At 45.6% G+C, this 136,964-nt stretch overlaps 1 protein-coding gene and 2 long non-coding RNA genes across 5 annotated transcripts; 1 reads left to right on the top strand and 2 right to left on the bottom strand.

Annotated features, from left to right (window-relative positions):
- Positions 1-64,083: 64,083 nt before the first annotated feature.
- Positions 64,084-79,373, top strand: LOC128347181 (uncharacterized). Its single transcript, XR_008317424.1, has 4 exons — positions 64,084-64,439; positions 69,834-69,995; positions 73,499-73,699; positions 76,593-79,373. It is a non-coding gene; the product is annotated as an uncharacterized LOC128347181 (long non-coding RNA).
- Positions 77,894-92,561, bottom strand: LOC128347182 (uncharacterized). The gene is made up of 3 exons (XR_008317425.1): positions 92,335-92,561; positions 79,572-79,825; positions 77,894-78,604 (listed from the first exon to the last, which is right to left on the bottom strand). It is a non-coding gene; the product is annotated as an uncharacterized LOC128347182 (long non-coding RNA).
- A 1,485-nt stretch (positions 92,562-94,046) lies between these two features.
- MDC1 (mediator of DNA damage checkpoint 1) lies at positions 94,047-122,282 on the bottom strand. Of its 3 annotated transcripts, XM_053300546.1 has the most exons (15): positions 122,084-122,280; positions 121,021-121,160; positions 118,323-118,799; positions 111,165-111,258; positions 108,922-110,516; positions 108,493-108,588; positions 107,416-107,502; positions 104,403-104,912; positions 101,473-101,540; positions 100,784-101,356; positions 99,619-99,744; positions 98,431-98,613; positions 96,200-96,328; positions 94,803-94,913; positions 94,047-94,681 (listed from the first exon to the last, which is right to left on the bottom strand). In XM_053300546.1, the coding sequence occupies exons 2-15, from the start codon at positions 121,157-121,159 to the stop codon at positions 94,421-94,423; spliced, it is 4,449 nt and encodes a 1,482-aa protein (XP_053156521.1). In that variant the 5' UTR covers position 121,160; positions 122,084-122,280; the 3' UTR covers positions 94,047-94,420. The 3 variants fall into 3 exon arrangements, with proteins under 3 accessions (XP_053156521.1, XP_053156524.1, XP_053156522.1); XM_053300549.1 differs by lacking the exon at positions 100,784-101,356 and having other exon boundaries at positions 122,084-122,282; XM_053300547.1 differs by lacking the exon at positions 108,493-108,588 and having other exon boundaries at positions 122,084-122,281.
- Between the last annotated feature and the right edge of the window lie 14,682 nt (positions 122,283-136,964).

Raw genomic sequence — 136,964 nt, 5'->3', positions numbered from 1 at the left:
GGGTGTGGCCATTGTGGCAGGCCTGGCTATGCAGCTGTCATGGAGAGCACCACCACTGCTCTAGGTTTTGGACCCCCAACAAAGCAGTAGGCTTCACCTGATTGGTTTCTCCGGTGAAGGAGGTAGGCAGGGACTCCGAGAATAAACTTCCTTTGTTGTCCCACAACTCTTTCTCATCCAGCTGTCAAGGAGTTAACAGGATGTGTTTTACTGCAGCATAAACTTGTGTGGACAACAATCTCTTTCATCAAATGCATCCAATGAAGCAGGCTTTTGCGTAAGGTGTTTAATGCGTAACAGGGTTCTTACAGGGGTGTAGCAAGGTTGGAGTGGGCCCAGAGACGATATTTTAAAATGGGCCCCCATCACTGAAGCTCAGCTCATGAAGTAAAGAAATCTTAAATGAGGCTGAAACAATAGAACATCATCCTAATTTTTTTTAAAGGTTTTGTAAATTGTGGACGATGAAAGTCATTTAATGGTACTACCGGTAGAGAAAGACCTGCTATTCTGGTAGCTCCAGGTCTTAACACTCACATCAATTTTGGAGGATGACTACAGCTGAAGGAAGCCCGGGCGGGTGCGCAGCTGGGGGAGTCAGTCATGTGACTTGCCTCTGGGCGGCCCCCCAAGGCAGTGGGCCCCCAGACAAGTGTCTCCCCTTGCCCTATTATAGTTACGCCCCTGGGTTCTTATATCATCTAGCCTTGTTGATACAAGTATACAGTAGGCACTCCTGATCTGCATATACTACAAAATCTGGAAGAAGTGTAAACCCTATAGAAGAGAGGATTTTAATTAGAAATGGCCTTGGAGCACAAGGCTGTAAGCTGCATCTTTAGAAACTGAAATGTTGACGGAGCACAGGGATGCTTGCTATAGCACTTTATAGGCTATAGCACTTTCAAGAAGGGATGATAGTGAATTGCACGTTGCATTCAGTCAAGAAAGCAATGATGCTTCAAAAATTAAGCAAGGCATAATGGAGAGACATGTTCTACCTCAACAGCAACAACAGGGTTGCACCATGCGTCTACTCAGGTTTAACCTGAACATTTTTGTCCAATCACTACATTACAGTATACTGTGTTTTTGCCCCATGGGACAAATAACAGCTCTGAACAGGATTATTTCAACTGGGAAAACAATGCAGGGAAAAAGGTTAAGCCCCCTCGCACAGAGCTGTGTTCTGTATCAGGGGTGCCTGAGGCTACTTTTCATTTTTAAAAGGGGAGATCCTGTTTACTGATCTCCTGCATCACACTGGGCCCTTCTAAAGTCGAGAGGACTCACAGGAGAGCAACATAGATTATTACCGGTTTGGAATGCATGATTAATTTAGGAGAATAGCTTTCATGATAAGTTCAGAGGTTTTAAAATATTGTTTTAAAAAATTTAAATTGTTGTATGTGTTAAACTTTTTGTTTTTGTTTTAACTAAGGTTTTACTTTCTGTTTTTATTTTATTGTAAACCGCCCAGAGACGTAAGTTTCGGGCGGTATAAAAATACTTTAAACAAACAAACAAACAAATAAATAAAGGTAACAAGTGTAAGCTAGTGCAAAAAGGATTATGGGGAATTTAAGCAGCAGTTTTCTAAGAATAAAAAATATTGCTGAAAATAAGCAGAAGACGAGAACATTGATGGAAAGGTCAGGAAGCCATGTGAGGGTTCACAGTGCAGAGGAGAAGATTTAAGGTGAGCATCCTGCTGTCCATCAGTAAGTATCATAATTGTATTATATAAATCTAAGGTATGGCAACTGTGTGCAATACTGGGCACAGTTCTGCCTGCCCCATTGCCAAAGGGACACTGAAGAGCTGGAGAGGGTGCAGAAGAGGGCAACTGAAATGGTCAAGAGTTTGAAGGATCTCACCGACAAAGAGAGTTTAGAGCAGCCGACCCCCATCCTCAAGGCAGCAATAGTACCCTTGCAGCCAGGGTGAGCAAGATGATTGTCTATTGTACACTGCTGGTAAGCTTCCTTGACAGGGCCAGCTCCAGGTCTGAGGGCTGGGAGCCATTGGCAAGGCACCCTCCCCATGGGTCCCCACCTATGTGGGAGACATTATTAGCATAACACGTAGTTTGGCTGTGAAACAAAACACTTTAAAGTCTAAGGGGGAAGCGCACCTTTAATTTTAATTTAGAAAAATAAGTGAGCTGGAGCTATCAGAGGTTTGGGAGACGTTGTTCTAGCACAGTAGTTTCCCACCAGTTTTCCATGAGCATCCCCCAGGGATTCTGTGAAATTTGTAACATCCCCATTCAGACTCTTCACTTTCCCCTCTTGTGTTGGCCAAGAGTGGGAGTAACATGTGTTCTGGTCTAGTCTTGTGACACATCTTGCAAACTTCAGCCCTTTGATGCTGAGTGTTCAAAATCAGGCTTTATTTGTAAGTGGTGTGACAAAATAGGCCAGTATATGTTGTGATATATTTGTTTCATTTAGATTTCTTAAAGTATAACAATTCATACAATTGTTTTCTTTCCAGTTTTGTAATTGTTAAATAAATTACTGATTGCCAGTTTAAACAACAACAAAAACATAAGTGTGTGTGGAGTGGTGGGAGGTTCTGCACATCTCACTTGGTGTGTTATAGGGGTTCCTTCCTCAACCCAAAAAGGGTTGAAAACCAATATTCTAGCAGGTATTACCTATAGTCAGGAATGGACTGCATATGAAAAGGAACCCAGTAAGAGACTGAGATGTCATGAACATGAGATGCTCCTGATAGGATCTGCCCATGTCTTTTTTTTCTTTGCCTAAAAGAAGTTTTATGGGAAATTTGGATTGCGGCTGTGATGCTGGGAACCTCTGCACCATCCCCCCGAAACAGCCGGGGGGGGGAGCTATTTACATGGGGTGGTATATAAATGAAATAAGTAAGTAAGTAAATGCAAGATATAGCTATTCCCCCTCCCTTTCTTTTATTTGATTTAAATAAAGCAAACACACAAGTCCTACTCAGACACGATGTCTGTATACATGTACATGTGTTTGTGTGAATGACTGTACCTGAGTTCATTTTAAAAGTTAACCTGAGTGCAGGTCTCAAAATGCGTGGTACAGAGAGAAAGCACATTGCTATACCTGTGCTCAACATAACATGCGAGTAACTATACATGTATACCAATAGGGCTACATGGGGAGAGGGTTAGAAACCCTCCTGGCACCATGTTTCAGGTGCAAATTTCCCACTACCAGCTGCTTTTAAACAAAGAAAAATATGTCAGGAGATCTAATCAATCATGGATCTCCCAGGCCATCATCTAGTTTGGCTCTGAGATAACAGTATACTAGCACTGCCTTCGAAAAGTGAGGCAGGACATTTTGCTTGTTCAGAGTTTGCACTCGGAAAGGCGCTTTTTCTGATTCTTGGCTACCACCCAGAGACTATTTGCAGGCCCCGGCAGGTAAAACATCAACCCGAAACAACTTATTTAATAGCGGCAAAGAATTGAGCAGAGGGCAGGTCTAGACGTCTCCTGCTGGATTAACTGAAATGACTCAGAGAGCAGCTGGGAGAGGAGAGGGGGACACGGATGCTGGAATTTCAAGTGGGTAACACGGGGGGGGGGGGAGAGGCTGGGAGACGGAACTCCCTGGGCTCCCTAGAGTGGAATCTAGCATATTAGAGGGGTGGGGAGAGAAAGCGGAGTATGACAACTTGATGCCTAAAGAGTCCAGAGAAAGGAAGTGGGGAATTTCTGGGTTAGAAATGAGCAGGAGACTAGAAGCCAGGATTCCGTACTCTCCATATATAGCCTTATTCCCAGTTTTTGATACAAGCTTCTAATGAATTTCTGTCCCTACCCTATGTTGGCCTTTGGGGTGTTATTTGTAAGAATGTTGTAAGACTAGGCAGCTAACGCTGTCGTTCTTCAGCTCCCCATTCCTGATCTCTACAAGCCAAGCCTCTGAGTGGAGAGAGGGGATGCATCTCATCTCAACTGCACAGGCAGGCACATGAATGCTAAATCAACCTGCCATTTCTCGTGCTCTGCAGCTGCAGAGGCATATTTTGAACTTTTGATCCTGTATGATAATTGTGTTCTTTGAATAGATTTTTCACCCAAAGAACACTTTTGGAGGATGGGTTATTGCAGAGTCAAGGCTGTAGCTAATGGAGGCAAGGGGTGCGGGTGCCCAGGAGCCCCCAGCCACCTCCCCCATGCTCCTTCCACTAGGCACTCGGCCCTAACTTGTGCTGGCTGCTCTGATGCCAGTGCCCCGATGCCAGCAAGAACCGGCAGCCCTTTTAAGGCAGGCCTGTTCGTGTGAGCAGCCCTGCCTCACCAGCCAGCATGGTAACATCTCCGGACCGTGCTGGTCAACTGCCCTCCGGCTCTGCAGAACAGGCAGGGGGTGGCCGTGGGGCCCACGGTGGGGTTGACAACATTCCATTGCCTGGATAAAGAACACGTGGGGAGGGTGGTCTTCGGGGCAGGGTAATCCCAGGGGTAATCAGAAGCCTGAGCAGCAGTGCATTTGAGCCAGCATGGTGTAATGGTTAGAGTGCTGGACTAGGAGCGGGGAGACCCGAGTTCAAATCCCCATTCAGCCATGAAACTAGCTGGGTGACTCTGGGCCAGTCACTTCTCTCTCAACCTAACCTACTTCATAGGGTTGTTGTGAAAGAGAAACTCAAGAATGTAGTACACTCCTCTTGGCTCCTTGGAGGAAGAGCGGGATATAAATGTAATAATAATAATAATAATTTGTAACAACAACAAAACAGCACAAGCCCCATGATTTCACAAAGCCTCTTGTTCACACAGATCATCCCACGTAGGCATGGAGCAAGTGTCAGGTGAAAAATTAGGAGAATCCCCCAGGTTTACACACACATACATGCTATATCCCCCCTCCAACTTGCCCATGGCTGTCACTGATAGCCTTATTGAAAGGCTGCTTTATCTTCCAGAAATGGTGAGTCAGTTAGCAGGAATCTGTGGCTCTGTTTACATTTGCTAAGTAAGGGATTAGCCAGTCAATTGCTCCTGCAAGTTTGCGGAACAATTGGGGCTTCTTTTGTGAACTTTGTTGTTTCTTTCACATTATAATATGTACTTCATCCAGACTTAAAAGGGCTCAATGCAAATGCATTGAGGGATGAGGGAGAGCCCCAGGCTCTGCCAATAATAAGGGAGAAACAGCATTTTTTCCCATGATGTGGGACAAGAGATTTTTGCCTCAGATACTGAACTTCCCAGTATAATATGGGATTGTTGGGAATGCTACTATGCCATATTCCCTCAGGCAGGCATTAGTGTCAGCAGCAGGGGCCTTGGTGGCAGTGGACAGGGGAAACCCATTCTCAGATCTTACCCCAGGGCCTCCTCCAACCTTGCTACACCATTGTAGCAGAGCAATTCAATACAGCAGGTAGAAAAGACCTTAAGCAATGTGTAACATTGGAACTGGGCAATGGTGTTACAAAGATTGGCCTGTTTTCATCGGTGAAGTGGAAGATGTGGGATACCTGAGTTGTCTAGGAGGGGGATGGGACTGAATGAGTTAGTGCCAAGATGGGAGGCTGGATCCCCCAGGAGGCAAATATTTTCTTATATTTTGCCTGTGTGTGATGTCTGCACATACTGTACTTCCAGAAGGTAGTGTGGAATCTTGCAGACGGAACTCTCAAGTTATCTTGGAAGTGGCAATGAATGGAATGTGGCGGACTCACCATGAGGCAAGGTGAGGCTGCGGCCACAAGCAACATATTTTGGATGCTGTAGAAGACAGTTGTGTGGGAGACTATTCTGAACCATGGGGCACAGGATGTTCTCTTGTGCAAGTGTTACTGCAATAAACAGGAGCTGTGCAAGAGCACACGGTGAATTGTGCTTTGTGTTCCTTAGTGTGTGTGGAAGAAGTGCCATCTGGGTTTGTTGTTTGTGTGTGGAGGGGTTGCCTCAGGCATCAAAATGTCTATTGTTGGCCCTGACAGAATTCTGTATTACAACAACTGCTCAGAAGGGAGAAGGCTGAGAACATAAGATGAGCCCAGCTGGGATCATATCAAAGGTCCATCTAGTTCAGCATCTGTTTCTTACAGCGGCTAACTAGAAATCACTGCTTCAGGGACAAATTGCCGGTTCAAGGGAGGGTATGATTGGTGGGACACAGGAAAAGAGTGAACCTCTGAGTTTGTCCTCTCCTATGGGGCTGTTTTTGGCAGAAAAAAGGCACTTCTGATTAGAAGCACACCTCTGTAGCATTCATATGTAAAAGAAGTTTTGCCCTGTGGCTTCTTTTGGGACGGACAAAAGGAAGCACTTCTTCACATAGTGCAAAATTTCATTACAGAATTGACTGCCACAAGTCATTCTTTGCACTGTAAGGTCCCAGGTCTCAAAGGATCATGGGTACCAGGGCTGGGAGAGAATTTCTGCCCGGTACTTGGAGGAGATAATACTGGACTAGAAGGACCACAGGTCTGACACAGTATAAGGAATGTGTGTGGGCAGACTTATTAGGCACAAAGCAAATAATAGGTCGAAGGATCTGGTCTGAAGTAAGGATGTGCCCGAATTATTTCGGCACCATTTTGAAGAGGTGCCAAAATGATTCGGCTCCCTGCAGCTGAAACATTTCGCACAAGGCGAGGGATTCCCTTAAGAGGAGGCAGGCAGGTCCTACCTGAAGAGCAGGATATAAAATGTAATAAATAAATAAATAAATAACCCCTGCCCCTTCTGGGAGTCTCTGCTGCCCCATCGCGGTGCTGTACTCTGTAAAGTTCTACCATGACAGCAGCAGCCTGTGCAGCTGTCTTCTTTAAGGCACCCGCTGTGGTGACGGGACACTGCTCCCAGCATCCCAGCATCACGCTGGTGAGCCAGCGTGGTGTAGTGGTTAGAGTGCTGGACTAGGACCAGGGAGATCCAAGTTCAAATCCCCATTCAGCCATGAAACTAGCTGGGTGACTCTGGGCCAGTCACTTCTCTCTCAGCCTAACCTACTTGACAGGGTTGTTGTGAGGAGAAACTCAAGTATGTAGTACACTGCTTTGGGCTCCTTGGAGGAAGAGCGGGATATAAAATGCAAATAAATAAATAAATAAATAAATAAATAAATAAATAAATAAATAAATCCTTTGTGCAGCGTCAGCACTGGGGTGGGGCCACCATTGGGCCAATGGGTTCAAAAAACCCGGGCCGACGCCCAATTAGGTGCTGCACCTCGTGGCCCCGAAACACACCTGGTTGAGCTCCCGAGCGGGGGCCGCGCAGCCCCTTTGGGAACTAAACTAAGGCTGGCGCTGCTAAGGCAGGGAAGAGCCGCTCCTGGCTGTGCTGCGAATGCAGCGCCAGCCTAAGTAGCTCCTGAAGGGGCCGTGTCAGCCTTAGCTTAGCTCCCGAAGGGGCCATGCAGCCCCTTGGGGAGTTGAACTCCAACTCCCAAACGGAGCCTCAAGGCCATGCCCCCCCCGCGTCTGACATAGGGGGCGGGGCCACCGCTGCAGCTGCACATGGGCCACCGGTGGTCAAGCTCCGGGCTTGGTCAGTACTCAAATGGTGGTGCATGCATCAGCACCATTTGTGTGCCGAGACTGTGCGAGGGATGCTGGGAGCGGCAACCCATCCTCATAGCACTCCTTGAGAGCCAGCATAGTGTAGTGGTTAGAGTGTTGGATTAGGAAGGGGAACTCGGGGAAGACCCAGGTTCAAATCCCCATTCAGCCATGAAACTGACTGGGTGACTCTGGGCCTGTCATGTATCTCTCAGCCTAACCTACCTCACAGGGTTGTTGTGAGGATAAACATAACCATGTACACCACTCTGAGCTCCTCAGAGGAAAAAGCGGGATATAAATGTAAAAATAATTTGTTTTTTAAAATGTGGGATTGCTGGGGAACCTCATGTATGCTGCTTTGAGCTGCAGTATGGAAGGAAGAGGGGATATATACATGTAATAAATAAATTTAAAATCCAGTGTTTCAATTTACAAAAAGTTCTTTTTCAGGGGAAGTGTTATTCAGTACAATAAAGCTCTGCGATTGTGTTACATGTGGTTCAGGAAAGTCTGACTAACTGATTCATCAGTATAAAGCCACATTGCATTATTTAGAGAGAGAAAGATCTTAAGATAAAGGGGAGCCACCGAAAACAGTTACTAGGAAGAAAACATGACCAAAATATAAGAGACGGTGAGAAAGAACTGAATCAACTTGCCTAGCACAAAATGCTAGGCAGGGCAGGTTGATACATCTCCTTCCCACCCTGGCTCTCATCCTGCTTGCATGTTCTTTCTCCCTCCCCATTTGCCTGGGATGAACCGGCAAGACTGCCTAGTGGTTAGGGATGCCATTAAACCACCACACACTTAGTCCTAGTCATCATTGTCATAATAACCATCACAGTCACACTTTCCCTTCAGGCCCAACCAAGGGTGGAAGAAGATGCTATTTACTGTCCCTTTTTCAACAGACATTTTTGAGGACTGCTGTTAAGGAATGAATCTGTTTCAAATTATGATGATGGATGTTGATCTGTTTTAAGATTTTTTTTATTTATAATCATTGTTTTAGTTATGAATCCATTATCATATAACTTATGTTTTTTCTTGAAGTTATTGTTTTTCTGACTTGACCATTTTGATTGCAGGTTAAGGTAGAAAAGTTTCAGCTAAAAAACTATGAGAAGAAATAATAAAGCATGGCAGTTGCTTAATCATGTGGAGAGGTGAGTAGTTTGTAGAGCCAGTTATACAGTAAGCATCACCTCATACCTACTACACAACTTCCCAGATGGTTGTGATTACACACTCTAACAAGGGCAAATCACTCTGCAACTACGCAGAGGCACTCTTTCATTCGTTCATATCTTACAGAACTGAACTCAGGGGCGGAGCCACCATTGGGGCAACAGGTTCAAAGAAACCAGGCCGCGCCCAATCAGGAGCCGTGCCTCATGGCCCCGACACGCCCCCCCCGTGTCTAACGTCAGATGCAGGTGTGCTGGTTTAGCTCCCAAACGGGGGCCATGTGACCCCCCATTCTGGAGTTAAATGGCTGCTGTATTTGTGGTGCGGCCAGGAGCGGCTCTTCTCTGCCTTTAAGGCAGGGAAGAGCCGCTCCTGGCTGCACTGTGAATGCAGCCCCAGCCCAAGCCTAACTCCCTAAAGCACGGCCCTTTCAGAGTTAAATGGCCGGGCGCTGCAAACGCAGTGCCAGCCTGGCTTTCAGCTCCTGAACGGAGCCGCGGGGCTTCATTCAGGAGCCAGACCATGCTCCCCGTGTCTGACGCAGGGGGCGAGGTGAGAGGGGCTGCTGCCGTGGCCACACACGGGCTGCTGGCGGTCGGGCTCCATGCCTGGCTGACCCCAACCAGATTCTTGTGCTTACCCTGGATGCGTCCTCACTCCAATTTGGCCATGGAGCCATTCACGGGACGGGGCAGGTGTGGAGGCAGGCAGATATGGGGGAAGGCTGCTCAGACTTGCCTTCCTCCCAGACAAGCACAAACATGCTGCTGGGAGCACAGGCGGTGATCCCAGAAGATCCACACTGGGACCACACAGCACGGAGCTCCAGAGTCTGGGATCCAGCCTCTGGATATCCCACAAGGCACTGTGCCACAAGCGAGCTGCATTGAAGGGGTCCCCTGTCAGACGGGTGCTCTAGGCACCCATCTCTGCGTCTCCTCAAGCTGTCTCCTCTGCATCTCCTCAAGCTCCTCACACATGAGGCTGGTAAAGGGAGTGCTTGTTCCCTTAGCCTTGGTTAAGAGCCGGGTTCAGAAGCGGGGTTAGGCTGGGCAGGAGTGCCAGGATCCCAGCACTCAACTAGTCCAGACTAGGCTGCTCATGGAAACAGCCTCCTTGTGTCATCCGTGCCTTGTTTTCTCATCCATTAAGATCCTACACCAATCACAGAAACCTCAGGAATCCAGGCACACTTGCTAACCTTGCTAATTCCATTTCATCCCAAAAGAACCTCAGAGACTTGACTCTCTTTTTCTAATTTTCCTCGATTCTCTCTAGCTAAGAATATTGGGGTTTGACTCCACAGAGTGCAGCTAAGACAGGGTTAATCAACAGACTCCCACGAACCATTATTTCAGATAATCGGGCAGTGTGGTGATTTGAGAAAAGAGTGGTGGGAGGAGGCTGACTTGTCTAAAGGGATTAGTGTGCCAGCAAGAACGCTATAAAAAGCGGGGGGGGGGGGGGGGTTGTAAGGGAGGCAACTTGGGAATTCAGGACCAGCGTTGGGATGTGTGCCTTTTGTGCTGAGAATTCAATGAGTTCAATCAAGCAACCACACTCCACTGCCTCTGACAGACAATCAGCCCCCAACAGGCCCTCAGCTGAGTTTCTGAAAGAAAGGTGGAACGGCATTAATTTGTGGGAGGGCACAGGGGTGCAGGCCTGGGAAAGCAAGAGGAGAATGCATCGTGTGGGTAGAATAAGGTAATATCTGCACCACAACCGTATGCTTCAAAAGTAATTTCCTCACCCCTGAGAAATTTAGAAACTGTAATTCTGTGAGAGAGACTAGGCATCTCTAGCAGAGAATTCTCAGCAATTACAATGGCCAGCATTCTTTAGAGGAAGCCATGACTTAAACTGGTATAAAGAGCCAGCATGGTGTAGTGGTTAGAGTGCTGGACTTGGACCGGGGAGACCCGAGTTCAAATCCCCATTAAGCCATGAAACTAGCTGGGTGACTCTGGGCCCAGTCACTTCTCTCTCAGCCTGACCTACTTCACAGGGTTGTTGTGAAAGAGAAACTGGGCTCCTTGGAGGAAGAGCGGGATATAAATATAATAATAATAATAATAATAATAATAACAATAATAATAAAGCTGGTGTAGGTTTGTAGCGCAATGGTGCCACCACCAGAAGGCAGGTCTCCAACAAATTCTTGGGCTATTAACAGATTCCCATATTCTTTTCAAAAAAAATTTTGTTAATTATATGCATCCTTCATGAGAAAACAGGAGAGCAGATAAGAGCAATAACATCTGGAGTGCTGAAACATTCAAAATCCTCCCAAAAGTCAAATTCTGATTTATTTATTTTTTAATGTCACATTTCTAATTTATGCAACATTTCATTTCAGCTCTGGACCAAGCAGGCAGCTGCTTTGTTGCCTCTGTTGCTGCTAAATATATGTAGACAGCACAGATGTTGCCTGTTCTCTGCCCCAAAAGGCTTACAATTTATGTTGGACAGGCAAATTGAGTGGAGAGGATAATGCCATCCATAGTAGCATGGCATTAGGAAGACTCAGGTATCTGTGAAGGTACACACAAAGACTATCTCTTCTAATCTCATAGGCTCTTCCCATACAGTGTAACTATCTCTCCTGCATTTCAAGTCTTAGATATGGGGCAATAAGTCAGGCCCCATGATTGGACCAAGTCTGGTGATTGGATTTACTACTGTTTTCGCATCTGGGAAATCTTGCTTAGGATGCACAGCACACAACCACTGATGGTGATTTTCTCCTTAACAAGGACTAGAAACTCCTGCATCTCTGGGCAACACCATTTGGTTGCCTAGATAGAACCTGCTGTGACCTAGTGATGTGCACAGAACCGCAGAGGCATGGTTCGACGCTGGCGGGGGGGTCTCCCTTTAAGGGCAGGGGGTTGCACATACCCCACCCACTGCTTCCCCCCCCCCGCCGTTGCTCCGTTTAAAGCAAAAGGTTTTTGGGGAGGCAGTGTTCCTCCCTGCCGCCCCTGCCCCATTGTTGCCCGGAAACACAGGAAGCACGGGCTCTGTGTGTGCTCACCGCTGCACGCACGCACCTGCCGCACACGTCGCACATTGCATCATTAATCAAAGCTCAGCAAAGTCAAAATTATGAACGGCATGCCAACTTCAAACATTCTCAGCCAAAACCCAGAGTTGTGTGTGGGCATCAACTCCTCGACATCCTCCCCCTTGCCCCAAATCACTCATTCTCAAGTTCAACTAGGAGTTGGCAGCATGGCCAGCTATGAAATACATGAGCTTAATGATAAAGAATCTTCAGGGCTACTACTACTACTACTACTACTACTACTACTACTACTACAAATATCTATATACTGCTTTTCAACAAATGTTTCCAGAGTGGTTTACATAGAGAAATAATTAATAAGTAAGTATTGACACTTTTGAACTTTGTGCTGGAGAAGACTTTTGAGGAGACCATGGACAGCCAGAGAAACAAACAAATGGATCCTAGAACTGTTGGAAATTCTCTGTGGTGAGAGAATCCCTTTCTCATTATAGCAGAGTGCACAGAGGCACAACACAGCGGATTTAGTTAAGCATGTGTGTGTGCTGAGAGTAAAGTAACTTGGAGCCAATTCATAGTTTCAAATAAATATAAAAGGCATTTATTAAGGAACTCCATTCTAGATAGGAAAGTGAGGAGTTAGGATCTCTAATCTATCTATCTAGCTGGATGCAGATGGATTCTGCATCCTCTCTGCACATATGGTGCAGGGAGAGAGGCTGGCCATGTTGCAAGGTAGACAGGCAGGTAGGAAGAGAGAGAGAAGAAGGAGGAATTTGAATCCCTAAGAGTAGCAATCAACATTTCAAAGGGATAGCATCAGAGCAGTGGAGAAGGGATGACCAATGTCTTGACTCTCTAGCCCTCTGACTTACTAATCTGTCCTCCACTGTCTGAGGCAAAGAGACAGTGCAAAGTCCTTTAACTTCCAACAAGAACAAATCAATCCAGAATTTTCACTCGGGGCACAGATGACCAGGCTCAAATGATCATACTTCGGACACATTATGTGAAAACCCAGCTCCCTTGAGAAGTCCATAATGCTGGGGAAAGTTGAAGGCAAGAGAAGAAGAGGGAGACCAGCAGCAAGGTGGATGGACTCGATTACGACAGCAATGAATGCACCACTGAGAGACCTTAAAGGCCAAGTTGAAGACAGATCATCCTGGAGAGAATCGATCTATGTGGTTGCTAAGAGTCGACACCGATGTGACAGCACTTAATCAATCAATCAATCAATCAATCAAGTAAGTAGGATGGATCCCTGTGCCCAAAAGGCTAACAATCTAAAAAGAAACATAAGATAGACACCAGGAGGGGTCAATGGAGGGATACTGAGCTGGGGATGGGTAGGGTCAGTTGCTCTCCCCCTGCTAAATAAAGTGAATCACCACTTTTAAAAGGTGCTTCTTTGCCCAGTTAGCAGGGAACTGTCCTGGGTCTAGTACTTGTCACTGTTTTTATCAATGACTTACATGAAGGAGTGGAAGGAATCATCAGATATGCAAATGTAACAAAACTAAGTGGAACAATTATCATCTCAGAATGGAGATCTTTTAACACATTTTTAAAGATGGGGCAGGCTTAAGACAATCAGGAGATGATGAATTTTGCCTACTTTTCAGATGCATTTTCATACCTGCAAATTTAATGCAAATTTAATAACATTTGCTTGTTATTTCTCTGTGTAAACTGCCCTGAGCCATTTTTGGAAGGGCAGTATAGAAATTCAATTATTATTTGATTAAATGATGATGATGATGATGATGATGATGATGATGATGGGCAAATAAAATTATACTCTGTCACATTATTGTTCAAATGAGTTTATCACAATTGTACATACCGTTGAACAACAAAAGGCAAGAGATTTGTAACTATAATTTTTACTTTGATTAAATATTAGAAATTATGCAATAATCTTTGTCTAATGAAGTTAACCCATAGCATAGCAGATTTGGCAAATGAAGGTCTTTGGTAGAAAGTTTTAATCTTTTCATTTATTACTGTGTGATTCCAAAAAACTGCTGTTCCATGGCATAGGCACATGATGCAGCAACCTTGCTGAAGCTAAGCAGGTTTGGGTCTGATCAGTGCCTAGATGGGAGACTACCTTGAAATTTATGTACACAGCCCTGAGTTTCATTATGAAAGAAAGGCTGGATATAAATGTGGATAATAAACTACTGAACCTGGATGTTCCTCCTTGTAGCCATCATGGCTAGTAACCATCAACAGGCTTTTCAAAGAAGGAATTTTGGCAGGCTGGGTTTCTCACACAGGGATAAGAACATAAGAACAGCCCTGCTGGATCAGGTCTAAGGCCCATCTAGTCCAGCATCCTGTTTCACACAGTAGCTCACCAGATGCCTCTGGGGAACCCACAGGCAAGAGGTGAGGGCATGCCCTCTCTCTCCCTATTGCTTCCCTGCAACTGGTATTGAGAGTTAGGAAAGCTGACAATCTTTCTCATGCACAGCTCTTAAAGGAGCCTTCTCTTCCATTGCATCTGGTCATCCTGTACTCCCTGATGCCTTCCTTGAACTCAGTGCCCAGGTCAGAGCTGGCATCCCCTTCAGGGCCAAAGGCCCAGTCTGCAGAGTGTTAACTTGTACGGCAATTATCCCTGTTTGCCTTAGGCTTGTACCAGCCACTCCCTGGCTGGAGCTTCTTTGCCAACAAAGCCAGGGGAGGGAAGGGCAGGATGCCAAGCTTCTCTGCCTGGCACACTCCCTTCCTCCCCCGCCCCCCGCTGCTTGGCATAGACTGAATTGTGGCAGAGAGAGGGGATCCTGCAGTGGGCACTGCCAAGAGTTGGCTATGTAATAAGTCTGCATGCAACAGGGAGGGGGAGGAGGAGGAGGAGGAGGAGGAGGGGACAATGGGGACATTGTTGGGGTTGGTTTGGCTTGGGTGCCTGTGACTAATTCAAGGTTTGGGAAGGCGGGGTGGTGGGGAGGGACAAAAGAGCAACAACACACAGAGAAGTGGTTTCGGGGGGGGGGGGACGGGACACAGAAACACAGGAAGCTGCCATATACTGTGTCAGACCAAAGGTCCATCTCCAGTATTGTCACAGACTGGCAGCGGCTTCTCCAAGGATGTAGGCAGGAATTTCTCTCAGCCCTATCTTGGAGAAGCCAGGGAGGGAACTTGGAACCTTCTGCTCTTCCCAGAGGGGCTTCATCCCCTGAGGAGGGGAATATCTTACAGGGCTCACACTTCTATGGAATCTACCATTCATATGGAACCAGGGCAGACCGGATCCTGCTTAGCTAAGGGGACAAGTCATGCTTGCTACCACAAAACCAGCTCTCCTCTGGGAGTGAGTGGAACCCAGGGGAGAACAAGGAATCAAGACCTGACCTGAAGAGGAGTGAATTTGGGGTTTATGTGTGGATACAAAGCTGCCTTATACAGAGTCAGACCATGGGTCCATCATAGGGTTGCCATTTCCCCCAGAATTTAGGGTAGTCCCTGGATTTTGGCTCCTCAACCTGGCTGCTAAATTCCACCCAGATTTACATGGATTTCACATGCGCTGCCCAGATTGTCCAGATTTTACTCTGGCGTCGATCACATGGGAGGGCAGAGAAGGAGGGAAAAGTATACAAATCTGTCAAATAAATAAATGCAAATTAGTCACCACAAATTTGCATAATATGCAAATCAGGCCACCCGGATTTGGGAAGCTTGAATATGGCAACCCTAGTCCATCAAGTCCAACACTGCCTACTCTTGACTGGTAGCTGCTCTTCCCCAGCCCTACTTGGGAGTTGCCAGGCATTGAATTTGGGACTAGAAAACTTTTCATTCTCCCTCTTCACAGCCCCTCTCTGGATGGCTCTCTTTCCATACCTGCCTTGGTGGCTTGTTCAGGATGCTTCTGGGTTCAAGGCAAGAAACTGCAGGAAAATTTCTGCATCCTGCAGAATGAGCACAAAGACTGATTCCTTATCAGCCCAGGAAACTCCCGAATACAAAGAGACTGGCAGCACAGCTTGATAGCCATATGCAAGAAGAAAACATCTTGTTTGGTTTGTTTTCACTTTGGGGTGGGGGCAGGGTTTTGGTTTGTTTTCACTTTGGGGTGGGGGCAGGGTTTGCCCTGCTAACAGGGCAAAGAGGCACCTTTTAAACGTGATTCTCTTTATTTAGCAGGTGGAGAGTAACTGGCCCAATCCACCCCCAGCACAGTACATCCAGTGACGCTGGTGTCTATCTTATGTTTCTTTTTAGATTGTGAGCCCTTTGGGGATGGGGATCCAACTTATTTATTATTTCTCTATGTAAACCGATTTGGAAACTTTTATTGTAAAGCGGTATATAAATAGTTGTTGATTTTATTTATTTTTTCATTCTTATTTTAGTTTTCATTTCCCCATTCATTTTCAGTTGGTTTTTTTAAAATTAAAGATAAGTGTAAAACTTACTCCTAATAGTAATTCCCAATAGGAGCTCCTCCAGACAGATACCACCTGCTTGCAACAATCATTTTGAACACTCATGCGCCTCAGGATGCAGCATTGTCACAGGGGAGTATAGGTAGAAAAACTGGCCATTGTCATTTACACTTTAAAAAAAATCAAAACCCAAACCAAACATAACACAGTTGGTCATCATTCATTCCCAGTTAATTGAGTTTGCCCCTAATGGAGCTGGATGCAAATGGAATACAAGCAGTTGGCCCTTGCACCTATCACACACACACACACACAACCAACACACACTCCTAGCCTAGGAAAGCATTGTATGTTTGCAGCTGCCACTTTTCCTTAGCACTGAAGAGGTTTCTGAGTCAAAGGTAATTCGTAGCTGTGGTTAGTCCCTCGATGTGTCCCACAAGAGAAGCAAGTCCTGGGATTGATTCTCTGTGACTGCTGCTTGTTTTGATTCTGGGAGCCTCTCTCTGGAACTGAGCCAGGCAATAGCTGCTTGATAAGAACTTTCTTCATGGCAAGTGGAACCAGAGACGCTCTTACCTAGGGTTGCCAACATTTCATTGCCAGAATGAGGGACACAAGGGGGGAGGGTTTGCTGGCTGGTTGGCGGGGGGGAGCTGGCACATATATGAGGAGAGGAGAGCTGGTCTTGTGGTAGCAAGCATGACTTGTCCCCATAGCCAAGCAGGGTCTGCCCTGGTTGCATATGAATGGGAGACTTGATGTGTGAGCACTGCAAGATATTCCCCTCAGGGGATGAAGCCGCTCTGGGAAGAGAAGAAGGTTTCAAGTTCCCTCCCTGGCTTCTCCAAGATAGGACAAGATTTTTTTATAGGACAAGATTTTTTATTGAACCAACAAACTACCAAAGCATACAGTACTGAGAGAGATTCCTGCCTGCAACCTTGGAGAAGCCGCTGCCAGTCTGTGAAGACAATACTGAGCTAGATAGACCAATGGTCTGACACAGTATATGGCAGCTTCCTATGTTCCTATATGCAGTGGTAATCAAGAGCCTGAGTATTATTGATGTATATATAATTGAATTATATGTTATTGAATAAGTGAGGGACAAATGCTGCCCCTATAGGGGCCATCCTGTGTAATGAGGGACAGTTGGCAACCCTACTCTTACCCCTGGACTTTGTGGCTGAAGCCAGAGCCTCCACACCCCCTGGGACCCCCCAAATCCTCTTTAGTCTGTCCTGAGTGGTGTGGTTTGTGCCCTCAAGAACCTACATGTTAAGAAATGATGCTTAACTTGCAGCTGGCAGCGGGGCTCCAAAGGCCTCTAGGTCCAGGGGCCAAAATTACCTAGGTGCCCCTCTGATTGGAACTGCACTGCTCCTGGTCATCAACATCCACCCAGTGGTAGGGGCTCATGAGTGCTTGGAGAATGTAAGATTTTGGATCCAAGGAGATCGGCTTTGTGGTGGTTACAGATTTTGGAAGAAAGTGGTGTTGAAACTGATTTTTGCAGGATACTAGAAACAGCCAAAGATGACTTGGAAAAGGAGAATAACTCACACATCTCCAAATAGTAGCAACGGCAGCAGCTGTGCCTCAGAGCCCATTAGTTTTCTGCTGGCGTCTCTGCCAGTCTCTCTAAGTGCATAAATGTGACAACGCGTGACCCAGCCCCTCCCAAACCGTCTGATCTCTGGGCTGCCAGCCGGAGAGGTTTTCTGGCTGGAGAAGGAGACTCTGATTTCCCAGGGAGATTATGGTGGAGGGAGGGGGAGACCCTAACAAAACCACAGTCACCATCTGCCAAAGTGTTCTTTTTCCAAGTTCAACCCACAACTGGCCTTGTTTGCTATGTCCCCCCCCTGGAAATTAAAAGGAGTGTGTGTTCACATTTTCAGGGACTGAACCTTAAAGGTAAAGATGGGCTGCACAGTGCTGTAGAAAAGGAGGAAACTGTTTCATGCCTGTTTCATTAGAGTTAGCATTTATTTTAATGTTTTTGCATAAACTCATCACATAAATTGAAGTTGACTAGTCAACTCTTCTATGAAGCACATCACCTACAATAGTCTTGAGCTTTAAATGACAATTTTGTGCAGGTCTGTTAATGTATCTGAGATCTCCACTACAGTGCGTTCATCTTCAGAGGCTTGTGTCCACCACTTCAACTAAAACCGAGAATTGCTTTTTGGTTGTGGTGGAGATGCTATATTGACAGTCGGAGGCTGTATGTTTGCTTTGCTCAGTATAGGTATAGGTAGCGGTATGTTTGCTCAGATGCAGAGTCACAGTTTGAACCTTCAGATGACATGTTGGCAATTGGCATACTCTTCTTCATCTTGGTTGGTTTTTGAGGTCCCTGAGGGGGGAAAGGTGCTGTATTATTTTGACCACCAACTATAAAATGGATATGACTAAATAGAATTTAGTGTTAGAATAATGCAAATTTACCATATGGTCAAATTATGCCAAATTACAATACACCTTCAGCTTTCTAAAGCAACCCCTCATTTATAATGTGCATATTTATCTCTGTTGTTAAATACATCCTAGAAAGAATAGAATTTATTTAGCAAGGGGGTGGGGAATCAAGGTGGAAATTATATAAACGGATTTGTAATTTTGAATTTTGTAGTGAAGACACACTTTCTTAATAAAATGTTTTATCCAGGAAGAATTACCTGCACAGACCAAAGCCTCACTTCAGAAAACTCCGTTTTCTTCTCCACTCAGGTCTCCCTCACAGAAACTCTAGTCTCCTTAATCTCATTTTGGACTTGGCCACCTCCTGGCCTCTTTCAGGGGGAAAACAAATCTTATCTTTCCAGGGATCCGCCATACTGATAGGATGGCATATCGACAATAAAAACAAGGTCAATAAAATTAATAGCGGGAGTCCGTTAAAATAACTTCTGTGGAAAGTCCTTGTCCAAAGTGAGAGCAGATGGGAAAAGGCCCCCTGTTTCTCAGACCTGTAACTACTGCAAGGTCCCTGGCTGGACTCACAGGCCCTCTCTAGTTGGCTCTCTCGTTCTTCTCAGTTTCTACCTCAGATCTTTACTTTCAAGATAGTCTCCTCAGATTTCTGGGACCTTCCCTTGCATTCGTCCACCCATGGGTTAAAGATACTGGCTGACATCCTGACTAAATTTACTTGAGGAGATCCCACTGAAACTAAAAGTACAAGTTGGGCATGCTTTTCTATCTTCTTTTTTTTTAAAAAATTACATTTTATATCCCGCTCTTCCTCCAAGAAGCCCTGAGCAGTGTACTACATACTTAAGTTTCTCCTCACAACAACCCTGTTAAGCACGTTAGGCTGAGAGAGAAGTGACTGGCCCAGAGTCACCCAGCTAGATTCATGGCTGAATGGGGATTTGAACTCGGGTCTCCCCAGTCCTAGTCCAGCACTCTAACCACTACACCACACTGGCTTTCATGGATATCTTGTCCTTTTAATCAATGGAACTTCCTCCTATAAATGGAGTCAGGCTGTCAGCCACAGAATTGCATGTTCGTTATCTGACGGATTATTTACAATACTTACAAGCATTGTGCTTTCTTGAAGATGAGCTTATAGATTTACACATAGCTCTTCAGATGTTACTCCATGCATGTTGGGCTTCATCATGGCCATCTCCAGGAAGTGGTGAAATTACATTTGTAGTTGGAGTGGGTACTGGTTGAGTGTGTGCCACCCCACTTCCAGACTTTAAGTGGTGAGAAGCCCAGGGGCTCAGCCAACAGATTTAGTTTCCTTTGGACGAGAGCACACTAGAAACTTGTGGTATCAGGTTTTTAGTACTTGCAGGAGTGTATCTGTGCCAGTCAGATCCAACCTCCTTCAGGCTGTTCCCAGCTTAGCTACATTCATCCAGCTAAAAACCCTCAGCTCTCAGACTCTGGCTTTTTCCACATGAGGCTTTTCTTCCGAAATGGACACCAATAATTCACTGACTTATTACTGTGAATCTATACTGCTGTCAAACTGTTGCACTCCCATTTTATCTCCTCTAACTGCTTTGTGGCAATCGGGAGGCAGTGTGTGTGTGTGTTAAAGCACAATCTTATAGTGTATGGATGGACTAGGGTAAGTATTCCATGTGGAGGAGCGGGTAATGATGTAATTAGTGATGTAACTGGCAAGTGAAACAAAAATAATATTAAAGACACCAGGGACTGCTGCAGTGCTGGCATTAGTAACCCAAATATGTGGGGGATGGAGGGAAGAAGCACAATGGGAGGAGAAGGGGTGATATATTTTTGTTCCATTCCTTCAATGCAGACAAAACCATGCCATCTGTTCTTTCCCCCTCTCAGGTAAGGGAAACAAACATACAGAGAGCAGTAGGAGCCAAAAGGACAATTCTCCTTTCCTTTATTATTTTTTATTTAATTTATTTTTACATTTTATATCCCGCTCTTCCTCCAAGGAGCCCAGAGCGGTGTACTACATACTTAGGTTTCTCCTCACAACAACCCTGTGAAGTAGGTTAGGCTGAGAGAGAAGTGACTGGCCCAGAGTCACCCAGCTAGTATTATGACTGAATGGGGATTTGAACTCGGGTCTCCCCGGTCCTAGTCCAGCACCAGTCCTAGTCCAGTCTAGTATCACAGTCAGTTGTAGGCAGTGTTGGTCCGTGCCTCAGTGGTGCCTGAAGTGGCATTGTAGGCTGCCACCCCCTTCCTTGGTGTTCAAAGTGTACCAGATTGCATTTTCTGCTGTCTCCTCACCCCCCATGCAGCCCAAATCCCCCTGCCCGAGACCCATTGCTTAAGCAACTCCCAACCAGCCCCAGATCACTGCTTGCCTGTCCAGTGGGCACTCTGCCTCTTCTCTTCCTTTCTTTCCTGGGGGAGGTCCAGCTTGGTTTCTCCTTTGGTGGTGGGAGCTGTTGCCATAGCCCTCCTTGTCCTCTTCCTGCTGTCAAGCTTCGAAAAGGAGAGGAAGGAAGTATACTGAGACCCGTACAGTCCTGGCCTAGAGAATCTCCCTGCTGTGAGTCCACACTCTGCTGGCCTCAACACACTTCCTCTTCTGCTCCCTTCCCCAGCCATCCAGAGTAGCAGCAGAAAAAGAGGATAGGAAGTGTGGCTAGCTCACAACCAGTGGGAGATGTTGTGTGGTGGTGGTGGGCTCAGTGCAAGGAGAGTGGAGGCAGCCAGTCTGCTGGGCAGGCTGGCCTGGCTGCAGAAAGAGTGGTTGCTGGAATGGAGGACGGGTGAAGTTTATTTGTGCCCCTCAGTTCCCAGACAAGCAGATCCAATCATCAGCTGGGTTCTGCTGAATAGTATTGTACAACATTAGTATGCAAAGAACCCTTATCTATCACTGAGTAATTCAAAAACTGCGGTTGCCTTCCTTTCTACTCCTGCCACACACCTACATTGGAAGTACCATCTCAGAACCCATGCCTGCAAGTAGATAGGCCATTTAAAAACAAAACCAAAAAAACACCCCCAGTTATCAACTCCTAGGTCCCATCGCAGAAGTGCCATCTAATCACCCTTGACTGTTATCAAGGATTATTAGTCATTCTGCGGCTGGAACAGCATTAATGTTTCAGTCAATGCAAAATGTTCAAGTTGATAATTGAAAGGACAAGAGATTTCAAGTGAGGTAGTGTTCAGAGAATTCAGGGGTGGGAAGAATGAATGTAGGGAAATCTGTTTTTGTTCCATCCCAGTCTGAAAGATGTCCAAGGTCTGGACATCTTTCAGATGCCAAATGTAAACCTGTTGTCCAAAGTTTGCAGGGATAAAGGCTTGGGTGCCTCTGGGAGCAGGGCAGGCTTTATCTGCTGTGATTCCAGGTGGTTCCATGTTGTTAAATATAGCTGTGGAGCAGGGGCGTAACTACCATTAGGTAAGGGGAGGTGGCTGCCTGGGGGCCCCCACGCCTCAAGGGGGCCCCCAGAGGCAAGTCACAAGACTATATATTGTAGTGTGTGTGTGTGTGTGTGTGTATCAGTGAGGGGGCCATTTTAAAATTTTGTCTCTGGGCCCACTCCAGCCCTGTTACGCCCCTGCTGTGGAGAAAGAGAATGGTAGTCAGACATACGTGGAAAGAGTGGAGGGCAGATAGACAAAAGGAACAATAGCTAAGAGGGCTCCTGTACCCAAGCCTGTGTGTGCTAAATGCCAAACACAAACAACAACAAAATTAGACCAGACACCATATTAATCCAGATTTTACATCAAGAAAAGATGGATTATGAAATCTATAAAAGTCAAGCAAGTGCATATTTTTTATTTTGAATAATTTGTTCTGGTTTTGCTAGTTAAGGGAAGGGGATGAGGTACAGAAGCCAAAATTCTGACCCCTATAAATCTGTTTCAGCCACTCTTCTGTCTTCTGAAATTTCAGTAGGCATTGTCTACGTAGGTTTCAGACCCATCAAATCCTAATTGCCATTGCATGTCAGTTATTTTATTTATTTATTAGATTTATATACTGCCCTTCCAAAATGGCTCAGGGCGGTTCACAACATGATAAAAACAAAACAATTAAAATCAAACTATTAAAACACAATAAAACCAATAAAACAGCTAAAAGCCCTGAAAATCAGGGCAACAGTTTAAAACAGTTTAAAACAATTAATCATTTAAAACTCTGGAAGGCCAGGCCAAATAAGTACGTTTTAAAGGCTCTCTTGAAGGACAGCAATGATATCAGATTACGAATTTCTGCCGGGAGTACATTCCATAGCCCAGGAGCAGCTACAGAGAAGGCCCGCCTCTGTGTCGCCACCAGATGAACTGGTGGCAACTGGAGACGGACCTCCTCAGATGACCTTAACGTGCGGTGGGGATCATGTAAAAGAAGGCGCTCTCTTAGATAACTTTTAGTTATTGAATGTCTATTGTCAGGTATTCAATGTCATTGGTTGTTAAATAAAGGAATACAGCAAGCCCTGACAAATCTTTTTAGGATCTAGGAGCGAGTCCAAAAATTTCCAAGCCAGATACTTCATAAAATCACCAAACTTATTGACAGACATTGTAGAGGAGGAGGGTAAATTGGCTTCTCTTTATCCCCTTTACGAGTAATATACTTAGAACAAAAACAGGACTGCCTGGGACAAATAAAGCTTTTACCTAATAACTCTACCTCTGAATATTCTAATCTAGGTGTCATGGCTTCCTGGTGCCTAGGATTTGTCAAACCCTGGTATACAGTGTACAATATTAGGCCAATATTAAAAGATTCAGAAATACCTAGAAAATATTCACTGTCAGCTTTTACAAAGGGGAAGTCTGAGGAACAATTTGCAGGGCAGATTCATTTCCACTGCATTATACAGAACTGCTCCAGGAGGTTTGGTTCGAATCTGAACTGGTTGGAACCGGCCAGCTGTTCGGTTTGTGCACTAGAACCAGGTTGAACTGGTTTGGCCCAATTCTGCATGCCAGCAAAAGGGGATCTGGTAAAGATTCCCCTTTACAAACAGAGGGGGAACCCTACAGGGTTGAAAGAGAGTGGGTGGGAGGTCACCTTATGCTCCGCCGCGGTGGCATGGCTTTTCAGCGGCAGGCCGGCAGCAGTTCCCTTAGGCTCCGCTGGCATTCCCACCCCATCAGCACAGGCCTGGTCCTAATGACTTCCACACTTGCACAGAGGCCCAAACCAGGCCCCCTTTGATGGGGGGGGGGAAGTGCAGGTGGGGACTAGAGGAGCTGCCGCTGAGGAGCTGTGGTGCTGCTGTGGCGCATAAGGTGACCTCCCGCCCACCCTTTTCCAACCCCATAGGGTTCCCTTTTTGCTTGTAAAGGGGAATTCTTACTGGGTTCCCCATTGCAAGTATGCAGAACCAGGCCAAACCAGGCTTGGCGTGAACTCGGACCAGCCCTCCTTTGCAGGGAGGGCCAGTCCAGTTCAAGCTCGAACCAGTTGAACTGGGCCAGTTGGATTTGAACCAGTTCTGCACATCCCTACTGCATTAGGCCACAATTCTGCATCCAGTCCCACTGAAATCCACAGAAATACACATTAATAGTTTGTCTGTCTATTTATCTATCAAGTTTGTACACCGCCCCAAACTTTCGTCTCTGGGCAGTTAACAATAGCATAAAACCAGTTAAAAACATATTTTAAAAAAACCTTAAAAACAATTTAACAATTTAAAAATAAACCAGAGATTAAAACCCCCAAAATTTAGGAAGCTGAGAAAGCTTGGGCGAAAAGATGGGTTTTCAGGTGTTTTTTGAAAATTGCCAGAGATGGGGAGGATCGTATCTCAGCAGGGAGTGCATTCCAAAATCTCAGGGCAGCTACAGAGAAGGCCCGTCTCTGTGTAGCCACCAAACGAGTTGGCGGTAACTGGAGACGGACCTCCTCAGATGACCTCAATGGGCCGTGGGCTCGTAGTGAAGAAGGCCCTCTCTTAGATACCCAGGGCCTATGCCATTTAGGGCTTTATAAGTTATAACTAGCACTTCGTATTTTGTCTGGAAACGTATTGGCAGCCAGTGTAGCTCCGTCAGTAAAGGAGTAACATGGTCTCTTTGAGATGTTGCAGCACAACCACCGCTCTCTGCTCCAATACTATGGACCTTTACTTGAAAGTAGGTCTTACCAGTTTCCATGAAACTGCTTCCCAAGAAACTATACCAAAGAGCCAAGTCTGAGTTGCTGAAACACCTCCACACACTTAGTGTTTCTTTTCAATTGCTGTTTTTATTCCATTTGATCTGATCCTTGTGTTTCTGGTTTGTCCAGTTTTTCTGCTTGGGTACAGATGAATGTTTGAGCAACTGCATGCCCCGACATACCCCCATGAATCATACGCATTCATCTTCTTAACAAACGCAGACAGACAGAGGCATGTAATGCTCATTAACTGACAAATACAAAATTGTACAGTTTTTACTGCTCAATCCACTGAAAGCTTTATTTATTTATCTTGCAAGAGTGGCGATGTGGGAAGATAAAGGGATACATGCCAGTTTGCTTCTGAACTAAGTGGAACTTTTGAATTATAAAACCCTAAAATGGCCAAGGATTTTTATGTCTTTGTTTGGGGGGGGGGGGAAGATCCTACTTTTTTAAAATAAAAATTTCCCAAGCAGCTTACAAATGAAAATGAAAACCACCACATCAGATAAAACTGTTACGCATGCAAACAAGAGTCAGCTCAGTGGAGAAACGCTAAAGCAGCAGCTCTAAAAGTCAGTCGCAGGGCTGTGTAAACAACCTCTCAGGCTTGTGACTAAAGCTAATCAGACTAGGCATTGGGACCATTCACAGACGGCAAATTTCACTTTCCTTCACCACCATGGGAAGGACTGGTGTGCATTCATATATCACCAGATGAATGTCAAAGTCCCTGAGAGCTATCGGGGAGCACTCCATACACGATTTGGGTTTTGAATTGTGCATTGGAGCTTTGCATGATTTACATCCAGAGAAAAAAAATCCCACTTTTTGTGTCAGGCAAATTCAAAATATCAGATATGTCCTGTAACTCAGAGTACTTCAGATTTCTTAATCCCATAGTAACCCCTACTGTCTGGGAAAGGCCCAGACAAGAGTCTGCTAGAGAACTCTTCTCAGTCATGGCATTACCACTGAGCATCCTTCAGTAGCCAGCTACCTGATCTTTCATCATGGGGGCACATAGAGAAGGATTTCAAATGAAGATCTTATCACATGGGCAAGTTCACATGGAACACCTTCTCCCATATGTAACCCATTCTCCACCGGTATCTGTTCCAAATGGCAATTGAACACAGCTTCACTACACTTAAGCTGCCAGGGGTGGAGTGGGGTAGTTCATACAAGAGAATTTTACAGCAAAGTCAGGACGGTGACTGAAGGTGCCGTTCATACAGCTAATGGCATTATTCAGCTTTGCTCCCGACGATTCAGAGTTTCCTGCACATTATATCCGTCCTTTAAAAGTAGCACTTTGGTGCAGTGCTTAGATTGTATTCTAAGGTTTCCTTCCTCTGAAGCAAGAAGTTTTTCCTCCAGAAAAAGGAAATCTGAAGGTACAACCTATAGGTGACATCACTATCTGACATAAAGCTTATTACTGCCAGAAATAAGGCTTTTTTAGCGATGGCATCTATACTGCATAACTCCTAAAGGAAGATTCATTGGGTTCATTCCACTAAGACAGACATTTATTTCACCAGGCACTCTGGGACCTGCAATTTGTGAATGGAAACTAAATGCTGTTAGAGCTGCTGCCATTTTGAATAGTTTTTGGTCTTCTCAGCGATTTGTGGATTCTGAGTTGTTGTTGTTTTCCTTTTTAAACATATTGTCTGATGCTTTATACTCTTTTTATTATAAGCTGCTTTGAGGATATGTTGCAAGAAAGCAGCCTATATATCTTTCAGTATAATAAAATATGTGATAAATGACAAAACAGTTTCATGGCTTCACAATATAATGGGATGGAGCCTGGGAACTCAAGGCAGGGTGTGGCTGGTCAGAGGAAGACACCTGGGAGATTAGGACAGAGCTTGGGAACACCTGGTGGAGATGGCTCCTTACCAAAAACCTGCCTCATCACCAGGTGCCTCTGTGTTCTGCCCTTATCTCCCCCATGATATCCCCTGGCTGGCCAGAAGGAAGTGACCATGGTATTCCCCGCCCCCAGAGCAACTATTTGTGGCAAATAACTGTTTCTGGAACATAACAGTATAACAGCTTTGTTGGGGGCAGGGTAGGGTTGCCATATTCTGGCTTTCCAAATCCGGGTGCCTAATTTGCATATTATGTAAATTGGCTGAAAAATAATTTCTAAGCAAAATAGTGACTGCACATTTTGCTCCATAACTCTGCTTCTACAAGGGCTAGAGCTAAGTTTGTTTTTTGTTTTGTTTTTTAATGAAAGCTGAAATCTGGTAGAATCTGGGTGGGCTAAGCAATCTGGGTGAACCCCGGAATTTCGGGAGACATGGCAACTCAGGGGAGGGGGGGGTTGCAGTGTTAAACCATCCTTCCTCACCAGTCTCAGCCTGGACTAGGCCCCTGCAGTTGTTTTGTGATGTAAAAGGAAACTTGTTTTCATCTGTTTTAAGTTCATTCTTTAAAGGTAAGGTGTAGTTTAGCCCCAAGGTAGGAAAAAAGGGCGTTGAGGTGCTTAATACTTTCAGGTGCCATGCAAAAGAAAAACAAGGCGTGGCCTCCCTGCTCTCTGGAATGAGGCAACCAAAGATTTTCTTCATTATTTTCCCTGTTTCAGGGGCATTATCACATGCATTTGTCTTCTGCTGTCCTCTTATCCCAGTGGGATATGGAGTCATCATTATCAGGGGCTTATTCATTCATTATTCACCCCTCGGGGTTGTGAAACTCTCTCAGCCCATCTGGTCTGATTGCAGCACAGAGCGGTGTCAGGGAAAGAAACTGCTACTAAATAATTCAAAGATTGCTCTGATGCCCCTGTGCCCAATCAATATGCAGAGAAGGGGCTGGGAGACAGGAATATGTCACTGTCAAACTAGAGCTTTCGTGTCTTGTCACACACACTCCTCTGAGAACCTTATCAGGATTCCTTGTCTCCACCCAGGGCCCAAGAAGCTTGGCTCCTCCACTTCTCTCTGGGAACACAGAAATCACAGCTCAGCCAGCCCAGCCAGTTGGCCTTTCCAGCCAGGAGCAGACCCTGGGAGGCTTCCTTCGTTGTACATAGAAGACGATTTTTCCAGGGGTCACTTTTCTTAGCACAGTGCCATAGTGATGGGGGAAAGCCAAACCTGGTGAAACTCCTCTCTCCTGGAGGAGAGCTGGTCTTGTGGTAGGCAGCAAGCATGAATTGTCTCCTTTGCTAAGCAGGGCCTGCCCTGGTTTGTATTTGAATGGGAGACTACATGTGAACACAGTAAGATATTCCTTTTAGGGGAAGGGGCCACTCTGGGAAGAGCATTTGCATGCTTACATGCAGAAAGTTCCAGGTTCTCTCCCTGGCATCTCCAGATAGGTTTGAGAGAGACTCCTGCCTGTAACCTTGGAGAAGCAGCTGCCAGTCTGTGTAGACAATACTGAGTTAGATGGACCAATGGCTCAGTATAAGGCAGCTTCCCCTCTCTTCTGCACAACTTCATGCAGTGTGATCTTGAACATATGAAACTCTCTTATGAAGTCAGACTATTGGTACATCTAGCCCAATATTGTCTACTCCAATAGTAGGGGCTCACTAGAATAACTGGATACATTTTGCATTACCTACTTACTGCCTGATCCTGTTGGGTTTGTTTAATCTGGAGATGTGGAGGATTGAACATGGGGACCTTCTGCATAAGAGGCAGTTCTTCTACCACTGAGCTTGACATGAAAGGATGGACAAGAATCCCTTAATAATTAAGCCTTGTCACTTTCAAGAAAATCAGTTGTATTGGTAAACTGACCACGAACATAACTTAAAATGTTTAATTATACTTAACATTAACAGAAATACATCATCTCCAGTTTTTATAATGCCTAAAATGGGCTTATTTCAGCTCTCAGTTATTTTTAATCCCACAACAGACCTTGTTGGACTTATAGTGGACCAGCTGCAGCTCAAACACAATCAGCAGCAACATCTACTACCTGTCTTTTGTGAGAGTGATGTGAAGGCAGCAGTACACTGGCATTTTGTGTCTATATATATCCATTGACAAATATGTGAATTAGGCACATATTTCTAATATCCAACACACTTTAAAAAAAATTATTGGATGCTGTTCTAGTTTTGTAAACCAACCTGAGTCTGTGGATTGGATGGTATATTAAATCCTTTAATTAATGTCAATATGTATCCACTGCATCTACTCATTTATTCATTCATTCACCACACCATCCAGAGGCTCTGGACTGAGTACTACTAGTTTAGAAATCATAAATTTTAACACAATTTAAAATCAATTAAAATAATGAAACAATTTAAGAACTTTGGAAGGCCAGGCCAAACAATTATTTAGGGCTCTCTTAAAGGCCAACACAGAGCCTAAACTGTGGATATCTGCCAGGAGTGCATTCCATAGTCCGGGAGCCGCTACAGAGAAGGCCCGGTTCTGAGTCGCCACCAGACATACCGGTGGTAACTGGAGATGGACCTCTCCAGATGACCTCCATGAGCAATGGGGATCATACCAAAGAAGGCACTCTCTAAGGTAGCCCGGACCCAAGCCATTCAGGGCTTTAAAGGTAATAACCAGCACTTTGTATTTTACCAGGAAATATATTGGCAGACAATGCAACTGTTTTAAAACAGGCATAATATGTTCTCTCTTGGTTGCCCCAGAGACCAATCTAGCAGCTGCAGATATAGTGGGGAAATGATTTGAACCTGAACTCTAATGTATGTGTATGCACAATATATATATATACACACATTTAAAGGCAGCCTAATCATCTCCCCAAAAGAACAAAAAAGGGACAAAACAGGAACAATGATTTACTAGAGAGAGAGAGAGAAAGATACTAGAAAATATGGTGAACTGCTGGTACCTAGAGCATATAATGTTGTCCCAGTCAATGTACTACTCACCTCCTAAAGAACCCTGGTGTCCTGGTGGACCCTCAAAAACAGGATAAACCTGACTTGTGTGCTTTGGAAAAGAGAAGAAGAGAAACATCTACCAGGTATTATTCTGAAATATTTGACCCTCGGATGTGAAATTTTGCAGTATCCCTCTCTTCTCTAACACACATAGACACTGATCCAATAGCACAATTGTGCAAATGGGTTTGTGGACAGAAGCTGTTGCGAAGGGTGAGAGAAGTCTGACCTCAAGACATTGCAAGCTGGCTGCATAACCGTGATTTTGTTCCTCCACCTCTGGGAAGGAGTGTGGAGTTCAGCTGGTAACAATGGCAAGGGCCATGAGCTGTGGTACATTTGTAAGAAGAAAAATAGCAGAGCTGACACTGGCCTAGAAGACACCTCTGGAAGCCTTTCTCAGAATCCAGAATTACAGTTCCTCGAGGCTGATTAGGGTTGCCAGATCCTCACCCACTAGTCCCAGCTGTTATATTTCCCATCCTTTCCCTTTAGAGGTTCCTTTGCTGACTCCCTGCTTGCTTTGAGCCAAACTAGAGCCCTGCAGACCACAGTAAGTGGAGAGGAGCACTGGCTAAAAGGAATCAGTGGAAGAGAAATGGGGCAGAAGATACAGCAGCTCTTAGAACATAAACATAACATAAACATAACATAACATAACATAACATAACATAAGAACAGCCCTGCTGGATCAGGCCCAAAGCCCATCTAGTCCAGCATCCTGTTTCGCACAGTGGCCCACAAGATGCCGCTGGACGCCTACAGACAGGAGTTGAGGGCATGCCCTCTCTCCTGCTGTTACTCCCCTGAAACTGGTACTCAGAGGCATCCTGCCTCTGAGGCTGGAGGTGGCCTATAGCCCTCTGACTAGTAGCTGTTGATAGACCTCTCCTCCATGAAGTTATCCAAACCCCTCTTAAAGCCATCCAGGTTGCTGGCTGTCACCACATCTTGTGGCAGAGAATTCCACAAGTGGATTATGTGACACTTGGTGTCTTCGATCTTTCAAAGATGTAGGTTACAGAACTGTCTCCTGGTGAGGACCTGGCAACCCTGGGAGATGTTCAGAGATGCTCCTGTGCCCCTGGCTATTACAATCCAAGGCTGAGGAGGCATGGCATTGATAATACATCCTGGGACTCTTATTGCTTAAGCACAAAATATAGTTGTCGGGTATTGCCCGATGAGTTGCGGGCTGGTGTGAGAGATTAGGATGGCATTATGGAGCCATCGAGGAGAGGAGAGCTGGTCTTGTGGTAGCAAGCATGACTTGTCCCCTTAACTAAGCGGGGTCCACCCTGGTTGCATCTGAATGGGAGACTTGATGTGTGAGCACTGCAAGATATTCCCCTCAGGGGATGAAGCTGCTCTGGGAAGAGCAGAAGGTTCTAAGTTCCCTCCCTGGCTTCTCCAAGATAGGACAAGATTTTTTAAAAAAATTTATAGGACAAGATTTTTTTATTGAACCAACAAACTACCAAAGCATACAGTACGTTGCCAAAGCACAATTATATACAAAGTGGTTGTTTGTACATGATATATCTGCAAAGATTTACACACAAGGATTTGGAAACACACAAGTTATGAAGTATATGCAGGTAGTACTGTAACTCGGGGGGCGGATTACAAGGCACATCAGGTAATCGGGGGCGGGGGGGTTACGTCTGATGTCCATTTCCACAATTTGTCCCATTGCTGTTTAGAAGAGATACTCTTGTCTTTTTGCACATAACCATACAAACTTTTCCAGAAGAGATTTACTGTCTCATCTGCGTGAACCTCTTGGTCGCGTCTTCCCTCCCTATTCCTATGCAGGAGCATTGCATAAATGACATACAGGTTTACTAACCTGATTACGAGAAGGGGAACGTTCCAATTCCCTAGTATGGGGGCACCCGTTCCGTCCCGTTTCCTTGAAGGTTTCTTTCTGGGACCTCGAAAGGAGGTTCTATCACTCAAACCCAAGGGTTAGTTCTTCCCAAGTCTGTTTTTCCAAATCAGGCCACTCTAACAGCTTGCTTACTCCAAGTTAGGGCTGAGAGAAATTCCTGCCTGCAACCTTGGAGAAGCCACTGCCAGTCTGTGAAGACAATACTGAGCTAGATAAGCCAATGGTCTGACTCAGTATATGGCAGCTTCCTATGAGCCTACCCTCCAGGTGTGGTTGGTGTTGGTCCCTCCCGGCCATGCAGGCCTGGAGGTGGCTGCTTGCCCCAGCCAGGGAGCATCTGCCTGGCCCGCACAGGATAGCAGCACACTATCACTTGAAGATGGCAAGATGTCACAGAATCAAGGGCAACTCACACAAGATCTCGGGCCGAGATCTCACAGGATTTGCCTCACCCATCAAGGGCTATATAAACCAGGGCTGGCCAGTGCTGAAGGGCCAATTCAGGAGGAAAGCTGCCAGGAGAAGGAACTCTTTGACTCCCTTGGAGAGCTGGAGGCAGCCGTTCCCTGGGGCAATCTGTGAAGGGCACAGATTGCTGAACGGTGGAATATCGCTCTCCCAGTGGCCATAATTCTGTCTGGAGCCCTCTATACAGGAGGAGGCGGAACTTGACAATAGTCTTTGCTCAAACAAATACAGAACACTTTCCTCCAAGGAAACTAATGGCACAGGATGTTGTCTAAACTACAGACCTGAAGTGATTTAACAGTCATTCTCTATCCTCAGAGAATAAGAGATCTGTGAGATGGGAGAAGCATTTAGAGAGAACTTCATTTCCCAAGCTGGTAGCCATGATAGTTAAGCTAATATAAAACCCATATTATACTTCCTGTGGGCATATCTACCCTACACAGTTCTCCCTAAACAGCTAACCACTTGGGGAGGGAGGACAAAACCACCTCAAAGAAATGGCAGATTTCAGCAAATCTCATGTGCACCTGCACCTTTTGATGTTCCAGGGAGATGCTGGAAGTAAGAAGTTTTCTTGACACCTCATTGTCTTCGCATAATTTTCCTTGAAGGAAGGGGGAAACCGAAACCAGATCAGTTAATGGAGACTGAGTGGTCAACAATATCTCAGAACATAAAAAAAGAATCTAAATATTATATATGAATATTTTAATAGCAATAAAACTGCATGGTTTGAAAAACTGTCCAACTATGCAAGATATAAATCGGAATCAATAAAAATATATCTACATGTCTAAATAAAACTATTATGATCCATGAGATAGTATCTGTGTCCAACTACAAAGTCCAATCGTTCATTTCAAAATTGTGATGAAATGTGAGAAGTATAGATAAATGTTCCCAGTATCGTATTTTAATTAGAAGATGAAGTATCATGTCGTAATTTTTCCAGCATCCGATCAGTCTTGTGTTGTTGCCAGACACGTTTCGATTATTCCAAGACTTCTTCAGTGGCAATTGTCTACTATTAGTCTCCACTCCACCCAACATAAGGATTGAACTGCTGTTGGCTTCTCCCTTCAGGAATGCCTTTGCCACACAAGATCCCTCTCCCCACCCATTGGTACAATAAACAAATAGCAAGTCTCTAAGCTAAGCCCTTGCCACCTAATGGCTCAGTGGGAAAATGACTTGATTAGCAAGCCAGAGATTGCCAGTTTGAATCCCGGCTGGTATGGGAAACATCTATATCGGGCAGCAGCGATACAGGAAAATGCTGAAAAGCATCATCTCATACTGCGCAGGAGATGGTAAGATGGGAGATGGTTTTCCTTTCTACCAAAGAAAACCACAGGGCTCTGTGGTCGCCAGGAGTCGACACCGAGTCGACAGCACACATTACCTTTAAGCTAAGCCCTGCATCCCCTTCAGGTAGGCACTCTGTGAGCACCCAGCTTGCCCAGCCCTAAGCCCAGCACTGTTAGCATCACATGACTTCCTCTAGAATCTGTGATGGTTCATTTGCCTTTGACCTCACAAATACACAAAATATCAACACAAGCATGCATTTGGAGTTCAAGGCTGCTGGCTCTTGCTCCTAGGGAAAGAGAGGACTGTTTTCCTGTTAGGAAACCAAAGGCTCTGTCCTCAAGTTCCCAATACATCCTGATCCCAGGCCCTATTCTGCTTGTAAAATAACAAGTTTTCGGTTAATCCATTTCTTGATCCAGGCCAGCTTTTGAATGGTGCTTTAGTTACTTAATAGCAGGGAAATGCCTGACTAACAAGCAGAAGGTTGCCAGTTCGAATCCCTGCTGGTACTATATCAGGCAGCAGCGATATAGGAAGATGCTGAAAGGCATCATCTCATACTGAGTGGGAGGAGGCAATGGTAAAACCCTCCTGTATTCTACCAAAGAAAACCACAGGGCTCTGTGGGCGCCAGGAGTCAAAATGGACTTGACGGCACACTTTACCTTTGTTACTTATATTTCAGTCCTGGAATACTAGAGGCGGGGCTAACAAACAGCTAGGAGCAAGAGCACTGAAAGCAGACTGCACTTGCCTCTCTGTAAATAATAACTATTTCAAAGAACCACTAGTATTCCCGATTCTGTTCCACTGCCTTGTCCTTGCATACTACAACTCTTTCCTCTGGATTCTACAGTATTTTCGACCTGAAAACCTCTGATGTGACCACTTGGCATTTCTGTTCTCACAGGAACCTTGGCTTCCAGTCCCCTCCTGCAACTCAGTCCTGTTCCAGGGGATGCCCATCCCAACTCCCTCTCCCACCCCCCTAGACCCTGTTCCTCCCTTCCTAAGCAAGTCAACAGTCCCAGCTTCCAGTTTCCATGGCCACCTATCAGGAATGGGCTGCAGGGCTTTGGGGCGGGGGAGAAAGAGATGGATGAGACATGACCTAATGAGTCTTTTCCAGAGATGACCTTCGCATCTTCAAATGCAAACAAGAAAGTGAGAGAGCTAATAATACACAGCGAGGCCTGCCTGGAGTAAACAGTCCCTGCCCTGGCTGTGGAAGCAAGGAGCTCGGGTGACACCCGCCTGGAGCCAGCATAAAGAGCCAAGAATGTGCCGAGGACGGATATACTGTTACTGGGTTGCTGTCATATGTGCATTGCCAATGTCTCTTCCTCCTGACCCTCAGCCTTTGAGCAGTGGCCGAACTGCTAAGGGAGACGTGTTGGGACAGACGTCTGCTGCCACCAAATGACACTGGCTGACAGACTGAGGAACATTTCTCAAAGTAGTCCCACTGAAATTAAGAGGATGTCGATAATTTCTTAACGAGTCCTGTTACTTTCAATTGGACTACTCTGAGTAATTTTCTGCATCATGTAAGCCCCTGTTCCTTTGGGTAGGGGAAGGTTCTAAAAGTGGATTAGACACATATATGGCAGATAGATCAAACAGTGTCTAGTAGTCATGATGGCTCTATAGAGCCTCCAGGCACAGAGGCAGGGTGCTGCTGAATACCAGTTGCCAGGCAGCAAAGGCGAGAGGGGGCTATTGGCTGTGGGCCCTGGTTGTGGGCTTCTCAGGGGCATCTGCTTGGTTGCTGAGAGAAAGAGAATGCTGGACTCGATAGACATGGGCTCTGATCCAGCAGAGCTCTTCTCATCTTCCTCTGTTTCTCTTAGGGTTGATGGGGTTGAGGAGAGTGATTTTTTGCCTAGGCCAGGGTTTGGGCCCCCAGATGTTGTTGGACTACAACTCCCATCATCCTCAGTCACAAAGGCCATGTCTGGGGATGATGGGAGTTGTAGTCCAACAACATTTGAGGGCCCAAGGTTAAGAAACCCTGGCCTAAATGATTTTTTGACATCTGGGTCAGTTGCCATGCATTTGGTTAGTCTGCCAGGGTTTTTTTGTGTGTTTTTTTAAAGTCACCATCACTTAGTGGCCATCCTGAAACTGGGCATGTGCACCAGGGCAGAGATGGGAGGACTTAAGGTTACTTTGTCTTTTTTGCCACAGTGTTCTACACTGCTTGGAGAGGCAGATCTAGTCACAAAAAATGTCATTAGAACAAGGGTTTGTTTTTTGTAACATCAGCCCCAGGTTTTTGTAACATCAGCCCGTCCCCCACCCCGCATTATGAGAGAATTCTAATGCAGGACCGGAGGGGAGCCACTGTGTTTTGAAAAATCATTTCAAAGTTGCAGGCTCACAATGTTCCAACAACAGTAACCTCACGGACACACATGCTTGTAATAAAAATAGCTGTTATACCAGCGTCAACTCTTAAAAGTACTACATATTGTTACCGCACGCTTTTCAACCATTCAGTCTTCTTCAGAGCCTTACATGTAATATGTGTTGTCATCAAAAGCATGATTTTTCTTCCTCTACACCATCAGGGGAACCAAACATGACTTGATCATAAGTCCAGAGTTCCCCATAGCGGCTGCTGCCTCTTGTTTTAGGTTTTCTTTTGTCCCACCACTGCTGCCCCCACCCGCAACACACCCACCCAGGGCTTCATGCTTTGCTCCCTTGCCTACAAATTAAAATGTGATAGGATCACCTTGACTGGAGCCAGAACTGATATGGAGAAAGATTAAAGCATTGATTTCCTGTCACTGCACCTCAAGCTGTCCTGCAATTAGTTCCTGATTCTGCTTTTGATCAGGAGCTGTAGTTGGAGTTTTCCTCCTCTTCCAAGTTTCTTATCTGCCCCACAGAAAATACCATCCAGATAAGGATACTCCTCATAATTCATTTGCTGCAATGCCTTCCAAAAGGGAGGGATATAATCTGACTTCTGAGCATGTGCAGATTATATTTGGGTTATTAAAATTCATTAATAACCTAATATCAGTGCTGTAGTAGTAGTATATGTGTTTAGTCCATTTAGTATATAGTATTCCAATTGTTAGCCAACATGAAAGGGTGTTGTGTGGGGTTTTTTGGTACAAAAAGGCATGCTTAGTAAAAGTATGCTAATAAATAAATATCCCCTCACCACCAATTCAACTAGAGCCATGGTGGCTTCCACTACTAATATATAAAAATTCTGCAAATAAATCTGCACCAAAAGCTGAATTCCACAACCTGTATATATTATGCAAAATAAGCAAATGTAAATGTTCCTGAACAATTTATTCTGTTGTCCATCGTCACAGGAAGAAGCAAGAAACTACACAGCACACTGCAGTCCAAACCTTTAAGTATTAGTAATCTTAGCATGCACAAACACAAAGGAGGTTACCCCAGAGAAACCAAGAAACACAAGAAGTAAACCACTTGGAACAAGATAATGCATGAGTCATGTATTAAATAGTGCAAATTTCAAACCACAATAAGATGACAAAGGATTAAATACAATTTCAAATAATTGCATGAGAACTCAAAAACTTAATAATGTTATGATTTGTTTTTAAATGATTGTCTTAATTGTGTTGTTCACCACCCTGGGGCCCTAAGATTTGTATGAGATGGCATACAAATGTAAATAGTAAAATAAGTTTAAGGAAATCTAGAGATTGGTGGAAGAAAATCCAAGACTTGAAAGGACTCAACATTTCCAGATCAAGCCAATCCTGACATAACACTGAGCTCTCCCATGGAAAAAGAAGGCTATTGGACAACATTCACATCTTATCCATCTCAGAAGAAGCAAACATTTGTTTCTCTTGATCTTAAAATGCTGCTTAAAATGCTGCAAAGATGTGAAGCATGCACAAACACAATCTTATTCAGCAACTCTGGGATTCAACAGGCATTGCCCTGCATTCATAAGAACATTAGAACATAAGAACAGCCCTGCTGCATCAGGCCCAAGAAGGCCCATCTAGTCCAGCATCCTGTTTTGCACAGTGGCCCACCAGATGCCACTGGAAGACACAGGCAGGAGTTGAGGGCATGCCCTCTCTCCTGCTGTTACTCCCCTGCAACTGGTTCTCAGAGGCACCCTGCCCTTGGGGCAGGAGGTGGCCTACAGCCCTCCGACTGGTAGCCATTGATAGACCTCTCCTCCGTGAAGTTATCCAAACCCCTCTTAAAGCCATCCAGGCTGTTGGCTGTCACTACATCCTGTGGCAGAGAGTTCCACAAGTGGATCACGTGTTGTGTGAAAAAGTACTTCCATTTGTTGGTCCTAGACCTCCTGACAATCAATTTCATTGAGTGACCCCTGGTTCTAGTGTTGTGTGAGAGGGAAAAGAATTTCTCTCTCCACTTTCTCCACATCATGCATGATTTTACAGACCTCTATCATGTCTCCCTGCAGAATTCTTTTTTCTAAAAAGCCCCAGGTGTTGTTGTCTTGCCTCATAAGAAAGGTGCTCTAGGCCCCTGATCATCTTGGTTGCCCTCTTCTGCACCTTTTCCAGTTCTACAATGTCCTTTTTAAGATGTGGTGACCAGAATTGTACGCAGTACTCCAAGTGTGGTCACACCATAGTTTTGTATAAGGGCATTATAATATTAGGCGTTTTATTTTCAGTCCCCTTCCTAATGAGCCCTAGCATGGAATTGGCCTTTTTCACAGCTGCCGCACATTGAGTCAACACTTTCAACAAGCTGTCCACCACGACCCCAAAATCCCTCTCCTGGTCAGTCACCCACTTACCCAGTTTGGAGAGATCCTTTTGGAGCTCTTCACAATCATTTATGTATTTCACTATCCGGAAGAGTTTGGTATCATCTGCAAATCTGGCCACCTCACTGCTTACCCCTGCTTCTAGAGCATTTATGAATAAATTAAAAAGCACCGGTCCCAGTACAGATCCCTGGGGGACCCCACTTCTTACTTCCCTCCATTGTGAAAACTCTCCATTTATACCTACCCTCTGTTTCCTGTCTTTCAACCAGTTAGCAATCCACACATGGACTTGTCCCCTTATCCCATGAGTGTTAAGTTTCCTCAAGAGTCTTTGATGAGGAACTTTGTCAAAAGCTTTTTGGAAGTCCAGGTAGACTATGTCAACTGGATCACCTTTATCCACACACTTGTTGACACTCTCAAAGAAGTCCAAAAGGTTGGTGAGGCAAGATTTATCTTTGCGGAAGCCATGCTGGTTCACTCCCAGCAGGGCCTGTTCTTCTAGGTGCTTTACAATTTTATCCTTGAGGATGCTTTCCATCTATTTGCTTGGAACAGACGTTAGGCTAACTGGCCTGTAATTTCCCGGATCGCCCCTGGATCCCTTTTTGAAAATCGGTGTTACATTTGCTACTCTCCAGTCCTCTGGTACAGAGCCCGATTTCAGGGATAAGTTATATATTTTAACAAGGAGGTCGGCAATTTCACATTTGAGTTCTTTAAGGAGTCTTGGATGGATGCCATCCAGCCCTGGTGATTTATTAGCTTTCAGTTTTTCCAGACAGTTTAGAACATCATCTCCTGTCACTTCTACCTGACTCAGCTCTCTAGCCTCCATCCCTAAAAAGCCTGGTTCAGGAACAGGTATATACTCAGTATCCTCTGCCATGAAGAAAGACACAAAGAACTCATTCAGCTTCTCTGCAACCTCCATATCCTCCTTAATAATCCCTTTCACTCCCTCATTGTCTAATGATCCAACCACCTACCTGGCAGGTTTTCTGCTTCTGATGTATTTAAAGAAGTTTTTGTTATTCCCCTTGATACTTTTGGCTAAATGTTCCTCAAACTCTTTTTGTCTCCCTTATTGTCACCTTGCATTTCTTTTGCCAGAGTTTGTGTTCTTTTCTGTTCTCTTCATTGGGACAGGCCTTCCAGTTTCAGAAGGAAGTCTTTTTCCCTTTTATGGCTTCTAGTATTGTGGTTTTGAGTAAACTCCATGCACTCTGGAGCCAAGTGACTCTCCTGATTTTCCCTTTCAGCTTTCTTTTCACCATACTCCTCATTTTGGAGAAGTTTCCTCTTCTGAAATTCAAAATGTCTGTGTTAGACGTCCTTGGTGATTCTCTCCCCGCATGTATGCTGAATTTGATGGCACTGTGGTCGCTGTTTCCTAAAGGGTCGATGACACTGACATCACACACCAGGTCCTGGGTGCCACTCAGAATTAGGTCCAAGGTTGCCTTTTCTCTGGTTGGTTCCAAGACCACCTGTTCTATGGCACAGTCATTTAGCGTATCTAGAAATTTGACCTCTTTGTCATGACCTGACTGTGAATTTACCCAGTCTATGTGTGGGTAATTGAAGTCATGCATAATTACAGCCCTGCCTCTCCTTGACGCCTCCCTGATTTCCTCCTGTAACTCCCAGTATCTGTCGTCGTTTGGATCCAGAGGGCGATAGCACGTCCCCAGTAGCACATTCCCTTTCAGGCCTTAATCACCCACAGGGTTTCTGTGGAGGACTCCAGTTCACCTAGGTTTTCTAGCTTGTTAGATTCTATCCCTTCTTTAACATACATTGCTACCCTTTCTCCAAGGCACCCCTCCCTGTCCTTTCTATAGAGTTTATACCCAGGGATAACAGTGCCCCACTGGTTCTCACTGTTCCACCATGTTTCTGTTATGCCCACTATATCTATTTCTGCGTTAGCAACCAGGCACTCCAGCTCACCCATCTTGGCTCGGAGGCTTCTGGCATTGGCATATATGTACCTATACACTGAATCTCTCCCCTGATGTATGCTATTCTTTTGACTCTTTGACCTGCTGGCACAGGCTCCCGTCTGCTCTTTATGCGGTTCTGCTCTGTCCCCTTCTGTTTTATCTGAATTCTTTGCACCCTCACACTTTAAAGGATGGCTTTTGCCAAACGGGATACTGCCCAGCTCCCATCGGCTGTTCCCCAGGCATCATTTTAAAAGCCGCTCTGCAACCTTTTTGATTTTAAGCACCAGCAGTCTGGTTCCATCTTGGTTCAAGTGCAGCCCATTCCTTTTGTACGGGCGGCCTTGCTTTCCCCAAAATGTATCCCAGTACGTAACAAATCTAAACCCCTCCTCCCGGCACCAACGTCTCATCCACGCATTGCAATCCCTCAGCTCTGCCTGTCTCACTGTACCTGCGTGTGGAACAGTTAGCATTTCTGAGAACGCTACCTTGGGGGTCCTGGACTTCAATACACTACATATCAGCCTAAATTTGGCTTCCAGGACCTCCCGACTACATTTCCCCACATCGTTGGTGCCAACGTGCACCACGACAGCTGTCTCCTCCCCAGCACTGCCTAAGAGCCTGTCTAGATGCTGCGTGATGTCCGCAACCTTCGCACCAGGCAGGCAAGTCACCGTGCAGTCAACACGCGGGTCACAAACCCATCTCTCTATACCTCTAATGATCGAATCACCCACTACAAGGACGCCCGCACCCCCCAGAGGAGTATCCCCTGTGCGAGAGGATATGGGCTCATCATCCATGGAAGGGGTCCCTTCTAAAGGAGCATTTCCCATTTCCTCAGACCGATGTCCTCCTTGCCCAAGACCTTCAATCTCCCTGACAGCAGAGGAGCTACCAGCCCTGGAGTGGGATGCCTCTATCACATCCCTGAAGGTCTCGTCCACATGCCTCTCTGTCTCTCTGAGCTTCTCCAGATCCGCCACCTTGGTCTCAAGGGAACGAATTTGTTCCCTGAGGGCCAGGAGCTCCTTGCACCAAGCACACACCCATGACTTCTGCCCATGGGGCAAATAGTCATATATGTGGCGCTCTGTGCAATACACTGGGAAGTGCCCCTTCCCCTGCTGACTTTCTATCTTCATACTGTTTTTGTTGGCTTACAGTATTTAGAGATAGTTTATTAGAAGTAGTTTATTATCTGTTTGTTAGATAGTTTATCTAATAGGGTGTGCCCTCTCTCCTGCTGTTACTCCCCTGCAACTGGTACTCAGAGGCATCCTCTCTTTGAGGCTGAAGGTGGCCCACAGCCCTCCAACTAGTAGCCGTTGATAGACCTCTCCTCCATGAAGTTATCCAAACCCCTCTTAAAGCCATCCAGGTTGATGGTTAAGCATAGCTAAGCATTCCTAAGCATATCTTTGCAATCAACCATAAGGGCTAGAAACACACTTTTAAAACAAAAGCAAAATGGAATTTGGGGTTTTCAGAAAGTAGAATTCTGTGGTTAACCATATCCTGCAGTTTTTCTGTGGCTTCACTGAGCCACGCCCATGGTGTATCCACAGAGCTGGACCACAGTGTATCCAACATCACACCTAGCAGACAGGACTTCTGGGTGAAAGGTGTGGATTCCTCACAAGCTTGCTGTGAGTCCCATCATTCTTCTGAGAAAATTAACAACCACTAGAAGTGAATGAGACCAGAGACTCAGGAAGTTAGCTGGCAAATCATCAAATGTTTCCAAGTTGAAGACATTTAACGATTTGCCAACCAATTTCCTTAGTCTCTGATCCAAGGGCACAGAATTAAATCAGAGGAAAACCTCATTCTCTCCTTCCTGGAAGGCTCCTGCTTAAATAATGGTGAACTCTTTGGTTCAGCTCTGGAAATCATCCCAGTTTTGCAATTTATTTGGGGGAGCATCTGCCACTCTGGCTGGGACAAGTTTTGGTGTATCGATTTATTTGTTTTATTTACAAGCTGCTTTTCCATAACTACTTTCAGAACTCTTTTTGCATGAAGCAGTAAATATATTTTTTAATTGTAATACCATAACAAGAATGCCCAAAGAGTATTATCAGAATAAATAAAAAAAGCTAACCAAAGTAAACAAATGCTACAGGAAATTATAGAAGTCCATTCATCGGCTCACAGAAGAAAAGGGCTTGTTGGAACAACATGGATGCAATGTGGCCGGCTCTAAACATGGACAGTCCATATTTTGGTATCATGGGTAATAGCTACTAGTAGACTTATGCTCTGTAAATTTACCTAGTACTTTTAAAAAGCCAACAGCCATCGACACATCTTGTGGCAGCAAGTGCCATAAAGTAATTGTGCATTGTGCAAACCAGCTAGCTCGCTTTCCCCTGAAATTCTGAGATTTGGCAAACCCCCTCAAGAGTTTGTTGGATCAGACAAGCGTCCCAAGCTCCTCCTCAGGGCCTGCAGCAAAGGTGTCATGGTCACACCCATGGGTTCAGCAGAGCAAATGCGGGAAGAATTGCACCTTACCATGAAAAAGGGGGAACCTCTACACATGTTACATCTTTCTCTTTTGACAAAAGATGATTTCAAGTAAGAATTCAGTACAGTGGCTTTGAACAGTGCATGCCCTATTTCAATGGCAAAAACTGGAGCTAGTGGGGTTGCTGCCCCCCCACCATCCCCCCAGAGCAGTGTGAAGTTCAGGCAGCATTGATTTCCACACCACACCACTGCATTACTATGCTAGGAGAAGAGGCAGCTGTTGAATCACTCCATGTTATGGAGATGTTACTGCTCTCTCCCAGAGGCACTCTTACCCCTGGAATTTGGGGCCAAAGTCCAGGGACTCCACAATCCCAGGGGGCCCCAAATCCTCTTTAGACTGTACTGGGTGGTGTGGTTTGTGCCCTCAAGAACCTATGTGCAAAGACCTTTAGGTCCAGGCTCCAAATTTACCTAGGTGCACCTCTGTTCCCTCCACAAGTTGGTCTTGTGGTAGCAAGCATGAATTTCCCCCATAAGCCAGGGTGTGCCCTAGCTTGTGTTTGAATGGGAGACTACAGATGATTACTGTAAGACTGGGCTGCTCTGGAAAGAGGTCCTGCTTGCATGCAGAAGGTTCCACCTTCCCTCCTTGGCATCTCCAGATAGGGCTGAGACTCCTGCTTGCAGCCTTGGAGAAGCTGCTACCAGTCTGGGTAGACAATGCTGAGCTAGACAGACCAATGGTCTGACTTGGTAGAAGGCAGCTTCCTATGTTCCTAATCACCTTTGGCCTGGCAAAGGGACAGAGAAGGGACAGATATGGCCCAGGTACTGTTAGCTACAGATCCTTACATTTCAATGATCCATACATGCATCTCATGCCAACCGCCTGTCTCATAAACTATAGCCAAGCCTATCAAGCAGTTTGCGCCAAAGACTAGAGAGAATGAAAGGCAAAACCTGGGAAAGTTAGGGAAAGTCATTTCACATTGGCTCCAGTCTGCAATTTAAGAGTGAACTTGCTCCCAGCAGGGGTTATACAGGGCTCCTAGTGAATGAGCCGCTTCTGGTGGGCTTGGAGCCAACCAGCACTGTAGAGATACCTCTAGAGCACAGGTTTCTATCCTTGGGTCCCCAGATATTTTTGGAGTGTAACTTCCATCATTCCCAGTCATAAAAATGGTGATTGTAATCCAAGAACATCTAGAGACCCAAGGTAGGAAATTCCTGCTTTATGGAAAAGTGAGAAAATCCCAGTACTTCCTGGGCCTTCTATACTTGCTGAAACCTCTGTCTTTGGACCTGAGATTTGGACCCCTACTAACTGAGCAAAGAGGAACCTTTCAAAGTGGTGGTTCTCTTATATTTAGCAGGGGGAGAGCAAATGGCCATCTCCAACCCCAGCACAGCATTCCTCCAGTGGCTGTTGTTGGTGTCTACCTTATGTTTCTTTTTAGATTGTGAGCCTTTTGGGGACAGGGAATCACCTTATTTATTTTTATTTTTATTTTTTATGTAAACCACTTTGCAAGCTTTTGTTGAAAAGTAGTATATAAATATTGATAGTAATAGTCATCGTCTTCTGAGGGCCAGTCTCTGGCATAAAAGAAACAACCCTGTCCTGTCTCTCAACCACAGCTAATATTTGTTTACACTTAATTTCCAAAAAGTAGTAGCACCAAAAATTCCATCCTTATTTCTGTTCACATAAGTACTTCCTACCTGTTCTGCCCCGTAAACTCCTTAGCTCTCACTTTTGAGTAAATATGCTACGGGCATTTCTTATAGTTTTCGCAAGGAACATTATATTAAGAAAGAGACTTCAGAATGAATTGTTTAGGGCAGGCTTCACAACCTTGGATTCGCAGATGTTGTTGGATTACAACTTGCATTGCCCTACTGGGAATGATGGGAGCTGTAGTCCAGCATCTGGGGACTGAAGGCTGAGAAGCCCTAGTTTAGGACATAAGGATTAGGTTTGTGCATTTGGATTTTGATCAGGGATCAGAGACAAAGGGGACACACAATAGCTAATTTCCTCACCTGATGGGCCTTTTTGTTGTTTATTGACGAGGAGAAGGGCTTAATCCAGGCCTAGCTAAAAAGCCCCTTGACCCAACCAATCCGGACTCAGAGCTGATGAGACAACTGTTCCCAAACCTTCCATAAAGAGACAACTGTATCATGGACAGTTGTGGAGAGGGGGGTGTTCCTTGCAAGTGGCAACTGCTGCGGAAGGAGAGACAGGTGGGGGAAGAAAAAGAAACAGCCTTTTTCAAGCTGACCTGTGAGGAAAGTTCAGGTTCACAACTCCTCTCTTGTTTATTCATATTAGAATCGCCCCCCCCCCCCGCCTTATAGTTTACGGATAGATTAATTTAATTCTTTATTCTGGGAAATGCAATGATCTCATTAATTATTTATTTTTTATTTATTTATTTATTATTATTATTATTATTATTATTATTATTATTATTACATGTATATCCCGCTCTTCCTCCAAGGAACCCAGAGCAGTGTACTACATACTTAAGTTAACTCTGCGAAGTAGGTTAGGCTGAGAGAGAAGTGACTGGCCCAGAGTCATCCAGCTAGTATCGTGGTTGAATGGGGATTTGAACTCGGGTCTCCTCGGTCCTAGTGCAGCACTCCAACCACTACACCACACTGGCTCACATCCATTGGAAGTTCAGTGTTACACTTCAGTCCTGTTCACATGTTATCAAGACCATGTACAATACAGGATACAGATGAAGATAGCCATGTCTCCTTTACTTCAGTGGTGCATAGTCATGGCTAACTTAACTTTAAGTTAGTCATGACTTTGCAACATTGAAATAAAGGAGCGTATAGAATACGCTGGGTATTCTGGTACAGGCAGACCTCACCATTCATGGACCTGACATCTGTGGTTCAGCATATCCGTGGTTGGGAAACTGGCACCCAACCTTAGCATAAGTAGGGGAAAGAGGGTTTAAAGGGGTTCATTTCCACATACAGGTGAAACTCGGAAAATTAGAATATCGTGCAAAAGTCCATTAATTTCAGTAATGCAAATTAAAAGGTGAAACTGATATATGAGACAGACGCATTACATGCAAAGCGAGATAAGTCAAGCCTTAATTTGTTATAATTGTGATGATCATGGCGTACAGCTCATGGAAACCCCAAATCCACAATCTCAGAAAATTAGAATATTACATGGAACCAAGAAGACAAGGATTGAAGAATAGAACAATATCGGACCTCTGAAAAGTATACATTGTACTGTGCTTGATTGGCCAGCAAACTCGCCTGACCTGACCCCATAGAGAATCTATGGGGCATTGCCAAGAGAAGGATGAGAGACATGAGACCAAACAATGCAGAAGAGCTAAAGGCAGCTAATGAAGCATCCTGGTCTTCAATAATACCTCATCAGTGCCACAGGCTGATAGCATCCATGACACGCCGCACTGAGGCAATAATTGCTGCAAAAGGGGCCCAAACCAAGTACTGAATACATATGCATGCTTATACTTTTCAGAGGTCCGATATTGTTCTATTCTTCAATCCTTGTCTTCTTGGTTCCATGTAATATTCTAATTTTCTGAGATTGTGGATTTGGGGTTCTCATGAGCTATACGCCATGATCATCACAATTATAACAAATTAAGGCTTGACTTATCTCGCTTTGCATGTAATGCGTCTGTCTCATATATCAGTTTCACCTTTTAATTTGCATTACTGAAATTAATGGACTTTTGCACAATATTCTAATTTTCCGAGTTTCACCTGTATTTGTGGTTTTGGGGTGACTGGAAATGACCTCCGAGGGAAAGGGCCCATTTTGTGGCTCTCTCTTTTTTTTTAAATTTCCATGAAAAATCACGGGAAAATAGCAGATTTTTTACTTGGGGGGGGGGGCATTGCGCGACAGCTGCAGACCTGTGAAGCACAGTAGGGCACTTTACGTCCATAATTCCTGGCCTCCGTGGGGGAGTTTTGCAGCCTCTGGGAACCTAACCCCCTCCACCCAATTCCCATTGACTTAATACTTCGTTATCTGCGGTTCTGTGATCCGCATTTGTAGCAGAGACCAGAACCCCTTCAGATAATGGGCTTTGCCTGTATAAGGTACATTGGAACACGCTGGCTAACAATCTTCCTTAGCCATGCCCCGTTGCCCCCTGCTCTCCCTGGGTACAGGTTCGTCTGCAGAGACAACTGTGGAACTTAGAGAGAGTTTCTGCTCATTATTTGGAATGCTGATTTGTCACATTTGCTTGTTCAGACCCAACTGGATTTGAACACATCATCCAATCATGTACAAATCTTGGGTGGGTAGTCAGATTTTGAGCCAAAGGGGTGCAAAGGTGGGCGCACTCCCCACCACCACCATCCACCTGCAACCTATCTCTCTGAAATTGGGACCCCACCACCAAGGAAAGGCAAATTGTATTTATTTATTTTATTGTTAAATTTATACTGCGCCTTTCATTGAGAAAATCCCAAGGCGGCGCACAATAAAATTTAAAAACAAGTTTATAAAAAAGACACATTAAAACACGGAGCTAAAAAAAATATAAAAACAAATCTGATTTATTTTTTAAAAAATTAAAACACAAGCATAAAAACAGTACAAAATACAAGAAGCGGCAGTGGAGACAATCATATAAAAGCCTGGGTAAAAAGCCATGATTTGACATGCTTTCTAAAAACTGTGATGGAGACTGAGGAGCGGATATCCACCGGAAGAGCATTCCAGAGTCTGGGGGCAGCAACAGAGAAGGCCCTGTCCCACATACACAGCAACCTAGCCGCCCTCATTGTCGGCACCTAGAGCAGAACCCCCTCAGACGACCTCATCAAGCGGGCAGCAACCCTTGGGAGCAGGCAGTCCCTCAGGTATCCCGGGCCCAAACCATTAAGGGCTTTAAAGGTCAAAACCAGCACCTTGACTTGGACCCGGAAACAAATTGGTAGCCAGTGCAGCTCTTTCAAAATGAGTGTAATGTGCTGTCACCAGGCAGCTCCAGATAAAACTCTAGCTGCTGCATTTTGCACTAGCTGCAGTTTCCAGATATTCTTCAAGGGCAGCTCCACGAAGAGCACGTTACAGTAATCCAGCTGTGACATGACTAAGGCATGGGTAACTGTGGCCAGATCTGCCTTTTCGAGAAAGGAACACAGCTGGTTCACTAGCTGAAGCCGTGCAAAGGCACCCCTGGCCATTTCTCCTCAGTTGAGCTCCAGTACCGGAAAAAAAGCTTGACTGTCTGGGAGAAAAGTACCTGGCGGTGTGGGAGGAGGCAGATATAGGGAGCACTCCTCTCCTCTCTCAGCAACATTCCTTTTTGCTCTTTAAAAAAAAAACCACACCCTCCTGCCCTGCTGTATACATGTTTGAAGCAGACCAAAGTTCTAAACAAATAGGTCTGCTGCAGTCACAGGAAGTTTGGTCATTATGTGCACTTACTTTCGTGTAAGAAGCATTGAATTCAGTGGGACTTAGTTCTAAGCATGCACGAGACTGGGTTGCATGGGACTGATTTCTGAAAGGAAAAGTATAAGAGGCAAGTCACTGGCCTCACTGGAAGCTTCAGCTCCTGATCTAGAGAAAGGATCTGAAGGGGCTTAAGTGCCCAGTCTGATTTCCCCACAGCTTAGTGCCTGATCTCCCTAGATCTGCTCAAGATCCAGCCAGGACCAAGAGGGTGTTCAGTGCCCATGGATTCCACACTGACATTAATGGGATGTTAAACAATGCCATTTGCTTCAAGGTCAGCTGGGTGGATGTAAATGTCACGCCAGCAGCAGTGTTTGCCGAGTTCCCAGGGGAAAGATAACACCACCAGCAGTCGCCCTACTGCTAACAATGTATCATCCATCAGCCACATTCTTGGGCCTGCTGGAAAAGAAACTGTGCTTGCTGCTATGTACAAATCTTTGTCAACTAGAGCCAGACAATGATTCCAGGAGTCCTGAGCCCCTTGCTACAATCCACAATTCAGTACCTCAATTTCTCTTGTTAACTAAGGATGGTGAATATGGCTAACCCTTTCTTTTTCTATATAACGGAAAGGGTGATCAATTCCTACGTTCTCTACACTCAAACCAGTTTCACCTCTAGCCAAGCAGGTGTTTGTGTGGTTTCCAAAAATGTGTCAAGCCTATCTGAAGAGAGGCAGTGGTGGGAGGAAAACTACTGTGTACGAGAGATGTGCAAATTGATCCAAATTCAAATTGATTCAACTCGAATCTGAGTGATTCGAGTGATTCGAACCCCCCCTTAAAAGGGCAAGCAAATTCAAATCAATTTTTTTAAATTTAATTTGAATTCATTTCAAGGGCCATTTGGCACCTTTTAAAAACCATTCAGGCCCCCGATTGGTTAGAAAAGGAGCCAAAATAGGCTCAAATAGATTCAAATTCAAAATGAATTTTTGCATTCAAATTGAATTTGAAACAATTTTTCAAAATTTGATTAGATTAAAAAAACCCTATTCAAGCACATCCCTACTGTGTACACTCTGGGAAGTAAAAGCTCTCTCAAAGCACATTCATTTCTTTTTTAAAGGGTATATCTCCAGCCTATTAAAAAGAAGGGCAATGGTAGGCCAGACTCCTTGGTGTTCTTCGAGGGAAGTGGGGTCAAGTACATTACTTAGGGGAAGACACTCTGCAGTCTACAATGGGATCTTAAAGGGGCATATGAAATCATAAAAATGGGGGATAATGTCCAGATCTCAGTGGTCCTGCTTTGTGGCTTGGCCCCTAGCAATGAATGCTCCTGGGAAATCAAGGTCAGCACAGAATGCAAGGTACAGTTCTACCAGGCTTGGAGCTTAGACCGCTGTTCTGCTGGTATACGTGGGGGGGGCGCACATGCATGCCTATGTGTCTGCACAGGGTAGAAAAAGGCAGATTTGATGGCAGCCATAAAAAAGAAATGATGAAAACGTTTTTGGAGGTGGCTGACAAGAAGCAGCCTCAGGGAACAGCAAGTGTCTGTGGTTGATTGGGTGGGGGGGGGGCTGCTTTCAGACTAGCACTGCCAGTTGAATGCCTGCCTGCTCAACTTGTGAACAAATATTGTGGAGCCACCATAAATAACCGGTCCTCTGGAACTGCCAACTCTTGAAATAAATTTAAAAAATCTAGTTCTGTGCTGGTCTGGAGTAAGAAATTGGTCTGGGGGTGGAGTAAGGGAAAGGATCAAGTTGCTTTTGTGAGTTTGGGAGAGGAGCCCTGATGTTTGTGGCAGATCTAGAGAGGAGAAGCAAAGTGCAAGAACGACAGTTTTGCTCCTGGCTCTTCTAACAATTGGCCCAAAACATCCTACCCACAAATCAGGCTGTTTTTTTCCTGATGGATTAGCAGCAGCCCTGTACAGTAATATTGTTTTCTCACAAGATGTCCATACCTTGAGAGCACTTCCCTTCAGCATACAGAATTCGAATGGGAGGGGAACAAGGGAAACAACAAGCAGATAGTGGCCTATTTTGGTTTCCTACTGGTTTCAAAATGCATTCCAAATGAAGGCTGCTCGTCATGAATACAATGCTATTCAGCTTCCTTCTTTTCACTCACTCACTGGCCATGCCTGAGCACTGCTTAAAACAGACTGAGACTAGAGAGGCGCTTCTATAGTTGATAAGCACAGCACTGGCCACGTTTTGTGCCCCCAGTTCACAACATCTATTCTGATAACATTAACATAAGTCTGGAGAGGCTTCAGTCTAAAATGGCAAAGGCTGATGCCTGTGGAAGAAACATAAATGAAACTGCCGGGGAAATATCTTGCCACTAGTAGAAATGGGGAAGATGAGAATACCAACCTTTTTAGCAGTGCCTAAAGTTCGGTCCTTATTCTTAGATTACTGTTTGGTCAAAGAGTGTACCTGATGTTAATTGTACATATGGTATGTTTTACTGGAAAGCAGATGCATTACTGTATTTACCTGAATTACCAAGACTAGGCACACACACACCCCACCCATTCTTTGATTTTAGAAGTCAGGGGGTCATCTTAAATTCAGAGTCCTCTTCCTTTCAGGTAAATATAGTATAACCTGTATTTTTAAGAAGGTTATCTTAAATTCAGAGTTGTCTTTGATTCAAGTTAATACAATGAGGCTATTCTGACGATCAGGTGAAATCATTCACCTGACCATGTGAGCCTGACCATGTGAGCCACCGGGCTCACAGGCGAGCCCGGTGGCTTCCAGGCAGTTAACCCGCTTAATTACCCCTCCCCTTAAACCGGGTTTGCAGAGCGAGCACTCCACAAACCCGGGTTTTCAAAATTGTGAGTAGCTGTGGCGCGGCTCTGCACCATGGCTACTCACGGGTAGACCCCCAGCCTGGAGGCTTAAAAGCAGCCTCCCAGCTCGGGGGTCTCTCCAGTATGCCCTGCGCACTTGCACTTGTGCAGGGCATACTGGAGCTTCCGGGGGCTGCGCGGCCCCTGATCCTCCCAGCCCCTGCCGGCTTGGCCACCCAGAGCAGACTGTCTGCTCGCCTGCGAAGAGAGTGGGCTTAGCTCGCTCTCCTCGCAAACCCCCTAGAGGCTCTTCTCACCGATCTTGAGAAGAGCCTCAATATCTTCTTGTTTACTATTCAGCAGATCAATACAATCTCTCTCTCTCTCTCTCTCTCATAGGTCTTAAATTCTAAGCACTGCTATATTTCATATCACTACCTCATATTACAGAATTTTTACTCAAAAGCTTCTGATCAAACCACTACTGCGTAAAACTTGAACTGCATCAGTTAAAAGGCTTCTAAAAACTCATTATGGACCTTTGTTTTAAAAATTCTAAAAATAGCCGGCAAATTATGGAAAGTAGTTTAAGTACACAAAGAAGTCTGCTTTACAGAACATGGCACCATACTGGGGACAAGCAATCACGAAGGAAGGAATTTCATGCCTGGATTCCCAGCTCCACTCCTCTGCTAATCCACTAGCCCCCTTGATCCCAGCCCAAGAATCCTGGACTCATTACTGTTTCAAGCACACAAGAAATCACAGTGGTGAGGAGTTACAAGTCAAGTCATGAGGCAGAAATTCCTGAGAAGCATGCATTAGCATCTGGTATTTGGGCAGGACAGGAGCATATCCTTAAAGGGCCCTACAGTGGCCTAGTATCCTTTTGCGATGGAGGAAGCAGGAGAAAAATCTTGTCCGTCCACATGCCCAAAGGCATGGCAGGGATCCAAGGACAGAACGAGTTAATAGTTTAACAAGGGCTGCATGCTTTGATGGAGAAATATGTGAACACAGCTCTATTGGAAAAGGACTGTTGCTATGGATGCTGTCTGGAGGTCATTGGGATCAAATGAATTACTACTATAGGGTGGTTGGTGCTATTGGATTAAATCTATTGGGCTAAATGTTAAGGGGCTAAATTTGGGCAGAGGGATGCTGGCTCAACTATAGGGTTGCCAGCTTTCTTAAATTGCCCTTGTTCCTTTCCCCTTAACAGCAAGGCAACTTGCAGAAATGTAACAGATGAAGCCTTTCCTGTTGCGTCACCTGCTACATTCTTGTGAGACAGGCCAAGGAGGAGAGATGGTCTAAGGAGGAGAGCTGGTCTTGTGGTAGCAAGCATGACTTGTCCCCTTAGCTAAGCAGGCTATGCCCTGGTTGCATATGAATGGGAGACTTCAGGGGATGAAGCCGCTCTGGGAAGAGCAGAAGGTTCCAAGTTCCCTCCCTGGCTTCTCCAAGATAGGGCTGAGAGAGATTCCTTCCTGCAACCTTCGAGAAGCCGCTGCCAGTCTCTGTAGACAATACTGAACTAGATGGACCTATGGTCTGCCTCAGTATATAGCAGCTTCCTATGTTCCTAAAGGCAAAGGAGTGGAACTGGTAAAATAAGGTGGCAAACCTCTTTCACTATATGACCTGCTCAGACAATACTCATGCCTGAAATGGAAGATCACACATTCCTAACAAGAATAAAGCAGTGCAGTCTGCTTTCAGTGCTCTTGCTCCTAGCTGTTTGTTAGCCCCGCCTGTAATATTCCAGGACTGAAATATAAGTAACTAAGGTAAAGTGTGCTGTCAAGTCCATTTTTACTCCTGGCACCCACAGACCCCTGTGGTTGTCTTTGGTAGAATACAGGAGGGGTTTACCGTTGCCTCCTCCTACTCAGTATGAGATGATGCCTTTCAGCATCTTCCTATATCGCTGCTGACCGATATAGTACCAGAGGGGATTCGAACTGGCAAACTTCTGCTTTTTAGTCAAGCATTTCCCTGCAGCACCACTTAAGGTGGTCTATGTTGTTGACTACAACTCCCATAATCCCCAGCTCAAGGCCACTGCAGTTGGGAATACTGGGAGTTGTAGTCAGCAACATCTGGGAATCTCTCTTACAAGGAACACTGCAGCCACAGAAATCCTCATTAATATCTCTCGTTTGGACACTAATATATAACAAATATTTATCATTCTGTAAGCATTAGGGTTTTTTGTTTGTTTGTTTAAAAATCACTAAGGACAGGCATTGGTGACTGACCACCACTGCTACTAAGGTAGTCACACACAAATATACTGTGTGTTGTGTATATACTGCACAACAGAGGGGAATTTTGGCAGATGCAGCTTGTCATGCAAGGATGAGGAAAGCTGAACCTCCCTTTTACAAAACTATTAAAGGTGCAGCAGCCTTGCCTTCTTTTGCATCTTATCACTCAATGTACAGCTGATGAGAAATGATAGCAGGGAGAGTGTGGCAAGCCTATTAATTTGCATAGGGTGGTGCAGTGAATAGAGTGTTGTACTTGGGAGACTGAGGATGAAATCACTTTTCAGTAGAGAAACATGAGCAACCTTGAATAGTTATTATCCCTCAGCCTACTCTACCTCACAGGGTTGCTGTTAAGATAAGATGGAGACAGGAACCATGTATGTCATCCTGAGTTCCCTGAAGGATGGATGAGGAGGGAAAATCATAGCAGTGCTTTAGAACAGCTAGATTAGGATGTTATGCAAGCTTTTGAGACTTTTGTGGGTAGTCCTGTATGGGCAAGCCTGATGCATCTCTTGCTTTTGTTCCTGTCTAAGACACAGACTGGATAAGAAAGAATAAGGCATGAAATGGATGGGTTTAGATGGGCTAAAATGAAGCTTTGTTTCTCAACAATACTGTGCCAAAAAAAAGAAAGAAAGAAAAAAAAGCTTGATTGTAACTTTATATTGCCCAACATGCATTAACCAACCGTCTTACCATTAAGAAACAGGAATCTTCACAAGGAGTCATTTTTTAAAAAATCAAACACATTGTACACTTAGGATGCTGGGAGACTTTTAAAAATCTTCTCTTTCACAAATCCATTCCCGCCTCCTTTTAAAAGTGTTGCTATGCTGTAGTGTTACGGCTGCTTTCAGGTCACAGAGCTCATGAATAAGAACTGCTATAACGGAACAAGTCAAGTTCCTTTGAGACCCACTCCCATCACCAGCCAGTCAGATTCCTCTGAGCATGCACAAAAAGGAGGATCGCCTTCCCCTTTGGTTTGCACCCAGCACCTGCCATAGAGTCATACTATCTCTGGCCTTGCACAAATATCATGCTGAATATGCACATCTGTACACTCATACATGCTTTTGTGATAATGAATGAACCAGTGTTCATTTTAAAAGTGGACCTGGGTACAGGCTCCCTCCAATGCAGGGTATTGATAGAAAGTGAACCACTGTGTGTGTGAATAACTGTATGTGTGTTCAGATCTGTACATGTGTACACCGATAAGTGCATTGAACATAATGTCTGAATAGGGCTTCCGTCCATAGAGGTTTTATTTCATCATCATGACCAGTTGCCATTAGATGCCTTCATGTCCATAAATTTATCCACACCTTTCTTTAAAAAAGCCATCTAAGCAGGGAAGTGGCCATAGTGAATTTTGTACATTAATGATCAGGACATGTTAGGTGAAGATGTTCTTGGGGTCGGGGATAGGGCCATAACTCAGTGGTAGCGCATTTGCTTTGCATGCAGAAAGTTCAGGAACAATCCCTCCCTGGCATCTTCAGATAAGGCTGGGAAAGTCTCCTGTCCTGTGTGTATATAACCTTGGAGAGCTGGGCTCTTTCCCGATTACACGCTGTTAAGCTGTAAAATGCTTTGGCTTGGCAGGATCGTTTTGAAAACGTAAGTAGCTTGCACAACCCTGCTACAACAGGAAAAACCCCTGCTAACTTGGAATCCCTGCTAACTTGGCAATAAAGAGGCACCTTTTCACGTGGTGATTCTCTTTTATTTAGCAGGCGGAGAGTAACTGGCCCTATCCAACCCCCAGCACAGTACCTCCAGTGACTGTTGCTGGTGTCTTATCCTTTGTTTCTTTTTAGACTGTGAGCCCTCTGGGGACAGGGATCCATCTATTTATTTATTCTTTCTCTGTGTAAACCGCCCTGAGCCATTTTTTGAAGGGTGGTATAGAAATCGAATGAATAGATAGATAGATAGATAGATAGATAGATAGATAGATAGAGCAAGCTATTTATCTGCGACGCACATGCAACATTGTGGGACTAAAACAGAAGGATAAAATCCGAAAGAAGGCATCGGAGGTGTGAACAGCATCTTGCTGACAGGTCAGGGACTGCAGTGTCGAAACACAGGCACTACAGAAGCACACTTAGTAGACAGTAATGACACCATTGTAGCGTGTAATTTGGAAAATGCCCAGATGTCAGTCAGTGGAGACAAAACTGAGCTAGATAGGCCAGTGGTCTGACTTAGTATAATGGCAGCTTCCTATGTTCCTCCGATCCCTCCTGAAACTATAGCCAGTTTTACTGGCAGCCCACATGGTGGCCTTAACTTATTTTATCCTCACTATGACCTTGTGAGGTAGGTTAGCTGAGGAAGAGCGACAAGGTCACCCAGTGCATTTCATGGCTGAGCAGAGATTTAACCTAGTTCTCCCCAGTCCCAGTCTGACACTCTACACGCAACACCACACAAGTTTCTTATGAGACAGGAAGGAAACAAATCCTTCTCTCCACACTGTTAATAATTTTACAACCCTCTGCAGACATTGCGCAAGCAGTTTCAGGTCCATTTTGAAAGAAACAAGTTAACACATTCAAGTCTGAACATACCATAGCAGATTAGGGTGGGTCTGGTTGTCAACAAAAACATCTTCTTTCTCTGAGAGGGAAAGCAGAGTTTAGTGGATAACCGTTAGCATGCATAATGAAGACACACACCTGTTCCGTGGCAGAAAAGGTCTCCCACGCTTTTCTCATCCTCCGTGTCCAAAGAGCCATCTTGGGTGGCACAATGTACTCTCAGTGGCAGAGTTAGCTTGAACGAGTCACCCACACAAAACAGATGCTTCACCAATGGGCTCAGGGCAGCAGCTGGAGAGTGAAATCTGAATTGGTTTCAGTAAGTTGGGCAGGCAATTCTGACTGCAGGCCAGTCTGTTCCAGGTTTCCTATTGGACTAGGAGGACAGAGGGCTCTCTGGAATAAGAACATAAGAACAGCCCTGCTGGACCAGGCCCAAGGCCCATCTAGTCCAACATCCTGTTTCGCACAGTGGCCCACCAGATGCCGCTGGAAGCCACAGGCAGGAGTGGAGGGCATGCCCTCTCTCCTGCTGTTACTCCCCTGCAACTGGTACTCAGAGACAACCTGCCCCTGAGGCTAGAGGTGGTCTTCAGCCCTCCAACTAGTAGCCATTGATAGACCTCTCCTCCATGAAGTTATCCATGAAGGTTGTAGAGTGGCGGCCTGGCTGTATTTACGGCCAGAACCATTAAAACTCTACAGTGTGGGTTTGCTTTTGAAAGAATCAAGCCGCTCTGTCTAATCTTTTCTCAGAGGCCCCATGTACTAAGACACAACAGTTACATGAGGCCAGCAAGACTGACTGGAGGAAGAGTAAGTCAAAAGAATGGTGGTGGTGGGAATGATGCCAAGGGCATGGAGGTCCACAAGCCTGGCTTTCAACTTTCCCTCCAGTGTCAAAGGAAATCTGAAAGAGGGTTTCCAACAAGGGAGTACTTGTTGCAAAGCAATGTCTGAACTAAAAAGGCCTTAGATGGACATCTAGTGGCTAATGTATGTTAGAACTACAGATTACAGTCTTCCCCTCAGTTCTGCAAAGTAATTCACATTCTCCCTTGCATCCATTCACTCAACTCTCAGTTCCCTTAAAACACACACACACCTTAAGTGATGTAGTTGCAAATTCAGAAGCGCTGATGCTCTCCCCATGGCATGCCCACCCCAACAGCCAGTACCAGCGCTCCATCCCTGTGAGTCCCCCCACTGCACCCCTGAAAACCTTGGAAGGTTTGAATATGTGCACGGCAACCATGGTAACCATTGTGTGTCATGCAGAGAGTACAAATCCCACCGTACAGTGCAAGAGTCACATTGTGCTAATGAAGCATTGAGTGGAACAATCAGAATTCCAAGCATCTCATTTCTCTTTCTTCCAGATATGACAGGTTTCCAGCCCTTGCGTCGCAAATAACTGCCTAGAAGAACACAAGTAGTGTGGGGGAGAAATCCCAACACACACATATTTTCACTGTGGATTTGAACATAATGTGAGCCCTGGAACCCAAGTACCATGGCAGGAAGAGATATCTGTGCTGTGAGGTCACAATCCATCCTGTACAGAGGCAAACTGAAAGCCACAGAAGTGGGGTTCAGATCTGGAATCTTGATATTTCCCTTGATTCTCTCCCAGCTTAGAGATGCTCCTCCATTAAAATATATATTCCCCTGGAGCAATGTTAAAGCAATATCAGCATAGGAGGCACAGCTGGTGCCGCCCAGATCTGGGACAAAGGAAATGGGAGATCAAGAGGAACAAGTCCTAGAAGAAATGAAAGAACAACAGCCTCAGGGGAGAAAGGTGCAACCTTGTAGACAAAAGAAAGCAAAATAAAACACAGGGAGCTTGGGTCTTGGTTGCTAAGTGATGCCACGAACTACTCTTCCTAAGAAGCCAATCAGACAACTACTTTTGTTGTTGTTGCACATTTCTCCCATTGTTTGGCTGGCCATCATTTCAAACAAAGATCACTGTAATGGAATTTTACAGAGTACGTGACTATTTAACCAAGGGAACTTAATAGAATGCATGCTTATTTTAATGCTTCAGACGGCCTCAGCATTGAGCTTTTTTCAGTTTAATTGGAAGACTGAGTGAACGGCAGCCATTTTGAGAGCCAGCATTATTTAGAAGGCATGGCAGGAAAATGTTCTGTAAGCAGAATCAATTGGTATCAGAGGCGTATCTAGGGAAAATAGCGCCTAGGGCAAGCACTGAAATTGCGCCCCCTGTCCAAACATCTGATACCCATCTTTCAGATAACTTTACCATAATATCAGCTGAAAAATATAAGTCAAGCTCATTAATCTTTTAAAATTTCAAAAACTATTTAGCAGTGGATGTAGCCAGACCAAAAAATGCTGAAAAACTACAAATTTCAGTATGCTGGGGCTCCTGAAATACCCAAATACTATGTGGAGGTGTACTTGGAAAACTAAACAGAAGTGCCTGTCTAATTCTCTACTGTGCATCTACTAGCATCACTATTACATAAGTTTTAAAAATAATTGGAATATGTGACTTTTCCCAGATACTCTGAAAATAATTAAAGGATATGCAGAGTAAACTGTGTCACTGCTTGGAATATATTCTAGTATTTCAGAAAGACAGTTAAAATGAGAGAAAGAGAGCAAGAAACTCCCAGTGGGCCTTAATACTAAGGATTTCACACTGATTCAAAGACAAACTCACCATTAATAACCATATTTTTAAGACACCACATTTAACTCACTCATCATAAGAAGCAAAGTAAGAGCAAATAAATACAATCCTAGCTCATTAGCTTCAGCTCAGTATTCACAAGCCCTGATTCTCTGTACATAGTGCCAAACTGAATATGTGTACAGTGACTTAGATTAGATTAAATTATTTTTTTTTACCTGTAGCACCTTCGGGGTGCCTCCTATAGGCTGTGGGGGGGTCTGCAAAGGTTACCCCTCCCACTGTTGGCCTCTAGGGCCTCGCTGAGACCATTTGAGCATGTGCAGTGGCCATTTTTAAAAATAATTCGGTTTTTTTAATGGCCACTAAAAACAAAATGGCCACCATGCATGCTCAAACAGCCTCTGCGAGGCCTGGCATGTCCTAGGGCCTCACAGGGGCCATTTGAGCATGTGCAGTGGCCATTTTGTTTTTGGTGGCCTTAAAAAAAAATTTTTTTTAAAGAATTTGCACCCCCCTTCAAGTGGCGCCCAGGGCACATGCCCTACCTGCCCTACCCTAGATATGCCCCTGATTGGTATCCAATGAAGCAACCAGTTGCAAGGGAGAGCCAGGCTGCCGTACCTTTAAAAGTGGTATAAAGAAGAGGTTTGGCAGGTACAGCAGGGCGTTTTTCACATAGCAGGCTTTACTGTGCGTTCAAAGTTGTCCCTAAAATCCAATGCAAAAAGTGGGATTTTTTTTGAAACCCGGATATAAAATCAGGCAGGGGCAGAAGGAGACCAGTGGCACAGCCCCCCTAGCCCCACCCCCTGTGTCTGATGTCAGATGCAGGGAGTGTTTAGCCATGCCCCCCCCCCATGTCTGACATCAGACATGGAGGCATGGTTTAGCTCCTAAACAGGGCCGCACAGCCCAGCTCAATGGTGGCTCCGCCCTCGAAATCGGGCCACACTCTTAACGTGCAAAGAAAAACCTGACTTGTGTGTGAAGTGCTCCCTGATAGCTCACAGGGACTTCAGGGTAAACTTGGCCAATATGTGAATGCGCCTGCTCCATTCTGGAGGAGACGAGAGCGAAAAGCCCTATGTGGAAAATGCCCTGGCAGCTAAAGTCCTTCAGCCAGGGTTTTCTAGCTTGGGTCCTTAGATGTTGAGGTCATTCTCATGACTGTGCTGGGGAGAGCAGGTGGAGAGGCAGGCTCCTGCCTACTTCCCCACAAAACAATTTCCCTGCCCTTCTATACTCTGTTGCTCTGTCTACCTGACACACAATCGACACTGCGGCTAGCAGCAGCCAGGAGCCCGAGGAGGAAATCTTCCAGCATCTCACAATGCACCCTGCCAGGAGCAGAGTGCATTGGGGGATTCCACCACTGCTGAGCACTCTTGCCACCCGGCTGTGTGCATGCTCTGCGCACAGCTGGAATAGAAGGGCATGCTCACACCCTCCTACCTCAGTATTGAAGGTAAAGTTGTGCCGTCGAGTCAGTGTCGACTCCTGGTGACCACAAAGCCGTGTGGTTTTCTTGGGTAGAATACAGGAGTTTACCATTGCCATCTCCCACAAAAAGAATTCAGGCTACCCAGCAGGGCAGCATTGGGATTGGGTCAGATTCTGAGGCTCCACAAGACCAGCTCTACCCAGGTATGGCTGTGCAAACCCAGGTGGGGCTGCTTGGGTGCATGCTCTTGTTGTTAGGCTATTGCTGAATCAGTGCCAGTGGTGGAAGACGTCAGCTGGCGGCCCATATTCCTCCCACCGGTGCCCCCCCCCCGCCATGACAAACATGGCCACGTTCCCCGTCTGAAAGCAAATACCGGCCGGCGCTGCCTTTGCAGTGTGGCCAGGAGCTGCAGCATTCCTGGCCAAGCTGTGAATATGGCACTGGCTGGAATATGCTCCCAAATGGGGAACCCGGCCCCGTTTGTGAGTGAAGCCACACCCTCTGCACCTGACATCAGTGTCAGGGGCCATGTGGCTGGGGCGCCAGACACGGCCCCTGATTGGTGGCAGCCCAGGTTCTTTGAACCCGTTCGCTCAATGGTGGCTCCGCCCCTGATCATTGCTTGGAGGTGGTAATGGACTGGATGAGGGTGAGCAAGCTGAAATTCAGTCTAGACCAAATATTGGTGGTTGATGGTTCATCCATCCAAGTGAATGATAGTCAGCATGTTTTAGATGGGTTGAACTCCCACTAACGTACCAGGTAGGGGTGTGCACAGAACGGGTTCCATGAATACCTGGGAGGTTGGGGGGAGCTTACCTCCCCCACCACACTTCCCCCTCTGGTGCTGCTTTAAAAACCACTGGCATGGGGCAGCTGTATATATCCTCTTGCCGCCCTGGTCAGTGTAATACTGGAAGTGGCCCGCACGGAAAGAGTTTTGTCCTGGGCAGCAGTGGTTAAGACGGAGCTACTCATTGTGCGGGGTAAAAACCCAGGAGATGAGTTTGATCTGCCTGTTCTGGATGGGGTCACACTTCCACGGAAAGAACAGGTACGCAGTCTGGGGGTGAGATCCAAGCCTCTCTGGTGTCCCAGGTTGAGGCAGTGGCCAGAAGTGCTTTCTATCAGCTTTGGCTGATACGCCAGCTGTGTCCATTCCTTGAAATAAACTATCTCAGAACAGTGGTACATCTGCTGGTAACCTCCAGACTGGATTACTGCAATGTGCTCTATCTGGGGCCGCCTTTGTACTACAGCTGGTTCAGAATGTGGCAGCCAGGTTGGTCTCTGGATCATCTTGGAGAGACCATATTGCTCCCGTATTGAAGGAGCTACACTGGCTGCGGATAAGTTTCCGGGCAAAATACAAGGTGCTGCTTATAACCTATAAAGCCCGAAAAAGCTTGGGCCCTGGGTATTTAAGAGAACGCCTTCTTCGTCATGAACCCCACTGCCCATTGAGATCATCAGGAGAGGTCCGTCTGCAGTTGCCACTGACTCGTCTGGTGGCTACTCAGGGACAGGCCTTCTTCACTGCTGCCCTGAAGCTATGGAACACGCTCCCTGCTGAAATAAGAGCCTACCCATTTCTGATAACTTTTAAAAAATCTTTAAAAACACATCTGTTCATCTGGGCTTTTAATCAAATACTGTTTTAACATTGTTTTAAAATATTGTTTTGCGGTTTTAAATTGTTGTGATGTTTCAACTTTTTGCTGTCATTTATTTTAACCAATGTTTTAATTTCTCTGTTATTTTTTTTAACTAATGTTTTAACTTTTCTGTTGTTGTTGTTTTGATGTAAACCACCCAGAGACGTAGATTTTGGGTGGTATAAGAATATTAAAATCACTATTGCACTGCACGTAGTGTAGTGGAAAGTTTTTTAACCTCTCCCCTGGGTGGGGGGGAGTGACACTGCCTCCTGTCCTCCTCCCCCCACCCCCACCCTCAGCTCTGGTCTCTGTCTGGGCTCTCAAGGGGGCGGTGAGCCTTCGCTTCCCATCCTCCTCTGGCAGCTCTCTATGCAGATCTTGTGAGATCTGCAGCTGAAACTGGAGGAGGAGGAGGAAGAGGGAGGAGGAGGAAGAGGGAGGAGGAGGTGGCCTGGCTGGCAGGGGTGGGAGCGGCACGGCAGTGACCCAGCTGGGGAGAGGGGGAAAGTGTGGCAATGCTTCCCGGCCGGGAGAAGGGAAATGGGGTGCTGGGGAGTTGGGTGGCAGTGTTGGGTGCGGCAGGGACTGGGCACCCTTCAGAAACTGCTGTGCAGCAGCTTGGAAGTTGGTGCATGAGCACATACAGGCACCTTAGAGGGAACAGTGGCGGGTGGCTTCAAGGGAGAGGGCCTTTCCAATGGTGGCACCCTGTTAATGCAATAGCCTCCCCAGGTGAGCCCACCTCCCCAGGCATCATCACTTTGTTCTATTAGATGCCAGGTGAAGACCTTTCTCTTCACTCTGGCCTTTTAACACAAACGTTTAAAAAGTTTTTAAAATGTGTTGGTGTCCTATTTTGTATTTTATTGCAATTTTGGTTTTTTGTGTATTGTAATTGTATGTTTTATTCTATGGTTTTATTGTGAGCCATATAGAAAAGCATCTGTTATGGGGCAGCTAACCAAGTTGTCAGCCCATAACGTGGGTCCTTAAGAGTCGACACCGACTTGACCACACTTAATCAATCAATCAAAACAAAGTGGTTACTACAGCCACAACTCTCACCTTCCGCAGCCCCAGTGGCCATTGTGGTTGGGGATGCTAGAAGCTGTACTTGAACGGCATCTGAGGACCGAGGTTTGAGAACCCTTGCCTTAAGGGGTGTGAGCCCCTTCCCCACCAGAGAAGACTAGAACATTTGGTGCTTGTGTTTTGTTTTAAAGAGATAGCTTACTATGGAGGTGGGGGAAACGAAAGATGTTTTATAAAAGCTATGCATGGTGTGGAGAATGTGGGTGGGGAAAAACATTTCCCCTTGCCGAAAATACTAGAACTTTAGATCACCCAATGAAACTGATGTGCATCTGATTCAGAAAAGACCAACAAAAAAAGCCTTATTCACAGAACACAATTAACTTAGGTCTGAACACTGGATGATATGTCCAACTGGCCCTGCCCACCAAGTGATTAGGGACATGAGGGTGCAGGCCCTGCTCCCCTCCTGGCATGTCATTCTATTTGTCATAATTGTGTCGTGGGGCGGGGGGACTCCCACATCATGTAATCGGAACCTCATACAATTATGGAAAGTAGAACAGTGCGCAGGAAGGGGGAAGGGGGCATGCATGCTCATGTCCCTAATCATGTGGTGGGTCAGACATATCACTGGGAATTTGCTACCACAAGATGTAGTGGTGGTCACTGGCCAATATGGCTTCAGAAAAATATGTTAGTCTCACCCTACCTGAATTTGTCTATCAATTGCTCTTAATCATTATCCTTTCCTAGTTATACCTGCCCTGCTAACTGGGCAAAGAGGCACCTTTCAAAAAGTGATTATTCTCTTTATATTTTGCAGGGGGAGAGAACAACTGGCCCGACTCAACCCCAGCGCAGGATCTTTCCAGTGGCTCTTACTGGTGTCTCTCTTGTGTTTCTTTTTGCCCTTTGGGGATAGGGAACCATCTTCTCCTTATTCTTTTTCTGGAAACTTTTTGTTGAAAAGTGGTATATAAATAGTAGGAGTAATTGTAGAGCCTTCATGTTCAAAGGCAGTATACCTGTGATGAAGAACATGGCACGGGGAGGGAGCCAGAAGGAAGGTTGCCAGCATTCTCTTGTAAGATTTGCAAGGGGTGTGTGAGGAGAAGAAGAAGGCCGCTAGTCAACCTTATCTCCTCTCCCCACACTCCTTAAAACACTTGCAAGGGTCAGATTGATCCTGATAATCCAGTTAAGTGTCCACCACACGACCTTTGGTCTATTCTATTCTAGCAGCACTCTGGAGCATATATGAGAAGCACCTTACAACCATGAAAGATGCTCATATATACTGACCAGCAAGTAAAACAGCATCAGAACATCACCTATTCAGTAAGGCTGCAGCAGTCTTATACATGCTTCCTTGGGGAATCCTGTTGAACTCAAGTGAGATTTACATCTCAGTAAATATGAGTTTGAGCTGTATAATCATGCTGTCATTCTTTGCAAAGTAACACCTGCGAGTAACACCAGCCAACACAACAGGACTTATTTCCGCATAAGCACACTTCAGATCCGTGCTGTCTGGGAATATCATTTCCTCCCGTTCACACAGCAGCTACAATTTCTATCCTCTGCTTTGCTGCGAGAAAATGCGGGGGAAGACGCTAACTCCTCCCACCTTTCTCAGGTTGACCATTAGAAAGGCTTACGCACGCAGCCAATAGGAGGAGAGGCGAGAAATTTGGGCAGCGAAGCAGATTCCCAGCATGCTTTACAGTCCTCCGTCCTGAGCAGTGTCTACATCGGAGGGCCCGGGCCCCGGGTGGGGGCGCTCCTTGCTCTGCTCTCCAGGGAGCTGGATGGCATCCCTCTCCATCCTCGCTCTTGAATGGCTGTCGCTAATTAGGAAGGTGAAGCGACGGGCAGCTGGCGAGCTAGGGGAGGGTATGAAGGCTGCATTGAGGCTTGTTGGATTCACAAGCAGTACTCTTTCCTCAAAGGATCGTACACGTCCTGACAGTCTGGATGGAGCTCAGAGATTATTAAGCAGATTCGAAGTGGGAGGTGGCTGCTGATTTTTCTGGCAGCTGATTTCTAGCAGTTGGAGCCAGTAGGTAGGGTTGTCACTTTTTGTTGTTGCTGCTGCCGCTGGCAAGGCTACTGTGCATTTAAAAGCTATGCGGGGGACTTTATGAATCTGTGCTTGCAAAGCGGGCTGGGGAAACCTTTGTATCCCTACTGCAAGTTTTTGTGGCTGTCTGTAAGCAGGACTACATATTTGTGTAGGTGATGATCTGTATGCTGTGAATGTGTGTAGACGCTATTCTGTCTCTGTATGAATTGGATCCTGCCTCCTCCTAGGAATTTGGAATATTTTTCCTTTGCTGTGGTTGAATGCAAAAGGACTTGCTTTCTCTTTGTAATTTCTTCTTGCCACTTTGGGTCTGTGGTTATGGTGAATAATCTTTGTCTTGTGTATTCTGTCAGCTGTGTGTCTGTATAGGTAGCTTTATTTATGTTGTGGCTGTCGGTGTGTTGACTGACATAAGCTCAGAATTTCTGCTTGGTTAACCTGGAGAGGGTGTTGGTTTTTAACGGTCTGTGTTTGCACGTGCAGTGGTGTATATGCCTGTGAGTTGCGTCTCTAAAGAACCCTGTGACAATGAACATGCTATCACTAGAGCTGTGTGGAATCCTGTGCTTTTAACAGTTCCATAGGAGGAAAAAATTGCCCAGTGAGGCTTTCCCCAACACATTGCTGTTAAAGTGAGAGGGGATTCCCTTCTCCGCCACCCCATGTGTCTTTAAAGGCCCTGCAGTCCTGGACCTAGAAGTCCTCTGGGCATATCTGTGCAAAAGTGTGTATCCGTTTTATTCCTCTTCAGCTGTCATGGGTTTCCCCAGAGAATCTTGGGAATTGTAGTTTGATGAGGATGCCAAGAATCCATTGTTGGAGATCCTTATTCTCTCTCTCTCTCTCTAGCCCTCTTCAGATATTGTATAACAAGGTACACAGTTGCAGTGCTAATATGAGCCACATGACAACGCACTCTTGAACTGCACACACCCCTCCGCTCTCCACAGAGACGCTAGGGATAAGCCCTCTAGCTGTGGAGAGTAGGGGTGTGTCCTTAAGAAGCATCAGTGTGGAAGCAGAGCTTACCGGGATGCTCTTGGTAGCACTGCAACATGCTTCCTACTGTACAAAGGTGGTATAATTTAGCCTTAACTCATTTCCCGCTGTATTAAGGCTGTATAATTTAGCTGACTCAGTTCATGAGCTGAGCTGTACCAAAGAGTTCCTGTCTGGGTCTGCCTGTGATGATGGGATGAGACAATTTGTTACATGATATAGACCCAATGTGATAGTATGTTAAGTTCTTCTAAACAAGAAGTAGCCTACGGTCAGTCCTGTGAGGTCTCCTGTTTGAAGAACAGAACGAAAACGAGAAACCCTGCGGTCCATGGTCAAACTTATAGCACAAAAGCATGTAGTCCTAGGGCAATGTTCTGAAGACACATAATGTAGCAACCTTGCTGGAGCTCAGCAAGGCTGGGTCTGGTCAGTACCTGCATGGGAGACCACCTAGGAATTCTGTGTTCATCACCTTGTATTCTATGGCGGAAGAGTGGTGGGACATAAATATTTAGAATCTCAAAATAATTAATGTAGAACTAATAGTGATCCTGAGTATGCAGTTTAAGAATATACATAATTCAGATCAAGGCTGTTGTGACTGTGGATGATGGGTGCTGTAGTATAACATCTGGGGCTCCAAGGTTGGAAAAAGCCCTGTGCTAAGGGGCACAATTGGTTCATGTTGGAGCCTAACTGGATCTACTGGACCTCACTGTTGCTTTGTATGAACTGATAATGCCCCATGAAACACACCCAACTGGCTGTGCACTGAAGATAGGTGGTGATGGGCAAACTTCCTTACAGGGAAGCTTATCTGCAATCACTGGCCGCCTTATTGAGGGTCTCCTGATAATCCTCCATGGAGTCCCAGGGAGGGTTTGTAAACCTCGATATTATCCCCTGCTAACTACTCAAAGAGGCACCTTTTAAAAGTGGTGATTCTCTTTATTTAGCAGGGGGAGAGCAACTGGCCCTCTCCAGCCCCAGCACAGCATCCCTCCAGTGTCTGTTGCTGGTGTCTGTCTTATATTTCTTTTTAGACTGTGAGCCCTTTGGGGACAGGGAGCCATATTTATCTATTTTTATTTCTCTATGTAAACCGCTTTAAAAACTTTTGTTGAAAAGTGGTATATAAATATTTGTAGGAGTAGACTCAATTGAAGTCTATATAGAAATATAATTTAGCTATTTCATCCACCAGGATGATGATGATGATGATGATCAATTCGATTTCTATACCGCCCCCCCCTTCCAAAATGCCAGTTACTCACAGTGTACATATTGGGGCTGGAATGTATTATTCCGAAGAACAGGGCGTCAGATCATTGAACATTTGAGTTCAGTTCTGGTTCAGATCCAGATACCTTCTGGGCATCTGTTTGATGGGGAGTTTGTCCCTCTACCCACTCTTGCAAATACATCCACAAAAGCCTGCTAGCCTGTCCAAATGTTTGGTAGACACACTTGCCCACATACCTGCTATAGTAATTTGTTACTAAATTGGCCTAAAATGGCTAAATGGGTGGTCAGAAAACGGCAGATTGTGGTCCTATAGTAGAGAAACCATCATGGGGTTTCTGTAAAGCAAATCCTCTTGCTGATTGTCACAGGTGAAAAAACTTTGTGTGCCGAGTTGTGTTTGTATCTCTTTTTGTTCATTGAGATGTCTTAGGAAACTCTTATAAATAAGGAAAGAGTTTCACATAATTAATATCCGTGTCCTTGTGGCAACAGGATATTGGCTGGCTGTCCCAGCATTTGTGATAGGATCCGGTGTCTAGCTCGAATCCCTCTTAACCCAAACTGGCCTGTGCTTTTCATGAACTGGCCAAGGGTTGGGGGGTCAGAGAGATGGGGAAACCTACGGCTGGGGTTACCTTCCTAATGGTGACTGCAGTATACACTCACCCCAACATGGCAGCTGCTGCAGTGTGTGAGCTGGCACCTCCGTGGTCCCAATTTGCAATCTCCCTTGCCTTCAGCTTTCCCCTCATTCTCTTAAAACATCAACAACCTGGCTTGCGTTCCCTGCAGCAATCTCGAATCCTTGCTTCTCCAATGCCCCTTCCTAGTCCTGACTCCTCCTCCTCCTGTTCTTTGTCTTGGCGTCCCTCACTCCAGGCCTGCTGCATATTTTAAAAACCAAATTTCTAGACCTTATATTTGTGGGAATACATTTGGAAACACCATGGCATCCTCTTGCAGAACATCTGTGCCCTGAATTGCATTCCTGTCTCTCCTCCATAGCTTTCAATCAGGTTATTCCATCCTTCCGAGGTCGGTAAAATGAGTACCCAGAATGTTGGGGGCAATATGCTAAATCATTGTAAACCGCTTAGAGAGCTCCGGCTATAGAGCGGTATATAAATGTAAGTGCTATTGCTATTGCTATTGCTATTATTCTGTCCATGCATCTCTGTTGTCTTTCATTTGGTACTTACCCTTTCTTTTAGCACTCTTAGCCCAAACAGCCCTGTTTTTCAAAAACTCAGATTCAGGTTCAAGTTCAACACCTTGAACATGTCCATGCAGAAATGTGTGTCTCATTTTGCATGCAATTAGAGATGTACACAAACCAGTCCGGAGGCCATTGTAGAGGCCTCCGAACCGATAGTAGTGTGCATGGTTTTGGTCCGGTGCCGTGGGAAAGCTCTCCGGACTGGTTCAGAAGTCCAGTGGTCCGGAGCTTCAGATGGGGGGGGACTATTACTTTAAGCGGGGGGGTGGTAGTACTTAACCCCCCCCCGCCGCTCTTCCCCCTCCAGCACTGGTCCTTTGAAAAATCTTCTTGGTGTGGCAGAGTTCCTCCCTGCCGCCCCTGCCCCCATCGTAGTTTCTTAAGGGTTAAAAGTGACTAGAGCTAGCGGCGCGCATGCGCCCTGCATGGCGCGCGGCAGCGTCAGAGACGAGTGTGTGCGCCGCTAGCTCTAGTCTCTTTTAAGCCTTAAGGAACAACGACGGGGGCAGGGGCGGCAGGGAGGAACTCTGCTGCCCCAAGAAGATTTTTCAAAGGACCAGTGCCGGAGGGGGAAGAGCGGCAGAGGGGGGTAAGTACTACCACCCCCCTGCTTAAAGTAACAGTCCCCCCGTGCCGGACCGGGCGGGACTCCGGACCGTGCACACCCCTACAAACCGATTCGACTGTGGTGCCGTTCGAAGGTTCGACACCGGGGCAGGGGGTGGCTCTTTAAGGGGAGGGGAGGGTGCACTTCCCCCCGCCACTCTTCCCCCCGCCACTCTTCCCCCCTGCCACCTGCTCTCATTTTTTTGGAAAGCATTTGGGGTGGCAGTGTATCTCCCTGCCGCCCCTTCCCCCATTCTTGGCCGGAAGTAACATCTGCATGTGCGCCCGGCCCACGCGCATACGTCGCACCCAGATATTGCATGTTACACTTTAGTATAAAGAGCCCCCCCCGCCCTGCTGCCGGCATGGAACCACATGCGGTTCCATGCACACCACTACATGCAAGCTATAGCCCTATTGGTCGTTATCTAAAAGGACACTGTATCCAAGTACAAGCATCCCAAAGCGCACTGGAAGTCCCACTCCAGGCCATCACTCGCCTCTTCCTGCCACCTCCACTGCCGGCTGCTCACAGTAAACAGCAGCTTTCATCTGAAGAGGCAAATGCTGTAACTGTTATGCCAGGCATCTCTATGATCAAGAAGCTGGGGTAATCCCAACACAGAAATGCCTGCCCCCACGATGACAGCATTTGCCTCTTCAGATGAATGCTGCTGTAGCCATGAGCAGCGCCAGGAGTGGGGGAAGTGAGTGATGGGCCAGGGCAGGACTCCCTGTGTACTTTGGGGTCCTTGTACTCGTCCACATTGAGCTTGAGTACAGCAGTTAGGTCCCTAGGGTACAGAATTTGGAGAGGTGGGGGGAGGGTTTTTTTTTGGTTTTTTTTGCATTTACTACATCTTTGGCAAGTATAGATCACACTTCAGGTGAACCTCCCCATGCGGTTTTCATAAAACCATTGGACCATAAGCTTTAGCCAAAACCTGCACAACAAAGTATCAAAGAAGAGCAACACAATAACTAGGTCTTTTCCTGTTGCACTGTTAAATGAGGTCATCTTGATAGGCTGTGTCTGTCTTTTTTCCCCTCAGAGCAAGATTGTCCTTGGGTAGCATTGTGCTGGTAGTTGTGGGGGCGGATGGGGGGGAGGGGCCCAATAATAATACATTATTAATTAAAAATAAAATAATTTATTAATACTTGGTCAATAGATATTGCATATTACACTTTAGTATAACCAAAAGGTTCCTGCCCCCAGCAGTTTAAAGTCTAAATAATGATAAGCAGAGACTATTTTCCCAAAGACAGAATTCCTTATTCTCCTGTTTTCTCTGCTTCATTCAGATGGGACACCTGCTTTCTCCACTGGACTCCATTTGACCTTTCTGCTGCCCCCACTTGAAGTCCATTACTTGTAGCTTCTTATCCTTTGAGATGTGGTCTTTATTATTGGACCCTGAAAAAACCCGGATTGCTGCACCTCAAGCTGTGTTGTATTCTGGAAAGGTAATTGTGTTCTGACTTGTCTAAGGTGTATGTGGAGTGGGGTCTGGTGAGATGATCCTTGAGGGTATAACCTGTGTTGCCTCAGTTCTTCCAAAAGCAAGAAATCAGATGGGTTATAGCAAAAACAGAGATGAGTAGCCCACACTTGAAATTGCAGAACTGGAAAGAACCCACCTCCTTCCCAATGAAAGTCAGGTCTATTGTCAGTTCCTCTACCCCATATTAATCTCTGTATTCATCTGCAATTGCTATCAGCTCATCTGGTGGTTATGCAGGGACGGGCCTTCTGTTTTTACCCTGGAACTCTGGAATGCTTTCCCTGCTGAAATAAGAGCCTCTCCATCTCTGACAACTTTTTAAAAGTCCCTAAAGACTCATTTTTTTCTCCTAAGCTTTTAAAATTGACTGTGTATTTAAATTGTTTTAAGGTTCTCATTTCTAATTTGTTTTATGTTCCGCCCAGAGACGGATGTTTGGGGCGGTCTACAAATTAGTGAAAGAAATAAATTTTATATCCAGGCCACATTACAGGCTGACTTCAAAATATGCTTACAGAACATTTGCTCCAAATGACTCATTAATGTGACATAACACATTTCCCTTTCCCCCACTGCCAGCTGCAACTCAGGGTTAGGAGGAAAGCCTTCTTAGTTTCTTGGTAGTGGAGGAGAGAGCAAGTATTCTTGGGTTTAGAGAAACCGCTGAAACCTGAAGCTTTCCCAGATGTCTTCATGGGATACGCTATCATTTTGTAGAGACCCTGGCCATCTAGTGCCGCCTCTGCCTCCTCTTCCTCCCACCACCGCCACCTTGTCCTCCCTCCCCCCCCCACTTTTCTCCATGGAGAGAAAACAACCCATCGACTGCTTGCCAGCACCCCACCTCCTCCACCTTGAGCAGCTACAGGGTCTCAAGGGAGCTCTCTGCAGAAAAATCCCCATCAAATTAAAAACAGATATAAAGATATAGACAGATACAAAGAAAATGAATGTAGAAATTAAAAATCCCATTAGGAACAGCTTAATGAGGTATGGGATCAGTACAAAAAATGGATAAGTCCAACATTGTTGCCGGTAGCTTCAATATTGAATACATATGTTCATGGAGAACTGCATACAAAACAATTTGATCAAAGGAGCAGGGGTGTATCTAGGGTAGGGCAGGCAGGGCATGTACCCCAGGTGCCACTTGAAGGGGGCACCATTTTTTAAAATTAATTTTTTTAAAAAATGGCTGCCGAAAACAAACAAAATGACCCCCCCTCACACAGACTTAAGGAAGCCCCCGAAGGGGCTACAGGTATTTTTTTTAAAAAAAAATATTAATATAAGTCACTGTAGACATATTCAGTTTGGCACTATGTACAGAGAATCAGGGCTTGTGAATACTGAGCTGAAGTTTATGAGCTAGGATTGTATTTATTTGCTCTTACTTTGCTTCTTATGATGAGTGAGTTAAATGTGATGTCTTTATAATATGGCTATTAATGGTGAGTTTGTCTTCGAATCAGTGTGAAATCCTTAGTATTAAGGCCCACTAGGAGTTTCTTGCTCTCTTTCTCTCATTTTAACTGTCTTTCTGAAATGCTAGAATATATTCCAAGCAGTGACACAGTTTACTCTGCGTATCCTTTAATTATTTTCAGAGTATCTGGGAAAAGTCAAATTCTCCATTTATTTTTAAAATTTATGTAATAGTGATGCTACAATGCATAGTAGAGAATTAGACAGGCACTTCTGTTTAGTTTTCCAAGTACACCTCCACATAGTCTTGGGGTATTTCATGAGCCCCAGCATACTGAAATTTGTAGTTTTCCAGCATTTTTTGGTCTGGCTTCATCCACTGGTGAATAATTTTTGAAATATTAAAAGATTAACAAGCTTGACTTGTATTTTTCAGCTGATATTATGGTAAAGTTATCTGAAAGATGGGTGTCAGATGTTTGGATGGGGGGCGCAATTTCAGTGCTTGCCTTAGGCACTATTTCCCCTAGATACGCCTCTGCAATGGAGAGTATACGATTTGCAGAGTCTTATGGCAGGAAGATAAAAAATGAAATCCTTTCAATGTTTAAGTCAAGAGTGGAAAGAAACTCCTTCCTGGTTACCATATTTACAGATTAACAGCATAATTCAGGAAGAAGTACAGAAGTAAGGTGGGAAATTAAGATATTTGACAGAAATGGAAATTTTAATAAAACTCAGAACACATGCTAAGCCTTATATATAAACTTCTATTGAAGTATGACTCAGAATCTGAAGGATTGTATGGTAAAATGGATGCAGAACTTAAACAGAACAATAGAGATGCAACAGTGGGAATTTCAATGGAAGGTGAATATAAAATTTACAGTGAATAGTACTTTAAGGGAAAATTGGTATAAAATATACCTGCGTTGGTATATTACTCCAGCAATGATTTCAAAGATGGACAATAACTACCCTGGAGATTGTTGGAAATGTATGGAGCAGACAGGCACTTTCTATCATATGTGGTGGACATGTAAAAAAGCTCAAAAATTTTGGAAAACAATACATTCCAAGATGCAGCAAATTTTGCATATAAACTTCCCTTTTCTCCTGGAAATTTTCGTGTTAAATTTTACTAAACAGGATATTCCTGCAAAATATGCTGAACTTTCTTTATATATGATAACAGCAGCAAGGATCCTTAATGCTTCCTGTTGGAAAACAAATTTGATTCCGACTTTAGATGACTGTCATCTCAAACTTTGGGAATATGCATCAATGGCCAAAATAACTGTATATTAAAAATAAATCTGAGGATTTTTTCTTTCAAGTGTAGGAACCATTTTTTCAATATAATATATCTCAGGAATTGGTACCCCATCCGAGATATGGCTTTTCTTTGTAGAGGAAATTAATGCAGACAGCAAGAATATTGTTGTTTCAGTTCTGTACTCAATAATGTGTAGAGTACGAGGAGTGGGAGGATATGTTGGCTGAAGGAATTAAGGTTGATGTATATAGACTATATTGAGAATCTTTGTAATTGCTGGGTTTGAGTATTCTGTTTCTTGTTTCTTCTTTTCTTCTTTCTCTTTGTTTATATCTTTTAAAAAACAATATTATAAAAAGAAAGAAGAAGAGATGAGGCCTTTGCTTTCTGAGGGACACCTACCTGGATCTAGTCCCACTTATAGGGTCAAATATTTGTTCTTTGGGAATGGCTGACTCATGAGCACAAGAATTGGGAAACGGAGCCGCACCCCTCTGCAAGAGCTTGGGATGTCACTCCTTTACTTCCTATTAGACTGCCCTTATTACCCAGGCATTTGGCCAATGAGTTGCCCTGGCTCTCCTTTTAGTGGTTGCAGGTGTGTCTGCTTTATTTTGAGGAAGTTGTAAGTGTAATTTTACCATTGTTTGGTTTTAACGTTGTTCACTGCCCTGGGGTCTTTGAACAAGTTTATATTAAAGTATTAATAATTCATACATACATATTACAAAAAAAATGACAGTTATTCCCCATCTGGTCCTTAGGTGGTGCTGACACGAGCAAATCAAGAACTGGTCTGATGTGCTTCAAAACGCAAAAGGGGGACCTAAAAGCTCCTCAAGAAAAATGCACTTTTGGAAGTGTCCAGCAGGTATCAAGCCTTGAGATGGGGTGAATTCCATCCATACACAGAGCTGCCACCACACATTTCTCCAGCACGATCCACTCCTGGATAACCGCCACAGGTATAATCACTCACACATTTACACCTCTGTGCTGCCACTAACTGTCTCTATTCAGATATATCCTCCCCCACCCCCACTCAACTGGCGATCCAATAAAAAGAATAAATATTTGGGAATGCAAAGCACACAAAAAAGAAATAAGATTCCTAACGCAAAGTCTGACTAAACATACTTTTTTCTACGCTAGATTCTGAAGCCCCCAAAGCCTGGGTTTCGTTTCCCCTTGAAAACTCACCAAAAATCTTGATGTGTTCAAGCCTCCTATAATCCTGTCTTTCAAGGATCTGCAGAGTCACCATCTGGGAAGTGTCACCCTCCGCACTCTCCTGTTCCACTTCGCCCTTCTTCATACCAGCATTCCCAGCAGCAGCCCTCATGTCCCACCCACCTGGTGGATTGATTGGTCAGCCTGGAGGTCACCAGCCTGTCAGTGAAGGACAGGGGTTCACTTCCTGTTGATCTTATTGGGGGTGGGGAGGATGGTCACCACAGTAGCATCTTCCCATTATCTGTCCTGAATGTCTGTGCTTATTAGCAATGAGCTGAAACAATCTCCACGAAAGCGAATTTATTCTTTATTTTAAAGCTTTTATGTGTTGCAATTCACATGTGATTCATGGTGATGGCTTACAGCAAAATATTAAAATGCAGCATCAATGTGTTGATTATCCAATGCATGGATAAGAAGATAATTTCTGCCTCACTCTGGAGGAGGATGAGGATGGTGGTAATGATAGAGGAGATTTTAGCTCAAGAAGGGTTTCTCTATTAAACTGTATTTTACCCTTCCTCCATAGCACTTCCAATGTTGCACAGCAAGGGTAGGTAGAGAAGGTAGATCAGGATTTGCTGGTAGATTTCTGGTTAATTGACTCTCAAAAGTTTAATAGCAAGCAATAGTGCACGTAAAAAAGACTAAACTTTGAGCCTTAGTGGCCAACATCCTGACCAAGGAAGCACATGCACTTCAGACTGCCGTGTGTGTGTGTGTGTGTGTGTGTGTGTGTGTGTGTGTGTGTGTGTGTGTGTGTGACAGGAGCCCTTGCACAAATCCCTCCTCTAAATCCCCTGCATGTGCACTGTTGTACATGGGGAATGTTGAAGTGCTCTATAATATGTGTAGGATACACATTGTGATATACAATGTGTAGGATACACATTGCTGAGAGTCAGTGACCTATTTCTGGCCTTACGGAGCATTTTTGTAGTGCTCCCCCCATGCTCAGTAGTGAACTCTAAGCATTCTTACACAACAGGATTCCCACAGGGGATTTGGGGGTTATGTGTGGGCTCCCGTTGCATCCCTGCAGTCCCTCAAGCAGATGCTTCCTTCGTTGAGATATCAGCCAGCATTCTTCACCTGTAAGATATGACTATGAATTGCTTGCTTTTGACCAGAACTTTGTGTGGTCTGCTGGCCAGTCTGGAGGGTTTTTTGTTAAAATTCCTGATTTGTAATTACTCAGATGCAGATTTGTTCTTGTATATGCAGGCTCATGAGGTGTCGTACAGTTGTAGGTATTTCTACATCCTGGGCCATCGCTTGGCATCTGGACCAGCCCTCCAGCCATTATTTTGTATCTGGTTCAGTTTGATGGATCTCAAGTTCTAGTAAAAACAAACCGCCTTGGGGTTGTTTTTAACGAAAGGCGGTATATAAATGCAACAATTAAATAAATAAAAATAATAAAATAAAAAATAGATCCCACAACTGTGAAGCCTGCCCTCTCCCGTCTCAGGATGTGCACATGTGTTCTCACAGATCATAAATGTGCATTAGCCATGAAAATAGCTGGTTAAAAGTCAAATTTTCTTCATGCTGACAGAAAGATTGTTATCTATAAAAGTTATAGTGCTTTGCTTCTGTTCAAGGACATGAAGTTTTTCCCTAGCAGATTTGAACTCCTCAATGAGTCTTCTAATTTCAGCACTGGAGAAGACAATCATGACTGCCTGGTTTTCCTCCCTTTTGAGGGGCTCAGTTAATGGGAGAACATGTTAGAGAATACCTTCAAGTGCATTTTGAAGACCTTTATAAAATAAAACATCTCTGGATGAAACTTCAACTGCATCAACTTGACCAATCAACGATTTTAGGAAGCGCTCACATTTCCTCCGTGTTTCCTGCAAAGTCCCTATTTTTGCCTGCCGTTCAGCCAACTCCTTTAGTTCTAGTTCAGTTGACTGAATCCCTTTCTTACTCGTCTTCATATAATCTTCAGCCTGCTGCTTCAGGGAGGAGATTCTCTTGGCTTCTGCAGAGAACCAAGAGATGTCCTCTGCACACCGAGTGGCTGCATTTTCAGTTTTCTTCTTCTCTTCTTTTGCATGTTTCAGTGCTGCTTCACCATAACCAATCATTGCAGCACCGGGAGAAATTATGCAGATATTTATTCAAAATATAGCGGCGGCGCCCCCCCCCCCCCGCCACGTTGTTGGTTGACATGCTCCGCAGAAGCGTGAGTGGGTCTGCAGTGCTCACATTACACCACAGAACTCATTAACCATTACTTTAGAATGGTGGCTAGTAATATAAGTACATTGTCTGCTCCTAAATGTTAAATTTAAAATGTTTTTGTTTGGCTCTCAGCTTCACCCTCCCCTCCCCACTCCCGACCCCATCCCTTGCCTTTTAGCCTGAATAGTCAGATAGTTTTAAATTGTCTTGAATTGTTTTAACTATTACATTGTCTTTTTAAAAAGAACTGCCTTGAATTTATGATTTGGTAGTATAAAAACGTAATAAATAAATAATGTCTTATCCCATCAGTCTTTCCCAGTCTCCATTTCCCATATTTTATAGCAATACAGTATATCATTTTATAAAACGCTGCCACTCTTTTTGTGCCTCAAGATTATTTTATATGCATTTTCTACTATTCTTGTCTTCTAGTGAGCAGGATTTTGGAGGTCTTCAGAGGGAGCCCCATGTATGTGCAGGAGGACTGCAGTGTTCCAAGGAGGTTTGTTGCGAGGAAGCAGCTACAAGGGAGAAGACATGCACCTAACCCACAATGCCTGGCCACTAGGCATATAAAGTCATACAACATATCATGAACATTGCGGGGGTGGTGAACTCATTTCCAGATATTTTAGTCCATGAAAAAAGTAGCGTTTTTTAAAGGCATTACATCCCTATGGCCCCAACTCCAGGATAGGCGCTCAGTAGAATTAATTCCCTTCCCACTTTTCTGGGTTTGTTTTCCTCCAACAGACACCTTCAGCATTTTATGGCTCCTGGAAGCCACTGAGCAGGGTGGTGAAATATAATCAATTGAATATCGAGACTAAACTGTTAAGATACAAGCAACCAATGTTTGCTTTCAAGCAAAATTCCATTTTCCACTGATTTGTTCCACAAGCACAGAGGTGGTACTCCATACAATTCTGTATCTCACCTAAAGAGAGTCTCCGTTTTTCTTTTCTTTTAAAAAAGCTACTAGCATTTAAGACTATGATTATGCAATGTGTAGTGGAATCTCAAAAGACTGGGATGGAGAGAAGAGAGGCCAGAGCAGGATTTCCGGTGGACAAGGTAGCGAAACATCAGTACCCTTCATAACTCATTGCAACTCCCCTACAAGTAGCGGAAGGAAAAATACATTATGCAAAAATGCAAGTGTTCAAGCGAATTCAGCTCATCTAAAATACTTTTAGTGGCTGACATGATGGGGAGCCTTCTGTTGATGTTAGAGACCTGGCCAGGGTTGCTGTGCAACTTAAGACAGCCCCAATGGTGCAATGATGGTGCTGCCATGGAATGACTGTAAACTGCTTCCAGGCAGCAGTGCAGTGCTCCAGTGGTTTAAAGTCATTCCGCAGCAGCCCTGTCATTGCACCATTGGGGTTGCCTTTTGGGAGACTGCTCATGATGTTGGCCAATGTCTCTAGTGCAATGTATGCAGCCTTTGTGGCGATGAAAAGGGTCTGGACCCCATGTTGAGCTGAAATGGAAACTAACTTTAATCTTCCCTTTCCAAAACCTTCCCTATCTCTCCACACAGTGCCACCTGGTAGCGATGAATGATATACAACTATTACCACAGCCTGGACTACTCTTTTGTAGCTTACGTATCAGCAAGAAGTCACTCACCAGAGATTGTTCTGAGAATAGGGATGAACAACAGCCCAATGCCAATGTTTCTGAGCTCTTGATTTTCACTGATTTCCTCTTGCTTTTCTGATATTTGCTGCTCCATTTCTTTATGATTTATTTGAATAATTTCCAACATCTTTATGCACTGCTCTTCAGAGTTTCTATATGAATCCAGTTGGATCTGCACTTGAGGGAGATGCTGTGTCTGTGCTCTTCTCTCACCCTCCAAAGTGTTCACTCTTGCACTTAGCTCCACAGATTTGGCATCAGCAGCCTTCAGCTCTCCATCTAGCAGCTGCAAGGCAGTATTCATGTCTTGCAATGCTCTCACAATATGAGCCCGCGTATTCTTTGACATGTTAGAGTCTGTTCTGGTTTCCAGCAAGCTCTGAACAAAGTTCACAAGTTCTTGCATTCCAGACTGGAAATGGGGGTGGACATTCGAGAAAATCTCAGTGCTTTCAAAGGAAGATGAACTGGCCATGATACAAGGAATCCTAGGGGCAGAATAATGGACAGCAAGTCACTTTGGAACTAATAAGAAACATGTGTTATAAGATAATTGTGGGCTCACATGGAACAGGAACATAGAAAAGATCCAGAAAAGCTGAGGAAAAGGTGCTTAGGGTGGGCATGATAAAGGTTTGTAACAAGAATCTGGAGAGAGCAGGCAGAGGGCTGTATCATACCTTTTTGTCTGGCTTCTTTCTTCTGTGATGTCTAAGAGAGAGAATGTTGCTCTTGGTCAGAAGGACATCAGAGCAAAGGTTAATTCTTCCCAGTAGAAGGCAGGGCTAAAACAAATGTGCCTGGAGAGAAAGAGAGGAGACAAGGAACTCACTTCATGCTGTCTTTTCCTTTCCACTCCCTCAAGGTTTCACTGCCCTAAACCCAAGACAATAGACTTCTCCATGAACTGCCTTCAGTTCTCTTCAGGGGCTATGGTTTTTGGAGAGTGTTTTGTTGTAGGGGTGTACAAGTACAAGATTGCTATTTGAAAGTAAAATTTAACTGACAGGTAGTATTAATAGACAAAGCAATAAGTTAGCTGCCACAGAAGGCACTTGGGGCTTTATTTAGCAATTTTTTAAAAATGAACAAGAAGTGAACATAGAGATGTGAAGGCCTGGAACAAAAACAGCTTAAAAACCCCACAGGTTTAACCACCCTCCAAAATAAGAGACACCCCCCCCCAAAGGGAAATAAATGGTTATTGTTCCCTGGTTGTTTTCCAGGCCTTCGCATCGTCTTAAGTGAGCATTTTTTATATCTTATATAATTCATAGTGATTCTGCTATCACAGTTAGTCCCCATTGGACTAACCCTAATGTTGCCACATCCTTCCCCCAACACACACACTAAATTAGTGCGGAACATTATAGAAGCATGTACACATCCTTTGACACCCATGAGCAGCCAGGTTAGGAAGTCCGTGCCTGTTTTCCTTGTCAAGCACGCACACACTAGATGCCTTAGCTTACCGACTAAAAGTTATTAAATGAAATCCATTGCTAGGTTAATCTTACCACTGTGCTTCACTGCCTTTCACTGCAGTGCTGGCCAGACACTGAATTTTTTTTTTTTTCAAGTCACGATCCGTACTTGTCAGAGAGTAGAGTGTTGCTCTTCATATGTGCAGCACATGCATCTCACCGGTGGGAAAGCTGTAAATCTCACTGGGCACCTGAGAGCCCTCTTTCATAGTTTAGACTGTCCAGAAAAGAGGTGGACAGATAAGGGGTAACCTTGCAATTGGTCCAAAATTTCATCACTTACTACTTCTTCCCCCACTTCCAGTCCGAGTGTCCCAAACACGTTTAATAACTGATCACATGCCATGCCATCTTCAAGTCTGCTGCGCGCTCTTCTAATATGTGGACCATCCATATGTTCTCTTGGGTTCCTTATCTCCCCTTAACATGCATGGCTTATACTTGGTTCAAAACAGCTTGTTTACTTGTCCCTGTTGGGAATTCTCTCTGGTAAGAGATACCCTTCTATTACAGCAGAGTCCATGGAGGCACAACACACTGGAGGGAGAGAAAGTGAAATAAACGCTGTTCAGGCAGCAAACACAGCCTGAAATGAGGGGGGAGCTCGCTTGGTTTCAGAGTTGAGAGGTGAGCCAGGTGATGCCCCCTTTTTGAGGTTATTTATATGGCACTTGAAAAGGAAAAGGAAAAGGGGGTACTCTTCCCTCCACCCTCCCTGCTGCCAGCCACCAACTCTGCACCCCATCCTGCCGTGGCAGCTGCAGTTTTTATCGGCAAAGAGGGGGATTTCCCCTCACACACCCCCTCCCTGCAGCCACTGCCGCCACCCAAGAGGCATGGTGAAATTTGAGGAGCCCCAAAAGTTGCCGCTCCTCAATTTTTGCCGCCCTAGGCAGGCGCCCCCACTGCCTATGCCTTAATCTGCCTATGGCGCCGAGTCAGAATCCCTTCCTTTCCTCTTAGATAATAGATGGAAACATATATCTATATCTATATCTCCCTACCTATTCATTAGATAGGTCTTTAGATAGGTTTAGGTCTTTCCTATCTAAAAGTTTTCTTCACCAATAAATACTTAGTATTTAGTTCTACAAGAATCTCCATGTGTCTTCTCTAAATAGCTGCAACAACTAAACTCTGCATTCTACTCTGTGACTGAAGTGGGTAGCTTCTTTAGTGCTCTGCTAATTATGTGGGGGTAAAAATTAAAACTCCCAACCAGGGGCTTAGCAAGGTTGGAGTGGGCCCAGAGACAAGATTATAAAATGGGGCCCCTGTCCCTGAAGCTCAGCTCATGAAGTAAAGAAATCTTAAATGAGGCTGAATAGTGGTAACAAAAAGCATAGTAAATTGGAGAGAGAGAGAGAGAGAGAGAGAGAGAGAGAACATAATCCTATATAGAACATCATCCTAAATTATTTTTTTAAAGGTTTTGTAAAATTGTGGACGATACAAGTCATTTAATGGTCCTAGAGAAAGACCTGCTGTTCTGGTAGCTCCAGTTCTTAACACTCACATCAATTTCGGAGGATGACTACAACTGAGGGAAGCCCGGGCGGGTGCATGGCTGGGGGAGTCATGTGAGGCAGTGGGCCCCCAGACAACTGCCTCCCCTTGTCCTATTATAGTTATGCCACTGCTCTCAACATGTAGATTGTAGGAAGCAGGGACAGAAGCCAGAGGCTGAGGGTGAGAAGCTTTAACATGAAGAGGTAGATCATAGGGATGGTGCAAGCAAGAGGGCAGATGAGTTGCTTGCTCTCTTGTAGCATGAGAGAGGAAACGACCTTCTGACTTCTCGCCAGCAGGAGCCGGCAGGAAGTGACAGGTGGGCAACAGAAGCAAGAGGAGGAGCAGGAGTCAGGTGGGGTGGGGGCAGCAGCCATGATGACCACATAAAAAGGAGGTGGCAAGGCAGGGGGTGGTGCAGAGCAGCCAGTGCTGCTGGGCCCCCACATGATAATGGAGGGGGGGGCAGCTGCTTGTCGGGGTGGTGGGTGGAGAGGCCTCATGCAGTGCAGAACATGGGCTGCTACAGGGCTTCCTTCCTACGCCACGGATTCAGAATGTCGGAAGCCAAATAATTGAAGACTCAAATAATGTTTTGGGTCCTTCTCTGTGAATAAAGGGGTAGCTCTGCATTCCGGTATCTCTACTAACCAACCCCAGATGATGCACACCATCCCTTTAGAACTTTGCAGAGGCAGCCTCTTCAAGCGTGCCATCCAGTACTGCGAGATCCCCTCAAGCGGTGGGTCTCTCCTTTAAGGGACGCAAAACAAGGGAAGAATTGGAGAAAGAAAAGTGAGAGCTGATTCCTCCAGTGGGAGCTGCTACCTATCCAGAAGCGGTCTTGCACTGAGATCTCACCTGTCTGAAGCCAAATAAGAAACTTAAAGGTTTTGAGTGCCTCTATATGTGAATAAAGGAGTATGAACGTAGGATGCTGCCATATACCAAGTCAGACCATATGTCCATCTCGCTTAGTATTGTCCACACAGACAGGCTACAGCTTCTCCAAGGTTGCAGGCAGGATGGAATCTCTCTCAGCCCTATCTTGGAGATTCTGCCAGGGAGGGAACTTGGAACCTTCTGCTCTTCCCAGAGCGGTTCCATTCCCTGAGGGGAATATCTTGCAGTGCTCACATGTGCTCTCCCATTCAAATGCAACCAGGACAGACCCTTCTTAGCTAATGGGAGTGGGACAAGTTATGCTTGGTGCCACAAGACCAGGTCTCCTTTTCTCTTTTCTCTTCTCTTCTCTTGCTCTACATCCTGGTAACTCTGCTAACTCAGTGCGCTGTCCAGGACTGCATGTTTCCAATATAGCAGAACCTCTATGCACAGTCTTGTATTGCTCCAATAACAGCTGGGAAGGTGTGTGGGGAGCACTGGGAGATGTAGTCCTTTCCCTATAGTGCTCTGTGGGGAAAACTTTGAAAGGACCACACCATCCAGTCCTCCCTATGCACTTTCTCAGCCATGGCTGGGAAGTACATGAAGCAGTACAGGACTCTATTTCCCATAAAGGAAGCAGAGCCCATGAACTAGAAGTGTACAGGATTGCACAGGGTTGGGTGCACTAGAAACAGCCACATTGCACAGTTCCAAAGAAGTTGTGCACATATTCAGCTTCAGATAGTCCAAAGCAAAGTCCTATTATTTGGCTATTTCAAGGGTTTTCTTTTATTTTTAGCCTGTTCAACCTGAGGATGTGGACAGAATCCTTAGATCATTGGGTTCACCCACTTGCACACTTGATCCTTGCTCTTCGTGGCTAAAAAAGTTGCCATTAAGTTTTTTCCTGCGACCATTATACCTGGGGCCAGGGAGGGCTGGTGGTGGGGAGGCAGGACACAACCTGCCTTCCCCCATACAACTGACAGCTCACCTGCACTCTGCTGTGCCATGCATCCACACAATTGGCACAGTAGAGATGTCCTTATCGGAGATCCAAAGGAGGCAGCCATCCAGTATCCCACAATGCATTATGTGGACAGTGGAGAGGCTGCCTACATCAATACATCAGCTCCCTGTCCCTGACCGCTCTATAGGCAGCACTCACTGGTGGAGAACAAGCCGGGCTGATGGAAGGTGCTGCAAACAGCCCCGATCACGCACATGATTGGGGCTGTGAGGTAAGATGGGGCTTGCTCCCTCTTACCTTGGTTAAGACCAAAGTACAACTGTTGGGTAGCCCTCATCTGGAGCACTAGGGTAGGAGTGGGTCCCATGGTTCCACACGAGCCTCTCTACTCTGGTTTTCCCAACTCCTGCCCAGCTTTGACTGGTCGTGTGAACAGCCTTCTTGTGTCTTATTGTACTACATTGTATTTTGAAAATTTTTGTAAGCTGCCATGAATTCAAAATGTGAAGAATGGTACCATATAAATCTTAAATGAAATGAAATGAAATGAAAATAAAGGACATTGACATAAAATATGTTAGCAGCTCTGGCTTTCCACGCTTCCCTCACATTCACCAGAAAAATAATTTGTAAAGTGGTGGGTTAATCATGGAAAGCAAGAGTGGGCCAGCAGATGGCACTGTGAGGAACTTGTGAGGAACGTGCTGCCCTTGTGACCTCCCTGTGGGATCCTGCAGGGAAAAGACAAGGATAACCTGTAGCGATGTTTGGATGCTCTGTAAGCTCTCACTTTATACTTACTTGCAAGCTCTTTTCTCAATACTTTTTATTGCCCTCTGGAAGAGCCCCTGAGGTGTGCATTTGTTTTATAACAAATGGAAAACCAAAATGAACGGGGTTCATTAACTTCATTTGTTACAAATAAAGCAAACAAATGCCATCGCCACAAACAAGTTCCAAATGGCACATTCATTTATTGTCCTTCTTGTTCATTCTCCCCATCCATTTCCCCCTCCTCAGGCAGCCAGAACAGGTCAGATGGAGGCTGGTGGGATGGATCATGTGACTTGCTTCTGGGGGGCCCTTTGAGGCAGCGGGCCGGAAGACAACTGTCTCCCCTTGCCTAATGGACAGTACCTCCCTGCACATTCCTCAGGGCAATGATTTATTTTGTTTTGTTTATGGTACTGGGCAGTTTGAAAGTTTGGCAGTGGGCGGGGGTAGGACTTTAAGAGTGGGGGAGGGTGCACTTACCCCCTCCTCCCGCTCCCCCCCCCCAAAAAGCTGGAATCCTGTAAAATCTTTTAGGGCGGTAGCATACCTCCCTGCCACCCCTTCCCCTCTGTGGCCGGAAGTGGCCGGAAATACCGGGCACGCATGCGCTCGCTGGGTGCATGCATGTGCACATCACACATGCCCAGCGTGAGCACACGTGCCCGATAATTCCAGCCACTTCCGGCCAAAGAGGGGAAAGGGTGGCTGGGAGGTACACTGCCTCCCCGAAAGATTTTACAGGACCCCAGAGCTGGCGAGGGAAAGTGGGGGGAGGGGATAATTGCACCCCCCACCCTTAAAGTCCTACTGGTCCCCACTCCTTTGAGCCACCCCTGCCTGGTTCCGTGCACCTCCCTAGCCTGGGCAAGGTCTGGAACCTACCTGCGAGAATGACATGTTTCTATCTTCTGGGGTTTGGTTTGGGAGTTTCACTTCAGTCCGTGTGTGAGTCTGTGAGGACTTGCGGTTTGCAAGCATCTCAGTGTCTTAGCTTGCTGTGACTCTCATCTTGAGAGGCACAGACTCTATAAAGTCTTATTCCCCATGCTTTCCAAAGAGAGAGTTTTCCCAGAAAGTAATAAATTTTCCAGGGTTTTTATTTTTTATTTTTTGGTAGGTCTGGAACCTACCTGTGAGAATTTTACAATCTCAGAAGTGGGGAGAGCAAAGTAGGAAGCATCATATAATTATATGCGTCCCCTCTCCTAGAGTTGCCATATTCTGGCTTTCCAAATCCAGGTGCCTATTTTGCATATTTTGCATATTATAAAAATTGGCTTGAAAATAATTTTTGAGCAGAAATAGCGACTGCACGTTTTGCTCCATAACTCCACTTCTACAAGGTTTCTAGACCTTAGCTTCTCCCTCACTCCCAAACTTTCCTTTAAATGAAAGCTGAAATCCAGGTGAATCTGGGTGGGCTAAGCAATCTGGGTGAGAAGCCTAAAATCTGGGAATCCCAGGGGGGCATGGCAACTCTCTCCCTGAAGGATGCTTTGAGATAAAAATGAAAAGTTTAGGAGGAGATCAAATCACTGATTCCTGCTTCCAGCTGCTTTAGCCCTAAGACCTAGTTCTCACTTGGAGAGGTCTGAGCTGCATTTCTTCAAACTGCAAGTGGGGGATCAGAGGACTGGATCTTCCTCCTTTCAAACAACAACAATCACCTCTCTAACATGGAAAACCAGTGTTTTCTCCTTGACACTTAAGAAATTTTTGCCTAGACACCTAGAAGTTTTCACATGGGGCTTTTAAAGCCCAGAATGGAGGGTGTGCGTTCACATATCGGACAGATTTACCCCAAAGTCCCTATGAACTATCAGGGAACTCTTCACACACAATTCAGGTTTTTCACTGCACATTAGAGTACAAACCGATTTATATCCAGGGTAAAACAAAATCCACTTTTTGCATCTTTTTTTGGGGATAACTTTGAGTTCTCAGTAAAGCCTCCCCAAAAAATTGCTGTAAAGCCTACTGTGTGGAGTGCTCCCTAGTTTGTTTTTAGTTACAGAATCATACAACATTAGAGTTCGAAGGGACCTTGATGGTCTTCTAGTCCAGTGGTTTGCAAAGGACAAGTCACAGCCAAGTACTTGGTTGTGGGATATTAGACACTGGTTCCCTTCGATATTAAAGATTTTATGACCCATCACATTAGATAAGTGACACTTAGCCAGTTCCTCTTCAGTACAGTATTTAAAACATTTTATAAGTAATGTCTATCTCTAATGTTTCAGTTAAAATATTAAGTCATTCAAATAGCATGTGTTGTTGCCCTACCGTGATTTTATGAAAACTCTTATGAAAAGAAATTATTCTTTTGGGTCATGGGCATAAGTCGTTCAACAGGGTTGCAAGAAAAGAAGTTTGAAAATTGCTGGTATAGTCTGTCTCCCTGCTCAGAACAGGAAATTGCTACAGTGTGGGCTCCCACTTCCTGTTTGAAACAATGCGGCTTAGACAGTTTTATCACCTCAGCTTTCCCAGCCAGCTGGCTTTATCACAGGTTTTCTGCAAGGCTTTTCCATGAGTTCGAAGTCCCCCACCCCAACAACGCAAAAAGTGTAATTTTTACCCAGGATATAAATCAGGCTACACTCTAATGCATGATGAACTCGGATTGTGTGTTTGGTGTTCCCCGATAGCTCGCAGGGACCCGGGCGTAAATTTGGCCAATATGTGAACACACATCTCCATTCTGGAGGAGATGCAAACTAAAAGCTGGATGTGAAAAGGTTCCATAAGCTAGACCTGGACTGCAAACTTGCCCTTCCAGATGTTGTTCAACTATAACTCCCGCCAGCCCCAGACACAATTTATTCTTAACATAAGAACAGTTCTGCTGGATCAGGCCCAAGGCCTATCTAGTCCAACATCTTGTTTCACACAGTGGCTCATCAGATGGTTTGAGTTCAACAACAGCTGAAGGGCCAAGCTTGTCCAAGCCCTGAGCGAGACCTAAGACTCCTGGGAGGAAAATGGGTCTAATGACTTACAAGGATGAATCAGAGAAGACTCCCGAGTTCTTTTCAAGGAGAACAACTGGGTCTTAAGTGGTTAGGGTGAGTGAGGACAGGAGCCGAGATTCCTGGGCCCTTCTGGAGAACAGTAAGCAAAGGGAAGGATAGCTTTCTGGATTTCTCTGGGAGCAGAATGAAGCCGAATTGATTTAAAGATGGAAAGGTTAAGGTGGGATCTCATGGGTTTGAAGGGATGCAACTGGAAAACAAAAACCCTTAGGTCTTGCAGGAGAGGGGGAATGCATCAGCTCTCTATACCTGATCATTTCTCTCTTTACTTATTCACTGCCTAAGGTATCCAGCACTTCCTAGAAAAGCAAGTACAGCAGTCGTACAATTTGCAAGTTTCCTTCTTAAGGTCAAGTACATCTGCAGCAGAATCCAGGAATAAAGCTTTTTCTAGAGTATATCACTTTAATCTGTAGGTGGAGGTTACTATGTCTGAATGCTTCTCTATTTGTTTTAAAAGCCCTTGAGAGGGGTGGGGGAGCTAGCATGTTAAGCAGAAGGAATTAGTTTTGTTTTCTTCCTGGATTGCTTTTTTCCCTACGTGCATGGAGTAGCACTTGAACATAAACTCCTTCCTATGGCTTGAAGTGGTGAAGTACTATCTCTTGATTCTGCAACTGTACATGTAAAACTTGGCCCCTGGGCTGGTTTACACCTGCAGGAGCTTTCTCAGACAGTAGGCTTTACCCCAAGTTTGAATTTGTCCCAAAAAACTGATGCAAAACATGGATTCTTTTATAACCCCAGACATTTTTTGCCCCTCTCTCTGGGGCAGCCATTCCAGTGGTGGTGGTGAATCGACCAAGATTAGGTACTGATAGATCAGCATGTTATATTAGGGGAAGGGAGTTTAGTAATGATGGTTACTAAACCGTGGTTTCCCCCTCAATCAGGCCTTCTACCTCTTTAACCTTGGAGAGCAATGCCTTCAACCCACAGAACCTTGCCATATTACTTTGTAATGCCAGGTCAGTCCAAAATAAGCTTGAGATCATCCATGATTTGACCTTGGATGAAGGTGCCGACCTGGTGTGCATTACGGAGACCTGGTCGGGAGAGGCTAGTGGCCCAGTTTGGTCCCAGCTCCTCTCAGTGGGTTACTCCATGGTGGAGCAGGTGAGAGGATGTGGGCAGGGAGGTGGGGCGGCTGTGGTCTATAAGAATACTATCTCCCTTATCAGGATCCCTGTTGCCAGGGAGTTGGGCTATATTGAATGTGTGTTCCCAAGTCTAGGGACCAAGGATAGGTTGGGACTTCTGTTGGTATACTGACCACCCTGTTGTCCAACAGAGTCCCTAACTGAGCTGACGGACCTGGTTGCTGAGTTGGCATTGGAGTGGACCAGGTTGTTGTTGGTGAGGGACTTCAATGTCCATTTTGGGACTGGGTTGTCAGGGGCAACTTAGGAGTTCATAGTGGCCATGATGATTATGGGCCTATCCCAAGTGGTCTCAGGACTGACGCATGATGAAGATCACACGCTCGGTCTTTTGCTCTATGGGAAGAATGCCAGAGTTCCATTATAGGAACATAGGAAGCCGTGTTCCACCCAGTCAGACCATTGGTCCATCCATCTAGCTCAGTATTGTCTACTCGCAGCACTCCCCCCAGCTGTCAACGCATGCCGGTGCCGGCAGCACTCTCCCCCAGATGCCCCATGTGGTACCAGCTGGGGGAGAGCGCCACAGGCATGCACCTACTTGCTCTCCTCCATGTTAAAAGGACTGTGGAAGCCCTCAGTTTTAAAGGGATTGTGCTGCGATTCAGACGCCAAATCACATTTCGAGCACATTCCAACCTTCCAGACGTACCTTAACTCCCACTCACCCGCCAAGCTTACTCAGGGGAAAATAGGTGTACATCAGGCACACACACACACAAATGTTGGTCAAGCTCAGCGTTGACAGCTTGCCCCATATGTCCTGTTGACTCTGGAGCACTTCATTGCTCAAAGACAGAATAAGCAATGCACGGAAGGGGGGAAAAATACTGTCTCAAATTCACTTTATTTTACCTGCATATGCTAGGATCCCTAGCATGCTGGTAGTACTACTTAGGAGCTGTCTTGGTTCAAATCATAGTAATCTATTGCAGTTTGAACTTTTGCCACAGGATGGTGCTGCCCTATAGAAACCGGCGAGTAAGGGCCGAATGACAGAGTGTACCTGCAGCCTTAAACTGATATTTATTCCCTCTCCCCAGAGCACTTTGGGAGCTGTAGTTTTGTCTGTGTGTGTGAGGGTGTGGGTGGGGGGTTAAGGCTGTCTGAGACAGAATTCTTAGCAGTGTTCCCAAACAACTGTTCACAGGGTTCACTAGGGGAAGCCATGACACTTAAACCAAATCAGATGTGTAGTGTAGATGTGTCCTCTGACAATAGTTGAAATAAACTATTTCAACACAGAATCTCCCTACTCCTACATTTGTCTGTGTGTGGGGAGCTGGGGGCCATATTCCTATGCCACCGGATCAGTGCAATCCCATGTTCAAATAAATGCACGACAGTCTCCCTCGAGTTATTGGGGCTATTTTCACACACAGGCAAAAAGAGGCTAAGGAAGCCCAGCCAAGCAAGTACGTCTCTGGAGCCTGCCTTAAGTGCTCCCTTAACCTCTCAGATCCTTACCTGCTCTCTGCTGCCCCATGCAGCTTCCTGCTGTGACTGTACTCCCCCAAGAACCCCTGTGTGGTGCCAGCACACACATGACATCTGCACATGCACAGATGCCATGTGCCCACTAGCACTGCACCTACTCGCCACTCTCCCCCCCCACCCCAGTGGCAAACTCGTTCGGACATTGTCTAAACTGGTTCAACACTGAACCTGTGCACGAGCCTCAGTTCGTACACATCCCTAGCAAGCATCCACAACATTACTCCACTAATGTCAGCCTGTGGAAATCACGATTTGGCCAGAGATAAAAAATCACCGCATAGAAGAGGAAAATAAGTATCCTTCCCTACACCACTCCCCTCACACAGATTTGTTCTGCCAGACTGCTGGGTGCTCAAAAACATTCAGTTCTACAAAATGGCTGTCATAAGACTCTGGATAAGACACTGCAATTTGAAATATTACACAGAGTAAGAGCATTTCCATTATATTTTAATTAGGGTTGCCAACTTTAAGGGAGAAGCCCAATTTTACAAAATATGGGCAAGCTATTGTCAGCGAAGCTGCAGGTTAAAAATTCTCAGCACTTGTATGGTACTTACATGGCTACAGAGTGCTCCACATCTACATTATTGTTGTAATCACAACATAAGAACAGCCCTGCTGCATCAGGCCCAAGGCCCATCTAGTCCAGCATTCTGTTTCATACAGTGGCCCACCAGATTCCTCTGGGGAGCCCACAGGCAAGAGAGTTGTGCATGCTCGCTCTCCTGCTGTTGCTCCCCAGCAACTGGTATTGATAGGCATCTTGCCTCTGAGGCTGGAGATGGCCCACAGCCACCAGTCTAGTAGCCATTGATAGACCTGTTCTCCATGCATGTCTAAACCCCTTTTAAAGCCATCCAAGCTGGTGGACATCACATCCCATGGCAAGGAATTCCATAGATTAATTATGCACTGTGTGGAAAAAGTACTTCTGCTTGTCGGTCCTAAATTTCCCAACCTTCAGTTTCATGGAGTGACCCCTGGTTCTTGTGTTGTGAGACAGGAAGAAAAATTTATCTCTGTCCACCCTCTCTACTCCATGAATAATTGTATACCTTAAAATTGATCATGTGTCCCCTTAGCCACCTCTTTTTCAAGCTAAAGAGCCCAGATGCTGTAGCCTAGCCTCATAAGGAAGGTGCTCCAGGCCCCTGATCATTTTGGTTGCCCTCTTCTGCACCTTTTCCAGTTCTACAATATCCTCCTTAAGATACGGTGACCAAAGTTGTACGCAGTACTCCAGATGTGGCCGCACCATAGATTTGTACAAGGGCATTATAATATTAGCATTTTTATTTTCAATCCCCCTCCTAATCCTTACAAAGAACCCTGTAAAATAGGTTAGTACTACACTTACATTGCGGAGGGGGGACTGAGAAAGAAATAGTAAGTGGCTTGCTTAAAGCTACCTAGTGAGTTAATGGTAGAGGCATGATTTGAAACAGGAGCTGTCTTGTTCACAGCTGCCCATTTGCTTAGTGACTATGCTACACCATTAAGGACATGAAGGATGTTTTCTGTCTCTTTTAGTTTTGTATTTCACCATTATAGAGAATGAAATAGAAAAATATTAAAGCCTTCTAATCATGAAGGGTAGCTTTAAAATGTAAGTTGTCCTAGAAAGGCACCAATACCCAAATCATCTATATGTACATTTAAATTGATAAATTAAACGAGGGATGTATCAAGTGGAGTGCCCCAGGGCTCTGTTCTGGGCCCTGTGCTGTCCAACATTTTCATGAATGACTTGGAGTGGGGAGTCAAGAGAATGTGTATCAAATCTGCATACGACACCAAGCTTGTGGGGGCAGCAGGGGGACAGCTAACGCTTAGAAGATAGACTCTGGACAGGCTTGAATATTGGACCCAAACCAACAAGATGAAGTTCAACAGAAAGAAATGCAAAGTCCTGCATTTGTGTAAGAAAAATTAAATGCCCAGGTACAGGATGGGGGTGGGGTGGGGTGGGGTGGGGTGGGGTGGGCAGAGATCTGGTGGGGCAGAGGTACATATGAAAGGGACCTAGATGGTTCAGTGGACAAGTTGAACATGAGCCAGCAGTGTGATGCAGCTGCCAAAAAAGCATAAATGCAATCTTGGCTCGCATTATCAGATGCATAGTGGCCAGCTCACAAGTAGTAACAATTCCACTCTGTTTTGTACCGATCAAACCTCACTTGGAATATTGTGTCCAATTCCAGCCTTGCATTTCAATGAGGACATTGGTAAACTGAAACAGGGTCGGAGGAGAGCAACAAAGACGGTTGAAGGAGCTTGGTACGTTTAACCTGCAGAAGAAAAGACTGAGGAGAGATATGACAGCCATCTTCAATGTCTAAAGGTCTGTCACACAAAAGGAGGAGAGGACTTGTTCTAAATTGATCCTGAGGGCAGGATTAGAACCAATGGGTTTAAAATGGCAAGAAAGCAGATTTAGGCCAGGCACTAGAAAGAACTTCTTAACTGTAAGAGCTGTTTGATAGTGGAGACAGTCTGCCTCGTGCAGTGGTGGGCTCTTCTTCACGAAAGGTTTTCAAACACGAGTTGAACTGGTACATCTGTAGCAGTTCCCTGCACTGAGCAGGGGTTAGAAGGCCTCCAAGGTCCCTTCTAGAAATGCAAAATTTCCAGAAATTATGAAATCATGAAAAAAACACCCTGGGGGTTGTTGGGCGGGGGGGGCGGGGGAATTAAATTTTGGGGGAAACTGAAATATATGCATATTTTGTGTTACCAATGGACTGCAATCTGCTGAACTCCAAGGAATTCAATATCTCTACAAGCCAGTTTCTTCTATTTTCAACATTAACTTTTTGCCTGCTTCTCATAATTAGTCAAAAACTGTTTAAGAGAAGTAGGCAAAAAGTTAAAACTGGCTTAGATACAATATAGCGCCCTTCCAATTGAAGAGTGGGGCAAGCACATTCACCCCATGCATTCCAAAACAACGTCCCTGCTTCTACCAAGCTCACAGAGGCGCCATCACTATTAATGATTGTGTCATTGCTGCAGTGATGAGCTTCCTGTCACTTTCAGAAAAATGAAAGGGGGAGGTGAAGGCTTCTGAAATACAATTTTGCCACAAGAAGCTTTGTCTAATCAATCTCATTTTCTGAGCTATCATTACCAGCAGTTTCTTCTGCTTTTGATCCTTCAATTTTATCATCTTAATTAGATATGAAAACTGAATTGTCTGGATTGAGACAAGCCTACCTTTTCACATTTTCATTCATTTATTGATCTGGTATATTTCCAAATATAGACCAGTTTCTTTCACATACTGCAAAAGATGGAGGAATTTGAAGCAAGCAAGAAGCTTGGGAGAGTAAAGGCCAGAACAGCTCTCCTTATATTTATTTATTTATCATATTTCTATACCACCTGATATGTACATCTCTTATAAGTATATTGTTACCAGCTGAGCTTATTCTGCCTGTTCCCAGAAGCCTCCCTGATTGCAACTGCATCTCCAGGCTTGGAGATTGCACTTTGGTTATGCTCAGGAGCTGCACGGCAAAGTGAGCTCAGACTGGGAGCTCACTTTGCTGTGCAGCTCCTGAGCATAACCAAAGTGCAATCTCCAAGCCTGGAGATGCAGTTGCAATCAGTTGCGATTTGTCCCCATGTTATACATGGGGACAAATTGCTTAGTTGGCAGTGGACCGGTCACCCCCAGATTTAGCTACAAGAACCACAAGTTGGAAAGGGGATTAGATTCACACTCCCTCTTTCTATGAGGGGGCCCCAGCTAAGCAGAACTAGCTACTGTGAGTGTCTGGCATTCCAGGTCATTTCGGCCTTGGAATGAAATCTAAACTCCCCTCATCCTCTCACAAGAGAGAGAACACCCGATGCTAACAAAGCAATCAGGCCAGGAAGAGAAGGCAGATAAGACAAGTGCATCAACAGCCTCCATTACAATAGGGATGAGTTAGTGATGTAACTTTCAAGAGGTGCCCACTTTTGAGAGAACTATTGGGAATCTCCTTCCAGAACAGGATACTCTTGGACGCACCTGCACTCTCCAATTGTCTTCACAATAAGCCTAATTCACATACCTTCCCACAACAGGAAGGATAATTAGGCACAATGCATTCCAAGAAGCCTGTACAGGCTACCCTATTCAGCAAAGTAGGACAAAAGAACGAAGAGGCACATTTTGGGATATAAGTATCCAGTGTGCTCCCTTGTACTTTACACTTGGGACTCCATCAGACTGCAACAAGCAAGCTTTGTGTTCCCCTCTCTCTGACACTGGGGACTCCATTGCAACAAGAACTCCAGCAGACCACCTTAGTGCTCCCCTCTCCATTGGGGCCATCTGAGCTGAAATCACTACCTGGATTGGTCCGTGTGCCTTTCCAGCCAACGTCCCTAGCAGGTGTAGGGAGCTGGGTCCACAAAGACACTTATCTCGTGGGCATCCATCCTTTCACTAACTTCTGCAACCCTCCTTCCTTTCACCTCGCTGTCCCTGAAGGACTTAAGTCTCCTGCTGCTCGAAGCCCCATTGCCTAGAGACAGGTACAGTAGAGCAGTTGTCCAGCAATCAGGACCCCAATCTATCACTTTGATTCAAATTTCCCCCCTTCCCCCTCTCTTAGTCTCTCTCTCTTGCCCACCTGGGAATTTACACACAATCTGGAACTTTAAACAACATGTGCCTTAGAATAGTCTATTTTTAAACATATTTGTATTGCTTTTACTTTAGGACCACCTAGTAACTTAGTTGCTTTTATTATTTTTCTTTCAATAAACTCCTTTTTGTTAATTAAAACCTCTCTCCCAAGTCGGTGTTCTTGAGTTCAGACGCTTGCACAAATTAAAACTGCTTGGAACTCCCTCCCCTTTTGAGCTAAAACATTTGCCCAAACTGGAGGTGTTGACCAATCATCCCCGAGGCAGTTCCATCAACAATATTTAAACACCCTTTCTTAAATATTTTATTCAAAATTCCAAAATAAAATATTTCATAACCCCGCCCTTTTTGCAGGTGTTTTTTTTTGGGGGGGGAGTCCTTTGAAACCACCCCCACCCCCATTTTTTTCTGTTCCCAACCCCCAGAGGCCTTCACATCTCTAGTCCCTTTCAACTAACATTCTGTGATTCTGAGCAACATTTCCAACCCTAAATTACATTATTTGTTTGGGATCATAGGATTCTGGTATGGAATATCATTTCCTCTCCTAATGTTCCATTGACAAATAGTCATTTTTATACCCAGTTTATTGACAGTCATAAAAATCCACTATTTACAAGATTAAGGCAGTGTCTCCACGTCACGGGCTGTGTTTCAGCATCAACGCCGTCTCTTGGCTGTGCTGGGTGGGGCTGGGGCTGTGAGCACTGCGGCCCTCCTCTTGCTGGCCCTGGTGATGGGAGCAGCAGGAGTGGCAAGGCGAGGGGCATCCACCCCATCCAGCTGGTGGGCTTCCAAGTCTACTTTCTGCTGCAATATGCCCGTCAGGATGAACTCTGAATTAGCAATGGGGATCCTGGCGTCCTGTGCTACTTTGCAGCGGGGCAGGTCCTCAGGACAGGAGATGACAATACGTTTGTCCTAAAAGGGTTAAAATATCATCAGAATACAACCTCGGCCTTTTCCTTCAGCCCCACATTACTCCCAGCACCCCCATCGCGCTCTGTGGGGGGCATGCAAAAGCACACCATCTCCTGCTCACCTTGTAGGCGCGAGGCATTCTGGGTAAGAAGGTCCCACCACTGCATTTGACAATGTCCTTCATGTGCTCAGGCTCTGGTTGGACATTTGGGGTAACGTGGATCTCATAGCCCTTGAAGAAAAAGGGACAGATACATGGTCTAACAGATGGAGCTGGTCTGACAAATGTTAACAGGAAAGGTGTAGCAGGGATGAACTGGTAGACCCACAACCAGATGTGGATCTCCAGTCCACGTCTTTTGGGCTGCAACCCACTCACAATGCAAAGAAGAAAATTAGTGTGTGTATGTGAAATCAAATCATCTTATGAAGTGCAGATCAAAGGAACATGGGAAGCTGCCCTATAACAAGCCAGACCGTAGTCCATCTAGCTCAGTATCGTCTACTCCACACAAACAGACCGCAGCTCTCCAAGGTTTCAGACAGGAGTCTTTCCCAGCCTTACCTGGAAATGCCAAGGGGACGTGGGACCTTCTTCATGCAAAGCAGATACTCCTCCACTGAGCTACAGCCCCACCACTATGGCCACAACTTTTTCAAACCTCCATGAAATATCACTGCCTGACACCAATCTTTCTCTCCTCTTGTTTAACATCCATCTGTTTTCAAGTCCTATTTGATGCATTGGTATTTACCTTTAAAGCCCTAGACTGTTTTGGAGCAGGATATTTAAACGGCTGCCTTCTACACACCCCTGCCCAGGTTTTCAATGGAGGTTATGTTGCATGTCCCATCACCGGAAGAAGTGCAACTCTGGCATACAAGGGACAGGGCTCTCTCAGCTGTGGTGACTAGCCAGAAGAGCTCCCTATTCCAAGAGACTAATTTAATCCCTTCTCTGCTGGTGTTTAGATATCTGGTCAAAGCTACCTTGTTCCACCATGTCTTGGGCATACCAATTACATTAAATGTCTTCTCTCCTTTCCTTAGCAACTTTGTTACCTGTTTCGGCTGTTGATATTACCTTTAATTTCATTAGTTTCAATTAATTTTGTTCTGTTCTTTTAATTCATGTTTTATTAGCCACTTTGGGGGGGATAGAATCCCCCTTGGAAGACAGGAATGTCGATATTTTAACAAATATGAAATTTATGGTATCAGGAGAAGGGAAGGCATGGGGAACTAATAAAACCAACGTGAAACTGAGTGCCGGCTTACACAACCAGGCACATTACAGTTCAAAGCATGCAGGCTAGGGTCCTTTCCTGACAGGGTTCCTGTACCTTTAATGGTTGCATTTCATGAATACGTTCAGCTGGGGTGGCTCTTCCCTTCTCCGCAGTTCCAGCAAGGGGAAATACTGCAGGTGTGACTCCCCACTCCCACCCGCCACGTATACCCGACTAGATGAATCCGCGCAAGTGGTTCAGTGTAAAGGCTACCGATTCTGGGTCTCACCTGGAGCAGGCCACCTTCTTGCCGTGCTCTCTGCAGTGACTCGGTGAGGCTGAAGCAGAACTTCTTCTCCTGCTCAGGGTCATGAACAAGGAAGCTGCTGGGCACCAGGAAGGAGGAGTTCCGCCTGCTCTGTATGGGGAGGGAGAAACCGGAAGAAAACAGCTTGCCCCTTAATATTGGCGCATGAACAAAACCAGCTAGGAAAAGTTATCAAGGAGCCACTTTAATACCAAGTCAGATCACTGCTCCCTCTTGCCCAGTATTACTCACTCCAAAGGGTAGTTTGCTGAGATGTTTTCCTAGCTGTTGAAGATGGTGTAACTAGAATTAACAGAAATTGCCCCAGAAATTTGCTACATGCAAAGCTTGTGCTTTCCTGCTGAGCTATGGGCCCAACCCACCAGGACAATTATGGAACACCAAGTAGGCATCTTTATGTGTTATCCCCCATCTGAGCTACCCAAATGGCAAGAAAATAGTTGTTTCTATAGGCCCATTCACACATTATGTTCTACACCCATACGAGTGTACAGTGTACACAGGTACAGATCTGTACACAGGTACAGTCATTCACATGCCATGTTGAATGCAGGTACAGAAGTACACTTCCTATCTGTACCAGGTATTTGAAGGGCTGGTATCCAGGTTCAGTTTTTAAATGAATACAGTTACAGTCATTCACACCAACACATATACAAGTGTACAGACATCTGTACACTCGTACAGCATAATGACTGAATCGAGGTTGTGATACCTAGCAATCTAGCTCCTCTCCCGATTATCCACTGAAATGCACCCCCCATCCAATAATATATCCTCTCTCCATTCTTGGGTTCCATATACCCTAGAGCAAGCATAGCCAACTCGCACACAGTGGGCCATATCCAGTCCCCAGGGCAGTTTTATCTGGTCCCCAGCAGCCCTACAAAATTTAAATCAAAATACAGTAAACACCGTGTGTACAACTTCACTTATAAAGGAAATGAAAATGGTTTCCAAAACTTACAAGAGAAATTCAACACGTGTGTGTGTGTGTGTGTGTGTGAGAGAGAGAGAGAGAGAGAGAGAGAGAGAGAGAACGAGAACACAAACATGAACACACACACCCATCTCTCTCAGGGTTTGATAACTTTAGCGCCCTTACTCATAGGTGGAGCCCGTGCTGCTTTACATCACTGTTTGCCAAGGCTCTAGTAACAGGGAAAAGGGGTTTCCCCCACCAAATTAAAACTGGAGAAACATGCATAACATTAAAAGTCTTGCTGGATCAGGAACAAAGCCTATCTAGTCCAGCATCCTGTTTCCCACAGTGGCCCACCAGATGCCTCTGGGAAGCCCACAACCCAAACCAGATGAACACATGACTCCTGGTATTCGGAGGCATCACTCTGATGGTAAGCAAGGAAGCTACCCCACTGTTTCTTCATGTCACCGTTCAAAATGCCTCTCCTAACTAGAAGGCAGGAAGCCTAGAGCAGCCACTCAGGGAGACACACAGTGGGTTGCCTCCTTCGCCCCACAAAAGGCAGGCAATTCTGCATTGGGAGCCATTCAGTTCTCCATCTGCACATCTTTTGCAGAGACGTGGCAAAAGTGCCTCCAGAGAGGCTGTATGGAAGGAGGAAAAGTTAAAGCAATGAATCACACACGAGCCCAAGCTGCTAAATTGCGTGACCAATCGTAAACGCATTGGTAGGGCTGGACTCATTGCACCCTGGGCGAGGAGTGCCTTCAGCGCCTCCCCCACCCCCAATGGCTAGTTTATCCGTGTTGCTGAACTGGTGCTCTCCTGTTCCTATTCTGGGATCCCACTGAAGTCTCACAGGCCTTCTGTAGCTTCTTCTTCGGTCTTCTGCCTTCTCTCCAGGTCTTTCCTTACATCCTCTTTCCAACCCAGCTCGCTCTCTCGCTCTCTCTCTCTCTCACCATAAGAGAGAAATTAGGCAGAGAAAGCCTTTTCCTGGTTCTTCTTCTCCAGCTCCTCCTTTCCTATCTCACTGCATAATACACTCAACAAACAATGAGCCACCAAGCTCAGTGCAGTGCCCACTTCAGGTAGGTGCCCTGGGCAACCACTCAGCCCATCCATCCCGTGTGCTGGATCACGTGGCCATTCACACTTCTATCTCCTGGACCTCTGTCTGGAAAATAAAATGCTTCCCACCAAGAACGAAAGCACGGGCCATCCCTGCAATAGGGCCTTGTGAGAGGATGCAGGGAAAGCAGCTCACCTTTTCCAGCCAGTCGAGAGTCACAATGGGAATGCCCCGAGCCAGGGCACACAAGAACTTGACTGTGCGGCGCACGCGGTCCGTCACCAGGTGGGTGCAGTCAAAGACGGATTCCGCCAAGGAGCCTCCCAACTCGGTGACTACATGCTCTCCCTCTTCATCAATCACCCCTGTGAACAGCACCTGGGAGGGGCAACAGATGGGAACAAGACACCGTTTAGTAAATGCTACAGATGGGATCCTGAAGGGGAGTCCTAATCAAACACTGCCATTAGGAGAGTGTATTGTATTGTAATTTCTGGCCATTGACCAAAATAAACTAAACTAACTGTCATTAGGAGAGAAACAGAACAGGACACATCCAACCCCTTCCTAAGGCCACAAACAAAACAGCAGCTCTTCCAAAGCAACCAACTTCTCAACTCGGGTTGAGCTGGTGGGGCAGTGACGATACAGTCAAGTTCAACATGGATCACTTCTGCGTCCTTCTGCCAGGGAGCATTCAACCCATCGGGCCTAGGCTGGTGAGAGGAGAAAAGATCTACTACCTCAAAAGCCGATTCTCCCCTTGAACTTCCCACTTCTTCCTGCACGTGTTCACGCAGATACAGGTTCCACTTATCCCAAGCAGGGAGGCTGCCTCAGTTTAAGAACCACCAGTTGAATCCCTTTCCCGCCCACTGCTGACAGGGTAAATCCTACTCAAACAGCCTCTAGTTCAGGACCAATTCCAAAGTAAATTTGACAGGCAACCCATTCCCAAAACTGCCACAATTCTCCTGGAGGACTCAAGGTAGTCAACAACGACAAGAGAGAACTTGCCATTTCCACAACCCTCCTCTTCTAGGTTGTGGAGAATTCACTTTGGCCCAGCCTTTAGGGGGTTAGCTTTGTCTACCAGAAGGATTTGTTTGAACTGGAAAGTCTGAGTGAGGCAGGGAAGCCTGTGAGTTTGGCCAGCAGTGAAAATGGTTAACATTGTCGAGAACTGCCAGTCAGGTGAAGCCAGTGCTGTCTGCCAAACTGAGGTGATTTCTGGCTTCTAACTAGGTAGCAGTTTCTCCACATAGGTTAAGGGGCTCGCTGAAAGGTGCCTTGCCACGAGGACGCCAAGATCTGGGAGCCGGCCCTGCTTCAGGGCTGGGGCTCCCTTCAGATGCTTCCCTCCAGTTCAATATTTTATAGTACCTTTGGGACAGGGACTCCAGAACCCTGGGCTCGGTTCCGGGGCTGGGCTCTCGTTCCCACCGGTTGGTTTTCCGTACTCTGGCGTCGCAACCTCCTTCCCAAGGATGGAGTGGATTGTGCCGGCTCCTAGGGAAACGGGGTGACAAAAGGAAAGAGGGAGAGGAGCTCAGTTGCATCAAGGACTGAAAGACTCACAGCAAAGGCCAACCCTATGACTACAAGCCCTTTATACTAGACTAGCTGAACCGGGCGCAGAGCATCTGCACCTCTAGTTCTCTCCTCGGCTTTCCTCTTGCCCTCCCCCGGCTGCTGCTTTCCTCTCACCCTCCCTGCCCAATGGCTGCCGCTTGGCCATTCTCCAGGCCAGCAGTTTCTTTACCCCCATCCACCCGTCCCCGTTACTATCTGGCAGCTGCTCACAAACTCTCACATGAGCTGCCACACATGGGATTAGCAACGGGTAATATATATATACACACAGACACGCCCCCCCGTGTTTCCCCAAAAATAAGACAGTGTCTTATATTAATTTTAGCCCCCAAAAATGCACTAGGGCAATTAGCGGTACATCAGAAATTACTGCTAGGTCTTACTTTCGGGGAAACAGGGTGTGTGTGTGTGTGTGTGTGTGTGTGTGTGGAGAGAGAGAGAGAGCGCTATTATATATGCCATTTTTCAACATAAAAAGTGCCTGCTCCCCTTCCCCACACATAGCCTCCCTGTCACCCATCGCCACTGCCTTTCCTTACTCCACTGGGGTATGCTATTCATTTCCCCTCCTCAACCCATTGGGTCATGCCTCTTCTTTCCCCCCACCTCAGCGTGAGCTAAGGACATCCCTGCCACCACTGTCTAATTTGGTGGCACAGTCCCGAGTGCTTACGTGCTGCTGTTGCCTTGGCAGCATGGCCTGAAAAGACAGGGGGCATCATTTTATCCTTTGCCTCCGGCAGCAAGGTATCTTGGACCGTCCCTGAGCATGTTACAGCTATAAAGGGAGAGGGCAGCTAGGACTGCAGCACACCAGCCACCCAAAGCAGCAAGTGTGTAGGACCACGATAAACAAAGGGTGGAACTAGCCCATCGGACAAGATGTTTTCAAAGAAGATTTCATTGCAATGCTTCTTGTTGATCCCAGTTTTCCTTCTACTACTTGGCTACCCACCTGCCTAGGCTTGGCAGCTTTCCCAGAATCCTTTGGGCTTGGCGTAGTCACTGAAGCACTGCCTGACCGCCTGCTGGCCCGGGTCTTAGGGAGTTCTGCCTGTCGTTCTTCCACAGCTTTGGTTGCTGTTCTCCGTTGCTCTCTCTTTGCTGGCTCCCTGGTCCCTGGGCTGTCTACAGTTGTTGCCTTTTCTTCCTTAGGCCTACTGACAACACTGGATTCTCCTTGTGAGTGCCTGACTCGCCCCTGACACACAGCGACTGTCGGCTCCCCATTCTTGGGCTTCTTGGTACGACTCGCCTCCTCCCCCTCCGGCTGTTCAGTCTTCCTCTTGGGCTCGTCCAGATACTCGGCTGGATTGCTGAGCTGCCGCAGCCCCCTACGTCTGGTGACAGGGGCAACCGGTTCGCTGGACCCATCTGCGTCACCAGATCCCACATGGCCGCGGAGGCGGCTTCGTCCTTCTGGAACAGAAGCCGGGGAAGCGGCAGCAGAAGAGGACCGAAGGCTGCGCCGTCGCCCAGGGGCAGGGGACACAGATTTGGTGGGCTCTTCTGTGACACACACTGGCAGCTGTTAACATAAGTGGGATAAGGCCTACTGGGCTGTACAAGGGAGATCAGGGAAGCAGGGAGTAGGAGTGTTGCAGCATCCATCTGTGAAGCATAACAAGCCAGCCCCATACTCACCTGCTCAGCATTCCTTGCTTCTCCTGCGGGTGTTGAGCTCCTCTCCACTGATTCAACTTCAACTTGACCTAAAAGACAAAAGTGGGAAACGACTTAAAGTGAATGATGCAACTCCCATTCCGGCCACCATGAGGCGCTATTGAACGGTTATGGACCACCACAGACATCTGCTCCCCTTTCACAACAGTTCAGGAAATCAAGCCCTGTTCCAGAACCCTACACACCCAAACCCACTAAGCCCCACACCGGCCCGCTCTCCTTTCACAAAACCTTTGGAAGTCCAGTCCCCTCGGCTTGTCAACTATCTATAACTAGCAAAAGTGACCAGGTCACACACACGTACGCAGCGAGGTCCTGTAGGTTGCAAGAACCTCTAGGAGAGTGCCATGCTGCTGGGGTGCTCTCTGTGCACAGACAACATTCCACAGAGTAATGCAAGAACAAGTTAAAGGCATTGCGAGGGACAGCCCTCTTCTTCAGGGAGAAACAAAAACAAGAGGGAATGGTTTCAGCAAATGTTGAGCCAGGCCCAGACCATTTTAAAGGTGTGTTTTTAGTACTTTTTTTTTTTTTTTAATGAGGAAGTGGATACTGGCCTTATCCCAGAATTAAGACTTATTTCCAGATATGTTCTTGTATACCTTTGTTTCAGTGCTGGCATTTTGGCTTTCGTTGCTTATTCTCACTGCAACAGTATCTCCAAGTAAAGCACTTTATTCTTCCATACAGGCATGAATGACATACCCTGATTTATAAAGGGGGAAAGTACATGAAAACCCTCGCAGACACGATTCTTGGCCTTGGTGACTCTGGAGCCTGGGGAAGGACTGTAGCTCAGTGACAGAGAATCTGCTTTGTGTGCAGAAGGTCCCAAGTAGGGAAGCGCCGAACCAGTTCAGTGGGGTGGGGGTCGGTTCCTTTAAAAAGCAGGTTAGCAGGACCTTCCATGCTTCTCCGCCACCCCACCACTTTTCCAACCATGTGTGTGCCAACGCTGTGCGCAGGCTGCTAGGAGCAGCACTGCAGCTGCAGGTCACATGGCCTTTTGAACAGCAATGCCCAGGAAAACAGTGGGGCAACAGAGGAGCACGGAAGGTCCTGCTTTCAGTCCCTGGCATCTCCAGGTAGGGCTGGGAAAGACTCTTCTCTGAAATCCTGGAAACCTACTGCCAGTCAGCATAGACAATACTGAGTAAATATGCCAGTGGTCTGACTCGCTATAAAGCAACTGCCTATGTTCATGGGAGCAAAAAGCAAATTTAGTCTCCTCCCAACCATGGCCCACACTGCAAACTGTCTAACAAACCTTAAAAGGGTGCCGCTGACAATCACATCTGCTTTTACCTGCACAGCATCACTTTGGATTCCATTTCTTGGTCACAAGAACAGAAGAACAGCCCTGCTGGATCAGGCCCATGGCCCATCTAGTCCAGCATCCTGCTTCACACAGTGGCCCACCAGATGCCTCTGGGAAGCCCAGAGGCAAGATTTGGCCCTCTCTCCTGCTGTTGCTCCCCTGCAACTGGTATTGAGAGGCATCGTGCCTCTGAGGATGGAGGTGGCCTATAGCCTTCATATACCAGTGTGACAAAAACTTAGGAACAGGCTTTCAAATAATGAGTCTAGCCAAATGTCCAACATTTTGAAAGGTGGGGTGTATGGGTGGGGGGAGGGAGAAGATGTGGCACAACACACCACAAGGATCATGCAAACATGCACATGTGTGCAATGAACTGCAACATCTCCATCAGCAAGGAGGGCAGATTTTGCTCCACCAACACCATTAACCCCAAGGGCAGTGCCTTATTTCCCCCCACTGGCGTTAGTGGCAACTATTCCCTTATAAGGAAGAAAAGAAAGGGGTGGTCTCAGGGACACCTTTGGAGTAGAGCTGTGGTACCCAACCAGGGTTCCTCCAGATGTTGCTGAACAACAACTCCCAGCATCCCCATATATAGCCCTGGAGTAGAGGCTACACATGCTCCATGTGCAGAGAGAAGAGCTGATCTTGTGGTAGCAAGCATGACTTGTCCCCATAGCTAAGCAGGGTCTGCCCTGGTTGCATATGAATGGGAGATTTGATGTGTGAGCACTGTAAGATACTCCCCTCAGGGGATGAAGCCACTCTGGGAAGAGCAGAAGGTTTCAAGTTCCCTCTCTGGCTTCTCCAAGATAGGGCTGAGAGATTCCTGCCTGCAACCTTGGAGAAGCCGCTGCCAGTCTGTGGAGACAATACTGAGCTAGATAGACCAATGGTCTGACTCAGTATATGGCAGCTTCCTATGTTCTTCCTATGTTCCTATGTCTCTGGTGATCCGCAGAAAATGAGAATCAAGTGTGTTCTCTCATTTGCATAATGTCATTATGGATTCTGCTTCCTGATCATGACAGAATTCTGGGAGAGGAGAGAGCGTTGGCTGCTGGCTTTTAGGTGCTTCAGTAATAGCACTTTTAGGCTGGATTCAGTTGGCAACTTCTCAAACCATTGGTTACGCATCGTTATGCTACAAAAATGCAGCATTTGGAGGAATGGGTGGGGGGAAGGCATGCAACTGTGCAGGATTCTGCACACAAATCCCACTAAAACAGTTGGTGTGGACCACGCTATCCCTGCTGGCCCCACTGGGCCTGCTATTTGAACTAGCAAAGATGAGCTTGGGAACTGGTCCAGTTCCCTGTGTAGCTTTGAGGATGTCTGGTACCTGATCCCTGAGGAATCAAATCCTCCATCTAGAACCTATCCTGGTGCCTTCTTCTTTGAGCACAAAGATGCTTAAGAAAAGGCCAACGTGGGGTAGGCAAGTTGCTAGGATCAGTGAACACGATATGGAGACAGGTCCCTCTCTTCTCAAGACCACATAACTTCGCATGTATTTGTTCTGTCTGTGCTATAAAACAATGCCCACCCAAGTCCCAACCCTGTGGCTCACCTGCCCCTCTCTGTGACTGTGAGATTTCGGCAGTGCTTCCATCTTCAGGCGTTCTCACAAGCACCTGTTCCTGGCTTGTGGAGACCTTCTCTCCCTTCTGTAGCACCAACAGCTCACTACCCTTAACAGGGAGAATTGGCACTGAACAAACAGGTTGTGTTTCCTCTGCCTCCTGGGGTTCCTCTGCAGCAGAACCCCCTGCTGATTGTAAGACAGGCTCGGAAGAGGTCAACACTATGGAATAGGGTTGAGTGCTAGCTCCTGTGAGGCTGCCAGCCTGCTGCACCCTAGTGGCCACAACTGGAACTAAAGTCCGAGCTGTTTGCTCAGAGAGGTCTTCCCCTTCAGGCGGGTGCTGGGAAATCAGTTCCGTATCTTCCTCCTCTTCAGCAACAAAGGCTTGTGTGGCCTCTTCAGAGAGCTGCCCAGGCTCCTTACAGAATGGCTGAGTTGCTTCTAGCATGTACACATCTGGATCCGAATCATCATCTTTCAAGGGAGAGCTGCAGGCTGTGTGGGACAAAGGCAACGTAAAGAGAAAAGGTAAAAAGTGTATCCCAGCAGACCCACTTCATATATTGCCTCGGGACAAGCCACTAGAGATTGCATTCCTCGGACTACTGCACAGAAGACCTCAACAAAAGACCTGGCTTTCTGTTTTAAAGCTGTGCTGTTTTCAAAATAGCAATTTTTTATTATACAAATTATTCTGGTACTGGTGTTTTTTCTTGATCTTTGCAATAGCTATCCATCCCCCCCTTTCTGTTCTTAAGTAGTTTTGTAATCCACCCCAAATGCTTACAATAAGGCAAAACTCTAGCTTTCCTGTACACCCTTCCCCCCAGAGACATACTGCAGTAAGGGGGCTTAAGTGTACAGTGGATGGTGGAGAATGAGTTGGAACTTAGGCACAGGTTGCCTAATAGGTTTAAAGGTGATTCAACTGTAAGTAGGGATGTGGCTGAACCGGTTCGGCACCTCCTCAGGGAAACGCCAAACTGGCTCAGGTGCCCACATTCAAACCAGTTCAGTGGGGCAGGGATCTGTTCCTTTAAGAAGCAGGTAAGCAGGTCCTTACTTACTCTTCAACCGCCCCACCACTTTTTCAGACATGGCGCCCACTTTCCAAAGGCCACGCACGGACCTGCTTTTTAAAGGAACTGATCCCTGCCCATGGCTGCCCCAGCAGGTTCGGACACACCCCTAACTGTAACAAACAGTATTTTTTGTATTTTCTTTATTTCAAACATGTAGCTACCTGCCTTTAATCAACAATTCCCAGGGCAGTTTACAACAATTATAATATATACTTCACATTCTATTACAATACAATGCTTGTCAGTTATCCTAGTGCCTTTGCACTCATCAGCCAGAATACTGGAAGAGAGGAACTGGTTTCTCCCATACTGAGCAACTGGGCAGAATACTGCTGGCATGCTTCTCTTTATATTTTCACAAGAAAAAAAGAGAAGAGCTAGAAACCTTTCCACTACCCACTAGACCATGGGCAGCCAATGGTACAGGAGGTAAGAAATCTGTGGCATGCCTAGCCAGGGACAGGAGGTATCTCCTTCAGCACAGGTGGAGGAGCACCTTGAAAGGAGCATGTGGGCACATGTTTCTAATGCCTTGCATGGTATGGAAAAGAAATACGAGGAAAGGAGTGTAGTTGCTAGGCAACCATCCCTTCCAATTTCTCCAGTGAGGCAAAGAAGGGGAGGAGAGAGATGGTCCTCCTGCACATAGGGATGGTGACAGAAGAGCAGGCACAGGGTGAAAGGAACACAAAGCAGGGAGACGTATCAATGGAAGCCTGAGGGACTGCATTCATGGTTTCAGCGTTGGTAACAGCCTTTGGTCCTCTAGGCCGCTTCGGCTGCCAAACATTGTCGGCATCAGTGAACTCCATTGATCCAAAAGAGAAATCAAGTGTGCATGTGTGTGCTTGACTTTCAGTATCCATTCCCCCAAATTCCCCTAGCACTTTGCTCTTCGAAAACCCAGGGCACCTGGTAACCCAAACAAAATAGTCCTCCCATCACTATTACTTCTTCCTACAGTTGACTGTCTCACATGGAACATTCAGGAAACTCCCAGGAGAGTTTCCAACAACATCACAGAGGCTATGAAAAACAGGAAGCGACAAAGGGAGGTAACACACCTGACCTGGAGTGCCAAATGCCATCCCATTTCCCCCTGCACAAGCACAGTTGTCACCCACCCCATCTCTTTCTGCTGTGCTGCCCCTGCTCTTCACTGCTGAGTTGAACTGAAGCCATGGAGGAAGAAGAGGAAGCAGAAGGGGAGGCAGGGAGAGGAGGGCTTGCCAATGGCTAAAGCTGGGCTGACTAGAGGGGTGCTAGTGGCTGTGTCGTGCTGCCAGCCAATGCACAGGTGAGCAAGGAGTGGGGATGGCTCCAAATCTGCCACGCCAAGTGATTTGCTTCAAGCTGCAGGGCTGATCCTGGTGGCAGTTGACCTCGCCACCAAAACACACAAAATAAACACACACACGTCACTTGCTCACACAAATACACCTCATCTAAATTTCATCTCAGGTGCAGCCCCTGTACCATCTTGGGAAGCAGGAAAATATGCACAAAACCTAAGGAGCTCATTCTAGTAAAGAGTTCTCAGATGATTCAATGCAAGAGAGGCGAGTGGCTGAGAGATTCAGGAGCAAGTCCAGCCACAGACTATACTCATCTCTGTTAGCCCATGTGGCAGACCAGAAGAACCAGCTAGATCAGGGGTTCTCAACGTTCGGTCCCCAGATGTTTTTGGACTTCTACTCCCATAATCCCCAGCCCCAGTGGTCTTTGGTTGGGGATTATGGGAGTTGAAGTCCAATAACACCTGGGGACCCAACACTGAGAATCCCTGATCTAGATGAATCAGCTGTACCCGATCCCACCTCAGCTGGTAACTCACTCCCCACCCCCAGTGGAGCACCAGAGAGCAAACCCAACTATAGGGGAAGCAGCCTGTGGGGACAGGACAAAAATAAGCTCACCTCTCCCAGGCTGGAACTTGGCTGGCGCAGAGGGGGGTCTAAAGTCAAACATCTGAGTGGGTTCCTCTTCCAGGGCACAACTGGAGTCTGAAGAGGTGGGAAGGGGGAGAACAGAGAGTGGCAAAAATAGGGAAGGTATTATTCTTCAACGAACCTCTGAATGACCTCACTGAATTTGAGGGATGAGTGGCTCCAGTTTAAAGGGAAACTTCAGGGAGGGAGTCAAGACACTGATCCTTTCATGCCCTCCCACCCCACTCCGGTTGTGACCCACCAGATCTTATTCAGAGCCCTACCTAATTCACCCCAAGAAATTAAGGCCCTTTCTAGACTAACACAATTCTCTTCATTCCGTCTGTGCCACATTCAAGTGGTCCACTGTTTTAGTTACTTCCCCTCCAGCATCCACCCTCAGTTCTTCTTGTTTAATTTCCCCCTACAAGGGTTGTGTGCTCCTGCCCTCCAGAGCAAGAGCACAGATCTTCCCCAGTATGTTCAAAGCAGACCCACAAGACTATCCGTGCCCCCTTCCATAATACTGGGACAGGGAACACAGAGCCACCAATGACTGGCTGGGGCTAGTGCTTAGACCACGCAAGCAAGACCTCATAGGAACATAGAAAGCTGCCATATACTGAGTCAGACCATAGGTCCATCTAGCTCAGTATTGTCTACCCAGACTGGCAGCGGCTTCTCCAAGGTTGCAGGCAGGAGTCTCTCTCAGCCCTATCTTGGAGAAGTCAGGGAGGAAACGTGAAACCTTCTGCTCTTCCCAGGGCAGCTCCATCTCCTGGGGGGGAAATCTTGCAGTGCTCACACATCAAGTCTCCCATTCATATGCAACCAGGGTAGACTCTGCTTAGCTAAGGGGATAAGTCATGCTTGCTACCACAAGACCAGCTCTCCTCTCATAAGATCTGCAAAGACTCTAAAGGCTGCAGTTTCCAATCTGATATGTTCTAATCAATTCTCCCCTTGGAAAACCTAGGAATCCTGGACTCTGAACCCCTGCTGGCTTTAGATTGGTAGATCCCACTCCTCTGTTGGAGAACCCAGGAGCCCAGCAACATCCCTCACCGGCTGCTGTAGTATTCCCAGCCTTCTCAGCCCTGGGAGGCAAAGCCTCAGCAGGTAGGTAACACTGTGTTGCCTGGAGAAGCAGGTCAGCATCATCTGAAGGAAGAGAATAGAGAGAGGAAGTGAAAGGATACGGACAACTAAATCTTATATCCCAGGATGCACTGCTTCCAAACTGTTGCTATAACCTCTCAAAGCCACCAGACTTTTGCAAGACCCTGAACAATTGCACAGGTATAGTTCCACTGCATTTGCCACATTACTCCCAGGTAATTTCCCACAGAGATGTAGGTAAGTGGCATAACGGCACTCAAATCTGATCCACATCTTGCTTTACTAACCGGACCCCCAGGATGGGCTATAAATAATCGACTAAGAATACAAAAAAAGCAGGTAGAGATTAGAAACCTGCCTTCCTTTCCCTCTTACCTTCTCCATCAGTGTTGCTCTCATCTTCTGGGTGGGATGCATGTCCCTCTCCATCAGTATCTTCATCTTCTTTGTAAGGCTCATGGCAGACTCTCAGTTCTATTGCAGAGCTAGCCGATTTCTCCCCAGGCACCCAAGATCTCTCAGGGACTAACTGAGTGTCTTGCTCTTCCAAGGGTTTCCCTGGCAACAGTGTGATCACTTCCTCCACATCCGTATCACTGTCATGAGCCACAGGTTCCTTAAGAGATGGTGAAGTGGCTTCCACATCTGTATCACTGTCCCCATCGTTTCTGGATTCAGAGCCCTTCTGGGGTCCCAACGCTGGATTCTCAAGAAGGCTCTCCCTCTCTCTTCCACTGGGCCCAGCATCTGCAGTTTTGGGGCTCCCCTTTGAGTCCACATCTGGATTTTCACCAGCCTTCTCTTCATCTGTATCACTATCCACAGAGAGCATGGGCAGGTGTTGATTTTGAGGCAGAGCAGTCAGATCCTCTACAATTTCAGGGCCTTCCATGGGTTCCTTCACATTTAAGGTCCTGGGCTGTTCACTGGAGGCTCGCTGACTCCTCTGGAGTTCAGGGCTAGGATGCTTCGTCTCTTGAACATTGTCACACCCAGAATCTTCACTTGGGTAACTGTCACCGTGCAGCGCAATCCCCTTGCTGGGGATCTCTTGCACATCGCCGCTGCTGTCCTTACAGCTTGTGGAGTGGAGGCCATGAGGAATAGCAACATCTGGGTCCTCTGTCTCCAAGTTAGCCCCTTCCACATCTGTGTCAGCATCACTATCCCCAACAGCCTTATGGGCCTTCAGAGATCCATCCGGATTCTCCCCCTTGGGAGGGGTCTCTTCCATATCTATGTCACTGTCCTCATTTTTAGCAGGCCGTTGGGTCCTCAGACACACACTGGGATCATCTGCTGCCTCCTCTGCATCTGTGTCACTCTCATCAGGCGGATGGTCTTTGGCATGTGCAACATCTGGATTGTCTCCTGCCCCTTCCACACCTTTGCAGCTGTCCTCATTTGCGTGGTTCCTCTCACGGCTTTTGAAAGATGCAGCACTTGGATGCTCTGTTGTCTCCTCCACATCTGTATCGCCACCCCCATTTTCAGCAGGGCCTGCGCTTTCTACTGCCTCCTCCACATCTGTATCATCAGTGTCACTGCCAACATCAATTGCAGTGTGGTGGTCCTTTTGACAGCCAACATCTGGATTGGCTGCCACAGGTTCTTCTGTGTCGGTGTCACTGCCCACTTCCAAGGCATGGTTCTCTTTCACCAAGTCTCGCGACACTGGTATTTCAGAGGTGCTACCCTCTTCCGCCTCATCCTCCACATCCGTATCACTGTCTAGGTGGATGTCTATAGGGATAGGATCTTTTAAAGCTCCCTGCTCCTTAGCTGTCGGATCACCTGAAGGACCTTTCGCTTCAATCTCTGCAGCTCTTGCAGGATGCCTCTCTTGGTTTGAAGGGGTAGCAGCGGCACCATTCTCTGAAGGGCCTGGTTCAGCCACAGGGCTGTCAAAGGACAAGCGCAGGGAGGGGCCAGATGGGCCACTGCCTGAGGGTTCCTCGCTTTCTTCATCACTGTGGGAGACAAATAAACTCCAAGGAAAATTTACAGGAAAGTTTAAGCCTGCAATAAGTCACTGGATGCCTCTACCCCATCACCAAGAATTGTCACCTGATTAAAGACATCAGTCAGATGAGTTTTAAGGCTTCTCCTCATAACCCTAAACTGCGTAGGACAAGCAGCCTTCCCAGCTTCAGGAGCTGCGTGTGTGCTCCTGATTTTTGATCATGCGCAAGTAAAAATGTGGGTAGGAAGAGGGGAAAGTGATTGGGTGGGAGCCTGCTCCGGATAGGAAGGTTCTACTTCCTACCTGCTCAGTCCCACCCCCTCCTTCCCACCACTGCTGCTATTTGCCATGGACTGTGGGTGGGGATGCTCTCGTTGGTGGCAATCAGAATGGTCTTTCTTTGGCAATCAGCTGCAGGGCAGCACAAACTAGACTGCGATTGTTGACAGGCCTCTGCATCTGCTCTGAAAAGCATACTGCCCCTGGACATGGGGGATCCATTCCCAGCTATCATGGCTCTTATCCATCTATAGGCTTCTCCCTCCATGAATGAATCTAACCTTTCCCCAAACTTGTACTCTTTTTCTTTTCCAGAGAAGAAAGCTGCCCAGGCTCTTAACCCTCTCCCCAAGCACACAGCTAGAATAAAACATACCTTTCAGGCACAACAGTAGCAGAGGGGGAAGAGAACATGGAAGAGGCCACATTCAAACGCCCTTCAGTGCCATCTTTGATGGAGGAATAAGACCCTAGTGAGAGAGACAGGTGAAAGTAAGAGAAATAGCTAGAAGAGAGAGGGGAGATTTTCCTAAACTACCAGCCACAACTGCCTTAAGGCACAGATTCTCAAACATGAATCCTCAGATGTTCTTGCACTATAACTACAACTCCCCTCCTGCACTACAATGGCCATTGTAGCTAGGGATGATGGGAGTTGTAGTATAACATCTGAGGATCTAAGTTTGAGAACTCCTGCCTTAAGGCTTAGAAAAGGGCTGTCACTCTGTGGCAAAACACAGGCTTATATCTGTAAGGTCCCGAGTTCAAATGATGGCCTTTCTGATGAAAGGATCTCTACTTCTAGAGTTCTGACAGAGCATTGCTTTTTTTTTTTTTAAATAGAATTTTAATTTTCAAAATAAAAAGTAGATAAAAGAGAGATACAACAATAGTGTTCGAAAATATCAAGCAATACAAATTTTTAAAAAGGAAAAGAAACAGCAACCTCCTCCCACACTTTTCACCGCCCATAGATTGATAACTAAATAAATAAACAACCTAACATTTCATAATTACAGATATGATAAAAAGCCAATTCTATTGAGTAAAAAATAATCATTTCTATAAACATCATTTAATTTTTATTTTAAAAAATCATTTCTTTAAAAATGCCAAGTTAACGATGATGAAATGATTTAAAAAAACAACCACCAATTCTTTCGAGTAAAAAAAGAGTCATTTCAATAAAAACGCCGAGTTAACAAACGGCAAAACACCCCTTTCTGCAGTATTTTATACTGTGCCTTGTGTACACAGAAGATCATAAATCAAATCCCGACACTGGGAACAAATGGAGACCTGGTTGAATCTTGTAATTTATAAAAGGCTCCCAAACAGACATAAATGACTCAGAAGAGAGACCCTTCTTGTAAGGTGAGATTTTCAAAATTGATGCATAATCCCATAGCTTCAAAAACCAGTCGTTTAAAGAGGGAATCACAGGTACCCGCCAGTTTGTGGCGAATATAATCCTTGCTGCGGTAATCATATATAGATAACTCATTAAGTTTAGAAGAAATGTAAGGTTTAGTCTCACTAAGAAGAAATATTTCTGGGAGAAAAGGAAGCATAACCTCTAAGATTTGTGATGAATGAATTTGCTTCCAGAACAGTTGAGCTTCCAGGACAGTTGAGCTTTGTCACAGCTCCACCACATATGATAAAATGAACCAGGATGCTGGTTACATTTCCAGCTATTCTTCGAGATAGAATCATCTATTTTGTTAATTATCAAAGGAGTTATGTACCATCTAAAAAACATCTTATACCAATTTTCTCTTATTGATTGATTGATTGTTAAATTTATATACTGCCTTTCATTAAAGCAATCCCAAGGCGGTTTACAGCAAAAAAAAATTTAACACAAGATGGTAAAAAAGACACAATTAAAATATTAAGTGTGGGGGGTGGGGGGATATTAAACAAATCTGATTTAAAAATTTAAAACAAAAAGCATAAAAGTAATAAAGATTATAAAGAGCAGCAGCAGAGAATCAAATAAATGCCTGGGCAAAAAGCCAAGATTTTACATTTTTTCTGAAAGCTGTGATGGAAACTGAGGAGCGAATAGCCACCGGGAGAGCATTCCAGAGTCCGGGGGCAGCAACATAGAAGGCCCTGTCCCGCGTACACGACAACCGAGCCTCCCTCATTGTCGGCACCCGGAGCAGAGTCCCCTCAGATGATCTTGTCAAGCGGGCAGCAACCCTTGGGAGCAGGCGGTCCCTCAGGTATCCCGGGCCCAAACTGTTTAGGGCTTTAAATGTCAAAACCAGCACCTTGAATTGGACCCAGAAACAAACTGGTAGCCAGTGCATTGATATTCCCAATCATCTTCCACTGATATTCCCAATCAGACATATCAATTGATCTGTTAAAATTCTGCATCCATTTTATCATGCATTCTTTAATCTGCTCAGACTCTGTGTCATATCTCAGTAACAATTTGTATATTCTACCTAACAGATGATCCGTATTTCGAGTAATGAGATCCTCATAGTCAGTTAATTCTCTGAGCTTACCACCCTGTATCTGCAACTCCTTCCGTACTATCAAACTGATCTGGGCATGTTGAAACCAAGATGAAAAAAGCAGCGGTTGTTCAGAAGATTTACTTTGGGCAAGGCATTGGATTAAACTATGCAGAGTATGTGAGTGCTCTCTCAAAGATGTATACTTGTACGAAGATTCCTCTTCATAGAAATACACATTCAAGATTAAGGTCAAAGGTGATAGCCTTGGACTTATTTTTTTATATTTATCCCAGACGTATAAAAGACTTTGCCTAATGGCATGATATTGGATCTCCAAATCTTTTCTTGAACTTGTAATCCACAAATAGTTATGTAGTCCTCTAGAAAGACCAGAGCTTTCCATTCCAGTAAGATAACCGTAGGGGGATATAATCCATTCTGAACTCCAAGTCAAACAACTGGCATGATAATAGAGTTTCAAGTTTGGAACACCTAGTCCACCTCTTTCCTTTACATCTTGCATAACCTTTAATCGTATTCTGGGTTTTTTTAATAGTTCCAGATAAATGAGTTAAGCTGACTCTGCCATTTATTCAGTATCCTATCTTCTATCTTTATAGGGATCATTTGAAAAAGAAAATTCATCTTGGGCAATACATTCATTTTTATCGCCGAAATCCACCCAAGCCAAGAAAGGATCAGCTTTTTCCATCTGTCCAGATCAGCCGAGATAGAATTCCAGATTTGCATATAATTGTTTTTAATCAGGTCTTTATTATCCTTAGTGAGATTTATTCCCAGGTATTTTATTGGCTTCTTCTTTGTTTGTACTCCTAAAAGCTTAGTGAAATTTTCCATTTCCTCTTCTGTAAGGTTCCAAGTCAGAATCTGTGTTTTATCCCTGTTAATCTTGTGACCGGAGACCAGACTGTACTGATGTATCTGTGTCAACAGTGTGTCAAGAGAATCTTCTAGCTGTGTTACAGTAAGGAGTACATCATCTGCATACAATTTTATTTTATGTTCTAGGTCACCAATATTAACACCCCAGATCTGTTGCTCCTGCCGGATTTTAACTGCCAGGGGTTCAAGAGCGAGTATAAACAAAAGTGGAGAGAGCGGGCATCCTTGTCTAGTTCCTTTGTTAATATAACACTTTTGGGATAATAACCCATTTACTATTATTTTTGCTGACTGTTGTTGGTATATACTGCGAATCCAGGATAGAAAATTAGAGCCACAGTTCATTTTTTCTAAAACTGAAAACAGGAAAGGCCATTCCAAATTATCAAAGGCTTTTTCGGCATCTAGGAAGAGCATAGCTGCTTTTGGACCTGTTGCAGTTATTTTGTCGATTGCTTTCAAAACAAATCTTGTGTTATCTTTCATAAGCCGTTTCGGGATAAAACCGGTCTGGTTTGAGTGGATTACCTCAGACAGAAAACCTCTTAGTCTCGCAACAAGGATGGATGTAAAAATTTTGTAATCCACATTCAGAAGAGATATTGGCCGATATGATTCAGGCCAAGTTGGGTCTTTCCCGTCTTTGTAGATTAAGGAAATGAATGCTTCTTGCCAAGAAACAGGTAAAGCATAGTGGGATAATATTGCATTCATTACTTCTGTTAAAGGGCCAATACGTTTTTCTTGGAACTTTTTATAATAGAGTGGAGATAGGCCATCAGCTCCTGGCGAATTATTTTTGAGGTTTATTATTGCCGCTTTAGTTTCCTCCATAGATACAGGTTTATTAAGACAGCTCTTATGTTCTTCAAAAAAGGCTTTATTTGTATATTTTCTAAAAATTGTCTTATTCTTTGTGGTTCTTTCTTATCTTCTTTGTAGAGTTTAGAGTGGTATTCCACGAACTGTTCTGACATTGCATCATTAGTCATAACAAATTCATTGCCATATTCCAAATTGACGTTATTGTTCTCTTTTCCTGTTCCTTTCTCAGCTGATAGGCTATTAATTTTTCAGGTTTATTGCCTTTTTCAAAGTTTTTTTGTTTCGCATAGGTCATATTCTTAAATAGCTCTTTAGATTCTATAAGGTCCATTTGTTTTCGGAGTTCTCTAATATTTTGCCAAATATCCTGAGAGTGGTTGGTCTTATGGAGAGTTTCTAAACGACTCAGTTCCTTAAGTATACGGTCCCTTTGCATTTGTAGATCCTTCTTCCTTTTGGATGATTCAGAGATAAAGATCCCCCTCATAAAGGCCCTACTCGAGTCCCATACAGAAAAAATGGAAACATCTGAGGTCTTATTTCTTTGGAAAAAAATGTGACAATTCTTCATTACATTTCAGAAGCACTTGCACTGGGAAAAGCACAGCACAGCGGGAAGATGGTGCCAGAGAGACTGTGCTGAGTATTCAGCTTCAGCTGAACATTTGCACAGGCCAAATAAATAATTAGGGTTGATGGGACCCTAAATGCCACTACTGGCTCCCAGGCCTTAAAGCAGGGCTGCTCAACTTCGGCCCTCCTACAGATGTTGGCCTACAATCCCCATAATCCCTGGCTATTGAGTGCTGTGGCTAGGGATTATGGGAGTTGTAGTCTAAAAACGGGGGGGGGGCGCTAATGTTGAGCAGCCCTGCCTTAAAGTGAAGAATCTTGAGGTAAGGGATTTCTAACAGCCATTGCTTCAGGGTGCTCACAAGCAAGATAAGAAGATAGCCTTCCCCTGTTGCCTGGCCAAGTAACTAGTATTCAAAGGGACACTGCAACTATACACGGAGGCTCCTTTTACTTATCATGGCTGCTAGCCTTTGATAGACTTATCTTCCATGAATTTTGTCTCCTGTTTTAAAGCTGTCTACATTAGCAACCATCATCACTAACTTGTGGCGGTGAATGGCATAAGTTAATTACGCATTTGTGATCAATCATTTTGTGTGTTTTGAACCTACTTGAACTCAAATCATTGAGCTCAACTGTCAAGCAATCTACTTGCCTCAATCATGTGACAGAGTTAAAAAACTAAACATCCAAACAACAAATATCCAAGTTTCTAACCTTCATGGCCACTGAAAAAACCCTGAAAACATGTACCCAACTTATGCCAAACAGCATCTTCATATAAGATTCTAAAAATGCTGTCTATGTGCATGTGTGAGTATTGCTAATGCTAGGAAGAAATAGAAGGAGAACCCATTTCAAGCCTATTATACATTTCTAGCTAATGTAAGCCTCACACTTTGCTTATGAAGGAAATGCAGAGAGAGAGAGAGAGAGAGAGAGAGAGAGAGAGAGAGAGAGAGATTTAAGCAGAATACAGGAATATGCTTTAAGAAACCCGAATGCTGAACATTCCAGGAGGAAGCACTCTTTCCTGAGCAAAGCCCATCATCCTTTCCTTGTGCCCCCTCCCATTTTTCCATGAGTTCCAGTGCTCTTTCCAAGCCCCGTGAATCAACATTTGAGTTTCCCCCTAAATTCTAGGTCACTATCAAACAAATTTCTTATAGCTTAAAAAAATATTGTACACCTTATACAAAACATGCAAATCAGTGCAGGTAATGTGCAATAACTAATAATAATTATTTTTTATAGTTCTCAGCTTTGAATAACTTTCAATTCCATTTGAAACTTCTTTAAAAATTTGTAATTTTAAATGTGGTTTTAGCATGGTCTTTTAACTTGTTTAACTTTACTATTCTTTTATTTTACATTGTATCTGTTTTATTAATGTTGTGAGCAGTAGTGTACTGGAGGGGCAGTGTATAAATATTTTGAATAAATAAGGTGTATAATGGCGCAGCGGGGGAAATGACTTGATTATGAAGCCAGAGGTTGCCGGTTCAAATCCCCGCTGGTATGTTTCCCAGACTATGGGAAACACCTATCTCGGGCAGCAGCGATATAGGAAGATGCTGAAAGGCATCATCTCATACTGCGCAGGAGGAGGCCATGGTAAACCCCTCCTGTATTCTACGAAAGACAACCACAGGGCTCTGTGGGCACCAGGAGTCGACACCAACTCGATGGCACACTTTACCTTTATATCAAAAGAAGAGTACAAGTTTTGGGGGTGCACACTAACCTGCTCTCTGGTGATCCTCATCAGCACCCCACAACCTTCATGCAAACCACCCATTTGGTATGCCATTAGCCCCTACTTACTGGACAAAGAGGCTCCTTTTTAACGTGGTGGCTCTCCTGCATTTAGCAGTGGAAGAGCAACTGTCCCTGTTCAGCCCAGCGCAGTGTCTGTTCCAGTGGCTGCTGCTGGTGTCTCGTTTGTGTTTCGTTTTAAACTGTGAGTTCCTTGGAACAGGGAATCATTTTTTTATTTTTGCCTTGTAAAGTGCTTTGTGAACTTTTTGTTGAAATTTTTTGTTGAAAAATTATATATAAAAATAATATAATTTATTATTGACAGAGTTCTGTGTACTCCATGCAAAACAACAACATCATCATTCTGAGATCTGCAATTCAAATTCTGCACCAAGGAAAGGTGGATCCTGTAACCTGTATAAATGATGGAGCAGATTGGCAGAATTTCTCTAATTTTGCATAACTTACCCCACACTTTTTACTATGTTGCATACTTTATTCTAGTTTCACTAACTGTGTGTGCGGGGCGGGGGGGGGACTATGCAAGCCACCGAAGGCCTGCCCCTCCTACTGCCCCCCACTCCCCGCCCACATTCAACCACTGGAAATCTTACTCAGTTACCTCTTAAGCTTCTGAGATTCCAGCAGCCATTCCCCACACACTTTCAAGCCTACCTGTCATGATCAATCCTCACAGAATTATATCCTAGTGGCTGATAGATCACGTTTTGGGGATACAATTTATCCATGTTCTATATCTGTACTAATGTTCATATTCAATTTAATAAACTATTTTGGAAAAAGAATCCAAATAAGTTTCCAATTGTTGTGCCCAGTGTTACATTCTGAACTTTTCCTGTGCTCTCACAGATTCACAGTTACACAAACACAGCCTTAACTGTTGTGGCAGGGTGGTCTACCATAATATCATAGGTTCCAGAGCTGTAATGGCAAGAGGCCTAAATCTGAATATCATTTCCTTCACACCCCTCACTCACCATCACTCCTTGGGAGATGCTGGAGTTTGCTTGCCTTGTTCACTGCTTCCTCCTCTTCCTCTTCCCTGTCAGAATCCTGGACCAGGATCCCTCCAAATCCCATCCTCCTTTTCCCTGGTGCAGGTGTCTCCTCAATAACCAAAGCACTGGCATCCACTCTCGGCTGGGTAGGTGGCACCTCCATGGAGTCATCAGGGGAGTCAGAGGTACTGCCTGGGGCCAGTATGAAATACTGGCAGCCTACATCACCAAAGAGCAAGGTGTCCCCATCCTGAAGGCTGTATCGGACTTGTGGTATCAACACCATACGCTGGCGCCGGGTCCGGTTCAGGCTATCCCGATCATATAAAAGGTGAGGCCCATCAGAAGAAGGGACCTCAATCACAGCATGAGCTTTAGAAACTGAAGAGACAGGCAAACATATCTGACAGCTTTCCAGACGACCAATGACATTCTCTCCAGGGTAGATCCAGAAATCTGGAGGGAAGATAAAAGAATGGATGAGGACTCCAGAAATGTCTGGTTTTTTCATACCTCTACCCTACCCTGCTTTCATCCACTAGATCAGAAGTACGTGCAGTAACTGGCCCTATTCACCCCCAGCACAGTACTTCCAGTGACTGTTGCTGGTGTGTGTCTTAAGTTTCTTTTTAGAATGTGAGCCCTTTGGGGACAGGGAGCCATCTTATTTGTTTGTTATTTCTCTTTGTAAACCGCCCTGAGCCATTTTTGGAAGAGCGGTATAGAAATCGAATTATTATTATTATTATTATTATTATTATTATTATTATTATTATTATTATTATTATTTACACATATAAATGTCATTAATCCAAAACAAGCACACCCGGTGTTTACATAACCAAGGGCAAAGCAGAGGTTGAGAGTAGTTTAAAAGCAAGTCAGCATCCCCTGTAGAGCTCAGAAATGCTCAATCCCCATGTCTTCTGCACCAAGACAGATGATCGTATAAGCTAAGCATGGGCCAACCTGATGGTCTGCTGATTAGGCCCAGCCCACAAGCCAATTTTATGTGGCCGAGACAAAACTTTCATCAAGATATGGCAAAAGGTTCACTCACAGTTGCACGAATACAGAAAAGAAATTTTTTTCAAGCTGAACAGATGAAACTGCCTTGTACCTAGCCAGACATTGGTCCGTTTAAGCTCAGTAATGTCTACCCTGACTGCCAGCAGCTCTCTGTGACTGGAGATGCAGGCATCATCTCCTGTTGCATCTGGACAGCCCAGGAATTGAGCTGGAGACTTTCTGCATGCAAAGCAGGAGCTCTGGCACTGGCCCCTCCTCCGTGAGTGTATGAAACAGATTCTCCACATTGTAATACATTAATGATACTTCTTTGGATTTGGAATGCAACATGTCAGTGTACTTTTTCTTGTAATCTACATAACTAAAGCCATTACTGTGAGGCAGTGCCAGGTTTATTATGAAGCCCAAGGATCTATAAAGATGTCAGTCTCTGCAGCATTACGGTCTGCAGTATAAATGCACCTCACTCCTCCATCAAAGCAAGCCACCCTTTTAAATCACAGAGAGGTGTTTATCTCTGGTGCATTCTGGATGACATACACAGTTCCACAGAGATGTAGAGAGCGTACAATGACTCAGCATTGTCAGCAGAGGTATGACCTACCTTGGGACTCCAATGCTACGTGTGCTTCCTCAGGAACTCAGATCCACTGATTTCACTGAGACTTACATCCAGATTACATATGCTCAGGGTTACATCATTAGTGGTCTGAGTCCATCTGTCTAATAAAGTGCCTCATAAGAACAGCCCTGCTGGATCAGACCCATGGCCCATCTAGTAAAGCATCCTGTTTCACAAAGTGGCCCACCAGATGCTGCTGGAAGCCTAAAAGCAGGAGTTGAGGGCATGCCCTCTCTCCTGCTGTTACTCCCCTGCAAACTGGTACTCAGAAGCAGCCTGCCTTTGAGGCTGGAGGTGGCCAATAGCCCTCCAACTAGTAGCCAATGATAGACCTCTCCTCCATGAAGTTATCCAAACCCCACTTAAAGCCATCCAGGTTGTCCTCCTTCCTATGTCCTTTCACTAAGATATCATCTGTGAACCATCTTCAAAATCAGTGCCCATTAAGGCACATTTTCAACAGCTACTCCTTGATGATGAGACTTACAGGCACTTGGTCTACACAGTTCAGCAAATAAGAAGTTCATTTCAGTGTATTGTGTTTTCCTTCATAGGAGAGACACCACATTATCTACCCTGAATTTACCATCTCAGATATTTAAATGCATTATAATATCGCCAGGGACTTTTTAGCTGGGGCACCCAGGTTATTCTGCCCTGTTAGGCGCACTTGGCCCACTCACTGTGAAATTTTATAAACACCAGCGAAACACTTTTTGGTCAGGTATTTGATTTAGGGCAACTTACCTCTCAAACCCCCACATGCACACACAAACACACATACTTCATGACTTTGTATCCTTGCATTCTCTTTTCTGTTTGCAGTTGGTTGATTTTTGTTTTAGTATTATTTTTATTCATTAGTTATTTTTGTTATCCAAGTAACGTTGAATTTTAAACTGACTTGTAAGTTACCTTGAAGGCCTTTTTAGGATCGAAAAGCAGCACATAAATGACTAGATTAATAAATTAAATAGAATGAAGACACAGGAAGTCCCTATGGAAGCTCACAAAGAACATCCTTACCTTTCTCAGGCCCATACTTGCTGCTCAGAAGGTGGAGCCGCCCAACAGGCTTGGGGGGCTTCCCATTGTCACCAGCCCCATCCGAGGAATAATCGGCACCATCTTCCCTATCCCAATCCAACAACTGAGTCTGATCCATTCTGCAATAACAAATAATAACATAGGAACAGACCTGCTGGATCAGACCCATGACCCATCTAGTCCAGCATCCTGTTTCACACAGTGGCCCACCAGATGCTTCTGGTAAGCCCACAGGCAAGAGGTGAGGGCATCAGTGTTTCCTCTAAGGTGTGTGCACGTGTGCGTGCGCTCACATGCTTTTTTGATGACCACTCAGTTAATTTTAGATCCCACTCAAGTTGAATCCGGAAGTCCCCACTCTGAATGCATGTGCGCACACACACTGCCTTGATACTGGACAAAACTCATTCTGCAAACAGATGAAAAAAATTAAAGAGAACACTGGAGGACATGCCCTCTCTCTTGCTGTTGCTCCCCTGCAACTGACATTCATTGTGCCTCTGAGGCTGGAGGTGGCCCACAGCCACCAGAATAGTAGCCATTGATGGAAATGTCCTTCATGAATTTGTGTAAGCCGCTTTTAAAGCCATCCAAACTAGTGGCCATCACCACCACAACCCATGGCAAATCATTCCATAGATTAATGATGCTGTGTCATAACTGATCAAAAATGATACTGTACCCTTGCAGGATAAGATGAATCTAGGAATAGCTTCATTCAGAGTTAGCAATCCTATAGCCTTCCCCTCCCCTCCCCATCCACTTTTTAAAACATCAAAATATTAAATCTCCAGGGTTGCTTGCAAGAGTCAGGCCAATCCTGGAAGACCGGCAACCCTTGAAGAAACCCCCTTTTCCGAATACCAACTGCACCTGCCTAACTTGTATTACTCCAAGCCCAAAAGACCCTCCCGCTCCCAACCTAGCCCTAAATCGCCCTCTTTTAACCCAATTTCCCAACTAACTTTCCTTTTAGGAGGTGGCATGAAGATTTCCCTTTAAATCTTCATGCCACCCCCTCCCCGACCACCCGCAAACGTACCAAAGGCAGCTTAAGATGCTCTGCTAAAGCGGGTGGGGGTCCGTTTGTTTGTTTGTTTCTTCTTCCCCCCCCCCTCCCACCCCCCAAGCAGCAGCCTAGGAGCTGGACTCTGGCAACCTCTCCTGCCAGCGGTCCCGCCTCTGCTAAAGAAAGTAATTTTCATTGGACAGTTGGGCTGCCATTGAACGATGTTTCTTCTCCCGATTGGACTATTCGTTTGCAGGCAGTCGAGGGGGGGGGTAAACGGTCCGGCCTCTCTCCGCGCGTCCCAGATTCAGTGACAAGTCTAGGAATAGGAGATGGTCATAGAGAGGAGAAAGACAAGGCTACACCATAGATTTGGCATCGCACGCCCCTTTCTCCTATAGAGATATGAAATGACTAAAGTGACAATTCAGTTGGAGACGGAACTTCCTTTCTCGCTACTGTTTTTACTGTACCCACACCCGTCTTCGTCGTGCAGAAACAGCTTCTCATAGAAAAGAATAGGAAATAGGAAAAGAGGAAAAGAATAGGAAATCCCTGATTTTAGCATAGGTGTGATTGGGCAGCAGCTTGCTCACCCCACCTAAAGCAAAAGGTAGCAGCAAATGCAAGTTTTAAGTTTTTAAGTTGTGCCGTTGTACTCGTTGCGTCGGTGTCGGCTCTTGGCGCCCACAGAGGCCTGTCGGTTGTTTTTCTTTTTTAGCAATAGCAATAGCACTTACATTTATATACCGCTCTATAGCCGAAGCTCTCTAAGCGGTTTATAATGATTTTAGCATATTGCCCCCAACATTCTGGGTACTCATTTTACCGACCTCGGAAGGATGGAAGGCTGAGTCAACCTTGAGCCCCTGGTCAGGATCGAACTTGTAACCTTCTGGTTACAGGGCGGCAGTTTTACCACTGCGCCACCATTTTAGTAGAATACAGGAAGGGTTTACCATTGCCATCTCCCTTGCAGTGTGGGATGATGCCTTTCAGCATCTTCCTATATCGCTGCTGCCCAATACAGCTGTTTCCCATAGTTCTGGGAAACATACCAGCGGGGATTCGAACCGACAACCTCTTCCTCCTTAGGCAAGTTACTTCCCTGCTGTGTCATTAGGTGGCTACACATATCAGAGGTGTTGGGGATGGCGGACAAGGGATCATCCCAATCGACCCTGTGAACAAATAATTGTACAGTGAATGCATTCACTCAGGAGCCTAACAAGAATTGGGCCCCGGGGACAAAAAGTGAAGGTGAGCCCCTGCTCCCTTCCCTTCTTCAGAGAGGCATAGAGAAGAGCAAAGGGCAAACTGTCAGCCCCCCTGAGGGGCCAGGGAGGACATTTGTTCTTCTTGCGCTTGTTCTATGGTAGTGTTGGGGGAAAATCAGAGAAGGAGACTTGAACCAAAGTTTGCAGCCTAGGCCTCACTCCATTACTGTCTGGTATTTGTTAAGATGCTGCAGGTGCAGATTTTGAACAATGGCATCTACTGTAGTACAAGGCAAAGCATGTGTAGTAACTCTGAAGAAATGCATCTTGTTAGTTAACTGTGATTGGTCAATGCTGTTTGGAAGATGGACAATGTATTGGTGCATCTTTCCCTCACTCTATTAGCATATATTAAGGCTTTAGTATATAATCTGTAACCACCATTTTGTGGGGTCCCTTCTCACTCATTTCGATGTTAGGAGACAGCCTGGTATACCGTGATCAATAAAGCTTTGAATCTGACGGTGTGGCCCCTGCCTATAAAGAACTCTAGCGGTAGAGGAGATTTTCTCCAACAGTAGCTATGCCCATGTGCCCTTTAAAAGTGAACCTGGGTATAGGGTCCCCTCAAAGACAGGGAACAGATAGGAGGTATGCTGCTGCTATGCATGTATTGAACATAATGCTGGGTGACTCTGAGCCAGTCACTTCTCTCTCAGCCTAACCTACTTCACAAGGTTGTTGTAACGAGAAACTTAAGTATGTAGTACTCTGGGCTTCTTGGAGGAAGAGCGGGATATAAATGTAAGTAAGTAAGTAAATAAATAATGTGCAAATAACTATAGCTCTATTTGGATGTTATACAAAACCCTGCTGTGCACACTTACAACCGTGAAAGCGGGTCTGGAAGTCCCTCCTCAGCCTATCACTCACCCCTAGCTCCACGCTGCTCACAGTTGCAGCTCTGTTTGTCTGAAGAGGTAAACTAACCCTGATGGCAGGCACTTCCATAATTGGCAGGCTCTGGTGCCCAAGCCTGCCAGCCACTAGGGATGTGCACGGAACATGTGCACCTGTTTGAGTAGCGGGTGGTTCCGCCAGTTCGAAGGCGAGGGGTGCTGCTTTAAGGGTCGGGGAGGGTGCACTTACACCTCCTGCCACTTTTTCTCCGCCGGTACTTCATTTTTGGCAAAGTCCATTGGGGCGGCAGCGTACCTGCCTGCCACCCTGTTGCATCAGATACATCTGGTTAGTTCTAGTAAACGGGGCGACAGGGAGGTATGCTGCTGCCCCATGGACTTTGCCAAAAACGGAGCGCTGGCGGGAGGAAGCAGCGGGAGGGGTAAGTGCACCCTCCTCCTCCCTTAAAGCAGCACCCCCACCCCCGCCTTCGAGCCTCCCCCGCCCGGTTCTATGCACATCCCTGCCAGCCACAGCTGCACCCGCCATCACAGTTACATAACATTCAAATATTATTTTATTATTATTATTTTACATTTATATCCCACTCTTCCTCCAAGGAGCCCAGAGTGGTGTACTACATACTTGAGTTATTTGTATGTGCATACACTGCACAGATTGTATATACACTGAACATAATGTGTGAATAATGTTCAAGTGAATGAGCCCAATGATATAACTGGTTATTTGGCCCTGTGATAATTAGCATCTGGGTTTGTTACAAGGTCTGGTTCCTGTGTCTGTGTCTCTGCTCCCCTGTGGCCTAGAGAAACATTAAATCTGAAACCCTTTGCTGTATAAAGGTAAAGTGTGCCATCATGTCGTTTTCGACTCCTGGTACCCACAGAGCCCTGTGGCTGTCTTTGGTAGAATACAGGAGGGTTTTACCATTGCCTCCTCCCGCACAAGTGGAAGATGATGCCTTTCAGCATCTTCCTATATCACTGATACCCGATATAGGTGTACCAGCGGGGATTCGAACTGGCATCCTCTTGCTTGATAGTCAAGCATTTCCCCACTGAGTCATTACGTGGCTTTGCTGTACAGACTTCCTCAACATGGCCATCTCTGACCTGCTCCTGTGTGTTTAATCGCAGCTTAATCTGCAGAATTTACTAGGCAATGTTTTTAATAGCAGGCATGGGCATTGTGTGTGTGTGCATGAGCGTGTACAAAGTATAAACATATAAGTACATAAATAAAGGCATCTGCTGCTCTACATTAATTCAGCCATTAATCTGGGGGGGGGCACCTTCCCCCCCTCTGCATATGCCCATGATGGCATGGAAGTAAACACTATCACCTTCTAATTCCTGCAGAATAACAAACTGCTATAAAAAGGCACCAAAAGGCAACCTTAACTTGGGCTCATGATTACCCTTTGGTCATGAAATCACATGAAGCAAAGGTTTCAGTCTGAGCCTGGGGGTGGGGATGGTATTTTCCTGCTTTATCTCTGTATCTTTTTTTTTTTTTTTAAGTAAAGGGGGTAGAGTGCTATTGTCATAGCCTAAGCCTTTCCATGTTTATTCAGAATGTATCAGAAAGAATGTCTGTATTTATCTGAAGAATTTCTACCATGCCTTCCTAGTATAAAAGTCTTCACAGCACAGCTTACAAGTCCAATGAAGATAGTGTAAAATCATTTTTCTAAAACATCAGAGGGAAAAAACTCTTTTAAAAAAGAGGTGTTCAAAACAAGCTTTCAAACAGTAAATGTCACATGGAGGAAACAGCAGTGCAAATACAGATAAAAACCAGTCCCAGCCAATGAATCCTAGTTGCCATTAAAAGCTGGGGCAAACAGAATGAACTGACATAGCATCTAAAAGGTGGTGGTGGTGAATTTGTTACAGGCAAATGCCATTTATGTTTTATTTCTTTACGGTTTTCCAAGCAACTTTCCCCCTTATTTTTAGTTCAAACAATACTTTCCAGCCAACCCCATTCCCACTTGATTAAGCCATGGGTGCACATATCTCTCTCCACCAGTGCACCATTCCTTTATCGAATGGGAAAGTAGTTAATCCAAACTGCCCCTCTACATGTACTCCAAATTCTACTTTATAGTATTTGGAATACATATAGGGGGAAGTTTAGATGAACCTCACCCCCACTAGAAGAAGATATGTGCACTTATGACACATACATGTCTTAATCAGAGGGGAACAGGATTGGTTAGAAAGTATCATCCAAACCAGGCCAAAGTTTAGGTTATAAATGAGGGGAGAAGGGCAACAGGTGGGGGCTGGAGAGTCCTCAACATTCTTTTGGATACAACACTTTGCAAATGGGTGCCTCAACGGGCACAGGTGTCAAAAAAAGACAGAGAGCTAGGTTCAGGTTTAAGGGGCCCTTGACAAGGTGTTCTCCATGGGCTCCTTCCTACCTTGATTGCCTCTCCAAGGTTTGCGAGGGATTTATGTTGTCATTCTCCAAAGGGCGTTGATGTGTTCTGAGAAGGCAACGACAGAGCTTCCTCCAGCTCCCATTTGCAGATGGGATGAGAGGAAAGAGGTAGCTGACAGGGTCTCTCAGCTGACAGTCACTCTATTGCCATTGCTGCAGAGCTTATAGATACAGGGCCTATAAGGGGTAAGGATCGGAAGGGGCAGGAACTGGCAGTGATCCTGGACTGGAGGGCTTATTGCAGCTGCCAAAAGGATGCCAACCTCTGATGCCAGCACTAAGTAAAGGCTGGTGGTGCCATTGATTGCAATGCAACATAGTAAATCAGGGTAGGATTGAAGCCTTAATTTCATCTACGGCTGGTAGGATGAGGCGGTTGCCTCAGGTGTGAGTGCAAGGAGGGACGCAGGGGTCAGCAAGCACTGCCCCCTCCACCATCACAGGTGCCTCCTGCTGCCACCGCTCTACTGAAGCACGCTGATCCTTTCCCCCTCCTTGCCCCACTGGAGCACACCTCTTCTTTCTTCGTATAGCGCCCCATGACGTGAACTCTGCCACCACTGCTTGCCTTGTTGGCATGGTCCAAGAGTGCTTGTATACCAACACCCTTGCTAGCATGGCCTGTGAACATAAGGACAGCCCTGCTGGATCAGGCCCAAGGTCTACCTAATCCAGCATCCTGTTTCCCACAGTAGCCAACCAGCTGCCTCTGGGAAGTAAGTCCCCAAGCAGAAGATGAAGACATGCCCCCACTCCCGCTACTGCTCCCCTGCAACTAGTACTGATTCAGAGGTAGCCTGTATCCATCAATACCAGTAGCCATTGATAGACCTATCTTCTTTATATATATTTCTCTAAGGCATACGTGTGGCTAATCCCATGTGTGGCAGCTCTCGTGAGAGTTTGGAGAGCTGCCAGATAGCCATGGGATGGGGAGGGGGAAGAAAATGGTGGTGGCAGCTGGCTGGCTGGCAGGCAAAAAAATGGCGGTGAATGGTGCCGACCAAAAAAAATGGCGGCGGGCAGCAGCGGGCAGGGAAGGAAGAAGATGGGCAGTGGGCAGGTGGGGAAGGATGAAGATGGAGGTCAGGTGATGGGTGGGGAAGGATGAAGACGATGGACAGGGGCAGATGGGGAAGGATGAAGGCAATGGACAGGGGTGGACAGGGAAGGATGAAGATGATGGGCAGGGGGCGGGCGGGAAAACAGACTTCCAGCAGGTGGAGAAGGAAGAAGATGGAGGGCAGGTGGAGAAGAAGACAGTGTGTTTGTGTGGGGAGAATTCGGCAAAGGCAGGCAGGCAAAAAAGCGGCGGTGGGGTGGGGGGAGAAAGCAGCAACAGCGGTAAACTGGGGTCGCAGATGCTCTGCACCGACCGGATCAGCTAGTTTGTCTATAATTTATGCTGAGCACCCACTACAGATGGGGAAAGCATCATATTGTTATTCACCTAATGCAGCAAAATGTCTGGGACTCTCTCTGTGATTCTGGTGGTATTCCCACAAATGCAATATGATATGCACATTTGCGATCATTTTGGTAACATCCCTAAGAATAGCATACCGTTAAAAAGCAGCTTGCATGTCAGTGGTATATCATTCTAAAAAGTGTAACCGGGAAATGACCAGAAATATACTCTTTCAATATTTGTGTGCATAATGGGAAACACCACACTTACAAAAGATCACGGTCTCTGATGTGGGAGATACATGCCCAAAGCCACTCTCAACTTGTTCCAATTCTGCATGCAGGATTATTAAATTTAATAATTTCCTGAGAATGACAACTGGAATATATAAAAATGAATCATTTTTTTTGTAATGATAGTATTTTAGTTTGCTAATGTTTGGGTTTGTTTAAGAAGTCAGCTATCCTGACATTTTAATTTGCTTTGTTCTCTGATTTGTTTATACAACTGAAGGGAGGGTGTTAATCAGAGACAAGTACATAATGAAAGCCAAAAGAAAAAAAGTCTCAGATAATTAGGGGGTTCCTGATCTTTTTTTTACATCCTATTTGTTTGGGGAGGAAAGGATAAGCTAAGCCTTTCCACTGAAACTGATGGAACTTTAGAACTTTTCTGGAAATTGATCATGCCCAGAGTTTGCTGAATCAGGATTAAAAATTTCTATCAGCAATCTCAGCAGCATGGCATCTGATTGTGTTTGCTTTTTTTAATTTGGGGGTGGGGCTGCCCAAATGGGGTGAACAGGGAGAAAGATGGATTTCTGGAATTCACTACTGTTTTGATCAAGAGAGGGCTATCCAGTTAAATCCAAAGCTACAGGCATTGACTCATCCTTTCCTATGTGCTTTGTATTTAGCTTCTGCAAGCAGACAGTGATTCCGGGTTTTTAATTGTCCCTGTGCTAACACGGCCAAGAATCAGAAGTCTTGAATTCTCCAAGGAAAAGATGGCCTCCATGCCCCCTGGGGCGTCCCAAATCCTCTTTATTCTGTCCTGGGGTGTGTGGTTTGCGCCCTCAAGAACCTATGTGTTAAAAAATGATGCTTAACTTGTGGGGTGGGGTGGGGGCGCGCTCCAGAGGTCTTTAGGTCCAGGCTCCACAATTACCTAGGTGCACCTCTGGTGTCTAGTAGATTAGAGCAGAGGGGAATTACAACTATCATGATAGGATTAGAAAGTCATCTTATCCTTCACCTGAGGCAGCAAAAAGTCTTGGACCATCCCTGCTGTTGAAGCTGGCCCTGAGTATAAGGCAGCTTCATACATGCACAAAGGGAAACATCAGGGCTGGCCTGTCCACTAGGCAGACCTAGGTGGTCATTTAGGGCACCAGTTCTTGAGGGGTGCATTATATGCCTCCCTCTCTAAGCAGACACTGGCATGTTTGTCTTATTGGGAGTGAGCAAAGCCAGCCTTGCCTTGCCTTGCCTTGCCTTACACACACACACACACACACACACACTCTCTCTCTCTCTCTCTCTCTCTCTCTCTCTCTCTCTCTCTCTCTCCCTCTCCCATCCTGGCAAATGAGCAGCCTGTGCAGCTCCAAGTAAAGCCGGGGGCTCTGCACTTTTCAGCTGGGTGGGGGGCACGAAAATCAAACTTCACCTAGGTCACCAAAAACCCAAAGGCTGGGAAACATCTGTTTAAAAGTTTGTCCTGCTTTTCCATCAAGATGCAAATGGTGGCCTCCTGTTTAATGACTAGGGAAGGAAATACTGGGAAAGTGGTGCCTCTGAGAACGCCTGGAATCATTCAGCCCTGACTCAGACCTGGAGGTAGATCATAGCCTTCTGGATGCACCACAGCGTGCCTGATGCAATGTGAAAGCTGCTGCAGCTGTGTGCAGAGCAGCAGTGCCTGGGCCCCTTCCTGGCACCCTGCCCACCGACTTCCTGGCATCCTGCTGCAAAAGGGGGTGGCCAGTGGGGGACATGCTGGTGCCACCGTGGCTCATATCCTCTGCTCAGTAACACTGTGCCTGTCAGCACTGAGTGACGGGTGGGGAGAGGGGAAGCTTCACCCAGATGTGACAGTGCCGTCCGATGTACCCTTCCAGTATTTCACAGATAAAAATCAGGGCATGCTTGTAATTCCCTGTGTTTGTACCATGGGTGATTTCCTGAGCACCCTCCCCTGAAGACTGCTCAGCCTGTGGTATGCTGTGCTGTGCTGATTTATTCTGCAGTTGCATGTCTTGCACTCTTTAAAAAGCAAAGACGTTTGGGTTAAAGATAAAGTAGAAGAAAACAAAACAACATCGAGTTATTCTGCTTCAAAAAGAGCCTCACCAGCTAGGGATGTGCACGAACCGGTTCGGAGATCCTTTTACGGGCTTCCAAACCAGTTCGAACCCCCGCGGGCTCGAAGGTTCAACAGCGGGGGGGGTGGCTTTAAGTGCAGGGGTGGGTTCCCCCACCAGCACGGGAGTCCTTAAGAGCCTTTCAGGGTGGCAGCGTACCTCCCTGCCGCCCCGTGCCGGCGTTTACTGAATGTACCCAGAAGTAGGAACAGCGACTGCACATGTCGCTCATGCGCATGCACATGTTGTGCGCGCACGCACACACATGCGTCGGGTGCATGGACATGATGTGTGTGACGTGTGCGCGTGAGTGATGTGTGCAGTCACCATTCCTACTTCCAGGTACATCTGGTAAACGGCGGCACAGGGAGGAAGGGAGGTACGCTGCTACCCCAACCGGCTCTTAAGGACTCGCGTGCCGGTGGGGGAAACACAGCACGGGGTGTGTGTGCGTGTGTAAGTGCACCCACCCTCACCCTTAAAGCCACCCCCCACCTCGAACCGGCCCCTGCCGGTTCCATGCACATCCCTATCACCAGTATGCAACATGACTGGCTGTGCATTATATAGCACCCTTAACTTTGACATGTGTGCATTTACATGTATATGCACTAGAGCATACGAAGGCTACCTTGGCTTGCCAGCTGTTGAACTACACAATCAATTGGCACAATAAATTGTGGCTGGTGATGATGGGAGTTGTAGTTCAGCAACAGCTGGAGAGCCAGGGTTGCCCACCCCTGCACTAGAGAGTGGGTGTATGCACCACCCACTTAACAGTCTGGACCTAGAGATGCCTACTTTAAAATGTACGTCCTAGTAACTTTAATGGGACTGATTCCCAGGCAAGTGTGTACAGGACTGCAGCCATAGTTTTAACTTCTATAGACCTAACCGAGGGGGTTGAATCTTGGCAACCTAGTCAATGTTTGAATCGCTAGACTATCTCACAATTCACATTAACCTAATTTTAATATGGCATATCAAAAAGCAAAATAGGTACAGTGATTTCCCAGGGATATGGACCACAAAATAGGGGCCTTGCCTGATAAACAGGGACAGTTTATGTCTATGGTCTGATTCTAGGAATATCGATACAGAAGTTAATTGCTGTGGGTTCAATAGGGGCTTACTCCCAAGTATGCATAGGACTGCAGCCCCAGGATCACAATCAGAGCATTTTCTGTCTTCCTAGATTTTATTTCTCCTCTTCTTGATCACATATTCCCTTTCAGTACCTTCTTTTGTCTTATACACAGTTCCTCTTGTCCTGTTTACAACCCACCTTTTATTCTTCCCCTTTTCCTCTTGTTCCTCAGACATTTCCTTTTATGCAAGCTACTTTTTCTGCCTCTTTCCAAGTGCAGCATTTCAAATTTCAGCTGGGCACATAACAAAGAGGTGTTCATTATCAAGATGCAAGATTCAGCAAGGCCCAAATGCTCACACTTGGATATAATCAAGATTAAATTAAAAATAAGAAGCCTACCCACAAACACTGGTCCAATCTAGTTCAGATTATACTCCCTCCAAAACTGTCTGTTCAAAAAGAGATCTTGGACAGCTCATTGAAAGTGTTGACTCGTTGTGCAGCAGCTGTGAAAAAGGCTAATTCCATGCTAGGAATCATTACGTAGGGGATTGTAAATAAAAATGCTAATATTAAAATGCCCTTATACAAATCCATGGTGTGGACACATCTGGAGTACGGCGTACAGCTGTGGTCACCCTATCTTAAGAAGGATGTTGTAGAACTGGAAAAAGTGCAGAAGAGGGCAACCACGATGATCAGGGTCCTGGTGCACCTTCCTTATGAGACTAGGCTACAGCATCTGGGGCTCTTAACCTTGGAAAAGAGACAACTAAGGGGATTCATGATCAAGGTGTATAAAAATATGCATGGAGTGGAGAGGGTGGACACAGAGAAATTCTTCTTCCTCTTAACACTATGACTGAGGTCACCACATGAAATGGAAGGTTGGGAAATTTAGGACCGACAAGAAGAAGTACCTTTTCCACACAATGCATATTTAATCTATGGAATTCTTTGCCATGGGACGTGATGATGGCCACCAGATTGGATGTCTTTAAAAGGGGCTTAGACAGATTCATGGAGGACAGGTCTATCAATGGCTACTAGTCTGGTGGCTGTGGGCCATCTCCAGCCTCGGAGGCACGATGCCTATCAATACCAGGTACAGGGAAGGAACAGCAGGAGAGAGGGCAACACATATCTCTTGCCTGTGGGCAGGGGCTTATCTAGGGAAAATAGCGCCTAGGGCAAGCACTGAAATTGTACCCCTGTCCAAGCATCTAACACCCATCTTTCAGATAACTTTACCATAATATCAGCTCAAATATACAAGTCAAGCTCATTAATCTTTTAATATTTCAAAAACTATTTAGCAGTGGATGTAGCCAGACCAAAAAATGCTGGAAAACTACAAATTTCAGTATTCTGGGGCTGATTAAATACCCAATACTATGTGGAGGTGTACTTGGAAAACTAAACAGAAGTGCCTGTCTAATTCTCTATTATGCATTGTAGCATCACTGTTACGTAAGTTTTAAAAATAAATGGAGAATGTGACTTTCCCCAGATACTCTGAAAATAATTAAAGGATATGCAGAGTAAACTGTGTCACTGCTTGGAATATCTATATATTTAATCCTCGTAGACGTGCCTCTGTGGGGATGCGTCCCAGCAACCCAGCAGGTTGGCTGGGCGGCGGAGGTGCCGGATTGGCTGGGCAATGGGAGCTCACGTGGCAGGAGGCCATTGAGTTGAGCTGCTGCGGGGGGGGGGGGTGGCAGCGGCCACAGCGAGGAGGTGGCGGCGGCCCCAGCCGCGTGTGAGCTCCCGTCGCCAAGCTGCTGTGAGGAGGTGGCGGTGGCGGCCGCAGGCCTAGCCCAGCCGCAGTTGCGACCGTCGCAGCCGCAGCCTGGGCTGGGAGGAGGCGGGAGGCAGCAGGACAGACTGGCCTTGGCGGCGCCGGCAGGGGTGAGTGGGGAACGGGCGGAAATCGCGGTGGGGCCCTTTTTGGCCGCATACCACGCAGTGAGGCTCTGTGTGTGTGTGGGGGGGGGGAGAATGGAAGTGGGAGGGCTAGAGAGCGCAGGGCTGGAGGGAGGGCGAGAGAGAGGAGAGATGGGGCAGGAGGGAGAGGGAGTGAGAAACAGCCGGCCCCCAAGCGCAAAGATGCTCTGTGCAGGGTCGGCTAGTATTCTAGTATTTCAGAAAGACAGTTTAAATCCACCACCTAATTGAGATCATCATTGAGATCATCAGGAGAGGTCCGTCTGCATTTGCCACCGGCTCGTCTGGTGGCTACTCAGGGACGGGCCTTCTCTGTTGCTGCCCTGAGGCTTTGGAATGCGCTCCCTAGTGAAATAAGAGCCTCCCCATCTCTGACAACTTTCAAAAAGTCTTTAAAGATGCATCTGTTCACCCAGGCTTTTAACTGATATTGTTTTGATTGTTTTAATGTTGCTTTTAGAATATTGTTCTAGAATTTTAAATTGTTGTGTTTTAAATTTCTTGTTGTTTTTGTTTTTAACTAATGTTTTACTTTTGTTTTTATCTTGTAAACTGCCCAGAGACGTAAGTTTGGGGCGATATAAAAATATGTTAAATAAAAATAAAAATAAAAAAATTTAAAAATGAGAGAAAGAGAGCAAGAAATTTCCAGTGAGCCTTAATACTAAGGATTTCACACTGATTCGAAGACAAACTCACCATCAATAGCCATATTATTAAGACATCACATTTAACTCACTTATCACAAGAAGCAAAGTAAGAGCAAATGAATACAATCCTAGCTCATAAACTTCAGCTCCGTATTCACAGGCCCTGATTCTCTGTACAAAGTGCCAAACTGAATATGTGTACAGTGACTTATATGATTTTTAAAAAATTTTTTTACCTGTAGCCCCTTTGGGAGGCTTCCTAAAGACCGTGGGGGCGGGGGCTCTGCAAAGGTTCCCCCTCCCCCCACCGGCCTCTTAATTCACCACCGCAGCCTGTCCTGGGCTGATTTTTGGGCTTGTTCGGGCCTGCAAAGATCAGCATGGTGGCCATTTTGGAGGCCATCATGCATGCTCAAATGGCCTCTGCGAGGCTTGGCAAGGCCTAGTGCCTCACAGGGACCATTTGAGCATGTGCGGTGGCCATTTTTAAAAATAATATATTTTTTTTAAAAATGGCCGCTGAAAACAAAATGGCCACTGTGCATGTTCAAATGGCCTCCGAGAGGCCTAGCAGGACCTAGGGCCTTGCAGATGCCATTTGAGCATGCGTGGTGGCCATTTTGTTTTCGGCGGCCATTAAAAAAAATATTTTTAAAAATGGTGTGCCCCCCTTCAGGTGGCGCCTGGGGCATGTGCCCTGCCTGCCCCACCCTAGGTATGCCTCTGCCTGTGGGCTCCCCAGACGCATCTGGTGAGCCACTGTGTGAAACTGGATGCAGGACTGGATAGGCTCCTCAGGCCTGATCCAGCCGGGCTGTTTTTATGTTATGTTTATGTATGCCGCCCTGAACTCCTTGGAGAAAGGGCAGTATAGAAGTGCAATAAAGTAATTAATTTAATTAATGTGCTCATTCTAGAGGGTGGGGGAGAGATCATCTAGAATTGGCTGCCAGAAATGATATCAGTGCTTCCAGGGTCGGATTACTTTGGGGGTTTAAATTACAAGGCTGTTATAAGGTGACACATCCTACCTACCCCACTTAATGGGTGGGAAAGAAAGAAGAAAAGCAGCAGCTTTGGGGCCAGATGAGCAGTCTGGGCTGAGATAAACACCATGGGACTGAGATTGAGTGGATTGCTGAAGCACCTTAGAGTCCACCAGTGGTCTCTGGGAATCTGATGTGATCCAGTGATGCAAGATTGCTAGGAGTGTGCATGTTACTTATCTCCATCTAATGCTCAGTTGGAAATACTTGAAAATAAAGCAAATATTACAAGATAGCATGAACCTCCCATGCTCTCTTTTCCAAAGCAAGCCTAAAAGGAAGTACTACCTGCCAGAATTCTGGCCAAAAAAAAAAAATCTCATTGCTCGGGTAAATTGGGAGCATATAACAACATCAACGGAAAAGAACATGCATTTAGCAAGGGTGTGTGTTTAATGTGCGTGTGTAATGGCAGGAAATAGCCCTTAGTGTGGTATATGTCAAGCTAAGTTGTGTGTACACTGGCCAACACAGGTCTGAAGGCCAGGAATCAAAACAAAATGTCTTTTCCCTGCAATCATCTGCTGAAATGGTAATAGACTGGAGAGTAAAGAGGAGGTAGGAAGGAAGGCCAGGAAGAAGCTGACTGGCGCATTTCAAAAGCAAGCCTGGATGAGGCTTTTGAAGCCCTTTAACTCACATCTCCTCTGGAATGGAGGGGATGCATTCACATATCAGCTAGATTTACCCTGAAGTCCCTGCGATTTATGGGGGGGGGCAGTTCACACTCAATTCAGGTTTCTCACTGTGCATTAGAGTGTAACCCAATTTATATCTGAGGTAAAAAATCCACTATTTGTGTCAGGTTTGGGGGACAACTTCGAGTTTGCAGTAAAGCCTCCCTGTAAACTCGTGGTAAAACTTGCTGTGTGTAAAAACCCATGGCAGAACAAACAAGGCTACAATTCTTACTTGGAGCACTTACTTCTCAGTAAACATCACTAAGATTTGGCTGTTAAAATTATTATCCATGTTCAAACTATAGGGAGTTAGAAGGGGCCTGGTGATTTGGCTAAAAATATAGGCTTGTGTTTGTAAGGGCACCTGCTTTTACTCTTGCAAATAAAATAATGATGATGATGATGATGATGAGAAGTTTGATTTATTCATTTATATATTGCCAAAACAAATGTTGCAGGGTGATTTATACAATTTAAAAATTGTAAAAAGCAAGTTTTTATATTGTAACCTATGCAAACCACTTTGAGATAATGGATAAACTATTAAGTTTGTGTATTTATAACTTGAAAGATTAAGTTATTATTGCCATTATCAGCATCATATAAATGCCAGTTTCCTGTCATGTCAAGGCAGGGTTACATAGATCGGAGCAGACAATGGCTGGGGTCATTCAGGTCACTGTGGGCAGTGAGCAAGTTTATCCACCCTTCCAATGGTATCCACGAATGGGAGGCCCTTTACATTTCCCATAAAACTGCAAGTTCGCCATTCATCACTATAGGGAAAAGTAAGGCACTGGTATTTCTGCCCTCCACCTCCATCCCTGACACTGGCCACTGCTGACATGGCTCCAGCAAGCCTTTCCTACAGGCACACACCCACAATCGCTGCCTGTGTCATTATGCGGGACGTTTAGCTAGAGGCGCGGTGGGGAAATGACTTGATTAGGAAGCCAGAGGTTGCCCCAATCCTCGCTGGTATGTTTTCCCAGACTATGTTTCCCAAACGATACGAAACACCTATATCCGACGACAGCAATAGAGGAAGATGCTGAAAGGCATCCTCACACTGCGCCGGAGAAAGCAATGGTAAAGTCCTCTTGTATTCTACCAAAGACAACCAACCACAGGACTCCGGGGTCGCC

This window comes from Hemicordylus capensis, chromosome 2 (assembly GCF_027244095.1).
Source record: "Hemicordylus capensis ecotype Gifberg chromosome 2, rHemCap1.1.pri, whole genome shotgun sequence".
In the NCBI taxonomy this organism is placed as follows: Eukaryota; Metazoa; Chordata; class Lepidosauria; order Squamata; family Cordylidae; genus Hemicordylus; species Hemicordylus capensis.
The sequence above is the reverse complement of the archived record's forward strand: the minus strand, read 5'-3'. Positions and strand labels throughout refer to the sequence as shown.

Bases quoted from the DNA above. Each gene is read 5' to 3' on its own strand.
- MDC1 (XM_053300546.1), bottom strand. From the start codon at position 121,159: ATGGATCAGACTCAGTTGTTGGATTGGGATAGGGAAGATGGTGCCGAT. The intron at 108,589-108,921 runs GTAAGAGGGAAA...CTCTTCCTTCAG, and splicing joins GAGCAACACTGATGGAGAAG to ATGATGCTGACCTGCTTCTC. The intron at 101,357-101,472 runs GTGAGTATGGGG...TTATGTTAACAG, and splicing joins AAGCAAGGAATGCTGAGCAG to CTGCCAGTGTGTGTCACAGA.